The sequence below is a fragment of the Macaca mulatta genome, chromosome 16 (assembly GCF_049350105.2).
Source record: "Macaca mulatta isolate MMU2019108-1 chromosome 16, T2T-MMU8v2.0, whole genome shotgun sequence".
NCBI lineage: Eukaryota > Metazoa > Chordata > Mammalia > Primates > Cercopithecidae > Macaca > Macaca mulatta.
Window position 1 is genome coordinate 21989779 of NC_133421.1, and position 133951 is coordinate 22123729.

General features: G+C 47.2%; 2 protein-coding genes and 1 long non-coding RNA gene across 18 annotated transcripts; 2 read left to right on the forward strand and 1 right to left on the reverse strand.

The window, feature by feature from the left end:
* Positions 1-30718: 30718 nt before the first annotated feature.
* On the forward strand, positions 30719-94415 carry DHRS7B (dehydrogenase/reductase 7B). 15 transcript variants are annotated; one of them, XR_013405704.1, is made up of 9 exons: positions 30930-30988; positions 71829-71966; positions 75077-75255; positions 80384-80493; positions 84317-84533; positions 85094-85186; positions 89010-89162; positions 91227-91959; positions 93034-94415. XR_013405704.1 is itself a non-coding variant. In XM_028835541.2 (8 exons), exons 1-8 carry the CDS (start codon positions 30969-30971, stop codon positions 91430-91432), a joined length of 1116 nt encoding a protein of 371 aa, XP_028691374.2. In that variant the 5' UTR covers positions 30930-30968; the 3' UTR covers positions 91433-94415.
* Positions 34809-38704, forward strand: LOC144335368 (uncharacterized). The gene is made up of 2 exons (XR_013406184.1): positions 34809-35783; positions 36115-38704. It is a non-coding gene; the product is annotated as an uncharacterized LOC144335368 (long non-coding RNA).
* Positions 94416-98263: 3848 nt separating the features above from the next.
* TMEM11 (transmembrane protein 11) lies at positions 98264-115771 on the reverse strand. Of its 2 annotated transcripts, XM_015118690.3 has the most exons (3): positions 115685-115755; positions 112569-112860; positions 98264-99168 (listed from the first exon to the last, which is right to left on the reverse strand). In XM_015118690.3, coding segments are annotated over exons 2-3 (519 nt in total). In that variant the 5' UTR covers positions 112571-112860; positions 115685-115755; the 3' UTR covers positions 98264-98651.
* Positions 115772-133951: the final 18180 nt, after the last annotated feature.

Below are 133951 nucleotides of genomic sequence, written 5' to 3' on the forward strand. Positions count from 1 at the left end.
TCCCGAGTAGCTGGGATCACAGGCACAAGCCACCAGTCCCGGCTAATTTTTGCATTTTTAGTAGAGACGGGGTTTCACCATGTTGGTCAGGCTGGTCTCGAACTCGTGATCCCCCCTCCTCGGCCTCCTAAAGTGTTAGGATTACAGGCGTAAGCCACTGCGCCCGGTCTAATTTTTTGTATTTTCAGTAGAGACAGGGTTTCACCATGTTGGCCAGGGTGGTCTCAAACTCCTCAGGTGAGCCGCCCCCCTTGGCCTCCCGAAGTGCTGGGATTACAAGCCTGAGCCACTGCGCCAGGCCCAGCGTCACTTTATAGATAAAAAACCCTATAACTTCAAAGATCAGTACCTAAATTACAAGGGGAAATTAAGTCTTCATAAACAGATTAAAATGTGCTTTAAAGTTCCATGTAACCATAACCTTTCTTCAGCAAAAGGTTATTAATGCTTAATCTATGCCACAAAGTCACATTGAATATACATAGAATTTCTGTTCTTTGTAGCAAGATTCAGGGTGGTTTAGAAAATTAAGACAAATATGTGAGTAATTGTGCCTCAAGGCTCCGTGTGTTTGGAACTATAAGAATATTCCACATTCTGAGAATGTGGAAATTACTTTCAGTCTGGGAAAGGGGGCAGGGTTAGGGAAGGCTTCATGCAGGAGGTGGTGTGACAACATCGTCACATCCTCAGCATTTCTGTATTGCATTCAATAAATCAATAAATGCCTGTATGAAAAGTATGTAGCACCATGGCAACAAACTAGATATAGCTCTTGCCCTCTAGAAAAAGAGCTAACATACTCTGCCAAAGATAAGGTACGGTGTGCGCCAAACAATGTGCCTATACTTCCTGCTGAATTACAGTTACCAATTTTTTTTTTCTTTTTGAGATGATGTTTTGCTCTCGTTGCCCAGGCTGGAGTGCAGTGGCACGATCTCGGCTCACTGCAACCTGTGCGGCACGCTCTCGGCTCACTGCAACCTGTGCCTCCCGGGTTCAAGCGATTCTCCTGCCTCAGCCTCCCAAGTAGCTGGGATTACAGGCTTGTGCCACCACGCCAGGCTAATTTTGTATTTTTAGTAGAGATGGGGTTTCTCCATGTTGGTTAGACTGGTCTCGAACTGCCAGCCTCAGGTGATCTATCCACCTCGTCCTCCCAGAGTACTGGGATTACAGGTATGAGCCACCGCGCCTGGCCTACGGTTATCTTGTTTTTTTGTTTTTTGGGTTTTTTTGAGACGGAGAATCGCTCTGTTGCCCAGGCTGGAGTGCAATGGTGTGATCTCCGCTCACCACAACCTCTGCCTCCCAGGTTCAAGCGATTCTCCTGCCTCAGCTTCCCGAGTAGCTGGGATTACAGGCATGTGCGACCATGGCCGGCTAATTTTTGTATTTTTAGTAGAGACAGAGTTTCACCATGCTGGCCAAGCTGGTCTCGAACTCCCGACCACAAGTGATCCTCTCGCCTCAGCCTCCCAAAGTGTTGGGATTACAGGCGTGAGCCACCGCGCCCAGCGGTTTTTTTTTTTTTTTTTTTTTTGAGACAGAGTCTCGCTGTGTTGCCCAAGGTGGAGTGCAGTGGCGTGATCTCAGCTCACTGCAGCCTCCACCTCCCGGGTTCAAGCAGTTCTCCTGCCTCAGCCTCCCAAGTAGCTGGGACTACAGGCGCATGCTACCACGCCTGGCTAATTTTTTGTATTTTTTAGTAGAGGCGGGTTTCACCGTGTTGCCCAGGCTGTTCTCAGGCAATCTGCCCGCCTCGGCCCCCAAAGTGCTAGGATTACAGGTGTGAGCCACCATGCCCAGCTCAGTTATTTATTGATTGTTGATTTTTTTGAGACGGAGTCTTGCTCTGTCGCCCAGGCGGGAGTGCAGTGTCACAATCTCGGCTCACTGCAAGCTCTGCCTTCCAGGTTCACGCTATTCTTCTGCCTCAGCCTCCTGAGTAGCTGGGACTACAGGCACCCGCCACTGCCCAGCTAATTTTTTGTATTTTTAGTAGAGACATGGTTTCACCATGTTAACCAGGATGGTCTCTATCTCCTGACCTTGTGATCCACCTGCCTCGGCCTTCCAAAGTGCTGGGTCAGTTATAATTTTTAACCTGTGTATATGACCCCACTCACTAGAGCCTTGACAAAATGGTTGCTTGGGGAAAGCTATTTTTGGAAAACTTCTCCAACGATAACTCATAAGGTGTAAAATTGTCACATTTGTCCAGAACATAATCTAGGGAAACTGTCATACAGTTCCCAAGGATATTTTTCTTTACCTGAGGCCCCTTTCGAGGTATGGCTATTGGATTACTCCAGTTGCCACCCTTGTCGTAAAGGAAAAACTCAGCTGAATTAAATTTAGCAGAGTTTCACTGTACAAGAACTACTGGCAGATCAGGTGGTCTCCTCAGCCAGAGCAGGCTCAGAGACTCCAGTACAGCCACGTGGTGGAAGATTTACCGACAGAAAGAGGAAAGTGAGGTACAGAAACAGTGGATTGGTTACAGCTCAGCATTTATCTTATTTGAACAGAGTTTGAACAGTAGGCCACCTTTGCATTGGCCAAAATACAGTGACTGACACAAGAGTAGTCTACAGTCTGCTTACAGCTTCATTTAGGTTAGAGTTCACAATGTACAGATAAATATTTAGGCCAAACTTAAAATATGTAAGGAGGCAGCTTTAGTCTAAACTTGATTTAGCACTTTGCAAATATACAAATATGTTCTCGTAATGATTTGCATGTTTTCTCACAGAGTAAAGGCATTTCCATGCAGAAAAGCAACAGCCTTAGGAGGACGTAAAATTCCCTTAACCAATCCCTTACCCACATTTTACAATGTGGCCCATTCTCCAACATTTACAATGTGTTCATCATCTATAGTTACCTGGGTTAATAAAACACATAAATGCAGCCCATTGTGGTGGCTCACACCTGTAATCCCAGCACTTTGGGAGGCCAAGGCAGGCAGATCACTTGAGGTCAGGAGTTTGAGACCACCCTGGCCAACATGGTGAAACCCCATCTCTACTAAAAATACAAAAATTAGCTGGCAGTGGTGGTGCATGCCTGTAGTCCCAACTACTTGGTAGGCTGAGGTGGGAGGATAGCTTGAACCCAGGAAGCAGAGGTTGCAGTGAGCTGAGATCATGCCACTTTGCTCCTGTTTGGGCGACAGAGTGAGACCCTGTCTCAAGATAAAACAAAACAAAACAAAATAAAAACGCATAAATGGAATGATCAAAACTCAAGGATGGGCAAGGTGGCAGGCACACGCCTGTAATCCCAGCACTTTGGGAGGCCAAGGCAAAATATCACTTGGGCCCAGGAGTGTGAGACCAGACCAGGCAATGTAATGAGACTCCCATCTCTACAAATAATAGAAAAAATTAGCCAGGCAAGGTGGCATACACCTGTGGTCCCAGCTACTTGGGAGGCTGAGGTGGGAGGATTGCTTGAGCCCAGGAGGTCAGCACTGTAGTGAGCCATGATCATGCCACTGCGCTCTAGCCTAGGCAACAAAGTAAGACCCTGTGTCTTTAAAAAAAAAAAAAAAAAAAAAAATGGCCGGGTGGGATGGCTCATGCCTGTAATCCCAGCACTTTGGGAGGCCGAGGTGGGCGGATCACGAAGTCAGGAGATCGAGACCATCCTGGCTAACACGGTGAAACCCCATCTCTACTAAAAATACAAAAAAAAAAATTAGCTGGGTGTGAGAGCGGGTGCCTTTAGTCCCAGCTACTCGGGAGGCTGAGGCAGCAGAATTGTGTGAACCCAGGAGGCGGAGCTTTCAGTGAGCCGAGATCGCGCCACTGCACTCCAGCTTTGGCAAAGAGTGAGACTCCATCTCAAAAAAAAAAAAAAAAAAAAAAACACCCACACGAAAACTCAACTGGGAAAATTAACTGAGGCTTTTAAAATACCTTAGCCAAAAGCTGTTCCTTCCACTGGTTCTGCTTCGTCTGACGTTGACCCCTTTTGGTAAGCACCAGCTGGGAATTTTGAATCTCCATTCAAAATCACAATGGCAGACCTATGAAATTGTCTCCAAAAACCTACATTTGTAACAGTAAAGGGAGATAGATTCAGATACTACAATGGTCTTATGAAACAATTATAAATTACATATTAGTGAAAGAAGCTTTTCACAGTGAGCTCCTAGGAAACTAAAACTGCAAGGATCACAAACTTCAGCCAGCAGGTTTCGTCTATCGGAAATAACATTAAAAACAAAACTCAGTGGGGCGCGGTGGCTCACGCCTGTAATCCCAGTACTTTGGTACGCCAAGGTGGGTGGATCACAAGGTCAGGAGTTCAAGACCAGCCTGACCAACATGGTGAAACCCCGTCTCTACTAAAAATACAAAATTAGCTGGGCGTGGTGGCGCATGCCTGTAATCCCAGCTATTCAAGAGGCTGAGGCAGGAGAATCGCTTGAACCTGGGAGATGGAGGTTGCAGTGAGCCTAGATCGCACCACTGTACTCCAGCCTGGGTGACAGAGTGGGATTCCGTCTTAAAAATAAATAAATTAAAAACAAACACAAACAAGAAAACTCTCTTCAACCAAAACGGTATGGACCTTATCAGGTATTCCTTAGTAGCCCTTTGTGATAGTGACAGGAGGCAGTCAAATGCCTAGGCAGATAAGGGTGGGTCACTGGTGAAACCCAACCTTTGAACTGAAGACAATGCTGGGTAAATCCTTGGATAGGATTGAGAACCTGTCTTCCTGTTTGGTGTGCTTTCCTCTGATCCCCACTCTTCACCTATTTTACATATACTTACCCTTTCCTAATTTTTTTTTTTTTTTTTTTTGAGACGGAGTCTTGCTCTGTCACCCAGGCTGGAGTGCAGTGGCGTGATCTCGGCTCACTGCAAGCTCCACCTCCCGGGTTCACGCCATTCTCCTGCCTCAGCCTCCTGAGTAGCTGGGACTACAGGTGCCTGCCACCACGCCTGGCTAATTTTTTGTATTTTTAGTAGAGACAGAGTTTCATCATGTTAGCCATGATGGTCTCAATCTCCTGACATTGTGATCCACCCGCCTTGGCCTCCCAAAGTGCTGGGATTACAGGCATGAGCCACTGCACCCGGCCCTTAATTGATTTTTTTACACTGCCATGCTCATCCTTTAGTGGTGCCTTTGCTTTAGCCTTTCTTTGCATACTCACAAACCAATCAGTACTCCCCTATTCTGAACCCATAAAAGCCCTAGACTCAGCCAGTCTGAGAGGGGAACCACCCCCTGCATCTCCTCTCCGCTGACAGCTGTTCCATCACTCAATAAAATTCTCTACCCATTCTCACCCTTCAATTGTCAGCATATCCTCATTCTTCTTGGGTGCAGGACAAGAGCTTGGGAACTGCCAAACATGGGTACAAGCTATAGCACAGGCAGGCCGGGTGGATGGGGCACCTCCAGTGGCTGGCCCAGGGCCAAGTGAGGCCCAGGCTGGGGGGTGTTGCTGCCCATGGAGGTCTCCAGTTGGCAAAGTGACTGAGAAAAATCCTGCGTCATTTGTGAACGCAAAATATCTGAGACAGTTCTCAGTCAATTTAGAAAGTTTATTTTGCCAAGGTTAAGGATGAGCCTGTGACACAGCCTCAGAAAGTCCTGAGACATGTGCCCAAGATGGTCAGGGGTATAGTTTGCTTTTACACATTATAGGGAGACAGGGGACATCAATAACATGTAAGATGTACATGGATTCCATCCAGTAGGGGAGGACAACTCGAAGTGGGGGCTTCCAGGATAGAAGTAGCTAAGAGACAAAAGATTGCATTCATTTGAGTCCTTGATCAGCCTTCCACTGAATACACAATTTAGAATGGCTCAGTGAATACACATTTTCACATAAGCAGTGGGGCAGAGGAAGCAATCAGATATGCATTTGTCTCAGGTGAGCCTCAGAGGGATGGCTTTGAGTAGAATGGGAGGTAGGTTTGCCCTAAGCAGTTGCCAGCTTGACTTTTCCCTTTAGCTTAGTGATTTTGGTGTCCCAAGACTTATTTTCCTTTCATACTTTATACCACAAAATTAGAAGACAGAGACCCTTGGATTCATGTCTCAGAAGACTGAGTGAACTAAATGCAGACTGTTTCACCAGGTGATACCCCTAGGATGGTTCTTTGGGTTATACCTGGGCACAAGGTCAAATAGTTCATACCCTTTCAAACTGTCAACAAAAAGAGTCAAACTCTGTAAAATATTTTAAGAGATTTATTCTAAGCCATATATGAGGGACCAATGTTCCATGACAGAGCCCCAGGAGATCCTGAGAACATATGCCCAAGGTGATCAGGTTTTACACATTTTAGGGAGACAGAAGAACACTGGTCAATATATGAAAGATGTACATTGGTTCGAAGTCAGGACAACCTGAAGCGGAGGTGGGGCTGGGATGCTTCCAGGTCATAGGCAGATTCAAAGATTTCTGGATTGGCAATTGGTTGAGAGAGTTAAGTTATTATCTGAAGACCTAGGCTCAATAGGAAATGTCTGCGTTTAAGATAAGCAGTTGTGGAGGCCTAGAATCCCATTATGTAGAGGAAATCTCCAGGTAGCAGGCTTCAGAGAGAATAGATGATAAACGTTTCTTATCAAAGTTAATTCTTTCTTGGATCAGGAAGAATGCCTAGAAAAGGAAAGGAATTCTTTTCAGAATGTAGATTTTACCACAAGAGGCAGCTTTGCAGGAGTATTTCTTTTTTTTTTTTTTTTTTTTTTTTTTTTTTGAGACGGAGTCTCGCTCTGTCGCCCAGGCTGGACTGCAGTGGCCGGATCTCAGCTCACTGCAAGCTCCGCCTCCCGGGTTCCCGCCATTCTCCTGCCTCAGCCTCCCGAGTGGCTGGGACTACAGGCGCCCGCCACCTCGCCCGGCTAGTTTTTTGTATTTTTAGTAGAGACGGGGTTTCACCGTGTTAACCAGGATGGTCTCGATCTCCTGACCTCGTGATCCGCCCGTCTCGGCCTCCCAAAGTGCTGGGATTACAGGCTTGCGCCACCGCGCCCGGCCAGGAGTATTTCAAGATATGGTAAAGAAGCATAATTTGGGGTAAAACACTTTTTTTGTTTGTTTGTTTTTGAGACAGAGTCTTGGCTCTGTCACCCAGGCTGGAGTGCAGTGGTGCAATCTCGGCTCACTGCAACATCCCCCTCCTGGGTTCAAGTGATTCTCCTGCCTCAGCTTCCTCAGTAACTGGGATTATAGGGGCATGCCACCACACCCAGCTAATTTTTGTATTTTTAGTAGGGAACAGGGTTTCACCATGTTGAACTCCTGACCTCACGTGATCTGTCCGCCACAGCCTCCCAAAGTGCTGGGATTACCCATGTGAGCCAGTATGCCCGGCAAAATACATTGATTTCTTTCAGGGCCTGCTATCTGTCATGTGATGCCATACTAGAGTCAGGCTGGAATTTGGCATGTGATCGCTAGAAAGAGTCCGCTTTGCCAGCCTTAAGATCTGTTTTAATGTTAATGCTGGTCAGCTGGGCCTGAATTCCAAAAGGGAGGAAGGTATAATGAGGCATGTCTGACCCTCCTTTCCTGTCATGGCCTGAACTAGTTTTTCAGGTTAATCTTAGAACGCCTTTGGCCAAGAGGAGGGGTCCATTCAGATTGTTGAGGGGCTTAGAATTTTATTTTTGGTTTAAAAAACCCACAGATCTCCCTCATTTACAATCTGGTTGGATTCCTTCTTATTCCATTGGCACTGAGAACTAAGCTCTGATTTTTTCTTATCTTGCCCAAATTCCTATCTTAAGGGGTCTGGGGAGTCATGCCCTACAAACCATAAATTCTCATCAGATGGGTTTTATTTAACCCTGTATATTGTGACTTACTTTCCAACCTGACTCTGCCATGACATTATGAGACAAGAAAGAAAATCAAAATATTTTACCCCAAAACATGTTTCTTTGCCATGTCTTGAAATGGCCCTGCAAAGCTGTCCTTTGCGAAAATTTGCATTTGTAAAGAATCTATTAACATAGCTAGATCTTTTTCTTCCAGGCCCTCCCAATCCTAAAGAGATTAAGAGTCTAGCACCTTTTAAAGATCTGAATAGGAAACATTTGTCATCTGTTGTCTCTCAGGGCAGCCACTATAAGACTTTAAAAGAACCTTGGTCTCCACAATCTTTTATCTTTTTTTTTTTTTTTTTTTTGAGACTGAGTCTGGCTCTGTCGCCCAGGCTGGAGTGCAGTGGCCGGATCTCAGCTCACTGCAAGCTCTGCCTCCCGGGTTTACGCCATTCTCCTGCCTCAGCCTCCGGAGTAGCTGGGACCACAGGCGCCCGCCACCTCGCCCGGCTAGTTTTTTGTATTTTTTAGTAGAGACGGGGTTTCACCGTGTTAGCCAGGATGGTCTCGATCTCCTGACCTTGTGATCCGCCCGTCTCAGCCTCCCAAAGTGCTGGGATTATAGGCTTGAGCCACCGTGCCCGGCTCCACAATCTTTTATCTTAACCTGAACATTTCCTTTATGATCCCAGGTCTTTAGACAAACTCAACCAATTGTCAACCAGAAAAATGTTTAAATTTACCTATAGCCTGGAAACTCTAGCCTTGAATTGTCCTACCTTTCTGGGCCAAACCAATGTATTTCTTAAATGTATTTGATTGATGTCTCATGTCTCCCTAAAATGTATAAAACCAAGCTGCACCCTGACCACCTTGGGCACATGGTCTCAGGATCTCCTGAGTTACAGGCCATGGTCACTCATATTTGGCTCAGAATAAATATCTTCAAATATTTTTACAGAGCTTGACTCTTTTTGTTGACCATATGATCTTTTAGCTTCTATCTTTGTACCGCAACTGGGTACTAATGATGTTATTTGACATGTAGAAGCCCTAAGCAAGTATACACAGAAAGTCCTAAATAATATCTTCATGGTTATCTCATTATTGAGTAATAAAGTTACTCTCATGAGAAAAGCTGTATTGCAAAACCATAAGGCTTTAGCCATACTCACCACGGTCCAAGAAGAAATGGTTGCAAACCAGAAACAAACTCCTAAGCACCCCTAACTGAATGAATGGCCAAGGGAACCCTAGAGAAACCTGAAAAACTGAATTCCTGCCCATGATGGGAAGAGAGGTCAGACAGGCCTCATTATACCTCCTCCCTTTTTGGAGTTTAGGCACCACTGACCAACATTAACATTAAAATAGGCCGGGCGCGGTGGCTCAAACCTGTAATCCCAGCACTTTGGGAGGCCAAGACGGGCGGATCATGAGGTCAGCAGATCGAGACCATCCTGGCTAACATGATGAAACACCGTCTCTACTAAAAAAAAATTTAAAAAACTACCCGGGCGACGTGGCGGGCGCCTGTAGTCCCAGCTACTCAGGAGGCTGAGGCAGGAGAATGGGGTAAACCCGGGAGGCGGAGCTTGCAGTGAGCTGAGATCCGGCCACTGCACTCCAGCCCTGGCAGCAGAGCGAGACTCCATCTCAAAAAAAACAAAAACAAAAACATTAAAATAGAGATCATAAGTCTGACAAAACAGACTGTGGCAAAAGGACACCAAATTCCAACCTTATTCTGATGCAGCATCACATGACAGATAGCAGACCCTTAAGGAAATCAAAATATTTTACCGCAAAATATGTTTCTTTAACATGTTTTAAAATGGCCCTGCAAAGCCATCTTTTGTGGAAGAAATTTCTGTCTGTAGAGAATCTCCATTAATGCAGCCAGGGCTTCCCTTTCCAGGCATTTCCCAGACATAGGAGAAATTCACTAAGTGTCTGTCATCTTTTAAGACCTGAAAAGAGACATTTATCATCTATTCTCTCTTTTTTTTTTTTTTTTTTGGAGACGGAGTCTCACTCTATCGCCCAGGCTGGAGTGCAGTGGCGCGATCTCCTCTCACTGCAAGCTCCGCCTCCCGGGTTCACACCATTCTCCTGCCTCAGCCTCCCGAGTAGCTGGGATTTCAGGCATGCACCACCACGCCTGGCTAATTTTTTGTATTTTTAGTAGAGATGGGGTTTCACCGTGTTAGCCAGGATGATCTTGATCTCCTGACCTCATGATCCGCCCATCTCGGCCTCCCAAAGTGCTGGGATTACAGGCGTGAGCCACCGTGCCCAGCTATCATCTGTTCTCTCTAAAGGCTGCTACCTGTGAGGCTTCATCTACCTAACAAAGACCTTGGCCTCCACAATCCCCCTTATCTTGACTAAAGCATTTCTTTCTACTGACTTCAAGTCTTTAGACAAAGCTTAACTCTTTCAACCAGTTGCCAATCAGAAAATCTCTGAATCTACTTACAACCTGGAAGCCCATGCCCCTTTAAGAAGTCCTGCCATTTTGATCTGACCCAAAGTATACCTTCCATGTATTGATTTATGTCTTTGCTTTTAACTCCTGTCTCCCTAAAATGTATAAAACCAAACTGTAATTCAACTACCTTGGGCATACTTTCTCAAGACCCCTTGAGACTCTTCCCTGGGCCAAGGTCATTCATATTGGCTCAGAATAAACCTCTTTAAATTGTTTACAGAGTTTTGTTTTTCCATTAATGCTGTGTTATTGTGAAACTAAATGCTGTGTCTATATCCCAGATAAATCAAATAATATCACTAAGTTAATGGCTAATATGAAAACCCAAATAACCAGTCTTTCATATCCAAAACGTTCTCTAAGCAACTGGCTAAATAGCTAGTTTGGCTCTTGGGAAACTTGGTAAAAATCATGACTTATTCTAGAAATTATAAACATTTGTTGTGTTTTGTCTCGTTTTAGTCTATGTTGCCGTTATAACATTTGTTTACAATTGAGTCAGTGTGGCTTGGCACAGAGGCTCACACCTGTAATCCCAGCACTTTGGGAAGCTGAGGTGGGTGGATCACTTGAGGACAGGAGTTCAAGACCAACCTGGCCAACATGACAAAATCCCGTCTCTACTAAAAATACAAAAATTAGCCTGGCGTGGCACACACCTGTAATTCCAGCTACTTGGGAGGCTGAGGCAGGAGAATCACTTAAACCCAGGAGGCAGAGGTTGCAGTGAGCCAAGATCATGTCACTGCACTCCAGCCTGGGCAACAGAGCAAGACTCTGTCTAAAAAAAAAAAAAAAAACAGGAAAAAAACAAACAAACAGCTGGGTGTGGTAGCTCACACCTATAATCCCAGCACTTTGGGAGGCTGAGGCAGGCAGATCACCTGAGGTAAGGAGTTTGAGACCAGCCTGGCCAAGGTAGGGAAACCCCGTCTCTACTAAAAATACAAAAATAAGCTGGGCGTGGTGACGTGTGCCTGTAATCCTAGCTACTCAGGAGGCTGAGGCAGGAGAATCACTCAAACCTGGGAGGCGGAGGTTGCAGTGAGCCGAGATTGCACTCCAGCCTGGGTGACAGAGCGAGACTCTGTCTCAACAAAAGATAAATAAATAATTGAGTCAGTGTGATTCAAAAGACTAAAATAATGATCACTTGAAAAAATCACATTAATTAAAAATGTAACCAAGTAACCTGGCTCAGGTCACAAAGTCACTTCCTTCATGTTTTTTAAATTTGGCCTATACTTCATGAGCCTTATAGTTCGTCCAATCCCACTTTCACCATAAGACGTGATATCTTAGGAATGAGTCTTCTTAGTGACATGGGACTAAACTCCTGGACATAAAAAGAGTCAGAGCCAGACACAGTGGTGCGTGCCTGAAATCCCAGCTACTTGAGAGGCTGAAGCAGGAGGATCACTTGAACCTAGGAGCTTAAGGCTGCAGTGAGCTGTGACTGAGCCACTGCACTCCAGCCTGGGTGACAGAGTAAGACCCTGTCTCTAAAATAAATAAATAAATATTTTTAAAAAATTAAAAAGGAGTTAAAACTATTGAGTTCATCTACAATGCTTTCTTCAAAAAATCTTGATGGAAAGGGGAAAATGTGAAAATGTAAAAGCTGTTGGAACACCCAAAAAACACGTGAAGACTCGAGAGAGATGTGACCGTGATTTGAGTCACATGTGGTTACAATGTCTGTTCTCAGATTATAGATTAACTCGCTTTCTTGGTTTTCTTGTCCTGTACAATGACTAGAGAGAACTAAAGGACATTAGGGACAAAACCCTCCTGCCCACTTCTTTTTTTTTTTTGAGACAGAGTTTTGCTCTTGTTGCCCAGCTGGAGTGCAATGGTGCGATCTTGGCTCACTGCAACCTCTGCCTCCTGGGTTCAAGCGATTCTCCTGCCTCAGCCTCCCAAATCACTGGGATTACAGGCATGTGCCACCACACCTGCTGATTTTTGTATTTTTAGTAGAGACGGGGTTTCTCCATGTTGGTCAGGCTGGTCTCAAACTCCCGACCTCAGGTGATCTGCCTGCCTTGGCCTCCCAAAGTGCTGGCATAAGCCACAGCATCTGGCCCTGTCTTCTTAATTAATGACCCTTGTTAAAGATTAACTTCCTGGCCAGGTGCAGTGGCTCACACCTGTAATCCCAGCACTTGGGGAGGCTGAGGCAGTTAGATCACTCGAGCCCAGGTGTTCAAGACCAGCATGGGCAACATGGTGAAACCCTGTCTCTACAAAAAATACAAAAATTTGCTGGGCATGGTGGCATGTGCCTGTAGCCCCAGCTACTCAGAAGGCTAAGACAGGAGGATCACTTGAGCACAAGAGGCAGAGGCTGCAGTGAGCCAAGATCGTGCCGCTGCACTCCAGCCTAGGTGACAGAGCAAAACCCTGTCTCAAAAAAAAAAAAGAAAAATGGAAAATCTTCTCTTTGTCCTGCTGTGCTTAGACTAGATGACAGAAACATCATGATTATTATACGCTCTGCAAAAAAAAAAAAAAAAAGTTTAATGTATCCTTCCCAAAAGAAGTACTACCTATAATTAATTCGCTGTAACCATGTGCTATCCTTGTATGAATAATGTTGTAATCTTGCAAAACTCCTCTCTCTCTGCCTATACAAATGAAATCGCTAAACTTCCCTATTTTCAAATGCTGACCCCATTCCTTTGGAGTTCGTGTTGGTCATCTAGCCTCACACTTTGTGATTGAATAAACTCTCTTTAAATTAGATTGTGACCCTTTTGATTATTTTACATTGATAGAGTTTACAAAGTATAATGCACATTGTTAATTTTTTCTCAGTTACTTAAATTTTATTCACATGGTTCAAAAGCATTACTACATTAAAATAACAATAAATAAAAAGTATAAAATTCGTTTAGTGACCTGTTCCCTCATCCTTATCCCCCCATCCCAGTTTCCATGCCCCATCCTTTGTGTGGTTTCTGAGCCTAGCTCCTTATGGATCTGTGTTTTGATTGGGCTACAAATATTCACTCCCATCACCTCTCCCCATTGTGGTAGAGTTCACGTCTCTTTTTGGCTGACTTTGAGCTTTGTCCACTTCCTTTGGACACAAGTGAAAGTGTGTCATATCCAATCAGAGGCTTTAGGAGGACTGACAAGTTCCCACTAGACCTCTTGCCACTCCTGCCATCTGCCATGACAAGGACTTGCCCTGGGTAGCCTCTGTACCTTCAGACTGGGTCCCAAAATGAGAGGCATATGGAGCACATGTGAACCTAAGCAGCAGCCCAAAGCGCCTGACCTACAGATCTCTGAGCAAGAAAATGTTGGTCGCAAACTAGTTTAACAATAGTGGGGGCAGTATTTGTTAATATGATTGCAGCAAAATCAAGTCTCACTTTGCTTTTTTAAACTTTATATGTGTCGCTAAGATATGTAGTGACTTCTCCTGTTGGTGCATAGAGTTACTTCTTTGAGTTTCATGGCATTACAGTGTGTGGCTATACTCTGATGGATTTAACCAGGCTTCCATTAATGGATATTTGAGTTGGTTCAATCTTTTGCTATCAAAAATAAGGATGCATTGCATAGTCTTTTTTTTTTTTTTTTTTTTGAGACGGAGTCTCGCTCTGTCGCCCAGGCTGGGGTGCAGTGGCCAGATCTCAGCTCACTACAAGCTCCGCCTCCCGGGTTCACGCCATTCTCCTGCCTCAGCCTCCCGAGTAGCTGGGACTACAGGCGCCCGCCACCTCGCCCGGCTAGTTTTTTGTACTTTTTAGTAGAGACGGGGTTTCACCGTGTTAGCCAGGATGGTCTTGATCTCCTGACCTCGTGATCCGCCCGTCTCGGCCTCCCAAAGTGCTGGGATTACAGGCTTGAGCCACCGCGCCCGGCCCATTGCATAGTCTTGTACGGACATCATTTTGCATATGTATTCGTCAGGGTTCTCTAGAGAGACAGGACTAATAGAATAGATGTAATAGAAAGGGAGTTTATTAAGGAGTATTGACTCACATGATCACAAGGTGAAGTCCCACAATAGGCCATCTGCAAGCTGAGGAGCAAGGAAGCCAGTCTGAGTCCCAAAACGTCAAAAATAGGGAAGCAGACAGTACAACCTTCAGTCTGTGGCCAAAGGCCCAAAAGCCCCTGGCAAACCACTGGTGTAGGTCCAAGAGTCCAAAAGCTGAAGAACTTGGAGTCTGATGTTCGAGGGCAGGAAACATCCAGCACAGGAGAAAGATGAAGGCTGGAAGACTCAGCCAGTCTAGTCCTTCCATGTTCCTCTGCCTGCTTTTATCCTAGCTGTGCTGGCAGCTAATTAGATGGTGCTCACCCAGATTGAGTGTGGATCAGCCTCTCCTACTCCACTGACTCAAATGTTAATCTCCTTTGACAATACCCTGACGGACACACCCAGCAACAATACTTGGCATCCTTCAATCCAATCAAGTTGACAATGTTAACCATTAACAGCACATACGTAAATATATCTATAGAATCATGGAAGTGCTCAGATGGGGGGGATACATGACATTTGACATATTGAAAGATGTTCCTCAATGGCCCCACTTAGGGACTGTATTTAGAACAATGACACCGATCATCAATTAATGCTGGATTAAATGAAGAAAACGCTTTAGTATGTCTGTCACTTGCATTCCTGTTCTCATCCTCTCCTCTGAGGGGGTCATCTTCTACATCTTCTTTTCCTTTTTCTTTGCCCCAAGTAACCACCAAGGATCTGTCCTTGACCTTGTATCAGCCAGTATAGGTTAGGTTATGCTGGGTGAAAAATGACTGCCCCCCACCCCCCATCTCAGTGGCTTACAGTGACGACAGTTTGTTTCTTGCTCATGTTACATGTCCATCATGGGCCTGCTACCGTCCTACACAACACTTTTTTCACTCTAGGACCCAGGCTGTTGGAAAAGTCTCTGTTTGGGACATCGATGGTCTTAGGGCAGAAAGAAGAGAAAGAGGCCGGGCGCGGTGGCTCAAGCCTGTAATCCCAGCACTTTGGGAGGCCGAGACGGGCGGATCACGAGGTCAGGAGATCGAAACCATCCTGGCTAACACGGTGAAACCCCGTCTCTATTAAGAAATACAAAAAACTAGCCGGGCGAGGTGGCGGGCGCCTGTAGTCCCAGCTACTCGGGAGGCTGAGGCCGGAGAATGGCGTGAACCCGGGAGGCGGGGCTTGCAGTGAGCTGAGATCCGGCCACTGCACTCCAGCCTGGGCGACAGAGCGAGACTCCGTCTCAAAAAAAAAAAAAAAAAAAAAAAAGAAGAGAAAGAGACATGGTAAATCACACACTGATTCCTGCAGTTTCTGCTCAGAGGTGACCCATGTCGCTTCTGCTTACATGTGGCTGATCATACAGGTCTCATGGCTGCTCCTGAGTTCTCAGCAGGAATGTGTTCAATCCAGATGTGGGGGTGCCACATCTGGGTGAACAAAAATTCAACCTGCCGCAGCCCTATTCACTTCTTACCCCACAGTGTAGATGTGGGGCCCACACCCATACCCTAGGGAAATCTCATGTACCCCTGTGGTCTCTGCTCCATCTTCAGGCCTGACAAACTCAAGAGCCAAGCTTGCTGGGCTGCCCTGTTAAGCTCTCTTGCCAGAATGTCAAACCCAACATATCCAAAAAGGAGTTCATCCCATTTCCCCCTAAACCTGCTGCTTCTGTGAGACCTTCATTACCCTGCATCCTCCCCAAGTCCTTGCTCCTCTTCCCCCTTCCCTTAGCTTCCAGTCCATTGCCAAGTCATGTTGATCCTATGCCTACCGTGTGTCTCGATTTCAGCCTCTCTCCTCTCCGTTTGCGCACTCAGGACCTTAATTTTGGAATTCATTTCCTTTATTCATCCCAAACTACCCAGCACACAGCAGGTATGCAAGAAATACAAATATTTAAAAATCTGTGGGGCCGGGCGTGGTGGCTCATGCCTGTAATCCCAGCACCTTGGGAGGCCGAGGCGGGAGGATCACAAGGTCAGGAGATCGAGACCATCCTGGCTAACATGGTGAAACCGTATCTCTACTAAAAATACAAAAATTTAGCCAGGCGTAGTGGTGGGCGCCTGTAGTCCCTGCTACTCAGGAGGTTGAGGCAGGAGAATGGCGTGAATCTGGGAGGCGGAGCTTGCAGTAGGCCGAGATTGCACCACTGCACTCCAGCCTGGGCAACAGAGCGAGAGAGCGAGACTCCGTCTCAAAAAGTAAACAAACAAAACAAAACAAAACAAACCCTGTAATCTCCAACAAGTATTTTGGGAGAACTTGCAACAAGCAAGGTGCTAGGGATACATCTGCAAACCCAAGCTTCTGCCAACAGTATTACCGCAGCCTCCTACCTGGACTGTCTGCCTTGACCCTCTCCCTTCTTCCGTCCACCTTTCAGAGGAGCAGCTGAGGGAGTTTTTCTCATGCAACAGGATGATCTGGTGGATTTCCTGCTACAAAGCCCATCATGGCTCTCCTCTGCTGCCTGAATAGAGTCCAACCCCTCCCCAATCTGACCCTATCTTCTTTCCCAATTCTCATCTTCATCCTACCTGCACAGCAGCCAAATAGAAGGACTAACCATTCTCTGAGTGTTCCTTTACATCCTTGCTAATGTCACAAAGGGTGAATTGGACACGTCCAAATTCTCCCCTCCTTCAAGATCCCACAGAAATATCTACTCTTTGATGAAACCTTCCTGGATGCTCACCTTACTCCATCCCCGCTTAAATTTCCACAGCTGTGTATTTGAAACTCCACATGCCACGTTTTCCTGTGACAGCTAAGTGTGTACATATGTTCTCTTCCCCCAGCTCATGAGCTTCTTGTGAGCTGGAGCTGTGCCTGCTTAATCCTTGTCTTCCCATAGCACCCTGAATGGTGTAAATGCTCTAGAAGCATTTGTTGAATGAACAAATTTGTTATAGTCAAGGAGAAGTAAGAAAACGAAGTGCATTGGGCCAGGCGCAGTGGCTGATGCCTGTAATCCCAGCACTTTGGGAGGCCGAGGCGGGCGGATCACCTGAGGTCAGGAGTTCAAGACCAGCCTGATCAACATGGAAAAACCCCCATCTCTACTAAAAATACAAAAAAATTAGCCAGGCATAGCAGCGCATGCCTGTAATTCCAGCTACACGGGAGGCTGAGGTGAGGCAGGAGAATCGCTTGAACCCAGGAGGTGGAGTTTGCAGTGAGCTGAGAACATGTCATTGCATTGCACTCTAGTCTGGGCAACAAGAGCAAAACTCCATCTTAAAGGAAGGGGAGGGGAGGGGAGGGGAGGGGAGGGTGTGTTTCCCCATAAGACACCTGAACCACAGATCTAAAAGAATGCCTTGCCAGTACTCTTCTGAGCACTTGGAGTATACTAAGCCCAGGCCTGAAGTCCTTGACTGCAAATAGCTGAACCCTGAGACTCCCTGGATCTCATTTTATGACCCTCCACTCACTCTGCAGTCACTAAGGGTGGGAGCCTTTGCTTCCCATTTTCGTCTTACAGATCAGACAGTTTATTATTTTTTTGAGACAGAGTCTCACTCTGTCGCCCAGGCCAGAGTGCAGTGGTGCCATCTCAGCAATTCTGCCTCCCGGGTTCAAGCAATTCCTCTGCCTTGGCCTCCCAAGTAGCTGGAATTACAGGTGTATGTCACCACGCCCAGCTAATTTTTGTATTTTTAATAGAGACAGGGTTTTGCCATGTTGGCCAGGCTGGTCTCGAACTCCTGGCCTCAAGTGATTCACCTGCCTTGGCCTCACAACGTTCTGAGATTACAGGCATCTCAGAGCCACTGTGCCCGGCCCAGGTCAGACAGTTTAAATTAACACAGAAATGCCAAGGGAGAAATGCCAACACAGAATGCAGATGCTGTTTAGCATCTTTTTAGCACCTTTTGAGCCTGGACAATTTAATTATTTGCTGCAAGAAATCTTAAATTTGGAGGCTGGGTGCAGTAGCTTACACCTGTAATCCCAGCAGTTTGGGAAGCCGAAGTGGATGGACTGCTTGAGCCCAAGAGTTCAAGACCAGCCTGGGCCACATGGTGAGACCCCGTCTCTACAAAAAAAAAAAAAAGTACAAAAATTAACCAGGTGTCGTGGTGTGCTCTGTAGTCCCAGCAACTCAGAAGTCGGAGGAAGGAGAATTGCTTGGGTCCAGAAGGTGAAGGCTGCAGTGAGCCTGTGACTGGGCCACTGTACTCCAGCATGGGTGACAGAGAGAGACCCTGGCCCCAAAAAACAAAAACAACAACAAACACACACACAACCTTATTTGGCTCAGAGGCAGATTTTCCTGGCCTGGAGGAGGGCTGCGGTCACCTCTGGCATACAAAGATGCTTAGAAACCCATAACCTCCTGTGTGGGTAAATCTATGCTAAAGGAATAAACACTGAACTGAACAACTCCTGAAATGTCCTGTGTTAACATCACTGTGTTAACGGTGAGGGGTTAAGGAGCTGCTTCCCTAAGGGACTGGAAAAGATGGAAGAAACCCACCTCATGGCCAGTAGGCCGTGCACTATTTTAGAAGGAGGAACTTAAACGGTAGGGTACATGGTAGCTTATGCATCCCAGTATTCTTCCTGGCAGGAAGGCTGGAAAGGGACAGTGAAGGTCGATCACTTGCCTCGGGAACATCAATACAGACGCCTGCTGGGAAATGGAGAGAATGGGGCTGGAAGGGCCAGGACAAGATGACTCGTGGGAGAGGCGCCGAGGCCCCATTGCCTGCTGGAGGAGGGAGGTTGGTAGGAGTGGGCCAGGCAGTGGTCCCGCCTTTGTATTCGAAAAGGCCCTAGAGTTTAGGCTTTGGACCTTACTGCTGTATGAGGCTGCAGCATCACAGAGAAGACAGTGATGAGCAAAATGTCATTTGCACTCTCTCCAGCATCACTGCACAGCTTCTGAGGCACTACCAATGAGTAGATTTTCCCATGAATTCTGAAACTGTCTTATAAAAATCACAAATGCATTACACTGTATATTTGGATGTTAAAATCGTTTTTATTAAATTGAATACTTTAAAAATATTTTATCGGCCGGGCGCGGTGGCTCAAGCCTGTAATCCCAGCACTTTGGGAGGCCGAGACGGGCGGATCACGAGGTCAGGAGATCGAGACCATCCTGGGTAACACAGTGAAACCCTGTCTCTACTAAAAATACAAAAACTTAGCCGGGCGAGGTGGCAGGCGCCTGTAGTCCCAGCTACTCGGGAGGCTGAGGCAGGAGAATGGCGTGAACCCGGGAGGCGGAGCTTGCAGTGAGCTGAGATCCGGCCACTGCACTCCAGCCTGGGTGACAGAGCGAGACTCTGTCTCAAAAAAAAAAAAAAAAAAAAAAAAATTTATCATTATCATAATCTCATTTTGGCTCTTTTTTCCCCCCTTCCATTTATTAAATGTGTTTCCCAAAAAGTGGAAGCTCTGAGGTTAAATATATATATGAGAAAAGCAAATAAGACTCTCTCTCATCAAGCCAAGGGTAAGATGTGGCAACTGTTAAACTTACAGGCTGGCCGGGCGCGGTGGCTCAAGCCTGTAATCCCAGCACTTTGGGAGGCCAAGACGGGCGGATCACGAGGTCAGGAGATCGAGACCATCCTGGCTAACACAGTGAAACCCTGTCTCTACTAAAAATACAAAAACTTAGCTGGGCGAGGTGGCAGGCGCCTGTAGTCCCAGCTACTCGGGAGGCTGAGGCAGGAGAATGGCATAAACCCGGGGGGCGGAGCTTGCAGTGAGCTGAGATCCGGCCACTGCACTCCAGCCCGGGCGACAGAGCCAGACTCCGTCTCAAAAAAAAAAAAAAAAAAAAAAAAAACTTACAGGCTGATTCAAACAAAACCCAGACAGCTCCTGGTGAGCATAAAATAGAATTGGTTTCTTATTTGGGATGCCAAGGTGGGCAGATCACCTGAGGTCAGGAGTTCAAGACCAGCCCAGCTAAGACGGTGAAACCCCATCTGTAGTAAACATAACAAAATTAGCAGGGCATGGTGTCGTGTGCCTGTAATCCCAGCTACTCATGAGGCTGAGGCAGGAGAATCACTTGAATCTTGAACTCAGGAGGCAGAATTTGCAGTGAGCTGAGATCACGCCACTGCACTCCAGCCTGGGCGACAGAGTGAGACCTGGTTCCTTAGGAGGTCTCGTACACATTCTGCACAATCTCTGAGGGAAGATTGTGTGTGTGTGTGTGTGTGTGTGTGTGTATGTGAGAGAGAGAGAGAGAGAGAGAGAGAGAGAAAGAGTGGGGAGGCGGGTTGCTTCTGTGTTCATGGGACTCTACTATCAGAGAATTTCCTCCCTGGACTAGAACCAAACCAGCCGTGTCATCATGCTGCAGAGCTGCACCCACTAACCCCACTCCTGTCTGGGAAATCCAGACAGTGTAACTGTTTGCAAGTGTGCTCTGGAGCCAGACTCTCCAGGTTCAATGTCAGTGTCCGAGGTTTTTTCCCATTTGACATCAGCTTATAGTCTGACACGGAGATGTCTTCAACAGGAGTAAAACTATTTGGTAGAAAAGTGCAGAAAGGCTGGTTTTTAAAGTAAATATGGCTTCTCTGTGACCCATATACATGGTGGAAATGCTCTACATCTGTAACGAACATTGAACATTTGCTGTATTGGTTACTGTGTTGAACACCTGAAATGTGGCTAGTGGGACTGTAGAACTGAATTTTAAATTTTACTGAATTAAACATAAACAGTCACATACAGCTAGTAGCCACCACAGGGGACAGCACTGGTCTAACTCCCAAGTGCCAACAGCTTCTTGTGGACAAATTAATTTTATTAAAATATGTGTTCTACCCTGCACTCAGCCTTTCTGGATGTCCCTCTTCAATATAATATCTGATTAAGGATTTGAAGAAAATACATTATAGATATTGTTTGTTAGAATAGACGTAAGACCCTAAAATACATTTTCTTTTTCTTTTTTTTTTTTTTTTTTTTTGAGACAGAGTCTGGCTCTGCCGCCCAGGCTGGAGTGCAGTGGCCGGATCTCGGCTCACTGCAAGCTCCGCCTCCCGGGTTCACGCCATTCTCCTGCCTCAGCCTCCCGAGTAGTTGGGACTACAGGCGCCCGCCATCGCGCCCGGCTAGTTTTTTGTATTTTTTAGCAGAGACGGGGTTTCACCGTGTTAGCCAGGATGGTCTCGATCTCCTGACCTCGTGATCCGCCCGTCTCGGCCTCCCAAAGTGCTGGGATTACAGGCTTGAGCCACCGCGCCCGGCCCTAAAATACATTTTCATACAAAATTTGATAAACCCTGGCTGGGTGCAGTGGCTCCTGCTTGTAATCCTAGCACTTTGGGAGGCCAAGGCAGGTGGATCACTTGAGGTCAGGAATTAGAAACCAGCCTTGCCAACATGGTGAAACCCCGTCTCTACTAAAAATACAAAACAGTTAGCCAGGCCTGGTGGTGGACCCCTGTAATCTCAGCTAATTGGGAGGCTGAGGCAGAAAAACCACTTGAACACAGGAGGCGGAGCTTGCAGTGAGCCAAGATTGCACCACTGCACTCCAGCTTGGATGAGAGAGCAAGATTCTGTCTCAAAATAAATTAAATAAATAAATAAATATAAAAATAAAAAAATAAAAAAATTATAAATCCTTTCTCTAAGGAAAGAAATACGGCCTTCTTATTTCTTTTTCTTTTCTTTCTTTTTTTTCTTTCTCTTCTTTTTCTGAGACAGGGCCTCACTCTGTCACCCAGGCTGGAGTGCAGTGGCACGATCTCGACTCACTGCAACCTCTGCCTCCCTGCTTCGAACGATTCTCCTACCTTAGTTTCCCGAGTTGCTGGGATTGCAGGCGCGCACCACCACGCCTGGCTAATTTTTGTATTTTTAGTAGAGACGGGGTTTCACCATGTTGCTCAGGCTGGTCTCGAACTCCTGGGCTCAAGCGATCCACCTGCTGCCTGCCTCGGCCTCCCAAAGTGCTGGGATTACAGGCTGAGCCACCGCGCCCGGTCTGAGCTTTCTTATCTCTGAGAGTCACAATTCCTATGAGGCAGCAACCAACATTAGCTTTTAAGTTTCAGGGAAACCCTATTTCCTGCAGGAAGCTGACATTTTCCAGAAACCACAAATAACAGAACATTTTGTCTCTGTGTCAGCTTCATGCACCCTAGTCTTTTTTTTTTTTTTTTTTTTTTGAGACGGAGTCTCGCTCTGTCACCCAGGCTGGAGTGCGGTGGCCGGATCTCAGCTCACTGCAAGCTCCGCCTCCCGGGTTCACGCCATTCTCCTGCCTCAGCCTCCCGAGTAGCTGGGACTATAGGCGCCCGCCACCTCGCCCGGCTAGTTTTTTTTTTTTTGTATTTTTTAGTAGAGACGGGGTTTCACCGTGTTAGCCAGGATGGTCTCGATCTCCTGACCTCGTGATCCGCCCGTCTCGGCCTCCCAAAGTGCTGGGATTACAGGCGTGAGCCACCGCGCCCGGCCCGCACCCTAGTCTTAAACCAACAATGTTCTTAAAAATGTACTGTTTTTCTTCTCTTATCGCTTCTCAGTTGTTCTAATAATTTGATAGCTTCAGTACACCATTTATGTTCACCTCACACCTCCCGGAGGAGGAGATGGCGTGATACAGGGGACTACAAACTATTGATTCCATTCCGCGTGCTTCAGGAAGGTGGCGCTGTTTCCTTGCAGCTCATCGGGTATCTCAGAAAACAAATTTGGTGGAGATGTTTCCGCAGTCTCCAAGCAGCATCGTTTAAAGGACAGGTCAGCAGGAAACAGTTTTTATTTTAAAATTCGCAGCAGCACGGGCGGGGGGAGGGGAGGGGACGGGGGAGGGACTTGTTAGAGTTCCTGTCACTAAAGGAAATTCTTCCTAGAGCTATACTAAACTTAGTTATTACAGAAATAGTTTTTTCTGGTTTCATCAGAGGAAAAATATAGTTATGCATCCCAGTAGTTTTGCAACAATTCCACCACCGACAGCAATAAAAACAGCTACAATTTATTGAGTACTAACTTCTGTGGCATTTCACAAGTGTTATCATCTTTGGCCTCACAGTTTCTTTACTATCTTCATTTTAAGGATGAGAGGCTAAGGTTTTGGGGTGTTAAGAAATTCAACATCTGTCTAGCTGTTCTAAGAGATGTGTAGTGATATCTCAACATGGTCTTGATTTGCATTTCCCTAATGGCTAGTAATGTTGATCATCTTTCTATGTGCTTATTTGCCGGTTGTATATTCTCTTCAGTGAAATGTTTCTTCATGTCTTTGTCCATTTTTTAAATTGAATTGCTCAATTTTTTCATGTTGCGTTTTGAGAGTTTTTTTTTTTGTTTTTTTTTTTTTTTTTTTTTGAGACGGAGTCTCGCTCTGTCGCCCAGGCTGGAGTGCAGTGGCACAATCTCGGCTCACTGCAAGCTCCGCCTCCCGGGTTCACGCCATTCTCCGGCCTCAGCCTCCCGAGTAGCTGGGACTACAGGCGCCCGCCACTGCGCCCGGCTAATTTTTTTCTATTTTTAGTAGCGACGGGGTTTCACCATGGTCTCGATCTCCTGACCTTGTGATCCGCCCGCCTCGGCCTTCCAAAGTGCTGGGATTACAGGCGTGAGCCACCGCGCCCGGCCGAGAGTTTTTTTAATTAAAAAAAATAGAAACAGGGTCTTACTATGTTGCCCAGGCTGGTCTCAAACTCCTGGGCTCAAGCAATTCTCCCACCTTAGCCTCCCAAAGTCTTAGAATTACAGGTGTGAGCCACCGTGCCTGGCTGATAATTTTTTGTATATTCTAGATATGAGTCCTTTTTCAGGTATATAGTTTGCATATCCTTCCAGTGTGCACTTTGCCTTTTGATTCCATTAACAGAGTCTTTGGCAGAGCAAAACATTTTTAATTTTGATCAAGTCCACTTTATGCATTTTTTCTTTTATGAATCATACTTTCAGTGTCATTTTGAAGAAATCTCTACCAACCCCTAGTTCCTCCACATTTTCTTCTGTACTACCTTCTAAAATGTTTATGCTTTATGTTTAAATCTATTATTCATTTTGAGTTAATTTTCATAAATGGTGTGACGTTTAGGTCAAGGTTCTTTATTATTATTTTTAAATTTTTGTCCATTAACATTCAATTGCTCCAGCACCATTTGTTGAAAAAGCCTATCATCTCATTGAATTGTTTTTTAATCTTTCTTAAAAATCAGATGGACATGCTTGTGTGGTGCTATTTCTGGGTCCTCTATTCTTTCTCATTGACCTATATATTTGTCCTTCAATAATACCAAACAGCCGGGCGCGGTGGCTCAAGCCTGTAATCCCAGCACTTTGGGAGGCCAAGACGGGCGGATCACGAGGTCAGGAGATCGAGACCATCCTGGTTAATACGGTGAAACCCCGTCTCTACTAAAAAAAGTACAAAAAACTAGCCGGGCAAGGTGGCGGGCGCCTGTAGTCCCAGCTACTTGGGAGGCTGAGGCAGGAGAATGGCGTGAACCCGGGAGGTGGAGCTTGCAGTGAGCTGAGATCTGGCCACTGCACTCCAGCCTGGGCGACAGAGCGAGACTCCGTCTCAAAAAAAAAAAAAAAAAAAAAAAAAAAAAATAATAATAATAATAATACCAAACAATCTTGAGCTATATAATAAGATTTGAAGCTGGGTGTGGTTGCTCTCGTCTGTAATCCCAGAACTTTGGGAGCCCATGGTGGGAGGATTGCTTGAGCCCAGGAGTTCGAGACCAGCCTGGTCAACATAGCAAGACCCTGTCTCTACAAAACATACAGAAAATATTAGCTGGGTGTGGTGGCATGCACCTGTAGTCCCAGCTACCTGGGAGGCTGAAGTGGGAGAATCACCTGAGCCTGGGAGGTTGACGCTGCAATGTGCTTTGTTTGCACCACTGCACTCCAGCCTGCACAACAAAGTAAGACCCTGTCTCAAAAAAATAATAATAAAAATTGAAATCAGGTAGAGTGATTCTTTCCATTTTATTATTGTTTTCCAAAATTGTTTTAGCTATTCTAGTTCCTTTGCCTTTCTACATACATTAAAAAAATTTTTTTTCTGGCCGGGCGCGGTGGCTCACGCCTGTAATCCCAGCACTTTGGGAGGCCGAGGCGGGTGGATCACAAGGTCAGGAGATCGAGACCATGGTGAAACCCCGTCTCTATTAAAAATAGAAAAAAAATTAGCCGGGCGCAGGGGCGGGCGCTTGTAGTCCCAGCTACTCGGGAGGCTGAGGCAGGAGAATGGCGTGAACCCGGGAGGCGGAGCTTGCAGTGAGCCGAGATCGTGCCACTGCACTCCAGCCTGGGCGACAGAGTGAGACTCCGTCTCAAAAAAAAAAAAAAAAAAATTTTTTTTCTATATCTTCAAAAAATTTTGCTGGCATTTTGATAGGAATTTTGTTAAACCTGTATATCAATTAAAGGAGAATTGACATCATTACTATGTTGAGTCTTCAGTCCATGAGCCTGGAATGTCTCTTTCTTTCTTTCTTTCTTTTTTTTTTTTTTTTGAGAAGGAGTCTCACTCTGTCTCCCAGGCTGGAGTGCAGTGGCGCGATCTCGGCTCACTGCAACCTCCTCCTCCCGGGTTCACGCCATTCTCCTGCCACAGCCTCCTGAGTAGCTGGGACTACAGGGTGCCGGCCACCACGCCTGGCTAATTTTTTGTATTTTTGGTAGTGACAGGGTTTCACCGTGTTAGCCAGGATGGTCTTGATCTCCTGACCTCATGATCCGCCCTCCTTGGCCTTCCAAAGTGCTGGGATTACAGGCGTGAGCCACCGCGCCCGGCCGGAATGTCTCTTTCTTTAGATCTTAATTCCTTTTTTTTTTTTTTTTTTTTAAACAGGGTCTCACTCTGTCGCCCAGGCTAGAGTGCAGTGGTGTGATTTTGGCTCACTACAACCTCTGCCTTCTGGACTCAAGCGATCCTCCCACCTCAGTCTCCCAAGTAGCTGGGACTACAGGTTACCATGCCCAGTTAATTTTTTGTATTTTTTTGTAGAGACGGGGTCTTGCCCAGGCCGTCTTGAACTCCTGGACTCAAACTATCTGCCTGCCTCAGCCTCCCAAAGTACTAGGATTATAGGCATGAGCCACTGTGCCCAGCTGATCCTTGATTTCTTTTTTTTTTTTTTTTTTTTTTTTTGGAGAGGGAGTCTCGCTCTGTCGCCCAGGCTGGAGTGCAGTGGCCGGATCTCAGCTCACTGCAAGCTCCGCCTCCCGGGTCTACGCCATTCTCCTGCCTCAGCCTCCCGAGTAGCTGGGACTACAGGCGCCCGCCACCTTGCCCGGCTAGTTTTTTTTTTGTATTTTTTAGTAGAGACGGGGTTTCACTGTGTTAGCCAGGATGGTCTCGATCTCCTGACCTCGTGATCCGCCCGTCTCGGCCTCCCAAAGTGCTGGGATTACAGGCTTGAGCCACCGCGCCCGGCCGATCTTTGATTTCTTACAACAGTCTATTGTAGTTTTCAGCTTATAAGTCCTGTACATGTTTTGTTAAAGTTCCACCTAAGTATTTTGATTTTTTGAGTGATTATAAATGCTACTGCATTTAAATTTTTGGTTTTCATGTTTGTTGCTAGTATATGGAAATACAATTGATTTTTCTTAAAAAAAGTTTTTTTTTTGAGACAGGGTCTCACTTTGTCACCCAGGCTGGAGTGCAGTTGTGCAATCATAGCTCACTGCAGCCTCAAACTCCTGGGCTCAAGTGATCCTCCTGCCTCAGCCTCTCAGGTAGCTGGGACCACAGGAACATGTCACCAAGCCCTGCTACTTAAAAAAAAAAAGTTATTTGTAGAGGTGGGGTCTCACTATGTTGCCCAGGCTGGTCTTGAACTCCTGGGTTTAAGGGATCCTTCCATCTTGGCCTCCCAAAGTGCTGGAGTTCCAGGTGTGTGCCACTGTGCTCAGCTGTGTTGGCATCTGTTGATTGTGTTTTCTCATTTAAGTTTAGATTTTCCCATTTCTTGGTATAATGAGTGCTTTTTGGTGGAAACTTGGACTTTGGGGTGTCGTAAGACTCTGGACCTTATTTAAATCTTGTGTTTTAGCAGGCTTCCTGACCCACTTTGGCAGGGGAAGGGGATGCCTCTTCATTATTGCCAAGTGGGGGTGGAAGTCCAGGCCTTCCACTTGGCCTTTGTTGACATGTGGAGGGAGGTTATTTGGCACGAATGGGAGTTCAGGCTCTCCAGTTGGCCTCCAGGGATACCACCCTTGCTGGGATGGGGAGGGGACCTCCACTGATATGTGGGGTGGGAGGTGGCTTTGTTGCCACCGAGTGATGTTGAAAGTTCTGACTCTCCACTTGGCTCCCTATAGGGACAAGAGTGACTTTATTTTAAATGCGAATCCGCTAACTCCAATTCCAGGAATGCCTCCAAAATGTCTAGTTGATGTATTACTCTTTATATAGGATCACCTATTCACTGTAACTTTTGCCTTTTTACAGAAACAACCCTTGATGCTGTTGCAGAAATCATAGGTTGTGACACCCACAGCATTCTCTCAACCATCTACACATTCCTTCCAGGGTAAGTATATTTTTTTTTCCCCAAGATATAAGCCCTGGTTCTGGGATGCTACTGTGTGGAGATCCACCTGCCTTGCGGACACCGAAGACCATGCTTCTGACTGTAAGTTCCCTCTAATTAATGATCCTATACTGACAAACTGGATTTGTCTGCTTCCTATGTTTTCCCAGCTCCTTGGGCATTTGAGGGTGGCTTTGCCTACATGCCCTTTCATGGAACACTGTCTCTGACACCACCCCAGAGAAGGGGATGAGTGCTTTCTTCCGATCAAGTCGGGTGGAAGTCCAGGTTCTCCATGTGGTTTCCACTGATACCATGCTGGGGGAGAGCCTCCTTGCTGCTCAGTGGGAATGAAAATCCAGCCCTCCACTTGGCCTTCTCTGACACCATGCCAGGGGGAGGGGACGGTGGTGCCTCTTTACAGCCTAGCATGGGTGGCAGTCTGGGCTTTCCAAGAGGCAAGCATGGGGATGGGGTTCTTTCTGTGGTTTGGGCTGGATTAGAGTCATTATTATCTAAACATTTTCTGTCTTCTGAGGCTGTGCTTTTCCTGGTCCTGTGGCTAGAGAGAGAAGGCTTTTCTTAGGGCATTGTCTTTGCCTGTCGGCATTTCCAGGTTTCTTACTTCCTAGCACCCAGTCTGGGATATATAAGGCAACACCCACCATATTGTTCGTTGGGTCTCAGGGTGGCTAGCTGGTTTCCTTCTCTCCACCTTTCGGAGTCTTAGATTGTTTTATATATAATGCCCACAATTTTTAGTTGTACTTAGTAAAAGGAATAGGGAAAATTGTGTCTAGTTCATCTTCTTGGAAACAAAATTCTTCCATCTTGTTTTCATAGAAAGCCATGGAACTGTGCTAACCACTGGAATCTATTTGTTTTGTTTGTTTGTTTTTGAGATGGAGTCTCACTGTGTTGCCCAGGCTGGAGCGCAGTGGCGTGATCTCTGCTCACTGCCACCTCCACCTCTTGGGTTCAAGTGATTCTCCTGCCTCAGCCTCCTGAGTAGCTGGGACTACAGGTACACGACACCATGCCTGGCTGATTTTTTAAAATTTTTAGTAGATGGGGTTTCCCCATGTTGGTCAGGCTGATCTCAAACTCCCGACCTCAGGTGATCCGCCTGCCTCAGCCTCCCAAAGTGCTGGATTACAGGTGTGAGCCACTGCACCCGGCCTACTGGAATCTATTTGTATAATATCCTGGCTGTGAAGTTAGAGTTCTTACACTTGCATTTGGGAGATGCAGTTCAAATTGGTTACCAAAACATTGAAATGTGTTGAGTTGCTTCTAAAACAAATTCCATGCAGGACTGAAGAGTGGGTTGGCTAAGAGGGTAGCAGGCCTAGGAAATGAACCCCAGGAAACTGACTTAGTCAGGCGTTACCCAGTGGAGGGTGTCCAGGTTCTTGGCGTTTTGAACAAAGAATTGGACAAAACTCACAAACAAAGCAAGGAAAGAATGATGCAACAAAAGCACACTCCAGAGCGTGGGAGCCTGCCTAGCATGTGGCTCAAGAGCCCAGTTACAGAATTTTCTGCCATTTAAATATCCTCTAGAGGTTTCCCGTTGCTTACTTGGTGTACACCCTATGTAAAAGAGGGGTAGTGGCCTGTGATCAGCCTGATTGGTTGCAAGAGGGGACCAATCAGAGGTACCTTCAGTTTTTCATCTGCCAGGCAGAAAAGTAGGGCAGGTTGCAAAGGGAGTAGCTTCTGGTCCTTTTGTTACTTGGGCATGGAAAGTTCCGGTTTTCCTTTTGATTTAGTTCTAGGAAGTCAGTGTGAATTGGCCTTAGGTTCCCTGCCTCCAGACCCTACTTTCCTGCCTCACAGGTTCATATTGGGTTTGTTAAAGGATATTCAAACTTTGTGAATAGGCAAGCAGGAATCTAGAGTTTCTAGAACATTGGAGAGGGACCAGGAGGGTATAAAAACTTGTGTGAAAACACCAAAAATAAATATTTAGTTAAAAATAAAATTTCCCACTTTCAGAGTTTGTGGATATCTGTAAGAATTTCCATGATATATTAATTCGTTAAAGTGAATAAAAGCAAGAACAGAAGGGTGTTTCAGAATGCCATTGCTTGTGTAACAAGGGGGTGTTGAATATATATATAATTGCTTGGTTATCAATAAACTGGCTCTGAAAGGACACACATAGCTAATAGCATTGTTACCTAGGGGGAGGTGAAGTGGGTTCCTGGAGAACAGAGAGGGAGATTTTCCACCTTACACATATTTGCCATCTTATGAATTTTGAATGATGAGAGTCCCCCCACCCCTTCCTTCCTCTGCCCTGCCCCTTCCTTCCTCTGCCCTTTACTCTCAATATCCTCTTTTCATGCTTTTTTTTTTTTTTAAATCACTTCAGGTCCTTCAAAAAATTTATTTGCAAGAAGTACGTATATATTCTGAATAAAATTCATTTTCAGATATATGTATTTCAAATATCTTGTCTGTTCTATTGTCTTTCCCTTTTCTCAATGGGGTCTTTTCGGTATCTTATAGTTACTGACGCCCAATTTATCAGCCTTTTCCTTTAGGACTGGCACTTTTTGTGTTCTGCTAAAACGTTATTTTCCTCTCTCATGGTTATGATATTCTGCGATTTTATTGTCTAGAGCTGTGCTGTTCACATTCAGGTCTACCATCCATCTAGAATTATTTTACTTGAGATAGGAGTCAAGGTTCATTTTCCCCCAATCGACATTCAATTGACGTAGCACTATATATTGAACAAAACTTTCCTTATTGCATTACCGTGGCTACTTGTAGGAGGAAAAAGTGACGACATAGCTGCGGGTCTGTTTCTGGCCTCTCTCTTTTTCATTCATTGTTTTTACCTTTGTACCAGTTATCACACTGTTCTGATTACTGTGGCATTATAATCATCTTGATAACTGTATCGTGAATTCTCCAACTATGTTCTTCGCCGAAAGTCCACGGAACACCAGCCACGACCTTCGGAATTTCCCTCCGGAAGATGAAGGCACTGTAGTTATGCAGGTGGACCCTGTTCAGATCTCTGGTTTAGCGGGTCCTACGTACACCTTGAGGGACGCCCGCCCAACGCGCATGCGCAGCCTCAACGCTGTGATTGGACGGAGCCTCGCCGGCTGCGTACACGTCACTTCCGAGGCGGGAGGATGGATTGACTATGGTCTCTCCGGCAACCAGGTAGGGGCTGGGGAAGAAGGAACCTCCGAGATCAGGGAATAGGGTCTGGCCTTGAGCTGAGGCGACTCCCCGGCCTGGGTGAGGGGAAGCGGTGTAGTGGTAGAGCGAAGGCCGCGGGCCCTGGGGGAGCGCGCGGAATCCCGGGCGGCTTTCGGATCCCCGCAACGCGGAACTCTGAAGGAAGACAGCCCAGTCGCTGGGACCAGGGCTTTGGTTCCGGCGAGTGCTTTGCTGGGAACCCCGCCTGTCGCCGAGGTCTCTTGAGTCCGGTTTCCGCGGCTGGAAATGGGTGTCGCGCTGGGCGCTGTGTGTGAAAGGCCTCTGCTCCCAGAGGGCTCTTGGCTCGAGCCTGTTTATTCCCGCATTTCTGCGCGACGTAGGGGAGCCCCCGCAGCGTGTGCCTGCGGCAAGACCGAGGGTTGAGCGATGGGGGACGGTGGCACCTTAGCCAGTGACGGCGAGTTAGGATTAGCCAAAGGAATTCCTGTTTTTCAGAAGGCAGAAGGAGGGTGCTGACTCGAGCGTCCACGGGAATGGCTGTTTGAGATGTCTTGCTCTTCCAATACTTACTCTGGGGCTTCCTGGCTGTGCGGCTTTGGGCAAATGTTTTAAACTCGGAGTGTCTGTTTCTTCAGCTGTAACTTTGGGAATAACAAACCCACTCATAAGGTTGTTGTGAAGCGTAAATGAGACTGCACTTGCAAGGTGCTCAGCTGGTGTCTGGCACATAGTAGGTATTCAACAAATGGTAGCCACCTAATGCTCTTTTTTCAGTTTCTAAACGTTTGTGTAATGATTTGAGAATCGTGAAGTTACTTTTGAAATAACGTTTGGGTTTCATACACTCATACATTTAGTAAGGAGAATACTTGCTTACACTGTTGCCGATTGCAACGGTGTGTTTGCGTAATGGAAGCTATGTTTGTGCCTTTATCAAGGGTGTGGAATATGCCTTCCCTACCATGTACATGTCCCCTTTTCTCCATTCCTTAATAATAGTTGATATTTTTTGAGTGTTTGCTATGTTCCAGGCATTGTACTAATCCCTTTACTGAATTACTCAATCCCGTAATAACCCTAATAATAGGAACTATAATCTTCATTTATGGAGGGAGAGATGGGCTTAGAGATGTTGAGAAATTTATCCAAAGGCATAGAGCTATTAGCCAGGCATGGTGGCACACGCCTGTAGTCCCAGCTACTTGTTGGGACCGAGGCAAGTGGATTGCTTGAACCTGGGAGACTGAGGCTGCAGTGAGCCGAGATCACGCCATTGTATTCAAGTCTGGGTGACAAAGTGAGACCCTGTCTTAGCTGGGTACGGTGACTCACACCTTTAGGGGCTGAGGCGGGCGGATCACCTGAGGTCAGGAGTTCGAGACCAGCCTGGCCAACATGGTGAAACCAGTCTCTACTAAAAAATACAACAATTGGCTGGGCGCTGTAATTCCAGCACTTTGAGAGGCCGAGGTGGGCGGATCACAAGGTCAGGAGATCGAGACCATCCTGGCTAACACGGTGAAACCCCGTCTGTACTAAAAAAATTACAAAAAAATTAGCCGGGCGTGGTGGAGGGCTCCTGTAGTCCCAGCTACTCGGGGGGCTGAGGCAGGAGACTGGTGTGAACCCGGGATGCGAAGCTTGCAGTGAGCCGAGATCCCGCCACTGCTCTCCATCCTGGGCGACAGAGCAAGACTCCGTCTCAAAACAAACAAACAAAAATTAGCGGGGTGTGGTGGTGGGTGCCTGTAATCCCAGCTACTCGGGAGGCTTTGGCAGGAGAATCGCTTGAACCTGGGAGGCAGAGGTTGCAGTGAGCTGAGATCCCGCCACTGCACTCTAGTCTGGGCTACAAGAGCGAGACTCCGTCTTGGGGCCGGGTGGGGGGGAAGTGAGACCCTGTCTCAAACAACAACAATAACAAAGGCATAGAGCCAGTAAAGGCAGATCCAATACCACGTCACTTCAGAACCTAGCACTTAGCTACAAATCTTATTAATTCCTTCAGATACTTATTGAACGCTTACAGTGTACCAGCATTGTGCTGGGTGTTGTGGATACAGTGATGACCAAAACAAATAAAACCCCTGTCTTTAAATTGCTTGTAAATCTAGCAAGGGAGATAGACAGTAAATATATACATAAAACTAAATGTTAATTACGATTGTGATGCATGCTGTGGAGAACAGTAGAGGGTGCTGTGAGAATATATAGTGGAGTCACCGGCACGCTGGGGGCGGCGGACGTGTTGGGGGGGAAAATGAAGAGACAGGGAAGGCTTTCCCAAGAAAATAATATTTAGCTGAGACTTCAAGGACTGAGTTGGAGTTAAATGGACAAAGAGCTAACAGAAGGAGGGAAGGGCATGTGTGAAATCTTGAGACTAGGAGGAGCTTGTATCTTGTTACGTAAAGACCTGTCTGAGGCTGAATGTGGTGGCTCACACCTGTAATCCCAGTGCTTTGGGAGGCTGAGGTAGGAGGATCACGTGAGGCCGGGAGTTTGAGACTAGCCTGGGCAACAAAGGGAGACCCCATCTCTACAAAAAATAAAAAATTATCTAGGTGTGGTGGTGTGCACCTGTCGTCCCAGTTACTCAGAAGGCTGAGTCAGGAGGATCACTTGAGCCCAGGAGTTTGAGGCTGCAGTAAACTGCATTCCAGCCTGGGCAACAAGTAAGACCCTGACTCAAAAAAAAAAAAAAAAAAAAGAAAAAGAATAATAAGCATTAAACCAGACTGGGATGTATTATGGATAATATACTAATGCAGTTTCTTTCAGAAAAAGAAATACCACATACAAATAAATACCACCATTTATTTGTATGTAGCTGAGCAGATACAACCCATTATGTAGTCTCAAGATTAATGGTAATTTGTCCTCTTGTAAGAAGACTTGACATTTGCTGTACATGCTTTCATAGTTCATTCTAAATTCATCTGGTAATAGAGTTGGTCATCTGTGCTACCTAGTTACTTTTTTCCAAAGGAAAACATAAAACAGCTCTATGATAAAACGAGTAGTTGAGTTGCCTAGGTTAAACTCCCACAGTGATAGGGCTGGGTCATTTTCTTCCTGGATATTTCCATTTAAAATAGGGGGTTCAGGGGGTTTGGCTAAGCATGGTGGCTCACGCCTGTAATTCCAGTACTTTGGGAGGCTGAGGAGAGCAGATCACTTGAGGTCAGGAGTTTGAGACCAGCCTAGCCAACATGTCGAACCCCGTCTCTATTAAAAATACAAAAATTAGCTGGGTGTGGTGGCACGCGCCTGTAATTCCAGCTACTTGGGAGGCTGAGGCAGAAGAATCACTTGAACCGGGAGGCGGAGATTGCAATGAGTTGAGATTGTGCCTCTGCACTCCAGCCTGGGCTACAGAGTGAGACTTCATCTCAAAAAAAAAATAAAAAATAAAAAATAAATAAATAAATATAAAGGAGGGGGTTCCAGGCCCTTCAGAAAAACAGTCCTGGGTTTTACTGTATTTATTGGGTTTAAAAAAGCTAAGGTAGGGCTAGTTTATTTAGCCTTTAAAAAGATTTGCATGCATATCAAAGGGAAAGAGGAATAATTTATAAATACTGGGTTTTTCTTTTTTTTTTTTTTTTTTTTTTTTGAGACGGAGTCTCGCTGTGTCTCCCAGGCTGGAGTGCAGTGGCGTGATCTCGGCTCACTGCAAGCTCCGCCTCCCGGGTTCACGCCATTCTCCCGCCTCAGCCTCCCAAGTAGCTGAGACTACAGGCGCCCGCCACCACGCCCGGCTAGTTTTTTGTATTTTTAGTAGAGACGGGGTTTCACCATGTTAGCCAGGATAGTCTCGATCTCCTGACCTCGTGATCCACCCGCCTCGGCCTCCCAAAGTGCTGGGATTACAGGCTTGAGCCACCGCGCCCGGCCAATACTGGGTTTTTCAAAGAAATACTGTAAGGAAAAGGAAGGAGAGAAAAGATCTCCTTCCCTTTAGGCAACAGGGAAAATTCAGTTTTAAAATTTTTACTCTATGTTTGCATGACAACTAAAAAAAATTTACTTACAGTACAGAAAAATGTTGGACTAGAGCAACATCCATAATGTTGGCTGGTGTAGGAATTATTCATTCCCACCCCATTATACACATATGAAACCTTTCTTTGGTGGCCAATGTTATTTTAATGCAGAAATTAACTCTCTGTTCTGGAAAGCCATAAGCATGAGGGTGAAAATTGGGATTGAACGGCATGTAAGTTCAGTTTGAAAGCTTCTTGCCACCCACCCAGGTAGGAAATACAACAAATTCCTTAGGATTTTACCTGAACTCTCCCTCCCATCTTCTAAAGTTCCCAGTAACATGAGACTTGGCCACTTAAACTGCTTAGTGGAGGGAGAGGTCTGTGATGGCCACTGAGTTTGCTACCGGAAAAGAGTCTTGATCCAGACCTCAAGAGAGGGTTCTTGGATCTTGTGTAAGAAATAATTTGAGGCCAATCCATAGAGAAAAGTGAAAGCAAGTTTATTAGAGAAATAAAGAAACAAGATAATGGCTACTCCATAGGCACAGCAGCCCTGAGGGCTGTTGGCTGGCCACTTTTATGGTCATTTCCTGATTATATGCTAAACAAGGGGTGGATTATTCATGAATTTTCCAGGAAAGGGGTGGTAATTCCCATAACTGAGGGTTCCTTCCCTTCATAGACCATATAGGGTAATTTCTTGACTGTGCCATGGCATTTGTAAACTGGTATAGTGCTGGTGGAAGTGTTGTTTAGTGCGCTAATGCATTATAATTAGAATGTATGAGCAGTGAGGATGACCAGAGGTCACTTTCTTTTTTTTTTTTTTTTTTTTTTTTTTTTTTGAGACAGAGTCTCGCTTAGTCGCCCAGGCTGGAGTGCAATGGCGCGATCTCGGCTCACTGCAAGCTCCGCCTCCCGGGCTCACGCCATTCTCCTGCCTCAGCCTCCCGAGTAGCTGGGACTACAGGCGCCCGCCGCCTCGCCCGGCTAATTTGTTTTGCATTTTTTTTAGTAGAGACGGGGTTTCACCGTGTTAGCCAGGATGGTCTCGATCTCCTGACCTCGTGATCCGCCCGCCTCGGCCTCCCAAAGTGCTGGGATTACAGGCGTGAGCCACCGCGCCCGGCCCCAGAGGTCACTTTCATTGCCATTTTCCATTTGGTGGGTTTTGACTGGCTTCTTTACCTCAGCCTGCTTTATCAGCAAGGTCTTTGTGACTTGTATCTTATGCGACCTCTGTCTCATCTTGTGACTTAGAATGCCTAACCTGGGAATGCAGCCCAGTAGGTCTCAGCCTTATTTTACCCAGCCTGTATTCAAAATAGAGTTGCTCTGGTTCAGATGACTGATAAATTGATTGAACATTGCTTACCAGTGGTTTGAGCTTTCTTGCTGTACTTAGCTAGTGTTTTATTAAGTAAGCTATGTTTGCACTAGGAACACTAAGTTCTGAAGGGGATATACATTTTTCCAGTTTATATGAGCAGCACTTAGTGGTCATTAAATTACTACTTTAGGAAACTACCATTGCAGAATTCTGTATGAGTATGGCATTATAATCCAGATTAGTTTAAAATATTAGCTAAACTAAATCAAGGAAACTGTACTGAGTTCCTGTTAAGCAGCTATTGGTTTAAAGTGTTAGCTAAACTGAATCAAGGAAACTACTGAGTTCCTGTTAAGCAGCTAGCTTGTTTATGTTCAATTGTTGCTTAGAACCCTTTGTATTCTGTTTGAGTTGTTAAAAGAAAAACTTTAGACAAATTAAATTCAACAGAGTTTAACTGAACAAAGAATGATTTGCAAATCAGCAGCTTCTGGAATTAGAATAGGTTCAGAGTGACTCCAGGGCAGCTACATGGTTGGATAGTATTTATGGACAGAAACAGGAAAGTGACATACAGAAAACGGAAGTGAGGTAGAGGCCAGGCCCAATTGCTTATACCTATAATCCCAGCACTTTAGGAGGCCAAGGTAGGAGGATTGCTTGGAGCCCAGGAGTTCGAGACCACCCTGGGCAACATAGGGAGACCCCCATCTCTACAAGAAAAAAGAAATATATATATATGTGTGTGTGTGTATGGTATATGTATCTGTATATGTATGTACGTGTGCGTGTGTGTGTGTGTATATATATATATATGAAAGCAGGTGTACCACTCATTCCTGTGGTCCTAGCTACTTGGGAGACTGAGGTGGGAGGATCGCTTGAACCTGGGAGGTCGAGGCTGCAGTGAGTCATGATCACACCACTGTACCCCAGCCTGGGCGGCAGAGGGAGATCCCCTGTCTCAAAAAAAAAAAAAAAAGTGAGGTACATAAACAGCTAGATTGGTTGCAGCCTAGTGTTTGCCTTATTTGAGCAATTGGCTGCCTACGACTGGCTGAAACTGGGCTGCCGTGATTGGTTGAGACTGGGCTACTTGTTACAAGAGTACGTTAAAGGTTGTTTGCACATCCAGTTAGGTTACAAGTCACTAGGTATGGAGGGACATTTAGGCTAAACTTAAAATATGTAAGGAGGCAGCTTTAGGCTAAACTTCTTGTAACAAGGTGATTAGAGCTAAGCTTAGGGATCTGTTCATCTCTTAGTATTAGAATCCTTCCTGTTTAAAGTTCCAACTAAAGGATTATTATTTTTTTTACATGACCCCCTATTTGATGCACTTAAGAGTTAAGAATGTGGGCTTCAGAGTCTGAATACATTGGTTGAAATCTCTTTTCCACCATTTACTAGCCATGTGACTTCAGGTACTTTTCTTATGTAGCAAATGAAAATAACTCATACCTACCTCAGGATTGCTGTGAGGATGAAATGAAATCATGGGTATGGAGAATGTGTAGTTCAGCATCTGGCACATTGCAAATATTTTACAAAGTTAGTAATTGTTATTAATATTTTTCCTTTTCAATAGCCATATATGGTAATGTGAACCCAGAAAATCTGAGACAGGTCTCAGTTAATTCAGAGAGTTTATTTTGCCAAGGTTGAGGACGTGCCCATGACACAGCCTCAGGAAGTCCTGATGACGTGTGACCAAGGTGGTCGGGGCACAGCTTGGTTTTATACATTTTAGGGAGACATGAGACATCAATCAATATATGTGAGAAGTACCTTAGTTCCATCCAGAAAGGTGGGACAACTCAAAGTAAGGCCCTCCTCAGGGACTTCCAGGTCACCAATAGGTGAGAGACAAATGGTTGCATTCTTTTGAGTTTCTGATGACCCTTTCCAAAGGAGGCAATCAGAATATGCATCTGTCTCTGTGAGCAGAGGGATGACTTTGAATAAAATGGGAGGCGGGTTTGCCCTGAACAGTTCCCAGCTAGAAGGAGCCCAAGATACTTTCCTTTCACATTTCCCCACTTTTCTTTTTTAAAATCGTTTGGAGAAAGCATTTTAGAAGAAAACGAGTCTCTGGTCTCAGGTTTCATCTGATCTCTCATGGCTAGGACAGTTTATTCCTAGTTAGGTCCTGAAAGCTCATTCTTATCTGGTTGTGAAGTCTCATGTCCTATGAAGAGAAAATGGGGGGAGGAAGGGAGAAAAACAATAACAAACCAAAGAACAATCCTGGAAAAATTGATATAGGCCACATTACTCTGAAGCAGGTATGAAAGTGGCTTATATATGTAAATAGGTTGCTGTTATTTTCTTCTAAGTTGTCTGGCTTCAGTTTGCAGGGCTTTAAAAAAGCACAGCTTAGTTTTCAGAGACTCCAAATTAGGAAAAATGGAAGGAAAGAAAAAAGGAAAAAAATTGAAAACATTATTTTGAAGACTTGTAGCAAGAAAAATTAGAGTTCAGTTCAGGGACAGGCGCAGTGGCTCACGCCTGTAATCCCAGCACTTTGGGAGGCTGACACGGGCGGATCACGAGGTCAGGAGATCCAGACAATCCTGGCTAACACAGTAAAACCCCATCTCTACTAAAAATACAAAAAAACTGCCAGGTGTGGTGGCAGGTGCCTGTAGCCCCAGCTACTCAGGAGGGTAAGGTAGGAGAATGGCGTGAACCCACGAGGTGGAGCTTGCAGTGAGTCGAGATCGCACCACTGCACTCCAACCTGGACGACAGAATGAGACTCTGTCCCAAAAAAAAAAAAAAAAAAAAAAAAAATTCAGTTCGAATTGTAGAAAATAATAAAAATTGAAAAAACATTGGGCAAAACTAGAATCTAACAACAGGTGTACCATAGTTTTGAGACATACACTTTCTCTCTCTAGTTTCCCAATTTTGCCAAAGACAAATCATGCCAGGACTGGTTTGCTTTATTATACTTGATCTAATTATTTGTATACAGTGCAGCAAGAATAATAACTTTTTTTTTTTTTTTTTGAGACGGAGTCTCGCTCTGTCGCCCGGGCTGGAGTGCAGTGGCCGGATCTCAGCTCACTGCAAGCTCCGCCTCCCGGGTTTACGCCATTCTCCTGCCTCAGCCTCCCAAGTAGCTGGGACTACAGGCGCCTGCCACCTCGCCCGGCTAGTTTTTTGTATTTTTTAGTAGAGACGGGGTTTCACCGTGTTAGCCAGGATGGTCTCGATCTCCTGACCTCGTGATCTGCCCGTCTCGGCCTCCCAAAGTGCTGGGATTACAGGCTTGAGCCACCGCGCCCGGCCAATAACTTTTTTTTTACATAGGGTTTTAAATTGCTTTCATGGAACTTGTTCCACAGGAGGAATCTCAGATAAGACTTTCTAAAGCTGAGCCATGATTTATGTAATCAAATACTTATGAGCTGGGTGAATTTCCTCTCCTCTTGAGATTCCAGGATAAACCTGGGACTTCTGGGACTGTCAGAAAGTGACATTCTTTACTTGCCACAGGTCAGAAACCTAATTTTGTATTTTTAGTAGAGATGGGGTTTCACCATATTAGCCAGGCTGGTCTGGAACTCCTGACCTCAGGTAATCCGCCCGCTTCAGCCTCCCAAAGTGCTGGGATTACAGGTGTGAGCCACCGCACCCGGTCAAAAAAAAGTTTTTAATCTCAGTTTTTTTATGTCTAAGCAAACCAAAACTTAATATGACAACTTGGTCATATTAAAGTTTTTTGGTTTTAAAATTTATTTTTATTTTTATTTCTTTTTTGTATGTGTGTGAGACAGAGTCTCACTCTCTTACCCAGGCTGGAGTACACTGGCATGATCTGAGCTCACTGCAACCTCTGCCCCCAGAGTTCATGCAATTCTCCTGTCTCAGTCTCCTGTATAGCTGGGATTACAGGCACCCACCACCATGCCTAGGTAATTTGTGTATTTTTAGTAGAGATGGGGTTTCACTATGCTGGCCAGGCTGGTCTTGAACTCCTGACCTCAGGTGATCCACCTGCCTTGGCCTCCTAAACTGCTGGAATTATAGGCCTGAGCCACCAGGCCTGCCCATTTTTCTTTTTGTTTTTTTTTTTTGAGACAGTGTCTCACTCTGTCACCCAGCCTGGAGTGCAGTGGTGCAATCTTGGCTAACTACAAGCTCCGCCTCCTGGGTTTACACCATCCTCCTGCCTCAGCCTCCATGCCTCAGCCTCCAGAGTAGTGGGGACCGGTGCCTGCCACCACGCCTGGCTAATTTTTTTTATTTTTGAGATGGAGTTTTGCTCTTGTTGCCCAGGCTGGAGTGCAATGACACAATTTTGGCTCATCACAACCTCCACCCTCCGGGTTCAAGCGTTTCTCCTGCCTCAGCCTCCCGAGTTGCTGGGATTATAGGCATGTGCCACCATGCCCAGCTAGTTTTATACTTTAGTAGAGATGGGGTTTCTCCATGTTGGTCAGGATGGTCTCAAACTCCCAACCTCAGGTGATCCACCTCCCTTGGCCTCCCAAAGTGCTGGGATTACAGACATGAGACACTGCGCCCAGCTTCTGGCTAATTTTTTGTATTTTTAGTAGAGATGTTGTTTCACTGTGTTTTCCAGGATGGTCTCGATCTCCTAACCTCGTGATCCGCCCACCTCGGCCTCCCAAAGTGCTGAGATTACAGGCGTGAGCCACTGCGCCCACCCTCATTTTGAAAAAAAAAAAAAAAGAAAAAAAGAAAAAAAAAATCCTCTTATTGCAACTTACACTGATCATTCATGACATGCTTGGGCTTTCTGGGCTTTCTGATTTCTCTTGAACATCCCTCCCTATTTTTTTTTTTTTTTTTTTTTTGAGACAGAGTCTCGCTCTGTCACCCAGGCTGGAGTGCAGTGGCATGATCTTGGCTCACTGCAATCTCTGCCTCCTGGGTTCATACCATTCTCCTGCCTCAGCCTCGCAAGTAGCTGGGACTGCAGGCTTCTGCCACCACGTCCGGCTAATTTTTTGTATTTTCAGTAGAGATGGGGTTTCACTGTGTTAGCCAGGATGGTCTCAATCTCCTGACGTCGTGATCCACCTGCCTCTGCCTCCCAAAGTGCTGGGATTACAGGTGTGAGCCACCATGCCTGAAACATCCCTCCTTCTTAAACAACCAGTCATTTTATTTTAGGACTAAATTTACCATACAAGATTCTTTCTCATATAAAATTATTTTTCTTTAAGCTTTCTTACCACACATACAAAAATTTACCTCTTTATTTTTATAACTTTCTTTATGTCTCTTTTTATTTTCTGGTTCCTTTTACCTTGTTTTATATGTAACCTTTAAGCTTTGAATTAGACAGAACTTGTTCACCTTTTAGCAAGAGTGTTTTGTTTTTTAGCAAGAGGGTTTTCCTACAATATATATTTATTGGAAAATACCCAAATAATTAAATACCTATTATTTAATTTAACTTTATGTGCTAAATTATGACCAGTTTATCTACAAGTATTTATCCTATTACATTTACCAAATTATTTTATTTTAATTGTTTACATACATTATTGAAACTATGATAGTCATAATTTAAAGTTATGAAACCACCACTGCAAAATCTTAACAGTGAAAAATGATTTGACCTAACTAACTTCATCTTGCTCTTAACCTCCAAGCTGTCCTTGTTCATTCCTGGGCATAAGCTGAACTAACTTTGGAAGGAACTTAGTTTATAGTTTAGCTTTGAAACAAAGATGGTAACAGTCCTTTCCCAAAAGGAACCTCCTTGTTGCCTGTGGACTAGACTGCCTAAAGCCGTGAGATTAGAAGTTACAGTAATCTTACTATATTTAAGATGCAGCTATTTTCATTAAACCAATATTAATGTCTTATTTATTAAAAATTACACAAGCAAAGATCATTCGTTTTGGGCTGGGTTTGAAGTTTTGAAACCCCTGTGCCATATGTTGACACCTTAATATATCTGGCAGAGAATTATGAAATTGCTTGATTAATAAATGCAGGCAAAAATGTATGCTGGCGGCCGGGCGCGGTGGCTCAAGCCTGTAATCCCAGCACTTTGGGAGGCTGAGATGGGCGGATCACGAGGTCAGGAGATCAAGACCATCCTGGCTAACACGGTGAAACCCCGTCTCTACTAAAAAATACAAAAAACTAGCCAGGCGAGGTGGCGGGCGCCTGTAGTCCCAGCTACTCGGGAGGCTGAGGCAGGAGAATGGCGTAAACCCGGGAGGTGGAGCTTGCAGTGAGCTGAGATCCGGCCATTGCACTCCAGGCTAGGCGACAAAGCGAGACTCCGTCTCAAAAAAAAAAAAAAAAAAAAAAAAAAAGTATGCTGGCAATTGTTAACACATTTCTAATATTACTTTACCAATAATTTTAAAACTAGCTTATTTATTAAATATTTTACTTAAGTTACATGAACTTGAAAAAGCATTTGACTCGTCTTTTTTAGTATCTGATTTAGGTGCTTTTTTAAAGCCAATTACTCAGAGCTCTTTTATATATATTTTTAATAGTGAAACATTCTGTACACAATATGTAAATATGTAGACATATTAGGCATGCCAATAGAAGTACATTTTGTAGATTCATTTTGTAGTACCATTAGAAGTATCATTAGAAGTACATTTTGTAGATTCATAAAATGAATTTTGTAGATTCATATCAGACTTTCAGATTCTTGATAACCTGTTTTACAACCCTGGGCAGCTGTCAGCTAAATAGCCTTAAATTTTCATGTTAAAGGAACCAATTCAGGTGAAAGTCAAATAGCACAGTTTACATTATAAGATGAGGAGAGAAAAAGTTTGGGTTATAGAAATTATAAAGGTCTTTTAAATACACACACACCCCAACACCCTATAGCTTTTACTTCAGAACTTTTAGCCATGAGATTAATAGAAATTTAGTGGTTTGCAAAAATAGCTTGTTGGATCTAAACAGTGGTTTTTATCTTAATAGAAAACTAACAGCAGATGGAGAGCAGGCAGAAAAGAAAAAATAGAGAAAAAGAATACTTAGGAACTCTGTAGTTTGCAGGTCAACCTTAGTCCTCTTTTTCTTTAATGTGAATGTGCACAAAGACCATATTATTTCCATTTTACATAAACTTTGGCAAGTAGAGGTGCCATAAAACCTATGGAGTGCTCAAAAGGGGGTCATTCTCCTTCTTTTCTCATCATTCTTTGATTATTTGTTTCCTGCCCTTTTTCTTTTTTTTCTTAAAAGCGGGAACTGAGCTGTAGTCTAGGGTTTTTATGTGGTGAACCGATATGTGCTCCTTGTGGGCAGGACTACACAGTATGTCATCATTGAGTCGTTCCCACCCTTTTACGTGTCTCATTTTCTCTCCAGAAGTCTATGACCTCAGAGAGGGCTCAGAACGCTGGGTGATCAGTGCTTATATGTATTTCCTGGAAGAGCTATTTTAAAAATTAATTTCTGTTGGGGATTTCCCTGCAAGGCTGCTGCATGTCATTGTGGAGGGGTGGAACTTAACCCCAGACACCCCCAGGAGGCCACCGGTCACCCAGGGGCACCTTTCGGCTGGGAGGAGCAAAACGCCTTTTTTCTTCTCAACTGAGAAAAACAGTTCAGTTCCTCACACAAGTGCATACAGACAAACTGAATTAAGATTAAATTTGAGAGAAAAAGCAATAGTGAAGTCCCTTTAGAATGCATCTCTGAACTAGAATTAGGATCCTTAAACAAAAACTTCAGACAGGAACAAAATAGCAAACACACACACACACACACACACACACACACACACACAGAGCAATAGGATCACTGAGCACTCTAATGGTAAGGAGGAATTATGACCAGTTAGTTGTTAATCTTAACTTTAACCAAGACAAAACCCAGTTCAGTTACTTACCTAGAGATTGGTCTCAGGCTGAAGAGTGGTTTCTACAAGCAGGAAAGAAAAAAAAAAACAAAACCCTAATCTCAAACTCCACACAGGAGTTACTGCCTTCCATCATCATGGAAGCAGGAAAATCACTTGTCTTCCTTGTGCTGGAAGCAGGTAAAACTCCAAAAAATGAGAGGAGTTATACAGCAAAATAAACTTTAGATCTTGATCAAATTTTGGGAGATCAGGGATTCTCTGGAGGGAGTGCTTTCAGACCCCAGCAAATTGTCATAAAGGTAGTTCATGCTGGTACCAAGCACCGGTAGGAAATTTGTCAAAGGTCAAGGGCATCCCCACTCAGAATACCCCCATGGTTACCAAAATGTGAACCGAGAAAATCTGAGACAGGTCTCAGTTAATTTAGAAAGTTTATTTTGCCAGGGTTGAGGATGTGCCCATGACACAGCCTCGGAAAGTCCTGAAGACATGTGCGCCCAAGGTGGTTGGGGAACAACTTAGTTTTATACATTTTAGGAAGACATGAGACATCAGTCAATATATGCAAGAAGTACATTAGTTCCATCCAGAAATGCAGGGACAACTCAAAGCAAGCAAGCCCTCCCACCCCCTCACCCCCCTTCCCCACCCCACCATTACTCCCAGGGCTTCCAGGTCACAGGTAGGTGAGAGACAATTGGTTACATTCTTTTGAGTTTCTGAAGAGTCTTTCCAAAGGAGGCAATCAAAATATGCATCTATCTCTGTGAGCAAAGGGATGACTATGAATAGAATAGGAGGTAGATTTGCCTTGAGCAGTTCCCAGCTTGAAGGAGCCCAAGATATTTTCCTTTCATAGTAATAGGCTAAAAATTACTTGGGGTTTTGTTTGGTTTTGAGGTGGAGTCTTGTATGTTGCCCAGCCTGGAGTGCAGTGGTGCAATCTTGACTCATTGCAACCTCCACCTCCCAGGTTCAAGTGATTCTCCTGCCTCAGCCTCCCGAGTAGCTGGGATAACAGGCACCTGTCACCATGCTTGGCTAATTTTTGTATTTTTAGTAGAGACAGGGTTTCACCATGTTGGCCAGGCTAGTCTCAAACTCCTGACCTCAGGTGATCCGCCCACCTCGGCTTCCCAAACTGCTGGGATTACAGGTGTGAGCCACTGCGCCCGGCCTAATTTTTGTATTTTTAGTAAAGATGGAGTTTCACCATGTTGGCCAAGCTGGTCTTGAACTCCTGACCTCAAGTGATCTGCCAGCCTTGGCCTCCCAAAATGCTGGGATTACAGGCATGAGCCACTGTGCCCATCCAAAATTACTTGTTTTTAAAATATGATTTGGACATCTGTGTAATATTATTGTTTCACTCAAAGCTGCCATGTTAGAAATAGCCACAGGATGGGCAAAATATTAATTATATTAGAAATAAAAATGTACTTCAGATTTGTGAAGTTGGCATATATAGTGTTTTCTACAACATTTTCAAAGGAATGAAGGATTGTGACGTTACAGCATTTTGTAATACATAAAAAACACCTGAAAGGAGCATAGTTCCTCTCTCCCTATCCATTGTCAGATATTTACAGAGGGTCAGTTTTTTTCCTCTCATTTTAACCCATGAGATTTACAAATTATGACAGTCAAATAGTGGTTCTCATACACTTGTGTGATCCCCTTCGGAGGATCCAATCTGGCAGCTTGCACAAAAGAGTTGTAGTTATTGCTGACTACTGGCTCTTTGGGGCAGCAATTGGGGTCCTGAAATCCCAGTTACTGAAAACTAGAAGATTACAGCGAGGGAGCCTAACATGTTAAAAGTGTTTGCTCTTTTTCACATCTACTTTTCATTTGTTTATCATTAAGTCAGCAGATGTTTATTCAGCATCAAGCTTGTGCATGGCACAGGAAACATAGAGATGAATCAAGTGGCCTTTCTTAGGCCACCAGAGAGAGACCACCTGTGGACAGGTCAAGTGCAACCAAGGGTTCTAGGAACTCTGGCAGGAGGTTCTAGACAATTCTGGGCTTTCTTGTGATCTAATTTCTTACTCTCAGGTTGAGAAACACTCACCCGATGTAGACATGCAGCAGTAGAGGATGCTTGTAGCAGCTGAGGACAGGTCTGAAGACTGATCATTCCAGCAGACTCCATTCAACATGTAGTGCTTTACGGTGAATAAGGAACTGTTACCTCTTTAGGTCTTATCTTATAACTGCCTTGAGATGCAGGTAGAATGAGAATCTACTCATTCTGGAGGTGAGAAAACTGGGGTCCAAATGGGATAAGTTCCCAAATCAAACAGAGGAAGTAAATGGCGGCAACATTTTTATTCCAAATCAGTTGCTCCGACATGCAGGAACTATAAATCTAACAAGCATTTCATTTGTCATGCTGGACTGCCTCAGTTTAAGGAATCTAGATTTATAAAAACCCAGGTTTACTAATTCACCCAAGTTTAAATGGTGAATATTTGCATTGCAGAAGGATTTTCCAGGCTGGGCATGGTGACTCACGCCTGTAATCCCAGCACTCTGGGAGGCCAAGGTGGGTGGATCACCTGAGGTCAGGAGTTCGAGACCAGCCTGGCCAACATGGTGAAATGCTGTCTCTACTAAAATTACAAAAATTAGCTGGGCATAGTGGTGCATGCCTGTAATCCTAGCTAGTTGGGAGGCTGAGGCAGAGGAACCACTTGAACCCAGGAGGCGGATATTGCAATGAGCCCAGATCACGCCACTGCACTCCAACCTGGGTGACAGAGTGAGACTCTGTCTCCAAAAAAAAAAAAAAAGAAAAGATTTTCCAGTAAAAGTAGGTATTGTAACTTGGAGTGTACAGATGGGCTTCAAGGGCTTTGTAGGTCTCCTGAAATCACTTCCACAATTTTTTATATAGTTGCCTTTTAGCAGACATAGTAAAAATCAGATTTCCAAAGGAATCTATTCAGAGAAATGGTAGAGACCCCCACCATTCTAGTGGATTAAAAAAAAAATCAACCTGTAGGCCGGGCACGGTGGCTTATGCCTGTTATCCCAGTACTTTGGGAGGCTGAGGCGGGTGGATCACGAGGTCAGGAGATCAAGACCATCCTGGCTAACATGGTAAAACCCTGTCTCTACTAAAAGTAAATATGAAAAATTAGCCAGGCATGGTGCTGGTGCTTGTAGTCCCAGCTACTCAGGAGGCTGAGGCAGGAGAATGGCATGAACCCAGGAGGCGGAGCTTGCAGTAAGCCGAGATCGCTCCACTGTACTCTAGCCTGGGCGACAAAGCGAGACTCCATCTCAAAAAAAAAAAAAAAAAAAGAAATCAACCTGTCAATTTTTCAATTGTGGTACTTAATGGAATGTTTCTCAGCAATTCTTCAGAAAATGTGTTTAAAAACTTTTAAATGCAGGTTTACGGGAAAACGTTACATTTCTTAGAATGTTGCATGTGGTAGAATATTGTACTTGTAGACGCATCTCAGTTAATGAAAAGGGGAATTTTAAAAGGTCGCTTCATTTTCCATTGCTGGATAAGGAGAGATAAGGAAATTTAAACCACAGATGGTTCCCAGCTTAGATGGTTTTACTCAACCATTTTTCAACTTTATGATGGTGCAACAGTCATATGCATGTAGAAACTATACTCAAGTACCTATACACCCATTCTGTTTTTCATTTTCAGTACAGCATTAATAAATTACATGAAATAGTCAACACTTTATTATAAAATAGGTTTATCTGAGATGATTTTGCCTAACTGTAGGCTAATGTAAGCATCCTGAGCATGTTTAAGGTAGGTTAGGCTAAGCTATGATGTTTGGTAGGTTAGGTGTATTAAATGCATTTTTATTTATGGTATTTTCAACTTATGATGGGTTTATTGAGATATAACCCTATGTAAATTGAAGAGCATCTGTAGTTAATTTTGTTGCCCATTAGTGTTGGGCACAAGGAAGAATAATAATTTATCCATTTTCTTCGTTCCTTCTCTTCATTGTTTCTTATATTACCTAACACCCACTCCAGATAGATAATCCAGTAGTTGTCGTAATAATATCATTTAGCTAAACCAAATAAAAGGCCTCCTAATCTACATATAAGCCTGGGGGCTGTAGCATAGCACATGTTTGTAATCCCAGCACTTTGGGAGACTGAGGCAGGCAGATTGCCTGACCTCAGGAGCTCAAGACCAACCTGGGCAACGTGGCAAAACTGGATCTCTACAAAAAATTATCTGGGCATGATGGCGTGCACCTGTAGTCCCAGCTACTTGGGAGGCTGTGGTGGGAGGATCGTTTGAATCCCAGAGGTCAAGGCTGCAGTGAGCTGAGATCACACTACTGCACTCCAGCCTAGGTGACAGAGTGAGACCTTGTCTCAGAAAACAAAAACAAAAACAAAACAGAAAACAAAAAACATGCATATATGTATTTAATCCTTTCTGCAATCTTATAAGGCAGATATTAGATACATTTTGCAGATGAGGAAACTGGCTAAAACATTAAGTAACTTGTTCAGAGGTACTCAGTCAGTATGATGTTGGTATTTGATCCAAGATCTGCCTGGTTCCAACAATAGTTTGCTGTATCAACCATGTGAAGTGGTCATTCATACCTCAAATTTATTTATATCTCAATAGAAAAATGGCAGCTAGCAATTTGATCTTAAGCAAAAAGCAAGTCAGACTTGAATTTAAAGAGAATTTATTTTGTGGAAAAAACAATGAATTGCAAGAAACAAAATGTGGTTTCTTACTGAATCAGAAGGAAGATGTGGTTGGAGAACTATAGCAATTGACCCCAGGCCAAGGGTACTGGTTAAAGTGAGGAAACGTTAATTCTTACAACAAGAGGTAAGTTTTGCAATGATCTACTGTCTTTTTTTCTCATAAACTTGGAATTAAGGATATTGCCTTTTTCCCCAAACATTTTTTATTTAACTTGGCATATATAATGTCTTAAAAGGCATCTCTTCTTGAAAGTTTCTAATTGACATGCATTACTATGAAGGCATTTGGATAGGATTATTTCAGAGACATAATTTCTATGTGATTAGGGTTTTTTGTCTGTGTTATCAAGATTTTAATTTCTAGCAGTGGGATAGTTATATTAATAAGTCCTTGGGAAATTTGTGGCGCTTAGAGTCTGTTGAGTTGCTGAACAGAGCTGGGGGTCTTGCTGTAGCCAGTGATCTCAGGACATTTTAAATGCTGTCACTGTTGTAGACCAAAACCAGCGTGCCTTATATCAGTGAAGACTCTGAAGCCTTGGGCTATGGCAGAACTTGGGGCCCTGAAGTACACATGGAAGTCAGCCCACTGAACATGGGGTTAACAAAAAGAGTGCAGAAACGAGAATATATATTTGGACTACTTCTGGTTCCAAAGTAGCAACACAGAAACAAACTGACTTCACTCACTTCCACAGAAAACCAAAAACAAATGTATAGTGCTGAGATTATCACCAGAAATGTCCCAGAACTCATACATGAAGATGAGACAATTCTCGAGGCCATGGAGAAATGAAAAAGCTCCCAGCAGTTGGTAAGAGAATTGGACTTCCACATCCATTCTACCTGGCACCAAGTGTGAGGAAAATTTCCCTGCAAGTCACCATTTTTGCACTGGAAAAAGTTAGACTGAGATGAACAACCAACATCCTCATCATCTTGGATTCCCTAGCAGGAGATTTGTCCCTGCCTTAACCCACAGGAAGCATCTCAAGTGCCTGAAGGGGGAAATCCTGAGGACAGGCAGAGACAAAGGTGGGAGGCAGGACTGCCATCCCCAGCCCTGGAAACTCTGCTCTGTAATTCAAAGGAGATGGCAAATCATAATGGCTACTCAGCAACACAACACTGCAGGAGGTTTTTACCTACAGGTCATCTGGGCACAGTGTGGGAGGATCAAGAATTCAAAATAGGCCAGCACAGTGACTCAGGCGTGTAATCCCAAGCATCAAGGAGGCTAAGACAGGAGGACTACATGAGCCCAGGAGTTTGAGACCAGCCTGGGCAACATGGTGAGATAGTGTCTCTATTTAAAAAATAAAATAATTTTTGAAATTTACTTTATATTTTTTGTAGAGACAAGTTCTCACCATGTTGCTCAGACTGCTGTCAAACTCCTGGGCTCAAGCAATCCTCCCACCTAAGCCTCCCAAAACACTGGGATTACAGGGAGAAGCCACCATGCCCAGCCCTAAAAAATAATTTTTTAAAAAAGAATTCAAAATAGTAGTTTCAAGGAAACTCAATGATCTCCAAGGTCACACACACACACACACACACACACACACACACACACACAAAATTCAGAAATTTATCAGAGAAACTTAACAAAGATATTGAAATAAAAAACAGAAATCTCAGAACTGAGAAATACATTTGCTAAACTGAAAAATTCATTAATGGCTTTCAGCAGCAGAATGGATCAAGCAGAGGAAAGAATCAGTGAGCTGAAAGACGATTTGAAAATACACGGCTGGGCACGGTGACTCATGCCTGTAATCCCAGAACTTTGGGAGGCCAAGGGTAGATCACTTGAGGTACAGGAGTTGGAGACCAGCCTGGCCAATGTGGTGAAATCCTGTCTCTACCAAAAAGTATAAAAAATTAGCTGAGTGTGATGGCGTGCACCTCAAATCCCAGCTACTTAGGAGGCTGAGGCAGGAGAATCGCTTGAACCCAGGAAGTGGAAGTTGCAGTGAGCCAGGATCATGCCACTGCACTCCAGCCTAGGCGACAGAGCAACACTATAAAAAACAAACCAAACCAGAAAATACACAAAATACACAAAAGTGAAAAAAAAAATAACAAAAAGCCATGAAGATTGCCCATAAGATATAGAAAACTACCTGAAAAGGCCCAGACTAAGAATTATTGGTGTTCAGGAGAGAGTTGAGCAAGAGCAAAGGGTAGAAACCTTAGTCTGAGAAATAACAACAGAAAACTTTACACAACTTAAGAAAGATACAAATATTCGGGAGCAGGAAAATCAGAGAACATCAAATTTGACCCAAATAAGACCCCAAGGCATATAATAATCAGACTCTTAAAGGTCAACAAAGAGAGAATCCTAAGAGCAGCAGGAAAAAAGAAGCAAATAACATAAAGGAGCTCCAATTTGTCTGGCAACAGACTTCTCGATGAAGAAGCCTCATGGGAACCACGATGCAAAAAAGCATACAGGAAGCCATACAGGCCAGGGAGGTGTGGAACAACATTTTCAAAGTGCTGAAAGAAAAAAATAACTGCCATTCAAAAATACTGTATCCAGCAAAATTGTCCTTCAAATATGAAAGAGAGATACAGTATTTCCCAGACAACCAAAGTTGAGAGAATTTACCACCACTAAACCCACCTTACAAGAAATGCTAAAGGGAGTTCTTCAAACAGAAAGAAAACACTCGATGTGCAAATAGGAAACCATTGAAGGTATAAAACCCACTGATCAAGGTAAATACATGGACAAACCCAGAATACTCTGATACTGTAATTGTGGTGTGCAATTCACTCATAACTCTAGTGTGGAGCTAGAAAAGACAAATCTATCAAAACAATAATAGGTATAGCAACCTGTTAAGAGGTAGATAATATAAAATTATGTAAATTGAGACAACTAAAAGTCAATGGGGGGGATGAGGATAAAGTGTAGAAGCGTTTTTTTTAAACATATTTTTCTTTATTTCTATTTGTTTCTTTGTTATTTAAGATAAGTTGTCATCTGTTTAAAATGACTTGTTACATCTGTGAGATTTTTTTTGTAAGGTTCATGGGAACCACAATACAAAACACTTACAATAGGTTTACTAAAAATACAAAGCAACAAAACATTCTACCAGAGAAAATCACTTAACCACAAAGGAAGAACAGAAGAAAGGAAGAGAGGAGTTACAAAACAACCAGAAAATAAGGAACAAAATGGCAGTATTAAGTTCTTATCAATAATAACACTGAATGTTAATGGATTCAGTTCTCCAGTTAAATACCATAGAATTTTCTTTAGCCAAGCATGGTGGCTCATACTTGTAATTCCAACACTTCGGGAGGCTAAGGTAGGAGGATCACTGGATCACGTGAGTCCAGGAGTTCAAGACCAGCCTGGGCAACATAACAAGACTCCATCTCTATTTAAAAAAAAAAAAAAAAAATTAAGGCATAGAGTGTCTGAATGGATAAAAGGTCCTTGGCAAGAGGGCAAGGTATCTGGTATGGCAGACAAGGAGGCTGGGAAATCTCCTAGAAAACCAACCTATTAAAAAAGTATGGGCCGGGCCCGGTGGCTCAAGCCTGTAATCCCAGCACTTTGGGAGGCCGAGACAGGCGGATCACGAGGTCAGGAGATCGAGACCATCCTGGCTAACACGGTCAAACCCCGTCTCTACTAAAAAATACAAAAAACTAGCTGGGCGAGGTGGCGGGCGCCTGTAGTCCCAGCTACTCAGGAGGCTGAGGCAGGAGAATGGCGTAAACCTGGCAGGCAGAGCTTGCAGTGAGCTGAGTCATGCCACTGCACTCCAGCCCGGCCGACAGAGCGAGACTCCGTCTTAAAAAAAAAAAAAAAAGTATGAAACAGGACGAAATTGTCAAAAACAGCCATTTCATGGGTGTGGAAATTGACCTAAGACATGCAATAAATCAAGAGGCATTTCTTTGGCCAGGCATGGTGGCTTATGCCTGTAATCCCAGCACTTTGGGAGGCTGAGGTGGGTGGATCATCTGAGGTCAGGAGTTCGAGACCAGCCTGGCCAACATGGTGAAACCCCGTTTCTACTACAAATACAAAAATTATCCGGGCTTGGTGGTGCATGCCTGTAATCCCAGCTACTTAAGAGGATGGGGCAGGAGAATCTCTTGAACCCAAGAGGCAGAGGTTGCAGTGAGCCAAGATCTCACCATTGCACTCCAGCCTGGGCAAAAGAGCAAAACTCCGTTTTTTAAAAAAGAAGCATTTATTCATGAAAAAACATGGAACTTTGAGTAAGAGCAGCAGGAGTCTGTGACATACTTGCCGAGAGCTATAATAAAATTACCACAAATTTAGTGGCTTAATAAACCACATATTTATTATCTTACAGTTCTAAAAGTTGGAAGTCCTAAAATTAAGCCATCAGCAGTGCTTGATTTCTTCTGGAGGGTCTAGAATAATCTCCCTATCTCAAGATTCTTAATTTAATCACAGCTGCAAAGTTTCTTTTTACCATATAAGTGAAGTAACATGCCCACTGATTCTAGAGATTAGGATTAGAATGTGGACATCTTTGAAAGGTATTATTTAGGCTACCACAAACATTAATATACATATCCAAGAAACTTTGTGAGCTCCAAGTAGGACAGTCACAAAGAGATCCACCACATCTAGATACATCCTAGTCAAACTGTTGAAAGCCAAAGGCATAAGCTCAAAAACAGCAAAAGAAAAATTACTCATCACATGCAAGGGAACAACAGTTATATGATTAGTGTCTGGCTTCTCATTATAAGCAGCAGGGCTTTTAGCTTTCAGTCCAGCAGGTAGGTAGCTTAGAAGTTGCCACTTATAGGCTGGGTATGGTGGCTCACGCCTGTAATCCTAGCACTTTGGGAGGCCTAGGCAGGTGGATCATGAGGTCGGGAGTTCAAGACCAGCCTGGCCAAGATGGTGAAACCCTGTCTCTACTAAAAATAAAAAATAAAAAAATAATTAGCTGGGCGTGTTGGCAGGCACCTGTAATCCCAGCTATTCGGAAGGCTGAGGCAGAGAATTGCTTGAACCTGGGAGGCGGAGTTTGCAGTGAGCCGAGATCAGGCCACTGCACTCCAGCCTGGGTGACAGAGTGAGACTCTGTCTCAAAAAAAAAAAAAGTTGCCACTTGTTCCTAACAAGTAAAAAGCTTAGCAAACCAAAAATCGACTCTTCATAGATACATCAGAGACATGAAATCATACCGCACACTGTTGCCCCCAAAATAAGAGACAGACAGGTGGATACATGGAATCACATTTACTGGAGCAGAAACCTATGTGGGAACCAGTCCTGTGGTAGGAAAATATGAAGTGTAATTGACAAATTGCTGGAGACTCCTGTAAACAAGTCTGAGAGTGATTTAGTTGAATGTTGTTCCCACTAAAATCCCATGTTCACTTGTAATCCCCAGTGTTGGAGATGGGGTCTGGTGGAAGGTGATTGGATCATGAGGAATCTTATGAAATGGTTTAATGCCATCCTCCTGGTGCTGTCCTTGCAACAGTGAGTGAGTTTTCACAAGATATGTTTGTGTAAAAGTTTGTGGTATCTTCCCCCTTGTTCTATCTCACCCCCACTCTCAACTGCTCCCTGTTCACCATCCACCATGATTGTAAACTTCTTGAGGCCTCCCCAGAAGCTGAGCAGATGCTGGCACCATGCTTGCTGCAAAACCTGCAGAACCATGAGCCAATTAAACCTCTTTATAAATTACCTAGCCTCAGGTGGTGTTTTGTTATTTTTATTTTTTGAGAAGGGGGTCTCACTGTGTCACCCAGGTGAGAGTACACTGCCCCAGTCTCAGCTCACTGTAGCCTCAGCCTCCTGGGCTCAAGTGATCCTTCTGCCTCAGCCTCCGTGAGTACCTGAGACCACAGGCACATGCCATGACACCTGCCTTATTTTTCTATTTTTTTGAAGAGACAGGATTTCACCATGTTGCCCAGGCTAGTGTTGAACTCCTGGACTCAAGCAATATGCCTGCCTCAGCTTCCAAAGTGTTGGGACTACAGGTGTGAACCACCACACCCAGCCCAGGTGTTTCTTTATAGCAATGCAAGAACAGTGTAACACAGAGAGTTAAAAACTTCAGTGGGACCCAGTCTTGAGGGGTGCTCATGCTTTCGTAAGTTTTACCTCCAAGAGTTCTACCAGCCCCTCACAATGAATATTGGAGAGAAATCCCCTTGTGCTTCCAGCAGAGGGAAGGAAAAAAAAAAATCATCACTTTGAAATATGCCAGAGCATTCTGCTCGTCTTAACAAGGCCTGCCCTCAGGAGAAACTATTTTACCGGAGCCTAACTTACTTTGGGGAAAGGTAATACTCAACTTCAGCTCACTCTATTCTTTCGTGTGGGGGAAATTAATGCCCAACTCCAGCCCTCTCTAGCCATCCTGTCCCACCTGAAGGGGGAAAACTGAGAGGCACTGGTGAAATTTATAGTTCACAGGCTCACCAAAAAACTGAGACCTAATCATAGGACTGTAGAACACTTCCCCTCCCTCCAGCACCTTACCACTACATTACTAAAGGCCTGCTTACCACAGTTCTTTTTACCCAGTGCATCCTGTCCAGCTTTTGATAAAAATTACAAGGCATACTAAAAGGGAAAATACACAGAAGAGACTGAAGAAGCATCAGAACCAGAGTTTGATATGGCAGGAATGTTGGATTTATCAGGCCAAGAATTTTTAAAAATCATGGTAATATGCTAAGGGCTTTAATGGAAAAGTAGACAACATGCAAGAACTAATGGGTAATGTAAACAGAAAGATGAAAAAGCTAAGAAGAAAAACAAAATGCTAGAAATCAAAAGTGATATAACAGAAATTAAGAATGTCTTTGATGGGCTCAGTAGACTGGACATGGCAGAGGAGAGAATCTGGAAGCTTTGAAGATATGACAATAGAAACTTCCAAAACTTAAAAGCAAAGAGAAAAAAGACTGAAAAAAACAGGAACAGAATATCCAAGAAAGTGAGATAACTACAAAAGATGTAACATATACATAACGGGAATGCTGGAAAGAGGAAAGAGAGAAAGAAATAGAAACAATATATTTTTTTTTGAGACGGAGTCTCGCTCTGTCGCCCAGGCTGGAATGCAGTGGCCAGATCTCAGCTCACTGCAAGCTCCGCCTCCCGGGTTTACGCCATTCTCCTGCCTCAGCCTCCTGAACAGCTGGGACTACAGGCTTCCGCCACCTCGCCCAGCTAGTTTTTTGTATTTTTTTTAGTAGAGATGGGGTTTCACCGTGTTAGCCAGGATGGTCTCAATCTCCTGACCTCGTGATTTGCCTGTCTTGGCTTCCCAAAGTGCTGGGATTACAGGCTTGAGCCACCGCGCCCAGCCTAGAAGCAATATTTTAAGGAATAGTGATTGAGAATTTCCCCCTCAGAGAACACCAAGCAGGATGTCTTAGTCCTGTAAACTGGGTAATTTATAAAAAGACAGAAATGTGTTTCTTACAGTTCCAGAGGCTAGGAAGTAGAAGATCAATGCACTGGCAGGTTCACTGTCTGGTGAGGGCCTGTTCGTTATAGAAGGTGCCATCTAAGTGTCCTCACTTGGCAGAAGGGATAGAATGGGTGGAAAAAAGGGACAACGGCATGTAATCCCGTTCATGAGGGCAGAGCACTCATGACTCAATCACCTACAAAAGGTCACAACTCTTAATACTATTGCATTGGGGATAGAGTTTCAACATGAATTTTGAAAGGGACAAAAACATTCAAACCATAGCACAGGATAAAGGGAAAAAAAGCCTATACGGACATATCATAGTCAAACTACAGAATATCAACGATAAAGAAAAAAAATCTAGAAAAAAGCCAGAGAGGAAAATTACTACCTACAGAGGAGCAAAGATAAGAATTACATCTGGGCTGGGCACGGTGGCTCATGCCTGTAAATCCCAGCACTTTGGGAGGCTAAGGTGGGTGGATTACCTGAGATCACGAGTTTGAGACCAGCCTGGCCAATATGGTGAAACCCTGTCTCTACTAATAATACAAAAATTAGCTGGGTGTGGTGGCACGTGCCTGTAATCCCAGCTGCTCTGGAGGCTGAGGCAGGAGAATCACTTGAATCCAGGAGGTGGAGGTTGCAGTGAGCCGAGATAGTTGTAAGTGAAATGAATGATAGTAACAGTACAAGGGAAGAGAGGGAAGAATCAGGATTATTTTGTTATTATAAGGCACTTGCAATACCTGTGGAGTGGTATAGTGTTATTTGAAAGTGGACTTGGATTCATTGGAAATATATACTGTAAACTCTAGGGCAACCACTAAAAAAAGTTTTTTGTTTTGTTTTTTTTAAAAAAGCATAATTGATAAGCTATGAAAGGAGAGGAAATGGAATCATATAAAATGCTCAGTTAACCACAATGAGCAGAAGAACTGTGGAAGACAAAAAGAGGAGCAAAGAACAAGGGTAACAAAAAAAATTAACCAATATGGTAGCTGTTAATCCAGCTATGTCAATAATCACTTTAAATGTCAGTGGTTTTGTCAGTTACATCAATTAAAAGGCAGAGATTGTGAGAGTTTATCAAAGAATAAGACCCAAATATATGTTGTCTACAAGAAACCAACTTTAAGTATAAAGACACATATAGATTAAAAGTAAAGAGATGAAGAAAGATCCACCATACTAACACTAAATAAAGTGGGAGTAGCTATATTTCTATACAGAGCAGACTACAGAGCAAGGAAAGTTATCAGGGATAAAGAGCATTACAATATGACCACAGATCAATACTCCAATAAGACAATAATCTTTAATGTATATGCATGTAATAGAGCATCAAAATATGTGAGGCAAAAACTGATAGAGCTGCACAGAGAAAGAGATGAATCCACTATTATATTTGGAGACTTCAGTGCTCCTTTATCAGAAAGACAGATTTGGCATGCAGAAAATTAGAACATAGTTCAACTCAACAGCAGCAGTCAGCTGGATATAGTTAAAATGTAGAAACTACTTTGCCCAACAACAGCAGATTATACATTCTTCCGAAGTGAATGAAACATTCACTTAGACCACATTCTAGGCCACAAAGCACACCTTAATAAATATAAAGGAACAGAAATACATTGTCTGCTTCCAGACCACCATGGAGTTGAACTAGAAATCAGTAACAGAAAGATAACTGGAAATCCCTCAAATAGTGATTAAACAACATAGTTGTAAATAACGCATGGGTTAAAGAAGAAATCTCAGGAGAAAACTGAAAATATTTTGAAGTAAAAAAATGAAAACACCTTACCAAATTTGTAGAATGCAGCAAAAGCAGTGCTTAGAGGGAAATTTATAGCATTGAATGTATGTGTTAGAAAAGAAGAAAGATCTAAAATCAACAATCTAAGCTTATACTTTAGGCAACTAGAAAAAGAAGAGAAAATTAAAGCCAAAGTAAGCAGAAGAAAAATAATAAAAATTAGAGCAGAAATCAATGAAATTTGAGAATAGGAAATCAGTAGAGAAAACCAAACAAAACTAAAAGCTGGTTCTTTGAAAAGATAATAAAATCAATAAGCGTCTAGTCCGGCTAAGGAAGTTAACCAAAAAACTAAGGCACAAATGACTAATATCAGAAATGAAAGCAAGGACATCACTACAGAGCCCATGAAAAGAATAATAAATGTAGCTGGGCGTGGTGGTTTACGCCTGTAATCCTTGCACTTTGGGTGGCCGAGGCAGGCGCATTACCTAAGATCAGGAGATCGAGACCAGCCTGGCCACCATGGTGAAACCACATCTCTACAAAAATACAAAAGTTAGCCAGGCATGGTGTTGTGCACCTGTAGTCCCTGCTACTCGGGAGGCTGAGGCAGGAAAATCATTTGAACCTGGGAGGTGGAGGTTGCACTGAGCCAATATCACACCACTGCACTCTATCCTGGGTAACAGAGTGAGACTCCATCTCAAAATAAATAAATAAATAAGCTGGGCGTGGTAGCTCCAGCCTGTAATCCCAGCACTTTGGGAAGCTGAGGCAGGTGGATCACCTGAGGTCAGGAGTTCGAGACCAGCATGGCCAACATGGTGAAACCATCTCTACTGAAAATACAAAAATTAGCTGGGCGTGGTGGCATGCACCTATTGTCCCAGCTACTTGGGGAGCCAAGGCAGGAGAATCGCTTGAACCTGGGAGGTGGAGGCTGCAGTGAGCTGCGATCGTACCATTGCACCCCAGCCAGGGCGACAAGAGCAAAATTCCATCTCAAAAAAAAAAAAAAAAAGAATGCTATGAATAACTCTGTGCCCATTACTTGATAACCTAGATGAAATAGACCAATTCCATCAAAAGACAATCTGCCAAAACTCACGCAATAAGAAATAAACACTCTGAATGGGCCTATATTTATTAGAGAAATGGAATCAATAATAATGACTTTCCAAACAGAAAGTACCAAGCCCAGATGGATTCATTGATGAATTCTATCCAACAATTAAGAAAGAATTATACCAATTCTCTACAATCTCTCCCAGAAGATAGAAGCAGAGATAATACTTTCTAACTCAACCTATGAGACCTCCATTACCCTAATACCAAAACCAAGGATATTACAAGAAAATAAAAATATGTACCAGTATCTCTCATGAACATAGATGCAAATATCCTCAACAAAATATTAACAAATTGAATGCAATAACGTATGAAAATGACCAAGACCATGACCAAGTGGGATTTATCCAAGATATGCAAGTCTGGCTCAGTATTCAAATCAGGCTAGGCACGGTGTTCATGCTTGTAATCCCAGCACTTTGGGAGGGCGAGGTGGGAGAATTGATTGAGTCCAGGAATTCAAGACCAGCTTGGGCAACAGAGCAAGACCTCATCTCTACAAATAATAAAATCAGCCAGGTGAGGTAGTATACATCTGTGGTCTCAGCTACTTAGAAGGCTGAGGTGGGAGAATTGCTTGAGCTTGGGCAGTTGAGGGTGCAGTGAGTAGTGATCACACTACTGCACTCCAGTCTGGGCAAGAAAGTGAGACCCTGTCTCAAAACAAAACCAAAAACTAATGTAATCTGGCTGGGCGCAGTGGCTTATTCCTGTAATCCCAGTACTTTGGGAGGCCGAGGCCAGTGGATCACTTAAGCCTGGGAGTTCAAGACCAGCCTGGGCAAAATGGTGAAACCCTGTCTCTACAAAAATGACCCAGGTGTGGTGGCACACTCCTGTAGTGCCAGCTACTCGGGAGGCTGAGGTGGAAAAAATTAAGCCTGGGAGGTAAGGGCTGCAATGAGCTGAGATTGCGCCACTGCGCTCCAGCTTGGTTGACGGAGTGAGACCCTGTCTGAAAAAAAAAAAAAAAAATCCATCACATCAACAAACTAAAGAGGAAAAAAAAAGTCACATGATCATATCAGTAGATGCAGAGAAAGTATTTAACAGTATCTATCTCTGATTCATGATTAAAACTCTTAGCAAATAGGAGTAGAGGGGAACTCCCTGAACTTGATAAATACTTACAAGAAAACTCAGCCAACATCATACTCAATGGTGAAGAACTCAGAGCTTGCCCACTAAGATCAGGAACAAGGCAAGGATGTTCCCTCTCATCAGTGCTTTAAAAAAAATTTTTCCCCACCCAAATCTCATATTGAATCATTGCTGTTTTTTAACATTATACTGGAAGTCCTATATAGTGCAGTAAGACAAGAAAATGAAATAAAAATGGTAGAGACTGGGAAGGAAGAAATAAAAATTTATTTGTTCACAGATGGCAATCATTTATGTAAAAAATCTGAAAGAACAAGAAACTCCTGGAACTAATAAGTGATTAAGCAAAATTGCAGGATACAAGGTGAATATATAAACATGAATCACTTTTCTGTATACCAGCGGTGAACAAGTAGAATTTGAAATTAAGACATTACAGTATGAACAAGTTTTTTAATGAGGCAGACTATAAAACTGATGAAATGTAACAAATAACTAAATAGATATTCCATGTTCACAGAACAACTCAATAATGTCAAGATCTAATTTCTTCCTAATTTATCTGTAGAGTCAATGCAATCCCAATCCAAATCCCAGCAAGTTATTTTATGGATATTGACAAACTGATTCTAAAGTTTATACGGAAAGGCAAAAGACCAAGAATAACCAACTCAATATTGTAGGAGAAACAAGTTAGAGGACTGACACTACCTGACTCCAAGACTTAGTATAAAGCTACATTAATCAGGACAGCGATATTGGTGAAACAACAAGTAAATCAATGGAACAGAATAGAGAGCCCAGAAATAGACTCACATGAATAGAGCCAACTGATCTTTGACTATGGAGAAACGATAGTCTTTTCAGCAGATAGTATCGAAACACTACCTGCATGCAAAAAAAAAAAAAAAAAAAAAGAAAAGAAAAAAAATCTAAACACAGACTTTACAACTTTCACAAAAGTTAACTCAAAATGGATCGTACACCTAAATGTAAAATGCAAAACTATGAAACTCCTAGAAGGTAACATAAGAGAAAATTTGATGACCTTGGGTATGGTGGTGATTTCTGGGCATGATCCATGAAAGAAATAGTTGATAAACTGGACTTCATTAAAATTACAAACGTCTAGTCTGAGAAAGACTATGTCAAGAGAATGAGAAGACAAACCACAGACTAGTAGAAAATATTTTCTTTTTTTTTTTTTTTTAAAAGATGGAGTCTCGCTCTGTCGCCTAGGCTAGAGTGCAGTGGTGTGATCTTGGCTCATTGCAACCTCTGCCTCCCAGGTTCAAGTGATTCTCCTGCCTCAGCCTCCTAAGTAGCTGGGATTATAGGCGTGTGCCACCATGCTTGGCTAATTTTTTTTTTTTTTTTGTATTTTTAGTAGAGACGAGGTTTCACTATGTTGGTCAGGCTGGTCTCAAACTCCTGACCTCATGATCCTCCTGCCTTGGCCTCCCAAAGTGTGAGCCACCGCACCTGGCCAATATTTTCAAAAGACACATTTTAAAGGACTGCTATCAGCTGGAATGGTGGCTCATGTCTATAATCCCAGCACTTTGGGAGGCCAAGATCAGAGGATCATTGAGCTCAGGAGTTTGAGAACAGCCTGGGCAAGATGGCAAGACCCTGTCTCTGCAGTTGGTTTTTTTTTTTTTTTTTTAAGTTAGCTGGGCACAGTGTGGTGTGGCTATAGTCCTAGGTACTTGGGAAGCTGAGGCAGGAGAATCCCTTGAAACCAGGAAGTTGAGGTGGCAGTGAGCCACTGCACTCCAGCCTGGGCCACAGAGCGAGACCCTGTCTCACAAAAAAAAAAAAAAGGGACTGTTATCTAAATTATACAAAGAACTGTTAAAACTCATCAATGAAAAATAGGGCCAGGTGTGGTGGTTCATGCCTGTAATCCCAGCACTTTGGGAGGCTGACGTGGTGGATCACGTGAGGTCAGGAGTTCAAGACCAGCCTGGCCAACATGTTGAAACCCTGTCTCTACTAAAAATACAAAAATTAGGCCAGGCGTGATGGTTCATGCCTGTAATCCCAGCACTTTGGGAGGCCACGGTGGGTGGATCACAAGGTCATGAGTTCGAGACCAGCTGGGCCAACATGGTGAAACCCCGTCTGTACTAAAAAAATACAAAAATTAGCCAGGCATGGTGGTGTGGGCCTGTAATCCCAGCTACTCGGAAGGCTGAGGCAGGAGAATTGCTTGAACCCAGGAGGCAGAGGTTGCAGTGAGCCGAGGTCGTGCCACTGCACTCCAGCCTGGGCAGCAGAGCAAGACTTCGCATCAAAAAAAAAAAAAAAAAAAAAAAAAAAAGCTGGACGGTAGTGGCAATGTGCCTGTAATCCTAGCCACTCGGGAGGCTGAGGCAGGAGAATCACTTGAGCCTGGGAGGCAGAGGTTGTAGTAAGCCAAGACCACGCCAGTGCACGCCAGCCTGGGTGACAAAGTGAGACTCTGTCTCAAAAATAAAAAAAATTTAAAAATTAAAAATGAACAACACAATAAACAAAATAGACGAAAGATCTGAAGAGACCTCAGTGAAGAAAATATACAAGTGGCAAATAAGGATATGAAAAGATGCTCTGCATCATATTTCATAAGGAAAATGCAAATTAAAATGACAGTGAGATACCACCGCACACCAAATAGAGTGGCGAAAATCCAGAACATTGACATCACCAAATGCTAGCAAGGAAGTGGAGCAATAGAAACTCTTACTCATTACTGGTAGGAATGCAAAATGCTACAGCCACTTTGGAAGACAGTTGGTAGTTTCTTACAAAATGAAATGGACTCTTACCATACAACGCAGTAATCACACTCCTTGATATTTACCCAGATAAACTGAAAACTTACATCTATTCAAAAACCTGCACACAGATGTTTATAGCAGCTTTATTCATAATTGCCGAAACTTCAAAGCCACCAAGATGTCTTTGAATGGATAAACTGTGGTACATCCAGACAACTGAGTATTATTCAGTACTAAAAAAAAAAAATGAGCTATGAAGCTATGCAAAGACATGGAGGAAACTGAAATGTATATTACTAAGTGAAAGTAGTCAATCTGGAAAGGCCACATACTATGTGGTTCCAACAATATGACATTCTGGAAAAGGCAAAACTGTGGAGATAGTTAAAGGTTCATGGGTTGGGGAGGAGGGAGAGATGAATAGGTGGAGCACAGAGGATTTTTAGGGCAGTGAAACTATTCTGTATGGTATTACAGTGATAGATTTATGTCAGTATACATTTGTCCAAACCAAGAGAATGCATAGCACCGAGCGGGCACTAATATAAACTTTGCCCTCTGGGTGACAATGATGTGACAGCATAGGCACATGGGTTATAACAGTGTAACACCGGTGGGGGATGTGGATAATGGAGGAGGCTGTACTTATGTGGACACAGGGGTATATGGGAACTCTGTACTTTCTGCTCAGTTTTGCTGTGAACGTAAAATTCGTCTTAGAAATTTCATTAATTTAAAAAATGGCAGCTATGAGGCAGTAGAACTGTATATTCAAAGAATATACATGGGCCGGGCACAGTGGCTCACACCTGTAATCCCAGCACTTTGGGAGGCCAAGGCGGGTGGATCATGAGGTCAGGAGTTCAAGATCAGCCTGACCAACATGATGAAACCCCATCTCTACTAAAAATACAAAAATTAGCTGGGCGTGGTGGCGCGCACCTGTAATCCCAGCTACTTGGGAGATTGGGGAAGGAGAATCGCTTGAACCCAGGAGGCAGAGGTTGCAGTGAGCTGAGATCGTGCCATTGTACTCCAGCCTGGGCGACAGAGCGAGACTTTGTCTCGGGGGGAAAAAAAAAAGAATATACATGAAATTCTGTATCTAAAACTGTCCTTCAAAACTGAAGGTAAAATAAAGACATTCCCATATAAACAAAGACAGATAATTGGTAGATTGCAGATTTGTCCTTCAAGAAATGCTATATTAAAGGAAGTCCTTTAGGCTAAAAGGAAATTACTCCAGACATTATCTTGAATCCCCAGGAAGAAGGCCCTGTGAGAGAAATAAGGAGAGAAAAAAAATCTATCTATGAAGAAAAGTGGGAAGTGTAACAGTGGGCGAAATAGATTGATTACTTACTATATGACTCTCCTAAAGAGACACAGCCGTGTCCTCAGGAAATATTTGCTAGGACGCTTGGTAAAAGAAAGTGATAGGGCACCTGCTTAGGCTATTTTTAAGTGAAATCATAGATGTTGGGAGTGGCACAGCCTTCTCAGCTCATGACACTTGCCTTCTCAGTCAGTCCTTCCAGCATGCGCCCTTCCTCCTGTGTGTTTGTTGGCATTAAAAGTCAGTGTACTAAACGTTTTCAGGAGAGTTGTTATAGAAACTTTCAAAACTTCAGAATAAAGGTCATTTTCTGGTTAAATTTCACAAAAATGTTTTTCACCCAGCTCTAAAAATAACTTGGAATTCAGGGTGAGCCATCATCCTAGATAAATTACAGTAAGGGCACATATGTCTGAGAGAAAGAGAGCGAAGAGAGACATAATGATTTATCTAACTCTGTGAGGAAACCAAGACAACAATTTGTTAGAATTCAAAATATTCTGATTTCAACCATGAGACTACATGAAATTAAGCAACATTTAATGTTTAATCCCTAGTGAATGACATACTTACTTTTGCCCCGGGATGTGATTTGGTTGCTGTACTTTGTTTTAGTGATATTTTGCTGAGATAAAGCTGCAGGAATGTTTGCTTTTCTTATGGCAACTGGCGAGTAGTTGAAATGGACTATGAGAACTTTCGTTATTCAGGATTCTACTTAATACTGAGTGTAGGCAAATAAAACAACACATCAGGGCTCTGTTTTTTCTGTAATCTGAGGGTATTGGATTAGATTATTTCCATAATGTAATCTTATTCAACAAACATTTATGAAGTTCTCACCACATAGATGGTGTGGGAGTCAGAATGAAAGGCCAGACCCTCAGAGAACTGCCGTCTAGGGAGGCACGTGGCAGTGAAGGGTAATCATTGTGATGCTTTGTGAGATGCCATGGAGGCTACACTGAAAAGGAAGTGATTAACGCTGTCCAGGTATGGAGGGCAGGGCTGCTGGGTGGCTTGAAAGGTTTCAGGGAGGAGATGGTGCCCAAGCAGGACTTGAAGATTGGATAGAGTTATCAAGGAGGATAGCAGGCAAGAACGAACTTCTAGAGACCCAATTTTTCTTATACTTTCTACTTATCGAAAAGTATTTAGCATTGAGAGTGTTTTCTATAATGAAGGCTCTTAAAATTATTATTTAATATTTCTTGAGCATCCTTGGTACCATTTAAAATACAGGTTTAGGCCAGGCACGGTGGCCCACACCTGTAATCTCAGCACTTTGGGAGGCCGAGGTGGGTGGATCACCTGAGGTCAGGACTTCGAGACCAGCCTGGCCAGCATGGAGAAACCCCATCTCTGGTAAAGACACAAAAATTAGCCGGGTGTGGTGGCGGGCGCTTGTAATCCCAGCTACTCAGAACGCTGAGGCAGGAGAATCGCTTGAACCCGGGAGGCAGAGGTTGCAGTGAACCGAGATCGCGCCACTGCTCTACTGCCTGGGTGACAGAGCAAGATTGTCTCAAAAAAAAAACAACTAGGTATAATCTAAATAATCAAGTTAAATTACAAAGAAATGGCTTTGGTACATTGTCAGGACACTAGGAGGACGTTTACTTCTGGAGTTTTTGTCAGTTCTGTGTATTTTACTTTTTGAGTCTTCATGCTGACGACTCTATTTCAGTGAATTGAGTTCACTTTAAAAAGCATATCAGAAAGTAAAACTGCTTTTGTTGTGTTTCTTTTCCTGCTACAAATCTCCCAGTGTCTGCTTGCAGTGAAGTGTTAATAATGCAGTCTCTTCTGTCCCCACTTCATTGCCCCCATGAAGAAAATCCCATGAAATGTTGCAAGGCATTTTAGTGGATGGAAAAGCAATGCAAATGACCAGATTACCTAGGTGCTTAAAATTACATCAGGTGGCCTCCTTGTAGCCCTTGCCACATGGTAATTAAATGTTTGTTACTGATTGTTCTCCTCACTGCCTTAGTCCACGCACATGGTGGCATCAGGGGCTGGGTCTTGTTGATTCACTGATATCCAAGCTTCACATCCTTAGGGCATGATCACAGCTCACTGCAGCCTCTACTTCTGGGGCTCAGGTGATCCTCCCACCTCATCCTGCCAAGTAGCTAGGACCACAGATGTGCACCACCACGCCCTGCTAATTTTTGTATTTTTGGTAGAGACAGGGTTTTACCATGTTGCCCAGGCTGGTCTGAAGCTCCTGAGCTCAAATGATCCTCCCGTCTTGGCCTCCTAAAGGGTTGAAATTACAGGCATGAGCCACCGCACCTGCCTGTGCTCAATCGTGAGTGTAGATATTATCATTTGTTGTGCTTCATTTTGTTTTTTGTTTTTTTGTTTTTTAGACAGGGTCTCATTCTGTCTCCTAGGCTGGAGTGCAGTGGCATCATCATAGCTTACGATAACCTCAAACTCCTGGGCTCAGGCAATCCTCCCACCTCAGCCTCCTGAGTAGCTGGGACTACAGGTGCTTGCCACCACACCTGGCTACTTTTTTCACTTTTTTTATACAGACGGGGTCTCACTGTGTTGCTCAGGCTGGTCTCAAACTCCTGGGCTCAAGCAGTCCTCCCGCCTCAGCCTCCTGAGTAGCTGGGATTACAGGCATGAGCCACTGGGCCAGCCTTGCTTAATTAAGTCTGAAACTGATGCCTGTATATAGTTCCTCTTAGATACTCTAGTTGACGCTCTAGCATCTCCTTTTAAACTAGATTTCTGACCTCATATTTATGTTGGCATCTTATCTGTCTTGTTGCTGTTGTTATATGTAATTTTTAAAGACAATAATCTGATTTAGGAGTCACAAACCAGCAGTGGCCTCGGCCAGGTGCGGTGTTTGGCCAGCATAGCAGTTTGAATTGTTTTCACTTTGAATGAAGTCTTCAGGCAAGGCTTGTACTTCGGACAGCCCACTACTCTGCGTTGTTTTACATTGATTGTTTCTTTCATTATCACAATTATTTAATTTTTGTGTTTCTTTGTGTATTGTCAGTCTCCCATAGGGGCTGCCTCCATGAGGTCAGACAGCTTTTCTCCTTCTTTCATTGCCCTCCACCCCAGCCCTAGACCGGTGCCTGGTACCAGAGGGCACTCGAGAAGTGTAGTTGAGCGGATGAGTGCACGACATCCAGGATCTGAGGTGATCCCCGGTGTGGGTGTGGAGGAATAAGGTTGGTCTTCCTACCAAACATACTCAAACATGACAAGCCCTTAAAGCTGCCAGCTTGGCTGCTATTGCTTGGAACGTTTCTGAAATTCTCTCTGGGGAATTGCCTTTTTTCAGTCAGTTTATGATTCAACAGCACAGTTGTTCAAGATTTTCACATTTACAAAGTGCTTTCCCATGCATTTTCCCATTGGAGCGACCATCCCCATTCTGATGTGAGTGTGCTTAGTTTCAAGTAGTGAATGAATCTGCCTGTGTTGCACAGCAACTATGCAGCACGGTGGTCTTGTCCCCCTCCCTCGTGCTGACGTGGTGCTTTCTCGTCTTTACCACCACAGTCAGTGCCTTGTCCAGTTTCTGTCAGGGGCGGGTGCGGGGGGCCTGGGCCTCTGGTGTGTTTTCTAGGAAAGAGAGTGACATTATTCCAATGTCTTCCAGCAACACTATATTCACTTTTTTTTTTTTTTTTTGAGACAGGGTCTCACTCTGTCACCCAGGCTGGAGTGCAATGGCACGATCTCCACCTCCTGCGTTCAAGCCGTCCTCCCACTTCAGCCTCCCAAGTAGCTGGGACTACAGGTGCGTGCCACCACTCCTGGCTAATTTTTAAATTTTTGGTAAAGACGGGGTTTCTCTATGTTGCCCAGGCTGGTCCCAAACTTGTGAGCTCAAGCAATCCACCCACCCTGGCCTCCCAAAGTGGTGAGATTACAGGTGTGAGTGACTGCGCCTGATCTAAATTCACTTTAAAAAGCACATTAAGGCCAGACGTGGTGGCTCACGCCTGTAATCCCAGCACTTTGGGAGGCTGAGGTAGGCAGATCACGAGGTTAGGAGTTCGAGACCAGCCTGGCCAACATGGTGAAACCCCGTCTCTACTAAAAATACAAAAATTAGCCAGGTGTGGTGGCATGCACCTGTAGTCCCAGCTGCTTGGGAGGCTGAGGCAGAAGAATCACTTGAACCCAGGAGGTGGAGGTTGCAGTGAGCCAATATCACACCACTGCTTTCCAGCCTGGGCAACAGAGTGAGACTCCGTCTCAAAAAAAAAAACAAAAACAAAAACAGAAAAACACATTAAAAAACAAAATTGTGTGTGTCCAAGTTCCTAGGTAGCCGTAGTAAGTGCTATAATTGATAAGCAGGGCTTTAGGCCAAAATGAACAGGCAGACTTGGCGCGGGCTCTGCCTCCTGCTCGTTGTCACTGCACTCCTGTGCCATCACATTACAGGGCCCGGGGCTGGGCTTTGGCACCTTTCCCCGCCCCCCCCACCCGACATGGGATTGCTGGGAAGCATGTGCTCGGCGTCTTACTGGAGAGCAGAGCTCACTTCAATGTGGCTGCTCTTCCCAGGATTGAACACTCAGGAGCCTGGTCTGAAATCTTCCTTCTGGTTTTATTTTTACTAAAGCCAGCCTGTACTCTTTTAAACCAAGGGGCTGAAGGCTGGCTTCTGAAAATACACCCCACGGGCCACTCTGCCGTGGCTTGTTCAGGCATTCCAGGGAGGGCTTGCTGACCTGAAGGTGTCCTCTGGCCCAGGTCAAAAGACCAGAGAAGACACTGGCGCTAGGACCCGCCACTGGCAAAGTAGCTGCCATCTGAGGTAGGATATTGTTCTTTTTTTTTTTCTCCAGTCGAAGGCACCCTTAACGTGGCTTCTCAGACATTTGAGACCAAAAAAAAAAAAAGTAGTTTGACCCTGCCTTTACTTTCTGAAAATGACAGAAGCTTTCAGATATATTTCAAGATATGGGTCATAAGCACGACCCATAGTTTATGTCACCTTAAATAGAGCAGCTGATTAGAACTGGCCATTGGTTATAAAATAAAAGAGCAGGTATAGGTTTGTGGGAGCAGGATCCTAACTGCTTTAGCGGTACTAAGCCAATCCTTGCCGTGTGATTTCAGTGTTTTGCCTTCCAATTGGAACTCCTCTCTGCCCTTTAGCCCAATTTTCTTGTGTGTAACATGGCAAATTATTTCATGGCTAATCCTTCTTACAGACCTGAAATTGTTCTTTTTGAAAAATCTTTGGTGGGTTTTGAGATCCCCTCCTTTGATTCTCAGATGTGGCTGTTAGTAGTTTAATTTCTACGTGTGGTTTCTGAGTAGATTCCAACAACCTATTTTTATTCACAGTTCTTTAAAAAAAAAAAATGCTTGAGAGAAAGGAATCTGAGGAACGGATTCCGTCTGTGAAATGCAATGGAGAATTTTGGCCAAAGTAGAAGGAATGGAATGGATGACATAAAGGGTGACATTTGTGCTCAGAGTTGATTTCCTGGTGATAGTCTCATGTCTAATTTGAGGTTCCAGAAGCCCTTAAAGGGTGGATGAGCTGCATTCACGGATATGAGGGAGTTAGAACAGTGGTGGGTTCAGCAGAAAGTAAAGGAGCAGCAGAATCACAGGGAGAAACACCGAACTCTGGCTACCCCGGGCCCAAGGAACACTCACCCTTAGAGGGACTTTGCTACCTTTGCACTCTTTTTTTTTTTTTTTTTTTTGAGACAGAGTCTCACTCTGTTCCCCAGCCTGGAGTGTAGTGGTGCGATCACGGCTCACTGCAAGCTCTTCCTCCCGGGTTCACGCCATTCTCCTGCCTCAGCCTCCCGAGTAGCTGGGACTACAGGCGCCCGCCACCACGCCCGGCTAATTTTTTGTATTTTTAATAGAGACGAGGTTTCACCGTGGTTGCCAGGATGGTCTCGATCTCCTGACCTCGTGATCCGCCTGCCTCAGCCTGACCTCGTGATCCGCCTGCCTCAGCCTCCCAAAGTGCTGGGATTACAGGCGCGAGCCACCGCGCCCGGCCCTTTTGCACTCTTTTAACCTGGGTCTAGAGCTCATGGATCTGGCAAGGGATGAAAATACAAGCAGACAGCATTAATATGTGAGCCCCTGAGCTCTCTCCCTTCCTCACGCCAGTTTGTGAGTCTCATCATCAGTGCGAGACCATGCTTCAGGTCTCTTACCCAAGGACTAAGAGTGTGACTGTGAGTGTGCACATTCCATGTGTAGGTGGTGCCCTCTGATTCCAGATGCCGTGTGCACTATGGTTTCTATTTGAGGGGCTCTCACCTTCTTTTTCTGGCCTCACTCTCTCTCCCCATGTCTCTGTCCTGCTTTCCGCCATGGCTCACAGTGGTGCGGGACAGACTCTGCCCCTTCTTTCTACAAGCTGATCTCCAAATGCTGAAAATCGTGAGCCAGATGTTGTTTCCCAGTCCCTTTTTATACCATCAGTCTTGCCTTCTGAGTCCATGATCCGACTATCTATCTGAAACTAGCAGTTAATAAGGATTTTGGTATAAAATGCATGATTGATAAATATATTAAAGTTTGTACATATATATAAATCCTTCTTGTATGCCATTTTCAAAGAAAACAGGCCTCCCTTTGACCTTGTTTTATGTAGATATACTTCCTAATCTGGAAATGTGGCCAGCTAGAACACTGTTCCTTTCTTCCACCGTGAAGCTGTCCTTTTAGCTGGTAGAAAGGCCTAGACACCACGGCAAGGTGGTGGGGCTTTCCGTGGCTAGCTCTCCTGGCCATCCCACTTCCAAAGACAAGCTAGGAGAGTGTTGGCGCAGCTGTCTCTAAGAGCCCAAGCAGGCCCAGCCGTGTGGCCACATGCCCCGCAGAGTGGAAGAACAGTTAGGAGGGCTTTCAGAATTTGAAGAACTCTGGAAGGAGTCAGGATTATCAATATGAACAACTTCATCCGGTCAGGAAAGTTATGCTGGAATTGAAGCTGATTCTCAGATAAACGGCTCGCTCTGGGGTATCTTTTCCCACCATGGTCATTCTTTGTTAGCAGGGGAGAGTTGGCACTGGATTTTGTTTTTTGTTTGTTTTTGAGACAGGGACTCACTGTGTCACCCAGACTGGAGTGCAGTGGTGCAATCTTGGATCACTGCAGCCTCAACCTCCTAGGCTCAAGGAATCCTCCCACCTCAGCCTCCCAAGAAGCTGGGACTACAGACGTGTACTGCCATACCTGGTTAGTTCTTGTATGTTTTGCAGAGATGGGATTTCACCATGTTGCCCAGGATGGTCTTGAATTCCCGGGCTCAAGCGATCCCCCTACCTCAGCCTCCCAAAGTGCTGGAATTACAGGCGTGAGGCACTGCGTTTGGCCTTGGCACTGGCTTTTAATTTACTTTGCATTCTGATTCAATAGCAACCTACCAGACTGAATGCAGACATGCACTCTCCCCACAGAAAGCGGCCCGGGCCAAGGATGGATCCCATTCACCCGGCGCCATGTTTGCCTCAGGCAAAGTGGTCCCCAGGGCCAGGAGACCAAGGCTGGCCTATGATGTGTCAGGTGCTCAAGGAATCCCAGAAGTGTACAAGACGGTGTGTAGTTTTCTCTTTTTTCATGTCATAGATTGCCGGCTTGAGTTTTAATTAGGTTGCATGAAAGTACAATTTGTTGGGAGCTTTAATCATCTTCCACTGGGGAGCCTTGCTGGGCTGGCTTATTTTCATCCTACTCCTCCCTGGGTGTGAAAACGGGGTTGAGGGACATTTTGGTACCTGTCTGCTCTCTCCTGCTTTGCTGGCCTTGATAACCACATTTTCTAACACAAAACTTGGGCCACGAGAGCCTGACTTCTGACTTCTGCCAATGTTGTGGATGGTGCTTTTTCCTATTGGTTAATTTGATTAAACTGAAGGGTTGATGAAGATATAGAAGTTAAACAACATTGGACACTTAATACATTTAATGAGCTTCCTTTAATGAGCCAGGGGTCCCTTCAGACAGCCTTGGGAGCCTGATTGCTGGGAGGGGAGGTCCTGGTCCAGGAACTTTGAGGTCGTCGTGATCATGATGATGCTGGTGGCAGCTGTGTTTCCTCTGTGCACACAGATGAATTCATCCAACATCGTAATAAACCCAGGAGGGAGGTCCTCTCATAACTTCAGCTCAGAGGCGAGGACACTGAGGCCCAGGGCAGTGAGGCCTCTTTGCCAGGCTGCCAAGTGACTGGGCCAGGGTGTCACCCAAGCCAGGCTGGCTTGAGGGTTCATCCTCATGACCCCTGCGCTGCCACTGTTGTGCTGCAGTTAGTGTTTTTCAGGTGGCCTCTGGGTTTTGGGAAGCGACAGACTGCATACTTGGCTCTTGACCCCCATGACCTCAGTGGCGTTCTGCCTCAGCCCCAGGTCGTCGCTTTGAAATGGGGCGGAAGTCACAGGCTTTGGCCTCCAGGGGCCATGGCGGAGTGTTCAGAGGGATTTCCACCCAACACGCCTAGTGGGGCTCCGGGTCCCAGCCCCAGAGGCTGAGGCCTACTATCCTTCCCTGAGCTGAGGCCCCTACCCCTTTTGTACCTCAAGCTCATCCTGGGCAGTGGCTGGGCCCTGGGCCATTCTGGACAAGGCAGGGTGGTCCTACCCTGAGACCTACCTGGTACAAAGACCTGTGATGGCAGTGGGAAAAAAGCTTTTACCAAATAGCCATCCAGCCGAGTTAACTCTTCCTAAGCCCCCACCCCTCAACCAGCTTATTATATGCAAGTTTTAAGCTATCCTTACCTCGAGCCTTCTCTTGCCTTTTGTCAATTGCTATAATTTTCTGGTAAAGCTATATCAACAAACTGGCAACCATTCCTGCCTCCCACTGTCTATCCCTCCTTCCCCTGGGAAACCCTCCCACATTCCGTTTTCAGGATCTTGGTCCTGTGCAGGACTTCAGACAGCACCCACAGAACCCTGCAGTGGCACAGGCCTCGGTGCCTACCCTACACCTTTCCTGAGCACTTCTCAGATTCCAGACAAAGGGTCCTTGGGACCCAGCATAGCCTGCAGGCAAGAACACCTGGCCAGAGCTTCCTCTTGGGGCAGGGATGCTACCAGTAGTGCCTGGGTGAAGAGCTTGGTGTTTTAGATACCACTTTAATCCCCAGTTCATCCAGCGGAGGCTTGGCATAGTGGAGGGCAAGAGGGAGCTTCGTCCACACAGCAGATAGTAGCTGAGGTGTTTTCAGAAGTGGATTGAGTGGCGGTTGGTGGGAAACTGTCATTTTTACAGTCCGAGAATGTGGCTGTTTTTTACGGTGGTTAAGAATTCAGGCGTATCTGGAAAAGCAGGTGAAAAAGTAAATGCTAAACTAGTTGACTTGACAGTTCCAGTTGCAGTAGAATCCTCTTGTAGGGGGCGATTTACTGTAGATCAGGGCAGCCACCCTGAACATGAACTTCAGGATCAAAGCGACTTGGTGCATAGATGGATGCGTGTTGGGAGTCCACAGTGTTCCTAGCCTCACTCTGGCATCCAGAGTTGATGTCCTCTTAGGAAGGGAAGCAGAATTTTTTTTTTTTTTTAATGTGTGGGCTTGAGACGGGATATTAAGTAGGTGAGGGAGGGTTTTACATCATTGCTCCAAGCTGATGAATAATTTAGAGCTGCAGGCTGGTTTGCCAGAACTCTCTTCTTGGATTCCAGCCTCTTGCTTCCTCAGAAGGATGCTGTGCTTGTAAACCACAGCCCTGGAGGTGGACTGTCGGGGGCCTTTTGTCTCACAGACGCTGGCTCGCTCAGCCAGTGGCCTTCCAGGGCATGGCTTCCCAGCGACAGCACATGGTGCTCACCACGGTCCTCACCAGCTCCTCCTCGGCCTTCCTTTAACCCTGTGTCCCCCTCTTATCTCCTGCTTTGGGCACAGGGGGACAGGTGAATGTGGAAGAATGGGGGAGGTTCAGGGGAAATAAGGGCAGGTGGGGAAAAACACACATTTCCCAAGAATCAACTGCACACTGTTGCACAGACACTCGCACAGCCTGCGGATTTCATGGCTCACTGGGGAATGCTGGGCAGGAACATGCCACAGGCACAGCAGGGCAACACGCTCACCAGCCGGAGCCCACGCTGGTGCCTGGGGCAGGGCCCTGCACTGAATCCCCTTTGGGTGTCTGCGAGGCCTGTGGTCAGAAGTCCATCTGTGGCCCTCACTGTAACAATCTAGGGGCTGCTCCACCCAGAAACGTCCATCCTCTGAGTGTCTGCTCTGAAGAGGATAAGAATTGGTACGACTTCCTTTTTCCTTTCCTCAAAAAAACCCCTATCTAGTTTCACAAGTATTCAGGGAGTGAAAATGAAAACAGGCGTTACCTGAGGTAAGGCCAACACAGGTTTCCGAAGGAGAGGCAGGTGAGTACCGACACGCCACCTCTTCCTGTAACACTGTGGGTGACTACATCCTAGGCTGAATGGCATTCTCCGCTTGTTCCCTGAGGGGCAGCATGAGGCCTGTAGCTTTTCTGTCCGCTCATGTCAGTACTGAGTAAGAGGGAGAATGTTCTACAATGCTCAACAGTCAGCCGAGGGTGCAGGGCCTGGGTCAGTACTTTCTGGGGTCCACAGAGGGAGATCTAGGATTCATATCAGATGAGAGGAAGAGCCTAGGAAAGTCCCCTGAGCTCTGCTACTTTGTCACTGGTGTGTTTGGTTTTGGTTCTCCCAGGAAGAATCTGCCAAAGGCGAGGGCCATGGACTTCATCACCTCCACAGCCATCCTGCCCCTGCTGTTCGGCTGCCTGGGCGTCTTCGGCCTCTTCCGGCTGCTGCAGTGGGTGCGCGGGAAGGCCTACCTGCGGCATGCTGTGGTGGTGATCACAGGCGCCACCTCAGGGCTGGGCAAAGGTGGGTGCTGGAGGCAGTGCTGCCAGGGGGTGGGGGGAAGTCAGCCAGCGATGGGGAGCGGCCTAGCTGCACAGGGACCACCAGCGCAAATGCCCAAAGCGGCAGCAGAAGTCCAGATGAGGGAAGTGGGCTGGATGGCACTGTCCTTGGTCCAAGTGGGAAAAGCAGGAGCCAAGGCACAGTGAGAAATGACTCAGCGTCAGCGTGGGAGGCAAGCGCGAGAGAAGCAGCCTGGCCCCGGGGGTGGGGTGGGGTGGGGTGGGGTGGGATGGGATGGGATGGGATGCCTGCCCCTCACAGGGCAGCCCTGCTCAGCCCCAGCTGCTTGCTGAGGTAGGAATTTTATGTGAAATCTCCTAATTTCCAAATACGGACAGCTAACTTAAAATGTGTTTTTACCTCTATGAGGACCAAATGAAACATGTCCTTTCCTAGATTCAGCCGGGACCTCCGGTTCACAGCTTTGGTGCACGCTTTCTCTGGGCCTTGCCTTCCCAGGCCAGGCCCCCAGCTGTCCCCTCAGCATGGTCTCGGCAAGGTCAAAGACAGGATAAATGGTGCCTCAGCTGTTCCAGGGTCTCCAGTCTAGGTCCATTCCAACCCAGTGAGCACCATGAGCTTCTAAGTCTCAGGAATGGTATACCAGGACCCTGGCCTGGAGTGCCAAAACCTGGGTTCCCCCTTCTCCCATTTCTGGAAGCCTCTGAGTTGCAGGGCTCCGTTGTTTTCTTGCCACACATGTATATTGACTTAGCATGTTGCACATGCACACACCATACCATCTACCATCCACGCTCACGCTGAGTTCCATGGAAGAAGGCTGAGGAGTTCCCTGAATTGTGGTGACCCACCCGCTGCTACGTCTTCTGGTTGGTGATAGCTCAGCTGGAGCTGATGGAGCGCCTGCTAAGTGGGAGGCTCTGGGTCAGGTTCTAGAACAAACAGATGAAAGACAGGGTCCCTTCCTTGAAGGAGGTCACAGTTGACTGCTGTAAGGAGAAAGGCAAGGACTTATCTGACTGTATTGCCATTGCAGTAACATATGCTCCCAAACCAGCCCAGTGGCGACAAGGCACGTGTATATGTGCTGGCTTGTGCTAAGCATTTTTACATGCATTATCTTACTGACTTCTCACAGCTAAGATTCAGAGAAAGAATGACTAGGACTTCCAGCCAGAAAGTACAAAACCAAGAGTCAAACCCACATCTCTGTCTCTAGAACTCAAGTCTCAAAGCTGCAGCAGGGGAGATGGCCGGGTAAAAGGAATAGGTGGGCTGGTAGACAGAACATTCCAGACAGGCCCAGAGGTGGGAGAAGCACGGTCCCGCAGGGACTTATAAACAGTTGGGTGTTGCATGAACACAGAGAAGCAGATGGGTCTTTGTGGTGGAAGTGGCTTGCAGTTGGCCAGGGGTGGCCTGGGAAGGCTTTAGGGAGTATGGATTCATTTATGCACCACCGTGGATGTTAGGTGAGGTCTCCAGGGGTAAATACCGTGTCTGTCATTGGATAGCCAGACCTTTGCAGGGACAGCTGTCTGCAGGCCCTTTGCCATCGTCAGTCCTCTGACCTTACTCAGTTGCTATATATAGGGTGGTCAGCAGCCACTTCTCTTGAGCTCAAAGAGAAGCATTTTGTGAAAGTCCTTGAAGAGCATTTGAGGGCTGGCAGAGGTGGAGCTCTGGGTCGCAGGTGCTCCCATCCGTGGATGTTTGAGAAACAAGCTGTCCTCTTCCTTCTGCATCTCCTCTCCTGACACCAAGACTATGAAGGGAACAGAAAATGTCACGGAGGTCACCAGACCTGTCTGTGTATCATAAGATGTCAGGCCCTTCCTGGATTCGTCACTGCTTGTATTCTGCCCCATTTTACTTTTTGGGAACAGGAGTTCCTCCATCCAGATAAAGTAGAGCAGATTCTTAACCGGCCATGTCAAGTACAGCCACTGTTGATGCCACCAAGGACGTGCTGCTATTGCCTTGCTTCTGTGAGGAGGCAGAGCTATGTTGTCCTCAGTGGCTCTGCCTGCCGTGTCAGCCACTCGGAAGGTTTGGAGTTATGCAATGAGTCTTCGGTTTTTCGTATTTCTCCTATCTTGTCTCTTGTTTTGTGTATTTAAGCCTCTTGAGCTTGTCCTTGTAGAATAGTGTGGGACCACTGACTAAAGGAACAGAACATTCTGGATATCTGCTTCCTCCAGCTTTAGCCACAGGGCCGTGCACAGCTCTCTTGATTTCCAGCTAGGCGTGCCAGCGGCACTGGATAGTCAGTCATCTGCAGCCCTTCACGTATGTACCTTGGAGCTGTTTTCCTTGGACCCTCCAACCTTCCAGTATTAGCTTTTCAATAAATGAAAATGGAATCCTTCCAATCTGTTGTTTTCATTTCTGTCACTCCCTACACAAACTTTCATTTCCTCTCTTTTTAGCTTTGCTCGGAAGCAAAACTCAAACAGAATTGAGGCAGTCAATTCCCCAAAGCAGTTTAGACTCCAGCGGGACTCCCATCTTTGCAGGGTTCTGTGTCTGCACCCTTTGGTGGCACCTCACAAATGTCCTATGTATTGGTCAGGACAAGACCAAATGGGGTGAGGCAGCCAGCAGGACCCAAGGTTCCTAGCCTTTGGGAATGATTTCTAAACCGGATGAACAGTTCTAGCCTCAGGAATGCTGGCATCTGGCTTGGAGTGCAGCCACCACCCGCCTCATTCCTGTAGGGGCTTTGCTGCTCTGCTGAGAAGAGGACCAGGGCAGGCAGGGTTGGGGCGCTGGGACCAGGCCTCACTACCCACGGTGGGTGCTTTCTCTGGGCTTCCACCCTTTGTCGGGATGAGCCAAGGAACACACCAACCTCATCTCCTTCAAAGAAGATGGTGTGTCTAGATTGAGTCTACTTAACACCTCTTTCCCAAAGACTGTCGGATGTGTGGAGAGGCGCCCGTGGGGTGAGCAAATGCTGTGTAGGGAGCTGAACAAGAAGCTGTGGAGCACAGGGAGGCTTCACACCATGAGACAGACATCAGGGAGCCTTCCCTCAGGCCTCTCAGGACCCCTGGTCCTGAAGGATGCTGGAGTGTCTTCTCCTCCCCTGTTTGGAACCCATCTAGCTTTAAGGAAATTGGACACTTCTCTAAGGGCAGGCCTGTTCAGACCAGTACACACCGCCTGCCCCTCTGACCTTTCCTTTCCAGATGAGGAGGTGGCAGCCCTGATCCTCCAAGCCTGCAGCATTGGCCCCTCACCACATGGCTCCTAGAGATGGAACTAGCCTGCAAAGGCCATTCCCTTCCATGAACCAGGAGCTAGGGCGCCACCTAATCACCTGGGCCTCTTAAGATTCCATCTAGAACCAAGTCAGTGGCTCACTGGTGTCAGGTCAGGGTCAGCCAGGGGCCAAGGTGTCCTGTGCAGATCTGCTGGTGAGCACTTGAGGGAGACACCTCAGGTGAGGACAGGAGTTCGAGGCTGCGGTAAACTATCATTGTGCCACTGCACTCCAGCCGGAGCAACAGAGTAAGACCCTGTCTCTAAAAAAAAATTTTTTTTTTTAATAAATAGAAATACAAAAATGACAATTGACACTGCAGGTGCTGTTTATCTAACACTGTGGTAAGAGATTCCTGCCTTAACTCATTTCAGTCTCACAGTCACACCCCCAGGGGCTGAATGAGTTAAGGCAGGTAATCTCTTACTACTGTGCTTGATAGATAAAAAGCGTCCTAAATAAGAGGAAAGTCAGAAACAAACAAGTTCTAACCGGAGTTGGAAGTCTAGCTCAAGTCCATTCTCTTGGCTGCTGGGCTGTCCTGCTTTTCATAAGCTGTATGGACGTTTTCGGGGCACTGAACATTTATATAGGATATGTTGCAGGGGAGGGTAAGCAAGAAGCAACACCACCACCCTCTCTGCCTCCCCTCCTGCCATCACTCCGTTTCCTTTCTGACTCCCCACAGACTAGTCCCCCATCCCCAGTTCTGGTGGTTTACCCTCCTGTGTCCAGGGGATTTTTTTGTCAGGCTCTCCTGCTTAGCCACAGGAGAATTACCTGTGATTACCCCCACTCAGGGCTGATCATGGCCTTCCCTGGGATTTGATCGGAGCTGGAAAGAGACAAGACAAAACCGTGCATGTGAGCTCTGGGGCTGCCCACGTGTGAGAGCACCCGGGCAGCCAGCACTTGGGTCCTTCCTAGGTTTTGGCCATCCGGCTCTCCTCTCCATTCTTGAACTTCCCCACAATCCCTCTGGCAAATTCTCTTTTTGCTTTGCCCCAGTGTGAGTTTAGTTTCTGTTTCTTGCCACCAAAAGGATATAGACCACGTGTCTGGCTAGCTTTGGACTGTCCCTGCTGTGGTCTTAGTTGAAGTCCTCACAGGTTGTCCCCTGAAATAGTGCAGCGGGCTTGGTGGAGTCTGCTTTCCTCCAGTGTCCCCACTCCCTCCCGCCCAGCAGGACTGAGCCTTTTCAAAGGCAGGCATCCTTAATAGTCCTGCGTGTGGCAGGTACTTTCGTGCACTGCCTTGACCCCTCCCCAGCCAGTGAGGCTATTAGACCCTCCACCTTCTGTCCCAGCTCCATCTGCCTGTGGCCCCTCAGGCATTCTGCTCCCTCTGCCTCAAGCACTGCCTCGGAAACAGCCCATCAGACCTGGGAAGGGCCTCGGTCCTCTGCCCCAGCTTTTCTACAGGACTGTGTGAGTAGTTCCAGGAGAGCTGTGCCTGGGTAGTGCCACCACACAGCCTTGGCAGGACATAATAGCTGGCCCTGACTGTCCTTGTCAATCAGGACAAGCCTCTGCCTGAGTGACTTTGCTGAGCTCCCTCAGCTGTGAAGATAGGTGATGCTCACAGCTGATCCAGGTGAACAGGAGTATCATGGGGCGTTCTGAGCATGATACTTAACACATCTGTCCACCTCGGCCTGCCTTTCTTTTTGCCCTGTGGATGTCTGTAGCACTGGGTGTGAGCCCTGCACTGGACCCTAGCTCCCAGCTTCATGCTGGACCACCACAAGCAGGGGCCAACACAGACATGTCAAGGGTGTGAAGCAGCAAACAGCAACACTGGGTGAATTTACACTGAACGGCGCTGGGGAAGAATGGCTGTCAGGGCTCTTTTCTCTTCCCTTAGAATGTGCAAAAGTCTTCTATGCTGCTGGTGCTAAGCTGGTGCTCTGTGGCCGGAATGGTGGGGCCCTCGAAGAGCTCATCAGAGAACTCACCGCTTCTCATGCCACCAAGGTGAGCCACGGGCATGCTTTCCATGGGGAAGGAGTGCAGGCCCTCTTCTGTAGGCACTGAGGAGATAGAGGTCCACTCCTGGACTGCTGAGTTACAGGACATCCACGTGTCACACTGTCCCAGGGAAGGCAGCAGGTCTCCATAGCGAATCGGGCCCGCTGCATGGGGAGGGAGAACTGTCCGGTGGTTTACATCTCGATGCCCCTACTGGCTAGCACTATGAGTTTAGAAAGTTCTCTTTTCTCCCTTCCCTTTTACCTGGCTAAGCTCTACTCATTGGGTGGGAGTAGGAGATGGTGATAACTTTAAAAGGTTTTTTTGGAGACAGAGTCTCGCTCTGTCACCCAGGCTGGAGTACAATGTCCCAATCTCAGCTCACTGCAATTTCTGCCCCTGGGTTCAAGTGATTCTCCTGCCTCAGCCTCCCAAATAGCTGGGACTACAGGCATGCACCATCACACCCAGCTCATTTTTGTGTTTTTAGTAGAGATGGGGTTTCACCATGTTGGCCAGGATGGTCTCAATCTCTTGACCTCATAATCCGCCTGCCTCACCCTCCCACAGTGCTGAGATTGCAGGCATGAGCCACCGTGCCCAGCCAACTTTTATAGTTTTAAATCTTACATTTAGGTGACTGATCCATTTGAGTTAATTTTTATAAATGGTATTAGGTAAGAGTCCAGTTTCATTCTTTTGCATGTGGTTATCTCCTTTTTCCAGCACCATTTGTTGAAGACCGTCTTTCCTCATTGAATGGGCATCCTTACAAAAATCAATTGATTACATATTTGAAGTGTATATTTCTCGGTTCCTTGTTCTATTCAGTCAGTCTATATGTCTGTCTTATGTCATATCATACGGGTTTGTCTCCCCCTTAGGGGGAGGGATGGAGCATGAGGGTAGGAAGGGGGAGGCAAGGGGGAGGAGGAGGGGAAGGACCCATACTGTTTTAATTGCTGTAGCTTTGTACAACTTTTGGAGTGAGGAAGTGTGAGTCCTCCAGCTGTCCTTTTTCAGGAGTGTTTTGGCTATTCAGGGCCCATTGTCATCCCATATGAATTTTAGGATTTTTTTTTCTATTTCTGCAAAAACTGCCAGTGGGATTTTGACAGGAATAACATCGAGTCTATTGATCACTTTGGGTAGTACTCTCACATTAACAACACGGTCTTCCAATCCATGAATGTAGGATGTCTTTCTGTGAACTTATGTCTTCTTTAATTTCTGTCAGCAGTGTTTTACAGTCTTCAGTGTACAGTCTTTCACCTCCTTAGATTATTGCCAAGTGTTTATCTTAGTCTGTTTTATGTTGCTGTAACAATAGCAGAGGCTGGGTGATTTTTATTTTTATTTTATTATTATTTTTAGAGACATAGTCTTGCTCTGTCCTCTAGGCTAGAGTTCACTAGTGCAATCATGGCTCACTGCAGCCTGAAAATCCCAGACTCAAGCAATCCTCTGCCTCAGCCTCCTGAGTAGCTGGGACTACAGGCACACGCCACTGTACAGGGTTAATTTTTTCATTTTTTGTAGGGACAGGGTCCTGCTATGTTACCCAGGCTGGTCTCGAACTCCAGGCCTCAACTGATCTGCCCACTTTGCCCTCCCAAAGTGCCAGGATTATAGGCGTGAGCCACTGCGCCTAGCCAGACTGAGTAATTTTTAAAGAAATCTAGTTTTCAAAGTCTGGAGACAGAGAAATCCAAGTTTGAGGAGCCGGCATCTGGCAAGGGTCTGGTGTCTGGCAGGGGCCTTCTTGCCACGTCATAACATGTAGGAAGGCACCATGTGGGCGAGAAAGAGGGAAAAGGGCTGAATTTATCCTTTGAGAAGGAAGCTCCCACAATAACAGCATTAATCCATTCATGAAGTTCCCAGCTCTCAACACTGTTGCATTGGGGATTAAGTTTCTAACACACGGGTTTTGGGAGACACATTCAAACCATAGCATATTTAATTTTTTAAACTGCTATTGTAAATAGAATTGCTTTCCTGATTCCCTTTTCAGATTATTCATTGTTTGTATATAGAAACACAGCTGATTTTTGGATGTTACTCTTGTACCTTGCCACTTTGCTCGATTTGTTAATTAACTCTTACTAGGTTTTTGTGGATGTATTGGAATTTCCTGTATATAGAATCATGCCATCTGCAAACAGAGATAGTTTTACTTTTTCCTTTCCAAATTGGGTCATTTTTTCTTGTCTAATTGTTCTGGTTAGCACTTCCAGTACGGTGTTGAGTAGCCGTTGCGAAAGCAGGCATCCTATCTTGTTCCTGATCTTAGAGGAAGGCTTTCCATTTTTTTCCACTGAGTATGTTATCCGTGGGTTTTTCACAAACACCCTGTGCTGTGTTGAGGAATTTCTGGTCTATTCCTAGTTTATTGAGTATGTTTACCATGAAAGGGTGTTAAATTTTGTCAGATCTCTTCTCTGCATCAATTGAGATGATCAAGTGGGTTTTTTTTTTTTTTTTCTTTCTTTTTTTGAGAAGGAGTTTTGGCTCTTATTACCCAGGCTGGAGTGCAGTGGCACCATCTCAGCTCACCACAACCTCCGCCTCCCAGGTTCAAGTGATTCTCCTGCCTCAGCCTCCCAAGTAGCTGGGAGTGCAGGCATATGCCTCCATGCCCAGCTAATTTTGTATTTTTAGTAGAGACGGGGTTTCTCCATGTTGGTCAGGCTGGTCTCGAACTCCTGACCTTAGGTGATCCACCCGCCTCAGCCTCCCAAAGTGCTAGGATTATAGGCATGAGCCACCGCCCCCCGCCAGTTTTCTTTTTTTTAATTTAAAGAGACAGGGTCTTGCCATGTTGCCCAGGCTGGCCTCGAACTCCTGGGCTCAAGTGAGCCTCCCTCCTCAGCCACCCAAAGTGCTGGGGATTACAGGCATGAGCCACTGTACCTGGCCATGATTGATTTTCCTATGTTGAACCAATCTTGCTTGTATTCCTAGGATAAATCCCACTTGGTCGTGGTGAATAATCCTTTTAATATGCTGTTAAATTCAATTTGCTGGTATTTTGTTGAAGATTTTTGCATCTATATTCATAAGAGATATTGCTCTATAATTTTCTTGTGATATCTTTAATCTGGCTTTAGTATCAAAGTAATGTTGGCCTCAGACTGAATTAGGAAGTGTTTTCTCCTGTTCAGTTTTCTAGAAGAGTACGAGAAGAACTGGTGTTAATTCTCCTTTAAATGTTTGGCAGAATTCACCAGTGAAGCCATCCGGTCCAGGACTTTTCTTTGTTGGGAGGTTTTGATTGCTGATCCAATCTCTTTATCTGTTATAAGTCTCCTGAAATTTTTTTATTTCTTTTTGAGTCAGTTTAGGTTATTTGTGTTTTTTAAGGAATTTATCCATTTATTCTAGTTTTTCTAACTTGTTGGCAAATAATTGTTCATAATATTCTTTTATATCATTTTTCATAATCTTTATAATCTTTTTTATCATGTGTTATCATTTCTGTAAAGTTGGTGGTCCCACTTTCATTTCTGATTTTAGTTATTTGTGTCTTCTGATTTTTCCTTGTCAGTCTAGTTAATGCTTTCTCAACTTCGTTGATCTTTTCAAAGAACCAACTTTTGGTTTCATTGATTTTTATTGTTTTTCTGTATTCTGTTTGTTTGTCTCTGTTCTGATCTTTACTATAACATTTCCTTCCTCTGCTGGTTTTGGGTTTAGTTTGCTATTCTTTTTCTACTTCCTTAAAGTATAAAGTTATGTTATTGTTTTGAGCCTAAGTGATCTGTGGGACACATAGCTCGGATGGCCTGCCACTCAGAAAGTGAATTTGGTGTCTGTTTTATTTGACCAGGTGCAGACACACAAGCCTTACTTGGTGACCTTCGACCTCACAGACCCTGGGGCCGTAGTTGCAGCAGCAGCTGAGATCCTGCAGTGCTTTGGCTATGTGGACATACTTGTCAACAATGCTGGGATCAGCTACCGTGGTACCATCATGGACACCACAGTGGATGTGGACAAGAGGGTCATGGAGACAAACTACTTTGGCCCAGTTGCTCTAACAAAAGGTAACAGTCTTGAGAAAAGAGCAGTGATAAGTGATATGTTGGCATTCTTTTTACTTCACTCGGATCCTTTCCAGCTAAACGTTCCCTATCTCCATCCTCTCTATTGCCCTGGAGTGGGTGTTAGGTGTTATTGTCACAGTTTGAGTATTTGCTTTATAGCTTCCAATCAAGATGTTCTCTTTAGTGATGGCCACATTTGTGCAGCATTACCTACATGTCTTTTTCATGGTGTCTGCAAACCCCTACAGGGTGGGGATATTTTTATGTCCCACCACGGATTTCAGTCCAGGGGAGAGGCTCCAGCAGGAAAAGGGAACTGAGCTAACCATTTGCAGTGACCTCCGTCCCTGTTTCGTTGCCTCTCTCCTCTCTCCTGCCAGCCTGCTGGCACTCTGCTGAGCATAGGAGACTAGGAGTTCCAACACAGTCCTCCACCCTAAGGGGTGTTCACCGTTCTCCCTTACTCTGACTAAATATCAAAAGCACGGTCGCCTTCCATCAGCATCACATGCAATGACTGGAAGTAGGGTGCTTGTCTAAGCCTCTGCCTCTGTCCTCAGCACTCCTGCCCTCCATGATCAAGAGGAGGCAAGGCCACATTGTCGCCATCAGCAGCATCCAGGGCAAGATCAGCATTCCTTTTCGATCAGCATGTGAGTACTGCTCTCTCCCACAAAATGCTCTGCTTTATGGTTTTTTCCTGATTATAAAAGTAACACATTTACTATCTAGAATTTAGACACTGTAGAAATAAACTATCCAGAATGCAAAGGCACTTTAGAATGTGTTCTCCAGAGCCACATGTCTGGGATCAAATCCCAACTCTACTTTTTGTCCCCTGTGTGACCTTGGGCAAGTATCCCCACTTCTCTGTGCCCTGCCCTCAAGTGTAAATGGAGACAGCCTCAGTCTTAGCCCAGAGGACTGCTGTGAGCACAGTGCTTGGAGCTGCGCCAGGCACTAAGCACTAGGCATGTGCTAGCCATCCCTACTGTTACAATTATTAGCTTGTCCCACAGATATAACCATGCCATCACTTTGGGGCATATGCCTCCACAATTTTTCTTACATGTAATTCAAACATGCAAAAATGGGATGGCATTATTATTCATATTGCTTTGTAGCTTGTTAATCCCACTTAACAACGTATCTTTCTACATCAGCATGTATGGATTTACCTCATCCTTTCAATATAGTAGTCCACTGAATGCATGTGACATAATTGATTTAGCCATTTTCCTGGACACTTGAGGATTTTTTTTTCCCCCGGTCTTTGACCATTAGCAGCAGTGTGCTATGTAGAACATTCTCAAATATTTATATCTTGGGGCACTCAATGGGAGGGTTTCAATAAAAAGGGTTGTAAGGTAATTTCACAAACTGTCCTTTCTTTGCATCACCTCCTGAAAGGAAATACTGCCTTATCTCCTCTCAGCCACCCAAAGGCTAGACCCAGCCACAGCCTGGTCAGCAAAGGCAGGGAAATCTGAGCTGCTGCAGCACTTTGCAAGGGCAGCCACAAACATCCAGGTCCATGACACTATATGGCCACCTGTGAACTGGGAGTGTAACATAATTTATTCTTTCTTCCAAGATCTGGATCCCAGCTGTACCTTTTGGCTCTGGTATACAACCAGAAAATCTGGTTGTATTTTCTTGGACACATTACTTAACTATTCTGATCCTGTTTCCTTACATATTAGTGAGATTTACAATCATCATACATGCTTGTACATACAGCTTTCCCTGTTTATTAATACTCTCTTTCAACTTTGGATAGGACACCATCTAAGGCTTCTCAAATGGTGCAGGAAAAAAAATAGTATATATAGAATCATAACTAATAAAGCAAATGAGTTAAAATGTTAAGAATGGGTAAATCAGGGTAAAGGGTTTGTTTGTTTTGTTTTGTTTTGTTTTGTTTTTGAGACAGAGTTTCACTCTTGTTGCCCAGGCTGGAATGAAGTGGTGCAATCTCGGCTCACTGCAACCTCCGCCTCCCGGGTTCAAGTGATTCTCCTGCCTCAGCCTCCTGAGTAGCTGGGATTACAGGCACGTGCCACCACACCTGGCTAGCTTTTGTATTATTGGTAGAGACAGGGTTTCACGTGTTGGCCAGGCTAATCTCAAACTCCTGACCTCAAGTGATCCGCCCACCTCAGCCTCCCAAAGTGCTGGGATTACAGGCGTGAGCCACTGCGCCCAGCTGGAGTCCTTTATACTAAATTATTTTCAAGTTTTACTTTGATTTATAATAATACCACTGATTTTTGTTGTCTGTTTGGCCTGCTGACTGCAGTAAGGCGTACAATGATTGGTCTCCATATTCAGCTTTATAATGACCAGGCTGAATATGGAGTGCCTCTTGGGCAAGTTGGTTAACCCAGATAAGTAACAGCCTTCTCACCTATAAAATGGGGAGAACGGCATTCTCTCTCTCACGCGGCTACAGTGAAGACCAAGTCGCGTGATCCACGCAGTGTGCTTAGTACTGGGCCGCACACTGGCAGGGCGAGTGATGTGGACGGTGACGAGGTCAGCACAGCCTGGCTGAGAACTCACAGCCTGAGAGCTCTGGGGAGAACCAGCTGTCAAGAGTGTAGCCTTCTATTTTGGGCACTTACAGGATAACCCACTCTTCCCTGTCCCCAAGCCTGGGCTGTACTCTTGGAATCATGGCTGATAGGGGCATCCACCCACAGCCAATCCATCCAGCCCCCAGCAGCTGTGCCCCAAACCAACGGAGCAGGCCCAGCAAGGCACTGCAGCAAGCTCAGACGCTGCTGAACTGCCTCATGTGACTTGCCGCGACACTTCCTTGCTTTCTCCCTTCCTGTTTCCTTAGCTGACGGATGCCCCTTCTTTCCTAAGGCTAAAACATTTACAATTCTGAATTGGAGGAAACTGATTTACTGTGGAGACGCTGGTATGTTTCCCAGGAATGTCATTATAGGGTCACTGTGTTCCCATTCAGAGCACCTTTTACTGGGTTGTGAAGCCCTTGCTCGAGGGCAGACACAGCTGTTTCTTGCAGGTGGAGTAAGCTCTGTAGCTCTTCTAGATGAAAAGCCACTGCCTGGATATTTGTCAAAATGAGATACATAAGAAGGCAGGCCTGAATTTTTTACACCCATGAAGGCCCACTGATGGGGCCAGTTCTGTCACCTGGTAACTCACTGGGGAGGACTAGGCAGCCAGAGCTACATGGCAGGTCTGCGGGGCCAGCATGGGAGCTGTCCGGCCTGCCACCAGGTGAAGAAAGCTACTTGCAGGAACAGTAGAATAGGTAAGAGTTCATTTCTGTATTAAAAGATGTATATATATATTTTATGGAAAATGTGTACAATCACATGGCTATACGTAGGATATATTAAAGAAATAAATCACTGGGCATGGCTGCTTACTCCTAGAATCCCATCGCTCTGGGAGGGTGAGGTGGGAGGATTGCTTGAGGCCAGGAGGTCGAGGCTGCAAAGAGCTATAATCCTATGATCACAGCTCTTCTCCAGCCTGGGTGACAGAGAAGACGTCTTCTCTAAAAACGCAAAACAGAATTATACAAAAATCCTGGGAAACTGTTAGCACTGATTATCTCTAGGATTGGAATTTGGAAGACAGGAGGACTTTCTTTTCTTTTCCTTCCTTTCCTTCCTTTCCTTCCTTTCCTTCCTTTCCTTCCTTTCCTTCCTTTCCTTCCTTTCCTTCCTTTCCTTCCTTTCCTTCCTTTCCTTCCTTTCCTTCCTTTCCTTCCTTTCCTTCCTTTCCTTCCTTTCCTTCCTTTCCTTCCTTTCCTTCCTTTCCTTCCTTTTCTTTCTTTCTTTCTTTCTTTCTTTCTTTCTTTCTTTCTTTCTTTCTTTCTTTCTTTCTTCCCTTTTATATACTATTTGAATGTTTTACCCAGTAGGCATTCAGTTTTTTTGTTTTTGTTTTTTTTTAACTTTTAACTTGGAATAACTTCAGACTTAAAGTTGCAGGAACAGCACAAATCACTCCCATGCACGCTTCATGCAGATTCCCTAATAACCTTTTTACCTTATTTCCTTTATCATACTCCCTCTCTGTGTATATGCATATATACCATTTATAATACATATAAAACTATATGTATATATAGCTTATAATTTTTTTCCTGAACCATTCGAAAGGAAACTGGAGACATGATGCTCGTTTACTCCTATTTCAGTGTGTTTCCTAAGAACAAGGGCACAGTACACTTCTCAAAGTCAGGAAATGAACATTGTTATAATACTGTAATCTTAAATTATAAAACCAGGTTTTAAAGCTGCAGTCCCAGCTGAGGCGGGAGGATCACATGAGCTCAGGAGTTGGAGTCCAGCCTAGGCAACATAGCAAGACCTGATCACAAGTAAAACCAGGTTTTGAGAACAGAGAGTGTGAATGGTGGTGAATAGTTGGGTACCAGGCCATGCCCACCCCGGCGCACTCACTCCCCTGCCTCTCCGTCCACACGTGTAGACGCAGCCTCCAAACATGCAACCCAGGCTTTCTTTGACTGTCTGCGCGCCGAAATGGAACAGTATGAAATTGAGGTGACCGTCATCAGCCCCGGCTACATCCACACCAACCTCTCTGTCAATGCCATCACCGCGGATGGATCTAGGTATGGAGGTGAGGCCCGGTTTCTCTTTTCTCCTATGAAAATCTGTCGGTCAGCCACAGTGAGACATGCGGTTCTTACATCAGGGATTCTTTGGTCATTTTCATTTGGAATAGAACTTCTAAAGTGAAAAAATTGAGGTGTTGGTTCTAGATATGGACTATTGAATAATCTTCGTTTACCCCACCATGGCCTACCCTTAGTGTGAACGTCACCACTGCAGCGTTCAGAACAGGACCTCTGTGGGCAGGACTCAAGGGCTAAAAGGAAGTTGCCAAGCTGGGATGCCACCAGACTCCCAACTAACCCGTTCGCAGATCCCGAGTCCACGGAGTATTATCAGCATCGGGATTGAGTGAACTGACCTCATGGCAAGTGTAGGGTGTTTGATGGTCTGTCTCTGTCCCGTAGGCTTGAGAAATGACTGATTCCGGGCCAGTCTTCAGGGTGAGGCCGAGTGCAGCAGTCTCAGCACCTTCATCTTGTCTCATTTGGAGACAGTGCAGAGCTGACCTGCAGTCACCACTCGTGGGCAGAGCAGCCGGCCCCAGCATGCAGGCTCAGGCCAAGCAGAGACCAGTGTGCCCGTGATCACTGGAGCCCTTGGAGCTGGGGCTGCCTCCCCTTGCTTGGAACAGGGCCTGCTCACCCCTCCAGTGCTGTCCTGCCATGTCCTCCTCCCTGAAGTGATCTCTTGGGGTTTGTGCTGTGATGTCTGCCAGGGGCCTCATGGTCCTGCACCCAGCCCAGCCAGGCCTGAACCAAGACTGCCCATGTCCTGGCAGAGCTGCGCTCACACAGCGAGTCCTCTTTTCCCACAGTAGACACTATACAGAGGCATGGGGCTTCATACAGCTTTACACCTGTTTAAACCTAGAAGACGCCACTTAAAAAATTCTCTCTGTGGCATTTCAAAATAAGCTGTAATCCAAAACTTCCTCCTTTTCTGCATTAACAAAAACACCATGAGAACAGACATTGGTGAGGGAGCTCAGGCAAGCTGGACAACTTAGTAGTGGTTTCCTGTGGCTAGAAACTGTGGCCCACACCTGTAATCTCAACACTTTGGGAGGTCAAGTCAGGAGGATCACTTCAGCCTAGGAGTTTGAGACCAGTCTGGGCAATAGTGCGAGACCTTGCCTCCACAAAAAAATATGAAAATTAGCCAACCATGGTGGCACCGCCTGTAGTCCAGCTACTCAGGAGGCTGAGTCAGGCAGGAGGATTGCTTGAGCCCAGGAGGTCGAGGCTGCAGTAAGCCATGATTGTGCCACTGCACTCCAGCCTGGGCAACAGAGCGAAACCCTGTCTCAAAAAAAAAAAAAAAAAAGTGGTTTCACATGGTCTGTGCTAGTGGCCGCTCCTGTGTGCCTGCCAGCTGGTCCTACTTTGCTGGCAAAATTGTCAAATTACTCGGGTAGAAGGAACATCAGTTGCTGTTAACCTAACACCTCCTTCTAATCTCTTCCAGCTGTCCCTTCTAACACCTAAAACAAACTAAGGATTTCTTCCTGTTTCTCATCCAGTTAGTACTTGACATCGAGAACAGGGACATGTGTCTGCTCCTGACTCAGTGAGCTTGTGCCTGTGGGCGTCAGTAGTCCCCAGCCACCTCTGTCTGGCCACCCTGAAGCCAGGCTACCCAAGACAAATGAGGTGGCACAACATCCCTTAGTCTTCAGTTGTTCTAACAGGCACACGTTTCCCAGGTCAGGAAGCTGCTTTTCAGATGCAGTGGGAGGGGCTCACTCTGTGCCTTTGCTGTGGACCACCAGGCAGACAGACTCACTTTGGTTCCAAGCCCTGGCTGGGATCCTCAGTCTACCTTGTTTCCACATCCCACCCCGCTCTCGCTTCCCCCACTGACCCACATCCAGCTGCAAAATGGTTCCTCCTTTCCTGGGAGCATGGAATCCTCAGGGGTGGTGGCACACCACCGGCTTCCTGGCCCTGGGAAGAGCTTCGTGGTGGCAAAGGCAGCAGGCTGACCTGACGGCTCACATCAGCTCCACTCCTCAAGAGGGACCTCTGCTTCCAAGTTAGTTCATATGTTTCTTCTGTTTTATTTATTTTAGTTATGGACACCACCACAGCCCAGGGCCGAAGCCCCGTGGAGGTGGCCCACGATGTTCTTGCTGCTGTGGGGAAGAAGAAGAAAGACGTGATCCTGGCTGACCTACTGCCTTCCTTGGCCATTTATCTTCGAACTCTGGCTCCCGGGCTCTTCTTCAGCCTCATGGCCTCCAGGGCCAGAAAAGAGCGGAAATCCAAGAACTGCTAGTACTCCGACCAGCCAGAGCCGGGGCAGAGAAGCAGTGCTCTTAGGCTTGGTTCCTCTACAAGGGACAGTTGTATTTGTTGAGACTTTAATGGCGATTTGTCTCACAAATGGGAAAGATTGAAGAAACACGTCTCACGCAGATCTGCTGGCAGAGGAAGAGAACCAAAAACGGCAGCAAGCTTCCTCCCAGGGTGAGGGGAGACACTTCCGGAGTAAACGTGGAGCTGGGGTTTAACCCTAAAACCAAGAAATAAACATCTCAAACAGTAAGAGTGGTCGTCTTCAAGGACTAGAACCTTGTGTCCTTTGAATTCTGGCCCTGCCAGCTCCTAGAAATTGTTTCAACCTTGGAATCAGAAGATGTGATGTCACCTGACCCAGCTGCTTTTGTATTTGACTTAAACCTCATTGTTTGGGCAGAAAGGCCACCTCCAGTACTCAAGGGAGAAAGCTGTAGTTTCAAGAAGTCAGTAGTCACACCCATTTCCGGGCCCTGTGATATCTCATCCAACATAAAAAGCGGGCCAGTATGTAATGGTTTATTTGGCGTATCCCAAGGGATGGCTTTAGCACCTCATAAGAATTCCCATTTCTCTCTTAACTCTCACTGCATCCCTGTAGGATGCCAGGCACCACTCCAAGCAGAAGGTGACGTTAGTAAAGAGAGAGCAGCCAAAAGGGAGAGGAGGATGCTACATGGCCCCGTGCATCCCTCTAGAAGTAAAACCATCAAATTGGCCAGCTGGGCAGATTCTACAGCAGCCCCTGGTCTAGTGGAAGTGAGCCTTGGTTAGCTGTGATGAGTTGGATCATAGCCAGAAAGAATGCCTGTTTCTGCCTTTCTGATTTAGTAAAAATACATGGTTGAGGCTCACTGAGTAGGTCAAGTTCATTTCTAGTGTTTAGGAAGACACTTTTCCTGTTATTGAAACTGAAAATTGAAATGTAGGTCCACTGCAGACTTCCCCAAATTGGATTACAAATCTCCTATCATATCATACTGACATCTTGCACCATGTCCCAACTCTGGCCTTGTTGAGCCTGTATTTTATGACCATTATATAACATTGGCAGCAACATGGTTTTTTTTTGTTTTGTTTTGAGACGGAGTCTCCCTCAGTCGCCCAGGCTGGAGTGTAGTGGCGCAGTCTTGGCTCACTGCAACCTCCGCTTCCCGGGTTCAAGCAATTCTCCTGCCTCAGCCTCCCAAGTAGCTGGGACTACAGGCACATGCCACCACACCCAGCTAATTTTTGTATTTTTAGTAGAGGCGGGGTTTCACCACGTTGGCCAGGCTGGTCTCGATCTCTTGACCTCATGATCTGCCTGCCTCGGCCTCCCAAAGCGCTGGGATGACAGGCGTGAGCCACCGCGCCTGGCCTGAGCTTGTATTTTAAACAGCTGCCCTAGACAGATGATAAAAATGGCCACAGCCAGCCTTTGGTTAGGGTGTCAGAGGGTTTCAGGTTTCCTGGGAGGAGGAGGACAAATGGGTGATTAGATCTGGTGACTTGTCCCAGCTCCTAACGCTTCCTGGACGTTCCAGGAGCCTCTGGGTAAAATGTGGACACAGACATGATGGGTCTTTCTTCATTTTCCAGGTAAATTGTCAACCTCCCTCCTGACATGGAAGAGAAGGGTCTCCTTAGTGTTCACACTGGAGACAGTAGACTCAGGCAAGAGCTGGAACTGAGACAGCAGCGGCACCTGTCTAAAGCTCAGCCCGAGTCTAAGGTTGAATGAAAGTGCCGAGCACACAGCAGGTTTCCAGGAAATGGCAGCAATGAAGGGCGCTGTCCCTCTAGATGGAAACGAGAGGACGTTTCTCCTTGGACGCTATTGGCTGCCACGCTCAGAGGCACCTGGTGTCCAGGTGCTGTCCTTTCCTCTCCATTATATAACATGGTCAGCAACTGGAGGTTGATGTGATAGGTTGCCCTCAAAGGAATGCAAGTTTAGCAACCATGTACTCCATCATCAGGAGACAGGAACGTCACATATGTTGTTGAGGTTGTTGGTTTTGGGGCCATTGTGACCTGACTCACAGCTGGGGTGCATGGAGCTTGGGCTGGCATTAAATATTTCTTAACCTACATACCACCTATTAGTTGTAAGTGGTTGGATTGCAGCCAGAACGAACACCTGCTTTCATGTTGTTTCTTTTTTTTTTTTTTTGAGATGGCCTCGGCCTCCCAAAGTGTTGGGATTATAGGCGTGAGCCACCGTGCCTGGCCTCTTTTTCTTTTTTCTTTTTTTTGAGACAGAGTCTCGCTCTGTTGCCCAGGCTGGAGTGCAGTGGCATGATCTCTGCTCACTGCAAGCTCCACCTCCCGGGTTCACACCATTCTCCCGCCTCAGCCTCCTGAGTAGCTGGGACTACAGGCGCCTGCCACCATGCCCGGCTAATTTTTTTGTATTTTTAGTAGAGACAGGGTCTCACCATATTAGCCAGGATGGTCTCGATCTCCTGACCTCGTGATCCACCCGCCTCGGCCTCCCAAAGTGCTGGGATTACAGGCGTGAGCCACCGTGCCCGGCCTCTTTTCTGAAATGGAATTTCGCTCTTGTCGCCCAGGCTGAAGTACAATGGCATGATCTCAGCTCACTGCAACCGCCACCTCCTGTGACTCACCTTCAAGTGATTCTCCTGCCTCAGCCTCCCGAGTAGCTGGGATTATAGGTGTGCGCCCCCATGCCCAGCTACCACCTTTCTAATTTATTAAAAATACGTGGTTGAGGCTTACTGAGTAGGTCCAGTTCATTTCTAAAGTTTATTTCCTCCCAATTAAAGTGGTTAGCAACTGGAGATTGACGTGCTAGACCAGCCAGATCTCAATATTATTGTTTACTTATCCAGCATTCTAAAAACCTCAAATCACTTTCTAAAACTTAACTTTATAAACTTTATATTTTGCCATATAAACTATAACACAAACTGAAGAATTGTTAAAATCTATCTAAATAAAGCTGTTTGCCAAAGGCAGAGTCTGAGGCCCACTGTTCTTGAGGAGGAGGTTGGCGAGTCCCAGAGGGGACCTGTTAAAGTCGCACCAACACCAGACAGACGCTCTTCTTGGCTTCAGAGGCTGAGGACTAAAAGGGCCTGCAGCTGTGCTCTTTCATGTCCATGTTGTCTTGGGTCGCTGGAGTTCAGTGTCCCTTCCTGGAGACAGCCGTGGTTTGGATAATGTGGGACTTACTGAGCCTTTAGAATTCTCCCAACTTAGCAGCTGAAGCACCTTCCTGTGGGTGGGCCCCACGTGCACTGCTCCAAAGCAAGAAGCCCAGCCACAGCCCCGGTTCAGCTGATGGCCTTTGAGCAACCTTCACTGCTCTTGGATTTTCACATCAGTGTTTGAACAGGGACGTTGCCAGCAGGGTTAGCGATGCTGCCGTTCCACTTTCTCTTTTCTGTCTTTAGAGGGTTTTTGCCTCCTCCTCTTTCATCCTGAAATTCTGCTGGGGAGGTCTGAAAAGCATGATTTTTCATTGGTTCTGCCTTCAGATATCTGAGGAAGTTCAAAGACACTTTCCACTTTGCTCTTTAAGCCCCTTGGTGTTTCACATCATGCCAAAACCAGAGACGGAAAAATAAAACCAATTAGCTTTTCCGAACAGCAGCGCCTCCATGCAGGGCAGAGGGGCCATAGCTGATGAGTGAATCGCAGAAACGGTGTACAGCCCTGGGCGCCCTGCCCACCTCCCAGCAAGTCTCCCTTCCTTCCCTCAGGGCCCAGCAGCGGCTGCAGCAGATGTGAAAACTCTGGAGGGAACTAAGAGACCAGAACAAGGAGATCCAGTTTGATCAGTTGTCCTTTTACATAACGGCTCTTCACTCTTCTCTGAAATTGGGTGGGGATGGGTAGCTAAAACTAATTTACTAGATTAATGACACCATCTATTCCCTAAAGTGGTCCATGTAGGACTCATTTAAGTGGATTTTGCACAGGAGGGCCCCGGTAACTTGGCCTTTGCTTTCTCTCAGCAGTTACTGAATGCTGTTTTTAAAAAAAAGAAAACAATTGGCCAGGCGCGGCAGCTCGTGTCTGTAATCCCAGCACTTTGGGAGGCCGAGGCAGATGGCTCACCTGAGGCCAGGAGTTCAAAACCAGCCTGGCCAGCATGGTGAAACCATGTCTCTACTAAAAAGACAAAAAATTAGCCAGTCGTGGCAACCTGTAATCTCAGCTCACTCGGGAGGCTGAGGCAGGAGAATTGCTTAGACCCAGGAGACAGAGGCTACAGTGAGCCGAGATCACGCCATTGCACTCTAGCCTGGGCGACAGAGAGACTCCATGTCAAGAAAAAAAAATTATTTTTTGGAGACAGGGTCACACTCTGTCGCCCAGGCTGGAGTGCAGTGGCAAGATCACAGCTCACTGCATCCTCAACCTCTGAGGCTTGAGCAATCCTCCCTCCTCCGACTCCTGAGTAGCTGGGACCACATTTGCATACCACCACATCTGGCTAATTTTCATCTTTTTTTTTTGTAGAGACAGGTCTTGCTATGTTGCCCAGACTGGTCTTGAACTCCTGGACTCAAGTATTTAATGGTCCTCCTCCCTCGGCCTCCCAATGTGCCGGGATTACAGGCATGAGCTACTGCACTCAGCCTTTGAATGCTATTTCTTCAGAAGTACTGTCGCGTATCACAGATAACCCTAAGCGACTTGTCAGCAGCTCTGCCGTGACTGATCCTCTAGGCAGGACAATGGCAGGAACAGAGAAGCCAGCACTGACAGCGGGGAGGGAGACGTACTTCTGCTTCTCACTGCCAGCCTCAGGCATATGAAACCACTGCCTGCTGTCCACACCAGCACCTCATCCCCATCTCCCTGGTTAGGGGTCATGTAACTAAGATGGCATTTCAGAACCTGGGTTAATACATCCAACAAGAATCACTTGGCTCAGTGCAGCTTGGGAAACGGTGGAAGAGCTACCCGTTTGCGCCTAGTTTCTACTTCGGGTGAGGGCTTCTGCTCAGCTGACTTGAGGTTGCCTCAACTTGTCTGGCTTATCCAGCTTGTGCCTTCCAGTCAACTCCCCCATGAAATCTAACTTGTCGGCAGAGCACTTCCAGGCCAGGCATGGGGCTCCCTTTCCAAATCTGGGCATTATTAAAAAAAAAACAAAAAAAAAACAAAAAAAAACCTGCCCAGCAGGCTCAGATGCCAGCACTCAGACACCTGAGGGGTCACGGGCAGCTGCATTTCAACTCACACTGCCGTCGAGATGAGGCACGTTTTTCCGGGATCAGTTGTGTGGCTAAGGCAGTTCCCTCTTTACCATTATTCCAGGTGCCTAGAGACTGCCACGTAAACAACGGTGCACACTCAACACCGTCATGCCCCCTGCACTCAACTGAGTGATAAGTATTTCTAAATCTCTTGGAATTAAATCAAAGTTTCTTAAACTTTCTGCGGGCCATGGATCCCTTTTAAAAATCTTTAAAAGCTCTGAATCTCCCCTACAAAAAATGGCCCAATCACCCCTTGTGAAGCCTTCCCATGCACCCCTCCATGACTCTGTGACATGAGGTCTTCCTGATGGAGCGTTTAAAACTAGGTGAGAAACCACTTTGGCTATCTCTTAAAGATTGGCCTTGCCGGGCACGGCAGCTCACGCCTGTAATCCCGACACTTTGGGAGGCCGAGGCAGGCAGATCACTTGAGGCCAGGAGTTAGAGACCAGCCTGGCCAGCACGGCAAAATCCCGTCTATACTAAAAATAACAAAAATCATCCGGGCATGGTAGCACACACCTGTAGTCTCAGCTACTCGGGCCTAAGGCAGGAGAATCACTTGAACTCAGGAGGTAGAGGTTGCAGTGAGCCGAGGTCACGCCACTGCACTCCATCGTGGGTGACAGAGCAAGACTCTGTCTCAAAAAAAAAAAAAAAGAAAAAAGAAAAAAATGATTGGCCTTCAGAAGGAGGTGCCATGTGGCTCTTCAGGGATGAATGGGCTTTAGGAAGGCAGAAGTGAAGACAGGGGCCCTAGCCTTTTTGTGGAAGCGATAATTTCCCATTTACCCAAGGCCTTAGAGCAAGCTTGTCCAATCACCAACCAGCAGCCCACGGGCCTCATGCAGCCCAGGGCGGCTTTGAATGTGGCCCAACACAAATTTGTAAACTTTCTTAAAACATTATTATTATTATTATTATTATTTTAGCTCATCAGCTATCATTAGTGTTAGTGTATTTTATGTGTGGTCCAAGACAATTCTCTTTCCAATGTGGCGCAGGGAAGTCAAGATTGGCCACCCCTGCCTTAGAGGAAACGTGGCAGGTGATGCAGTCTACCCTTCGGTGTGAGGGCGGAGCACTGGCTTGGCTCCTGTGGAACAGGGAGCACTGCGGCCAGGGGGTGCTTCCAAGATCGCTCTGAGGGCTTTTCTGTCAGCCAAGGGCAATGGGTTGATAAACTCAGGGTCCACAGCAGGAAGAGTTTCGGTGCTTCAAAGAAAACAGTGTTCAGATCTCCGAAGAGGGATCCTAGCGCCCAGAGCTCCCCACGTGAACCCAAGTGAAGACCCAAAGGCCTCCAAGCCTCATCGCCTTATCCTACCATGTTCCTGAACAGCATGGTGGCAGTGCTGGCCTTCGGAATGATGAGGCCAACGCGAGCCAGGAGACTGCTCCTGCGCGGGATTTGGGCCCAGGACTACCTCGGATCTAGGCTTGTCGTCGCTGTGACTGGTAACACTGGGCCGCGGCTAGGAACAGGGCAGGGTGGCTACCACAGCACCCGCTGCTTCCACGTACAAGCCGCCACCTAGAGCGGATGTGCAGCAGCAGCTACAGGCAGACATGGACAGAGAGAACAGCGGGAGTTGAAATTCTCATAATTTTAATGGTCAATAGCTTCTGGTGGGCTCTGGATGGTACAGTTAAACAATAGACTTAAAGACCTCCCCCAAAGCACGTCCGCACCCCCTGAGCAGCGTGTGCCTCCATCAGCGTTCCACTGCCCGATCGGACTTCCACAGCCTCAGACCCCCCCCTCTTGGGTTATGGAAATCCACATCTTAGTGTGATGAGCTGAAAAACCCTGGGTACACCCGTGATCTGTTATTTTTTTTAAAAATAACGAATATTAAGCCAAACACCTTCCCAGGCTCTGCTGCCTCACAGAGTGAGAAACGTGGCCGTGGCGATCTGAAGACTCTGTTGTCTCTTGTGGGCCAGGTGGTTTTTGCTTCGCTCCCTGTTCTACGGAGATCATACGGCATAGAGTTCGTAAATCTTCTTTACACAGTACGCCAGGGCGGCCAGTGCTATCGTGTTGTGCAGTCTCTTTCTGTGCAGGTCGTCCTTCCGGACCAGCACCACTGGGGTGGAGGAGGTGAGTGTGTGCAGAGGCAGGCGCGACAGTTTATAGGCGTCGTACTCCACTTGGTACTTGCAGCAAGGGTCAAACTGCCAGGAGATCCCATAGAGGGTGCAGCAGGCCAGGCTCAGCACACCAGCGGGCAGGGAGATGTAGTGGGAATAATCTAAGGGCAGCGCCAACGGGGTGAAGAGGCAGGCGGTGCCCGCCAGCACGGCCGTCTTGTGCAGGCAGTTGCCCACGGTGATCCAGCGGGCCGTCTCGTCGCCGATGCGCGTGGGCTCAATCACAATGTACTTGTACTGGGCTTCCAGGGCCTGCTCCAGCTCGTACTCAAACTGGTCTTGGGCATTCTCCCCATTGTAGATCTCGTGCACAATGTAGCAGTCTGTGGCCGACAAGCTCACCCTTTTGACGGAGGGGGCGGGAGAGGGAGAGAGAGAGAGAGGATGATTAGGCTGAGCAGCACTTAACTGTGTTTCGATGCTGGGGGAGGTCTGAGCCTGCACTGCGGAGAGCACATCTCCCTGAGGTCCTTATCTCCTTCAGATCCCAACACAAGACAATCAGTAAAAAGTACTTTTCCTGAAATAGTGAAATAAGCCTGGGCGCAGTGGCTCACACCTGTAATCCTAGCACTTTGGGAGGCCGGGGTGGGTGAATCATGAGGTCAGGAGTTCAAGACCAGCCTGGCCAATATGGTGAAACCCTATGTCTACTAAAGATACAAAAAATTAGCCAGGTGTGGTGGCGCATGCCTATAATCCCCGTTATCTACTCGGGAGGCTGAGGCAGGAGAATCATTTGAACCTGGGAGGCAGAGGTTGCAGTGAGCCGAGATCGTGCCATTGCACTGCAGCCTGGGTGACAGGACGAGACTCTGTCTCAAAAAAAAAAAAAAAATTTAGATATAAAAAGGCAGGAAAAGGAGTACCTCGATGTTTAAAAGAACAAACGCAGGCCTGGTGGTTAGCCTAAGGCTGTGGACCAACTGATCTGAGTCAGCAAAGGAGCCTAAAGGGGAAAGAAGGATTCGCACAGTCACATGGGCGCACACGGCAGCACGAGGCCAACAGCCTGAGAGCCGCTCTTAATCAGGGCAACTGCAGGAGGATTCTCACTGCAAACCACAGGCCTCAGGACAGATCATGCTAAGCCCTTACCCTCCACACGGTTCCTAAGTAGTCATCCTGGGCCCACAGAACAGAGGCACAATGGAAGAGCTCTGCCTTGGGCAAAATCCAAACTCCTTTGGCTCTCCTGGGAGGCCGGGCTGCACGAGCCCTGGGTGCCCTTCCCGGATGGCAGCAGCCTCCTGCTCCTCCCCACCGCGGAGGGGAGAACAGGAGACCCAGGACACTAGCCCACTGCATAGGAAAAGCGACCCTTTCCCTGACTTAGGAAAAGACGACACTTCAAGGACAGTAGCGGCCCCCAAACGTAGCGGGCAGGAGGGTCAACTGAGGGGCTTCAAAACATCCAGCCAGCAATGCCACCGATTCCGGCCCTGCAGGCCCAGGCCCCTGCCCCACCGGCAAATGCCACTCATTTGCATCAGAAACACATCCACAGAGAACACACAAGGGGCTTTCCCCCTGGGACTGGGGTGCATGCCATGACCCCAAGCAGCAGCAGATCCACCACATGGAAGGCGCAGCTCTGCAGCAAGGCCAGACAGCAGCCCGGTGGCAGCCCCAGCAGTGACCGTGGGCCAAGCTGCATTTTAGGCATTCTGGCTTTTCTTGGTTTCAGGCCTTGCAGTCCAAATTTCCCACCCAAAGCAGAATCTTCTTCACCTGTGGCGGGCAGGCCTGAATACAGGGCTACCCACGCCTTGTCATTTTTCCTTGGCTGGTTTCAGCTGAGACAGATCTTTTTTTTTTTTTTTGAGACGGAGTCTCGCTCTGTCGCCCAGGCTGGAGTGTGGTGGCCGGATCTCGGCTCACTGCAAGCTCCGCCTCCCGGGTTCACGCCATTCTCCTGCCTCAGCCTCCTGGGTAGCTGGGACTACAGGCACCTGCCACCTCGCCCGGCTAGTTTTTTTGTATTTTTTTAGTAGAGATGGGGTTTCACCGTGTTAGCCAGGATGGGCTCGATCTCCTGACCTCGTGATCCGCCCGCCTCGGCCTCCCAAAGTGCTGGGATTACAGGCTTGAGCCACCGCGCCCGGCCAGCTGAGACAGATCTTTCTGCATCTCCGCAACGCCACTCTGCATCCTGCTTTTCCATTATCTGCTCATCCGCGAGAAGTCTTGATCTGAGCCCTGACAGGGACACTGCTAGACACAGCTCTTGAGGCTGGATCAAGTTTTCCAACTCATGGCTCCTCCGGCTGGGCAGAGCCATGCTCCTCAGTGCAAAGCTGCCCCTTCCCTCAGCACACCCCGGTCCCCAGGACGGTCAAACTCATCTGACTAAAGGACACGAGGCTCTAGGGACCTGCTGGTCACTGCTCCCCTGCCGGAGTCCATGCCCCTCCCACTGGGAGGCTCTGGCACAGTGTACTAGGCCACACAAGGGTCAGTGTGGCCCATCTACCTGAGGCTCTGACAGGAACTAGCTTCCTTTAGGGGCCAACGAGAAGCACAGCCCTCAGTGTGCACAGACGCGAAGGTCCCGTCCGCCCGGCCTGTCCTGGCACGCACACCTGGCTGCGCACCTGTGCAGAGGAAAGTCATGGGGAGCTGAGCCACCTGGCCATCGGCCACAACATGGGAGCGACGAGTGAAGACTCATAACAAGCCACCCTCAGCCCAGCATGAAGGTAACTCCCTCCAGGCTCCTTCAAAGATGGGAGCAGTTCCAAGTGAAGGATGGTGGAAATCCGACTGTCAGGGTAAACTTCAAGGAAAAAGAACAGGCAATCACGGTCCTCCCTACAACTGAGACTCCTCCCAGCTCAAAGCTTTCAGCAAACAAAGAAGCAAACCTAACAGGCTGGGTTTCATGCTGGCTGGATGAACAACTGGTGAACGATCTTATGTGGCCACATTCAAGATGAAAGTCATTAGTAATGGGCTGACTGTGCCCCCAAACATGGGGGCCCTACCCCCTGGGTGGGAACCACTTTCATAAAAGGCACTGGCTTGGACCTGGGCAAAGGGAACTCTTTATCCTGCAAAAGTCACTGTAACGAAGCTGGGCTAAGGCAAAGCCTCCTAATTCAATCATAGGCCCTCATTAAACTGCATGCACTGGGGAGAAATCAGTTCGCTGCGGGTGGGACAAGAGCCTCCTAAACTTGGGTTGCTGCCAAGCCGCCTGTGACTGTGTGCCAGTGTCGTGGCTGCCTTGCCAGGGGTGAACTGATGAGCTGTTACTGTAAGACTGCACGAGCAGCTTCTGTGGGGAAAGGAGGGGTTGCCTTCTAAAGCCCTCGGTGGAGTTTTTCCATGTGGTCTGAGAGGAGAGGTGAGGGAGAGGCCAGCTGTTACTCCCAGGCAGGATTCAACAGCTTTTATTTTTGAGACAGGTTCCTGCGCTGTCACCCAGGTAGGAGTGCAGTGGTGTGATCTCTGCTCATTGCAGCCTCGACCTCTCGGGTTCAAGCGATCTTCCCACCTCTGCCTCCCGAGTAGCTGGGACTACAGGTGTGTGCCACCGCGCCTGGCTGCATGGCTAATTTAAAAAAATTGTTTTGTACAGATGGGGTTTCGCCACGTTGCTCCGGCTGGTCTCGAGCTTCTGGGCTCAAGTGTTCCGCGTGCCTTGGCCTCCCAAAGTCCTGGGATTAACAGGCATGAGCTACCGCGTCCAGCCAGATTCAGCATTTTAAAAGCACCTACAGCAAACAAGCACACCTGAGGCAGGGTCTTCACTGGCGCTGGGGGCTGAAGGCCAAGCAGTGCCCCCACATGCTCAATTGAGAAATGAGTGGCGGCGGCGCAATGGGCTGGCTGTGGCCCTGGGTGTAGGGGGAGGGGCAGGGCCTCCACTCTCAGGTGGGAGCACTCCTGGCCAAGAGAACTCCCTTCTGGTCTCAAGTCCATCAGCCAAGAGGAGCAGAGAGGCCAGATAACCAGGTCGGGGCGGAGGGCCAAACTGTGTCCCCATCTTGAGACCGAAATGGAGTTGCTTCCAAGTCAGCTTGTGCATCCTACTGACTGTCAAAGCCAGGCCAGGGACACCTCGGGGCGGGCCCCAGAGGCAGGCTTCCTCCCTCAGGAACACTCAAAGCAAAAGGGAGGTGTTCAGTTGGGCTTACACAATGCTCTGGCCAACACCCAAATCCACCCGAGTCCGGTGCCCTTCTCTGCCCAGCAGGTCAGCGCCATCCTGAATGTACTGAAAACCACCGTTGGTCCCACAGAGGAAATTCCAGAAACCCCAGCCCCAGAACAGACTGCCCCATCTGGAAACACAGCAGCGGGCAGATGCCACCCCCTCATCCCCTCCGGCCCCCCTGCAAGCCCAGCTGGCACCCACATCTACCCAGACCCCTCTGCAGGCTCCATCGCTTGCTGGGACGGATGGGTGGGTGCATCCACGTATCCCAACCAGCCTAGAAGCAGCGAGAAGCCAAGGCCCTCCAGGCTGTCTCCCACCTCACTGCCGAGGCCAGGTGTGGCCCGCCCCCCAGCACAGGGAGTGAGGACACTGGGCATCCTCTGCCCTCGGCTGTGGGCAGTCCTGTGAATGACACAGCCGTGAGCAAGCGCGTGGACATGGGGGCACTCGCCAGCACACATCCTGAGATGGAGGCATGGGTCTGCCCTCCCCCGCCTGTCAAACCACGGCCCCGGCCTCCTGCAGCCTCGGCATCTTCATGCGGGCCAGGCACTGTTGCTGCCCACTGTCTAAGACACCTATCCACAGCAGAAACACAAAGAGCATAAGCCATACTGCCTCCAAAGAAAGGCAGGGCCCTGCACAGCTGTGCCGCCGCCAGAGGCTCACCAACTCTGCTTTTAAAGTCAGTTAGGCAAAGGGAATCTCGGTTTCCACTGGGAAAGGACAACACGTGAAGTCTAGGGAAATGGATTTCTAGGATTCCATAAGGCAACAGACCCTATACAGAGATGGCAAGGTTCAAACCAAAACACACACAGACGCACACAAAGCTGCAGGATCCCTCTGTTGGAGATCACGCAACCACGACCAGGCCATCAGCACCCCAACTTCCCGGGACACTGGTGGGAGCGGGGTGCTGTCAGTGCAGACACAGGTTTTTAAGCTGTCGCTGCTGGGGCCCTGGGTTCAGGTCTGCACTGCTGACACGGACTGCTGGACTCCTCTTACTTCAGAAACTCGTGGCCATGACCAGGTGTGGTGGCTCACGCCTATAATCCCAGCACTTTGGGAGGCCAAGGTGTGCAGATCACTTGATGTCAGGAGTTTGAGACCAGCCTGGCCAACACGGTGCAACCGTCTTTACCAAAAATTAGCCCGGCGTGGTGGTGCACGCCCGAAATTCCAGCTACTCAGGAGGCTGAGGCACAAGAATCACTTGAACCCGGGAGGCAGAGGTTGCAGTGAGCCGAGAGTGTGCCACTGCACTCCAGCCTGGGTGACGGAAAGAAAAAGAAAAAAAAAAAGAAACTGCCGAGTACTCCCAGGACACAGCCACGTCCAGCCAGCACCTGAGCACCCAGCAGCCACCCATACATGGCTTGCTTCTGCTTGCGGGTCAAACAAAACCGAATGAAGGAAAGAACCCAGTCGGAAGGGTGTCTCAAACCACTGCAGAGCATCACCAGCTGCCTTCCAACTTGTAAGGCCATGGGCCTAAGGATCTGGGCGTCCTGAACCCTGGTGCATGGGAGATTTTTTTTTTTTCCTTTTTTTAAAATTATTATACGGAGATTTTTTCTTTTTTTTTAAGTAAGAGCTAGTTGGAATCTTTTGAGCCCTGGGCTTCCTAAGGGACTGTATTTTTGCTTTTCATTGCAGGTGTGAAATGACTAGTAAGAAAGCAATTAATAGTCTATGTTTAAAAAAAAAAAAAAAGAAAGAAAGAAAAAGAAAAAGCAGCCAGGCGCAGTGGCTCATGCCTATAATCCCAGCACTTTAGGAGGCCAAGGCAGGTGGATCACCTGAGGTCAGGAGTTTGACACCAGCCTGGCTAACATGGTGAAACCCCATCTCTACTAAAAACACAAGAATTAGCTGGGTTTTTGGTGGCACGTGCCTGTAGTCCCAGCTACTCGGGAGCCTGAGGCAGAAGAATTGCTTGAACCCAGGAGGCGGAGGTTGCAGTGAGCTGAGATCACGCCACTGCACTCCAGCCTGGGCAACGAGTAAAACTCTGTCAAAAAAAAAAAAGAAGAAGAAAGAAAGAAAGAAAGGGAAGGAAGGACGGACGGATGGACGGACGAACGGAAGGAAGGAAGGAAGGAAGGAAGGAGGTAGCAGCAGTAACAGCAAAGTCTCCAAGCGAAAGCAAGTTCAGGGGGAAAGGCAGAGTTCAGAAGAGTGTGTACAGTATGCTATCTGTAGTGATTTTTAAAAGTCTATTTGCGGCCGGGCGCGGTGGCTCAAGCCTATAATCCCAGCACTTTGGGAGGCCGAGACGGGCGGATCACGAGGTCAGGAGATCGAGACCATCCTGGCTAACACGGTGAAACCCCGTCTCTACTAAAAATTACAAAAAACTAGCCGGGCGAGGTGGCGGGCGCCTGTAGTCCCAGCTACTCGGGAGGCTGAGGCAGGAGAATGACGTAAACCCGGGAGGCGGAGCTTGCAGTGAGCTGAGATCCGGCCACTGCACCCCAGCCTGGGCGGCAGAGTGAGACTCCGTCTCAAAAAAAAAAAAAAAAAAAAAAAGTCTGTTTGCTTTTATATACACAGAACATTTCTGAAAGGATATACCAAGACATGATTTTTATGACTGGTCACTAGGGAGGGAACTAAGGGGTTCAGGAAAGAAAAGGGAGGGAGGGCTCTTTCTAGTAAATGACTTTTGATCCTTTTGAATCTGGCATGATCTCTGGTACTTAAAGATCACTGTCGGAAGTGGGTCTTAACATATGGAAGAAGAAAAGTAAAAGGATCAGTGTCGCTATCCTAAACACACCATGCCAGCACTGAGGTAGCTTTGGATTCTCTGAGCCTTTAGCGCTGGAAGCAGGGGTCGCAGTTCCAGCACCTCAGGGGGACTGCTGCAGACCCTGAAGGGGACCGCCCTCTGCTGCCTCAGGATAGCTTGTAGGCACTTGTAAAGTAGGCGTCTTGAACTTCCCTCCCTCAGCCTTCAACCAGAGTCAGGCTTCAGGCCCTCCGCTCTCCACTTTAGAGCCCAACTCAATCAGCTCTCGCAGTCAGCAAAGGAATCCCCTGGGAACACTAGCATTCCAGTTAAAAGGCGGCCACAGTGAAAACTCAGCAGGGCAACTCCACGACCCCTCTGGATGGATGTCACAGCCTGTGCCAGCAGCCATAATCTGGAAGCATCTCCCCAAAAGGCAAGAGCTGGGCAAGAAAGAGCAGGACTGTTCGGTGAGAGCAAAAGATGACCGACAGGAGCGCGGAGAGCACAATCGCGACTCCTCCATGAGTGACATGAACGAGTTGCAGTGGCCTGAACCAGGGACACAACTCTCACACACTCTAAGGCGGCAGAGGTCAGGGACGTGCCACTGAGAGCCAGCTATAAAGACAGCGAGGGTCTCTGCTGCAGGGGGAGGCGGGCCAGGGTAACACCAGTTCTCTATCACGCTGGGCGGGGAGCACACACGTCTATCACTTTTGTCTTTTTTAAAGTGTGGTAAAATACACATAAAATATTCCACCGTAAGCACTTTTAAGCGTACAGTTCAGTGGCACTAAGCACATGCACACTGATGTACAACCATCACCACCATCCACCTCCAGGATTCCTTTATCTTCCCAAACTGAAACTCTGCCCATGAAACGACCCCCTCATTCCCCAGCAACGCCAAGCCCCTGCAAACTACCATTCTACTCTCTACCCCAATGAATCTGACTATACAAGTACTTCATACAAGTGGGAGCATATATAGTATTTGCCCTTTTGTGTCTGGCTTATTCCACTGAGCATAATTAGTCTTCAAGGTTCATGCATGTTGTAGCATGTATCCGAATTTTCTTCCTTTTTAAGGCTGAATAATGTTCCACTGTATGCATAAACCACATTTCATTAATCCATTCATCTGTGATGGATACTCTGGTTTCCACCATGGGCGATTGTGAATAAAGCTGCTACGAACACGGGTGCACACACATCTCTTTGATTCCTTGCTTTTTTCGGGGGTATATATACCCGGAAGTGGAACTGCTGTGCATCACATAGTAATTCAACTTTGTAGTTTTTTTTGAGGAAACTCCATACTGTTTGCAGAGCAGCTGGACCATTGTACATTCCCACCAGCAGTGCACAGGAGTTCCCATTTCTCCATATCCTCACCAACACTTGTTATTTTCCATCTTCTTTCTTTTGAGACACAGTCTCGCTCTATCGCCCAGGCTGGAGTGTAATGGCACCATCTCGACTCACTGCAACCTCTGCATCCCGGGCTTAAGCGAGTCACTTGCCTCAGCCTCCCAAATAGCTGGGACTACAGGCATGCGCCACCACGCCCAGCTAATTTTTGTATTTTTAGTAGAGACGGGGTTTCACCATGTTGGCCAGGCTGGTCTCGAACTCCTAAGTGATCTGCCTCCCTCGGCCCTCGGCCTCCCAAAGCATTGGCATTACAGGCAAGAGCCACTGTACCTGACCTCATTTTATTTTTATTTATTCGTTTATTTATTTATTTTGTGGAGACGGAGTTTCACTCTTGTCGCCCAGACTGGAGTGCAGTGGCACGATCTTGGCGCACTGCAACCTCCGCCTCCTGGGTTCAAGCAATTCTCTTGCCTCAGCCTCTCGAGTGGCTGAGATTACAGGCATGTGCCACAACGCCTGGCTAATTTTGTATTTTTAGTAGAGACGGAGTTTCTCCATGTTGGCCAGGCTAGTCTCGAACTCCTAAACTCAGGTGACCCGCCCGCCTGGCCTCCCAAAGTGCTGGGATTACAGGCATGAGCCACCGCGCCTGGCCTGATTTGTATTTTTTAATGGCAGCTTTACTGGGATAGAATTCCCAGGGCATCCCCCCCATGTGAGGTGAACGATGAGGTGGCTCAGCACTTTCCCACAGTTGTGTGACCAGTAGCACAACTGATCCTGGTGCATTTTCATCATCTCAGAAAGAAACCCTGTACCAATCAGCGGTCCCTTCACATCTCCTCAGCCCTTCCCAGCCCTCCACGACCACCAGTCTGCTTCCCCACTCTCTGCATATGCCAATTCTGGGCATTTCATTTAAATGGAATCCTGTAACATGTGGTCTCCAGCAACTGGCCTCTTTCATTTTGCGTTATGTTTTTAAGGGCCATCGTGCTGGGGCATGTTTATTACTTTTCACATTATTGTAAACATAACTTTTGATGTGTTTAACATATAAACTTTAAAAAATCTAAGATACGCCGGGCGCGGTGGCTCACGCCTGTAATCCCAGCACTTGGGGAGGCTGAGGCAGGCAGATCATGAGGTCAGGACTTCAAGACCAGCCCAGCAAACATGGTAAAACCATGTCCTTACTAAAAATACAAAAATTAGCTGGGTGTATTGGCGCATGTCTGTGGTCCCAGCTACTTGGGAGACTGAGGCAGGAGAATCACTAGAACCCAGGAGGCAGAGGCGACAGTAAGCCAAGACTGTGCCACTGCACTCCAGACTGGGTAACAAAGCGAGACTCTGCCTCAATAATAATAATTTTAAAAACCACTAAGACAAGATATATAAGACAAAGTATCAAAGGTGCTATACATGAAAATGGATCAGGCCCGGCGCGGTGGCTCACGCCTGTAATCTCAGCACTTTGGGAGGCCGAGGTGGGCAGATTACCTAAGGTCAGGAGTTTGAGACCAGCCTGGCCAACATGGTGAAACCCTGTCTCTACTAAAAATACAAAAATTAGCCGGGCATGGTAGCAGGCGCCTGTAATCCCAGCTACTTGGGAAGCTGAGGCGGGAGAATCGCTTAAACCCAGGAGGTTGCAGTGAGCCAAGATTGCGCCATTACACTCCAGCCTGGGGGACAAGAGTGAGCCATCGTCTCAAAAATCAAACAAACAAACAAACAAAAAAAACCAGAAAAGAAAAAAAAAAAAAAAAAAAAGGAAAATAGATCAACAGTGGTTTTCTTTGGATGGTGGCCTAATAGGTGACTTTTCAATTTCTTCATGCTTTTCTGTATTTAAAAAAAAAAGTGTTTCTTTTTGTTTTTTTTTTTTTTGAGACAGTCTCACTCTGTCGCCCAGGCTGGAGTGTAGTGGCGCAATCTCGGCTCACCGCAAGCTCCGCCTCCCGGGTTCATGCCATTCTCCTGCCTTAGCCTTCCGAGTAGCTGGGACTACAGGTGCCCACCACCACACACAGCTAATTTTTTCTATTTTTAGTAGAGATGGGGTTTCATTGTGTTAGCCAGGATGGTCTCGATCTCCTGACCTCCTGATCCGCCCGCCTCAGCCTCCCAAAGTGTTGGGATTACAGGCGTGAGCCACCGCGCCCGGCCAAAGTGTTTCTTTTATAATGGGAAAAATAATTATAAACTTATTCTTAAAAAAGAAAAATTCGGCCGGGCGCGGTGGCTCAAGCCTGTAATCCCAGCACTTTGGAAGGCCGAGGCGGGCGGATCATGAGGTCAGGAGATCGAGACCATCCTGGCTAACACGGTGAAACCCCATCTCTACTAAAAAAATACAAAAAAAAAAACTAGCCGGGCGAGGTGGCGGGCGCCTGTAGTCCCAGCTACTCGGGAGGCTGAGGCAGGAGAATGGCGTGAACCCGGGAGGCGGAGCTTGCAGTGAGCTGAGATCTGGCCACTGCACTCCAGCCTGGGCGACAGAGCGAGACTCCGTCTCAAAAAAAAAAAAAGAAAAAAAAGAAAAATTCTGGCCGGGCGCGGTGGCTCATGCCTGTAATCCCAGCACTTTGGGAGGCCGAGGCGGGCGGATCATGAGGTCAGGAGATCGAGACCACAGTGAAACGCCGTCTCTACTAAAAATACAAAAAATTAGCCCGGCACGGTGGCGGGCGCCTGTAGTCCCAGCTGCTCGGGAGGCTGAGGCAGGAGAATGGCGTGAACCCGGGAGGCAGAGCTTGCAGTGAGCCGAGATCACGCCACTGCACTCCAGCCTGGGCGACAGAGCAAGACTCCATCTCAAAAAAAAAAAAAAAAAGAAAAAAAAAGAAAAATTCTGTTCAACCCTATATCCGTTGAGGTTAAGGGACCAGACACCCGTGGGGGGTCCCTCCTTTCACTGCCAAGAAGAACAGGAGGTGGCTCACTTCCTGCTCCAGAACCTTCTCGGTGTCCATGAAAGGCAGAAGTCTGGACGGGCAGCTTCTCATGGCTGAGGCATCATGCTGGTGTCTACCCACAGTCCTGCCCAAAAAGAGAAGGACGGTTCCAGCTCCCTGTTTCCCTTGAGCAAACACTGGCCACGCTGCCAGGCCAGCCACCATCACCTCCCCGGTTCTCAGAGACCCAGCAGAGGCAAATCTGAGTGGAAGCACCCCCATTAGGCCCTTCCTGGAGTGGGCCGGGCTCACAGGCAGGCCTGAAGCTCCACCGGGACGGCGGCTGCGTTTCCATCAGAGTCTCCCCAGCACGGGGCCTGAATGTAACAGGTTCCCAAAAGACACAGGTTGGAGGGACATTTGTAATGATTACAGGGATGAGCCACAGGAGTGACAGGAGGGGAAAAACAATGATGGTTATTAAGAGAACTGGTACCGGAAAGAAGTCAACCCATCCGTCAGGTTGCTTTTCGTTTAGTGAACAGGGTCACCTGATCACCTATGACACGGGAGGGGCTGGGCTGGACCTCCACCCGCTTCTGCCTAATTAAGCCCTGCTTCTTCCCGACCCACAGAAAGCAGAGGAATGAAGCAGCGAAAGCCCGTGCCTCAGACTCAAAGGCACGGGCACGTGGCCCCATGGCCTGAGGACGGCTCCCACAGGCCAAGGAACTTTCACAGGGTGCCCAGCCCTTTCGTCTGCTTCAGAGGACGCTTTCCTATTCTGCGCACTGGTAACTAGGCAGCGCTTCTATCTGGGGGGGCAGGAACACGGTGCACCGAGTGGGGGAGCCGAGAGGGTGGATTCAATTCTCTCTCAGCTGCCTACCGGCTTTGTGTCCTAGGGTAAAACACCCGGCCCCTCTGAGCCAGTGTCCCGTGTTGTCAAATGGGGCCAGAGGCCCTGGCTCTCCCAGAGGACTGCAGTGAAGAGGGAACAGTCGCCAAGCACTGCCCCTCTGCCTAAGGCACATGTGGCTGTTGAAATTTCAATTAATGAAAATTAGAAATATTAAAAAATTCAGTTCCTGGCCGGGCACAGTGGCTCACACCTGTAATTCCAGCACTTTGGGGGGCCAGGGCAGGTGGATTCCTTGAGCCCACAAATTTAAGACCAGTCCGGACAACATGGTGAACGGCCGCCTCTACAAAAACTACAAAAGTGAGCTGGGCGTGGTGGTGCATGGCTGTGGCCCCAGCTACTCGGGAGGCTGGGGTGGGAGAATGCGTTGAGCCAGGGAGACGCAGGTTGCAGAGAGCCGAGATCACACCACTGCACTCCAGCCTGGGTGACAGAGCCAGACCTGTCTCATCAAACAAATAAATAAATCAAAAAAACCTCAGTTCCTCAGACACTACAAATCCTGACAGCCATACATGGCTCATGGCTGCCCTAATGGACTGCAGGGACACACCAGAAGGAGTCTGTCGTGCCAGAAACTCCTACTGGACGGCCCTGCTCTGAAGAACGGTTATGACTACTACATGGGTCGTCAGCTTTTCCTGAGAACTGTGCCCATCAAGTGGCTGCCGGCACCAGGGCGGAACACAGCGGCGGCTGGGAGGTTCCCGGGTGCGCTCGCTCGTGGAGGACTGCCCACCTCTACCCCCCGCACCTCGCTCATTGAAGAACAGGTACACACCCACAAGCCGGAGCACAGGAGCCACCGCCCCACCTCCGTGGACCCAGGCGCAGCCCTCCCCTCTTCAGAAAGGGGGGTCTTCCCTGGAACATGACCTAAAGGACTGAGCCACGGAGGCACACATTTCATGCACTTGGAATCCAGGCTGCTTGAGTGAACCAAGGAAAACAGAAATTCTTGAAAACTTGAAGGCACATCAATGCTGAAGAGGACGAACCCCATCCTTACCTACGAATCCAACTTCTGTGGCCCGAACATGTGGCTCTGCCTTTGTCAGGCAGCGGAGCAGAACCCCACAACCAGTGGCTAAACCCCCACACACTTGGGTGCAGATCCCGTATCTGCTCATCTCATCCCAGCCCGAAGGAAACCAAAACTCCCACCACACACAAAAGCGAGCATGGGAGTCTTTCAAGAGAGATTCAATACTCCCAAACCCTGGGAGTGTAAAAGGGAAGGATCAGATCTGAAAGGGAAGCTGTCACCCCAGGACCATGGCCCGACCTGCCCCGGGGGCTTGTGCTCCATGTGCTCGCTGGATGAACCTGCAAGGCCACCTGGGACCAGGCACACCTGAGTTCACAAAGAAGAGGACAGGTCCTGGGGAATAAAGCGTGGCATGGAAAGCTATGGAAGTCAGCCCAGGGAACTGGCTGCTTATAAAATGCTGGAGCAGATGGCCACGCAAGCCAGGGGAGGGGCAGGCCGCAAAAAATAACTTCACCCTAAACCTGAACCGTTAGCCCAGTGCGTCTGGCCCTCTGCACACCCCAGGTTGCCTCGTATCATGCTCAGAAGCAGATCAAGTACATCTTCACATGATTATAAAAACAGGAACTCAGAGCACACAGCTATACTCACATTCCAACAATCACGGAGGGCTCAGGGAGGTTCAGGGGCCCTGAGAGAGTGAAGTCAAGCAACCCAAGTAAGACAGGCGGGGCTGTCTGTGAGCTGGTCCGGGCTGGCACACGGTGGCAGAACACAGATACCTGCACTGTGCTTTCCTAGATGGGCAAGTGTGTCTCAAAGACGCCGACAGGACAAGTGGCAATCTGTTTGATGTGCTCGTTGCCAGTGTGCTGAATTTTGGACAAGAATTCAGGTTACAGCTCAGAGTCTGATGTTCTTCATTACAAACACTGTTGGTTCCCTAGATTTAATGGAGTGGAGAGAAAAATCAACATGCAAGCACTACCATTTTGCTATTTCCACCCCTCCTAATTTAGTCGAAACCAGCACTGTCCATATCGTAACTTTCTGCAGTGATGGAAATGTCCTCCACCTGTGCTGTCCAATATGGTAGCCACGAGCCAGAAGTGGCTATTGAGCCTTTGAAATGTGGCTAGTGAGACTGAGGAGCTGAATTCTTCATTTTATTTCATTTTAATGAATTTAAATGTAATCGCCACATGTGGCTGGTGACTACTGAACTGCTGTGTTAATTCAGCACTAATTCTAGAGCTGTGGTTCTAGACTCAACAAGGTAAAGCAAGAACCCACACGCTACCACGCGCTAAGCTGGACCATCCAACACACAGCGCTGGCAGTAATACTGTGGGCAATCTGGCACTGGGTGAGGCCTTTAAGTACAGTGCGTGCTTCAGAGTTGGTAGCCGCTGGCAAATCTGGCAAGTTTGCCCAAAGCGTCGCTCTGTTCTAGCCCCTTGTCCAAACCAGACACTGTTTCCCTCAGCTTCAGCAAAAGCGGATGCTAACCAGGTGTGAGCAGCAACGGGAGAGAGCACTCGTACAATATGGAGCTGAGATTTGAGTCAGCACAAATGTGACATGGAACAAAGTCATTTAAGAGAGCCATAAACAGCCTACTTCAGTCATAAGAGCCAATAATACACTCAGATCTCCTAATCTAGGGTGCTGGGCCATCAGCTAATCCGCCCTGCCCCACCTGAACAGTCATCACCAACTGAGCAGGAATGGAGGGATGCCCAGAAGTCAGCTCGCTAGCCACACAGCGGGTTATGTTTCCATCCCCTGCTCAGCATGGAAAGAGCTTAGGGAAGCTGGGCTCGGGCAAATGACTTTTCCTACAGAACCTGGCTAGGGGTTTACAGCAAAAGCAAACAGAGAGGTAGTCTCCACCCACACCACATTATCTAGGAGAGTTGATGGTGACATCCAAACCACAAAACCAAATGCCACATTCCTGCTGACACACAACATCTGCGTGTATGAGTGGAGCCTTCAGTTCCAGGCCAAAGGTGCAACCTGAGACCAAGCAGGTAAATGCATTGAGTCAAGCTGTCAGGTGATTGAGTCAAGCTGTCAGGTGAGGAACCAAGAACTGGAGAGCACTGTCCTAACCAAAAAGAGTCAGCCACTACCCAGCTTTTCAGGGAGCGTTTTATGTGAAATCTGTTGGCAACTAATTTAAATTCTCTTAAAAACTGTTGAGGTTCAACAGTCAAGCACTGGCTCCAGCTGATGCACTGCTGATTTGCCAACTCCATTTTGAATAAATACTTGTCTCAAGCCAAAGCAAAAACAATTCTCAGGATCTATTTTCTTAGATCAATAAAAGCTTAACCTGTGCTGGCAAGGCTCCTGTTCCCTGCCTGAGGCATCCCTATAAGGCTCTCTTCAGTTGCTTTTAGTCCAACAAGAGGGCGAACGTTTCTAAAACTTTGTTTTCTAAACAGGTTATTTCCTATTACTGTTTGCATTGAATATCTTGAAAATGTTTGCTAGTTTTTAAGGGCATCTGAAAACCACTGAGGTAACTTATTTAAATGGTCCAATCTAAGAAATACCAGGCGGGAGTTAAAAAAACAAAAGTGTGTTTACCACTGCTTTTCCAAGGAAGAGGAAATGCAGAATGGGCGACGTTGGCTAACTGGGCTCAAGAATAAAGTGCAAGCAAGCTAACGGACTCTATCACAACTGCCAAACAGGAAGAATCTTCCCAGCTGGGAAAGCCATCTGCAAGCAATAGCAATGAACACGGGATGGAATCAGTCATAGAAAAGGAATAATGCAGAGTAGTTGACAGGCAGAGAAATTTTCTGGTTAGACAATCTTCACCAAAGAGACGGGGAAAAAAACAACAACAGCAAAACCAAAACTTTCCTTTTTTGCTGACCGCTGCTGTTAACAATCAAGCTTTAGCGGATAGTTCATCCAGGTGGCTCCACCAATATACATCCTCTCCCAAAACTTCTAGCGGCTGAACAGCTTCTAGTGGCTTCCACTAGCTGAAACTGCTTCCCAGAAGCAAAAACTGCAACTTGAACATGTAACACGGAAACTACTCCAATCTCATCTTCTAGAAATCAGTTACTCAAATGGAGGTCTCTGTTGGAAGAAACACGCTCCTAGCTCCCTACCCACACACCATTCATTAGGAAAGGTCACTTTAATTGACTTCCACGGCAGGAGCGCTTGCACAGAACCATCCAAAAGTCTCCAGAATCGCCCCTCGAGGAAGTGGACGGCTCCGGGCCCGGAAGAGACACATGTGGTGGGAGCTAAAGCTCCCTGGTAAACGTGCAGATCAAACTACCCCTGCCGCAGCCGGCCTGCTCTGTGAAGGCTTCACCTTCTTTCTCTCTCCAGGGGCCCTGCCTTCCTCGCCACGTCGGGGGCCGCGGGCGAGATGGCCACGCGCGCGGCCAAGCGGGAAGGGTGCCGATCAGCCCGCGGCTAGGCGGGTCCCTGAGGCCTGCGCTGGGCGCCAGTTCCTCTCCGCACGGCCCGGCCTCGAGCCCCACCCCGCATGACCGCTGCCCACCTTACCCAGCCCGGCTAACGCCCCTTCCCCTAAGCTCTCCGCCGAAGCCTTCGACCTCGCTCCTACCCGGATCCCGGATCCTCCGGAACTGGAACCCCGTATGCCAGGCGGGGGTCGGGGGAGCCCGGGGATACCAGGGCAGGAAGGCTGCTGCAGCCCCCGGAGGCCGCGCTGGGCTCTCCGGCCCCTGAGCCGCCTGCACCGTGGGCAACAAGCCCTTGGATCTCACCTCTCTCGGGCGCTGCCGCCACTGCTGCCCGGGCCAAGACGCCTCCTTCCCCAAGCGGCCATCTTGGAGACACTCCGCTTGCCAACGTCTCGCGCCAAGGCGGCATCGGGAGAGCAGGCGGGCCGACGGGAAGTGTAGTCCGGCCCGCTGTCCCGGGACGCTCGGCAGGCGGAAGCCGGGCCTGGCGGAACTACCGCGCCCACAAGGCAGCGCGCCAGAAGCCCCGCCCCCGGGGTCGCCGGGGCCCGTAGTCCTTCTGCGAGGGCGCGAGGACCCCCAGGAGCAGTCCTGGGTTCAGACATTTTTGAAGAAACTGAGTTCCCGGCGTTCGCAGCCTGGGAGTCACAGGCGCCCACCCACCGGTAGGTCCTTGGGTTTCGAGAGCCAGCCAGCTGAAGGAGAGAGAAGAGGAAAGTGCCTACAACTCCCAGAGCACCGCGCGTAGGCGCCCGGCGCCGCCGTCCCGGCCCGCCAGGCCGCGTCTCCTGCCGGGGACCGCCGCGCTGTTTGCGGGCCTCTAGCGCCCGGCCCCTCCGCGTCGCCCCGCCTGCTCTTCACAGCCTTGGCCCATAAGGTCACCGAGGGGCGGGAGACGCCGCCCGGGTCCTCCTCGGAGTCAGGCGCTGCTCCCGCACCATCCCCCGCCCAATTCAGACTCCGGGGTACTTTGGGGAGGCCGAGACAGACACGCTGTCCCGGCTGCCACGGAGGTCCCTGCTTGCAGGTGCAGGCTGTTAGAGGAGAGGGTCTGAACGCAAGGAAGGGGAATAGCTGTATGATAACTGCTTGAAGGAGAGAGGGCCCTGCGACAGCGACAGCCCTGTTTCAGACAGGGCCTCCAGGCCTCAGACTCAGTCCCTGCCACGCACCCACTCTTGTCCTGTCCGCTGCGACGGCATAATCTCGGGATCTTTTTTTTTTTTTTTTTTTTTTTTTTGAGACGGAGTCTTGCTCTGTGCCCCAGGCTGGAGTGCAGTGGCCCGATCTCGGCTCACTGCAAGCTCCGCCCCCCCGGGTTCACGCCATTCTCCTGCCTCAGCCTCCCGAGTAGCTGGGACTACAGGCGCCCGCCACCTCGCCCGGCTAATTTTCTTGTATTTTTAGTAGAGACGGGGTTTCACCGTGTTAGCCAGGATGGTCTCGATCTCCTGACCTCGTGATCCGCCCGTCTCGGCCTCCCAAAGTGCTGGGATTACAGGCTTGAGCCACCGCGCCCGGCCAATCTCGGGATCTTTGAAAGCAGATGCGGGGCTAAACCATCCCACCTGACGGGAACCCTGCCCCAGGACCTGACATCTCCTTGTCTGGACACTGCTGTAACGAGTCAGTCAGGAAGGACTAACTGGAACCCAGAGATTCCCAGGTGCTGCTGCCTCAGACCTGTGGACTCTTTGGGGGATCTCTTACAGTTTGTAAACTTCTCAGTTCCTCTACTGCTCCCACACACAACGTTGCTAAACATATTAGTTGGCCCCATAAATACTTGAGCAAAACAAATGCAAAAATCTGCCCCAAATTCAGCCTAGAAGAAGTCCAGCCCGGCGTGTCACACTTCCGTGTAGTGGAACCCCCGTCCCCACCCACCGCAGGCCACAGCAGGACGGCCAGCAGAAGGAAAGGCGACCCTCTCATTGTTGAGGATTCCTTTTGATTTCCTTACAGCTCACATTCTACCACAGTTTTAGCTGCTTACAATCCTCTCACCGTTCCTCATCACTTATAGTGTGTGATTCAAACTCCTTAGCACAATCAAGAAACACCCCCCCCCCGCCCCTAGACCGGGCGCGGTGGCTCTCGCCTGTAATCCCAGCACTTTGGGAGGCCGAGGCGGGCGGATCACGAGGTCAGGAGATCGAGACCATCCTGGCTAACACGGTGAAACCCCGTGTCTACTAAAAATACAAAAAAATTAGCTGGGCGTGGTGGCGGGCGCCTGTTGGCCCAGCTGCTCGGGAGGCTGAGGCAGGAGAATGGCGTGAACCCGGGAGGCGGAGCTTGCAGTGAGCCGAGATCGCGCCACCGCACTCCAGCCTGGGCGACAAAGCCAGACTCCGTCTCAAAACCGCCCCCCCCCCCCCCGCCCCGTAGTTTGGAAGTTGCCTACCTCTCCAGATTCAACTGCCTACCTTTCACGTCTGGAACTTAACAAGCTAGTAAATTCAGAGGGGTTGCAGGTACGCAGATGTTCTATGCTTTGCCTAAATGCGTTTGCCACCCAGCTAACTTTGTTTGTTTTTTCGAGACAGAGTCTTGTTCTGTCTCCCAGGCTTGAATGCAGTGGCGCGATCTTGGCTCACTGCAACCTCACTGTAACCTCCGCCTCCCAGGTTCAAGCAATTCTCCTGCTTCAGCCTCCTGAGTAGCTGAGATTACAGGCGCGTGCCACCACACCTGGCTAATTTTTGTGTTTTTAGTAGAGACGGGGTTTCACCATGTTGGCCAGGCTGCTTTCTAACTCCTGAGCTCTTAATCCGTCGGCCTCGGCCTCCCAAAGTGCTGGGATTTACAGGCGTGAGCCACCGTGCCCAGCCCTCCCAGCCAACTTTTAGCCTTCAAGACCTTGTACCTGTCTGGTCTCTAAAAAGTACCTGGTCTTTCAGTTGGGTCATACGGCCCTGCCTCCAAGTGACAGCGTAGCCCATACTGGAGACCTCTGAACAATTCCGTGGTATGACACTGTCTGCGGATATGGGTGTCTTTTCTTTGGATCAGTGTGGTGGTTCAGAGGGTATACTAGGGATTCTAGAACACACTTCTGGCTCAGGGGCTGCTTGTGTAACTTCTCTTTCTCAGCTGCCTGGTTTGTATCATGGATGATAGTACCTCCCCTCAGAGGATTGCTGTGTTTCATGAGGTGATACATATATGGAACTTAGAAAAACAGCACAGGGTAACGGTAACAAGTGATTATTATGTAATGCCAAGTGCTGTTCTGTATTTTAAGTGATCTCCATCTTGATCTTCACAGCAACCCTCTAAAAGTGATACTGTTGGCCAGGCGCGGTAGTTCACGCCTGTAATCCCAGCACTTTGGGAGGCTGAGGCGGGTGGATCACCTGAGGTCAGGAGTTCAAGACCAGCCTGGCCAGCATGGTGAAATCTCGTCTCCACTAAAAATACAAAAATTAACCAGGCATGGTGGCGTGCGCCTGTAATCCAAGCTACTCGGGAGGCTGAGGCAGGAGAATCACTTGAACCCAGTCCAGTGATCCAAGATCGCACCACTGAACTCCAGACTGGACCACAGAGCAAGACTCTGTCTTAAAAAAAAAAGTGATATTATCAACAATCTCATTTTGCAAATGAGGAAATCAGCTTACAGAGGACCTGAGTGACTTGCTCACACTGCCAGGCAGGAAAGTGCTAGGCTTTGAGCCCAAACTGTCCAGGGATTACACGCTGCCATCATGCCTCTTCAGAAGCACTGGAGGTAGGTCTAGTACACAGAGTAAATGTAAATGCTCAAAACAACTGTGGCCCTAACGACCTTCCCGTTTCTCCGGCTTTTACTCTCCCCTTAACTTCTGAATGGCCGTCTGCTTCCAATCTGCCAACTTGGGCTAAGATCCTCACAACGTTGCCTCTTGATTACTGTTAATGCACAGAAGTTGTCTGTAGTCCTAGCTACTGGAGAGGCTGAGGTGAGAGGATCTCTTGAGCCCAGGAGTTTGAGACTGCAGGGAGCTATGACTGTATTACTACACTCCAGCCTGAGGGACGGAGTGAGACCCTGTCTCTTAAAAAAAAAAAAAAGACAAAAAACGACCGCATCAAAAGGTAACATTTGAGTGGGACTTGGAAGAGCGTGCATGTGAAGGACTGAAGACAGAATGTTGTGGCCGGGCGTGGTGGCTCACGCCTGTAATCCCAGCACTTTGGGAGGCCAAGGTGGGTGGATCAGGAGGTCAAGAGATTGAGACCACCCTGGTTAACACAGTGAAACCCCGTCTCCACTAAAAATACAAAAAATTAGCCAGGTGTGGTGGCGGACACCTGTAGTCCCAGCTACTCGGGAGGCTGAGGCAGGAGAATGGCGTAAACCTGGGAGGCAGAGGTTGCAGTGAGCCGAGATCGTGGCACTGCTCTCTGGCCTGGGCGACAGAGCAAGAATCTGTCTCAAAAAAAAAAAAAAAAGACAATGTTCTGTGCAGAGTAAATTAATGCAATGGCTTTGCAGTGCAGATGGGTTTGGGGTGTTCCAATAAGGTTAGGACCAAGGTGGCTGGAGCATGATGAGACAAGGGTGATACTTAGCTTGCCTTTGGTTAAGTCACTTTCTCTATTTGAATTTCAGTTTCTCACCTGTAAAATATGAGTAATTTTATCTATATTAGCCAGTGTGTAATTAGAGGAAAAACCATTTAATACAGAGTATTGTTTACAAAGGTGTTGGAAGGGCATGAGAACCAAGGGGAGGACAAGGGCACCCAAAGCCTAGTAACTGGAGGTAGCTACTATGACCCCCGCAAGGCTGGAGGAGCAAAAGGAAAATTCGTTTCCAGAAACTGATTCCTCAGCTGCTGAGCAGGAGCCTGGAGCTGCACTTGCCTCCTGGTGCTACTGACACACAACTGGAACCACCAGTGTGGCCTGGAGTGCAACCAGAAGCCAGAGATTGGAATTGCTTTCCCCATCTCACATCTTCCAAATTCCCACCAGTGCCTCCCACTGGCTGAGTCAGATGACAAGGGAGTCTGGGAAATGTAGTTCTCTGGCTTCCAGCCCTGACCATGGAGCGTATAGAAAGGCAGGTTAGGAGAGAAAATAGATGCCGTTCACACAGCACTTGTCTTACAGGGCTGTTTTGAGGAGTAAAAACTCACCCTATTTTTATTCCTTATAGCATGTAGTAGCATTCAGGGAAAGGCAAATCTTCCAAAACAATGGCTTAGGTATAATAGTTCTTTTTTTTTTTTTTTTTTTTTTTTTTGAGACGGAGTCTTGCTCTGTAGCCCGGGCTGGAGTGCAGTGGCCGGATCTCAGCTCACTGCAAGCTCCGCCTCCCGGGTTTAGGCCATTCTCCTGCCTCAGCCTCCGGAGTAGCTGGGACTACAGGCGCCCGCCATCTCGCCCGGCTAGTTTTTTTTTTTTGTATTTTTAGTAGAGACGGGGTTTCACGGTGTTAGCCAGGATGGTCTCGATCTCCTGACCTCGTGATCCGCCCGTCTCGGCCTCCCAAAGTGCTGGGATTACAGGCTTGAGCCACCGCGCCCGGCCAGGTATAATAGTTCTACGTAAAGGTTTGAATTTACCATTAAAAGCATCAAAATGAGCTTTTTTTTTTTTTTTTTGAGACGGAGTCTCGCTCTGTTGCCCAGGCTGGAGTGCAGTGGTGCAATCTCGGCTCACTGCAAGCTCCGCCTCCCAAGTTCACGCCATTCTCCTGCCTCGGCCTCCCGAGTAGCTGGGACTACAGGCGCCCATTACCACGCCCAGGTAGTTTTTTGTAGTTTTTAGTAGAGACAGCGTTTCACCGTGTTAGCCAGGATGGTCTCGATCTCCTGACCTCGTGATCCGCCCGTCCCGGCCTCCCAAAGTGCTGGGAATACAGGCTTGAGCCACCGCGCCCGGCCAAAATGAGCATTTTAAAAGTAGAATTTTAAGTCTGAATGGGCAGTATATTCACATGGTATAAAATTCAAATTACAAAACAATATACAGTAAAAAATAAGGGATTTTTTTGCCCATCTTGTGACCTGGCTCTTTCCATCTCTGTCCAAAACCCTCTGCAGGCTATCTCTGGTATCTTTGTTATGGATCCTCTGCAGATATAAAGTAGACATATATTAACAAATGTTTTCTTTGGCCCAGAGGATGCATATTATACACATTGCTCCACTTCTTGTTTGTTTGTTTTGTTTTGTTTTTTTTTGCACTTAATTGTATCTTGAAGATGACTCTGCATCAGGGCATATCTGATTTGTTTTAGCAGTACATGATAATGCATTGTTTGGATATGCCATAATTGTATCAGCCAGTCTCTGGACGGTCTTTCACTCTTTCAAAGAGTGCTGCAATAAACATGTTTGCGCCATTTCCTGGTACCCATTGCAAATAAAACTGGGATAATTTCCTGACGAGAACTTGCTGGGTCAAAGAGTGTAGGCACTTGTTATTTTGATAAATGTTGCCAGACTGCTCTCCACTCCCTCCAGTAGTACATGACACCGCCTATTTTCCCACGGCTGTGCCAGCATGGTCTGTTAGCAAGTGTTTTCTTTTTGTAAATCTGATAAATTTAAAAGTGGTATCTCGCTAAGTGCCATATGCTAGCAGAAGACATTTGTGGAAAAACAGGTGAAATCTGGGCCGGGTGCGGTGGCTCACGCCTATAATCCCAGCATTTTGGGAGGCCGAGGCGGGTGGATCACAAGGTCAGGAGTTCGAGGCCAACCTGGCCAATATGGTGAAACCCCATCTCTACTAAAAATACCAAAAAAAGTTAGCTGGGCGTGGAGGTGCACACCTGTAATCTCAGCTGCTCGCCAAGCTGAGGCAGGAGAATCGCCTGGACATGGGAGGTGGAGGTTGCAGTGAGCCAAGATCGTGCCACTGCACTCCAGCCTGAGTGATGGAGTGAAACTCTGTCTCAAAAAGGAAAAAAAAGAAAAAAGAAAAGAAAAGAAACCACACACACAAAAGGAAAAAGAAAAAAACAACAGGTGAAATCTGAATGGGGTCTTGAGTTCAGTTAATAGTAACTGCCAATGTTGGTTCTTAGTTTTGACACGTACCATGACTATGTGAGATGTTAATGTCAAGGGAACCAGGGTGAAAGCTATACAGAACTGTACTATTTTTGTGAGTTTCCTGTACATCTAAAATTATCCTTGGCAGGTTTCTTTAAAAAATGACATCCTGGGCCGGACGCGGTGGCTCAAGCCTGTAATCCCAGCACTTTGGGAGGCTGAGACGGGCGGATCACGAGGTCAGGAGATCGAGACCATCCTGGCTAACACGGTGAAACCCCGTCTCTACTAAAAAATACAAAAAATCAGCCGGGCGAGGTGGCGGGCGCCTGTAGTCCCAGCTACTCGGGAGGCTGAGGCAGGAGAATGGCGGGAACCCGGGAGGCGGAGCTTGCAGTGAGCTGAGATCCGGGCACAGCACTCCAGCCTGGGCGACAGAGCGAGACTCCGTCTCAAAAAAAAAAAATGACATCTTGTTTTATGCAAAATTTGAATTTCTCATGAGTGAAATGGAACATTTTGATTATGATGCTCTTTTTAAAAGGTGGCCTTAATAACATGTATTTACTAAGGAAAAAAGTCACAGTTTATTTACTTATAAAAAATTCATTAACAGTGCATTTAAAATTTCTGTTACTGGAGACTGTTGTTCTCATCCCATCCATTAATCCATCCATTAATATGCAACTTAAATGTTTCCCCCCAGATAAGCAGTTTCACTCTACAGGATCTTGTTCTTCAGTGACATGTCATAAGAGTTAATAATTCCACAAGCCGCCCTGCACTGCTGTGATCCTTACAATATTGAAAGGTTGATGTATATCCTTTCCTACCTTTCCTCATTCTAAAATGTTTCCTCATTCTAAATGCCAAGCTGGTTTTGAACAACTGACCGCAGGTGATCCACCTGCCTTGGTCCCCCACGGTGCTGGGATTATAGGCATGAGCTAACATGCCCAGCCCTAATCTGTTCTTCTTACATGGATACTTGTCAAATCGGGTTAGGACCCACTCTCATGGCCTCATTTTAACTTAATTTTCTCTTTAATCAAAGTCCAAATGTAGTCTCATTCTGAGGTACTGGGAGGTTAAGATAGTGACATTTGAATTGGGGTGAGGGTAAGGGGCAGGGACGCACAACTCAGCCCATAACATGTAGGATTTAAAAAATTCTTCGGGCCCGGGGAGGTGGCTCACACCTATAATCCCAGCACTTTGGGAAGCCACGGTGAGAGGATCACTTGAGCCCAGGAACTGGAGGATGCAGTGAGCTATGACTGTACCACTGCACTCCAGCCTGGGTGACAGAGTGAGACCCTGTCTCAAAAAATAAAGTGAAACCTCAGCCTCAGCATACAGTGAGGCAGTGTGTGTGCAGTGAATCGAAGTTCCAGTCGTCATTCCTTCATATCAGGGCTCCACACTGCTATCTGGGCATCCCCAGGCCTCCGTAGGCTGGCCCTGCCCCACCCTCATGGAGGTAGTCTTTATCTGGCAGGCACCTTGGAGGCTGGTCCTATATATTGAGATATATAGGTCCATCATTGAGATAAAAAGAAATCCAAGGCTGGAAGCAGTGACAAATGGTGTGGACTTGGTGGAAGTTGCCCAGGGAGATGGATGAGGATGGTGACATCACAGATAGCACGGCTTTTTCTCTAAAATCCCAGGACTTACCACGGTGGCCACCCTCTGTTTCTCACCTGTTCACTTTCTTCTGCTCTCTCTCTCAGCCTCCCGTGTCCCACCTTTTTCATACACGAAGACTCTTTTCTCCCGCAGCACTCCTGTGGTGGTTTAAAAGCATGGCAGCAAACTCTTCAGCATTCCTTCCTTCAGGATGGTGCCTAAGTCCCCTCCCAGGGAATTTGAGTGGGCCTATGACTGCTTCAGTCAGCAGGGTATAGAGGAAGTGATGCTGAATGACTTTTAAGATTGGCTCCTAAAAGGCCATAGAGGCTCTGTCACTGGAGCTCCCTGTGCTCCGATGGAGGTCTGAAGTTTTATGCTGAAGAAGGCCAAGCCACCTGGAGAGGCCAGGTGTCGAGGCTCTAGTGAGCGTCACAGCTGAGCAGAGACGGGGCCCTCTGCTTCTTGTGGTGCCCTCTCTAGATTCCCCACGCAGACTCCACAAGCAGAATGAAGTGGCTGTGGTTTGATGCCCCTGGTTTCCAGGTGACTTGTTATGCAACAGTAGATCGCTGAAACAACCCCCTTCTAAAGGACTCTCTGCAGACATTCTCCACTTGGCGAGACCAAAGCTAGCCTAACAGGGCTCAGCAGCAGAGAAGCCCAGCTGTTGGCCAAAAATGCCACTGGCTACTGTGCAGCCAGGATGTCCTTGGGGAGCCTTGATCTATCCCACCACATCAACATCTCCACCTCAGACATGGGAAAGGCACCAAGGTGCAAGCATGGGCAGTACTCCTAGGGAACCCCAAGCACAGCCCACTGCCCCAAGATGCAAATGGAACTCCTCACTGGTCCCATAGTTTTACAATGTGAGTCTGGGAAAGCACAGATGGGCCCTCTTTTATGTTAGTGTCCGCCTTGGCGGAGAATGGAAACAGCAAGAGTGCTGAGCTTGTGGTGCAGACTTGGAGATGGATTTGTTTCTAGAACCGTAGAGGGTGCTTGTACAAACCTGGTGTTGGAGGGATGAATGGACGAGGCCTCTCCTTTCCGTAGCTCATATGGCCAGCCCCTCATCCAAGGCAGGGGCCAAAACAGAGCAGGAGTGTGTAAGGGTGACCAGCCATCCTGGCTTGCCCAGGCCTGAGGGGAATCCCAGGGCATGGGATTTTTAGTTTTATTTTTTATTTATTTTTATTTTTTTGAGACGGAGTCTCGCTCTGTCGCCCAAGCTGGAGTGCAGTGGCACGATCCTGGCTCACTGCAAGCTCCGCCTCCTGGGTTCACGCCATTCTCCTGCCTCAGCCTCCTGAGTAGCTGGAACTACAGGCGCCCGCCACCACGCCCGGCTCATTTTTTGTATTTTTAGTAGAGACGGGGTTTCACCATGGTCTCGATCTCCTGACCTTGTGATCCGCCCGCCTCGGCCTCCCAAAGTGCTGGGATTACAGGCGTGAGCCACCGCGCCCGGCTGATTTTTAGTTTTAATATTGGGAGAGTTTTGGGCAAACTGGGCCAAGTTGGTCACGTGAGGGTGTGGCAAGCAAGGCAAAGATGGTTTGATCATTGCAGCCCCTCACTTCCTATAGCTCACTGCAGAGCCTATGTCATCCTGACAACAATGATGCAGAAGGTGAGACATCTGGCAGCATTTTGACTTCATGAACTGGGAAATGGCATAGGTGGAGGCACCTCCCCATGCTGCCCAGTGTCCCATGGTGGCCACAAGAGGCTGTGGCTCCTATTGCTCAAACAGGGCCCTGTTCTTGTCCAGCATTTCCACAGCAAGGCCCCTGCTCACACCAGACACTTCCAGGGAACCCTTGGCCAGATGACAGCAGTTGATCTGGTAGTTAACAGATTCTATGTGTTATGTGAAACAGATTCTAGAAGGCGCCCATGCATCCCATGACACTTTTTCATCTCTCCTTCTGTCCATCCTTCTGCCCACTCCTAGTTACAGCATGTGTGCTCCAGGCTGGGAGCCAGGGCAGCCTCATGGGCCAACCCCATCCGCAAGGAACCCGTGTCTGGGGAGACAGGCAGTCACGAATGAGATATTTTCAGGCGAGTGCTAGGCAGGTGATACCACTGAACATACTTAGCAGTGAGTGGGGAAGGTGGTCTACCTAAGTAAGGAGGTGTGTGAGTCTGCCCTAGCCAAATACCACAGACTGGGTGATTGAAACAACACAATTCCTGCTCAGTTCTGTAGGCTGAAGTGCAAAATCAAGGTGCTGGCAGATCCCGTTCCTGCTGAAGGCAGATGTCTGCCTTCTTTTTTTTTTTTTTTTTTTTTTTTTGAGACGGAGTCTGGCTCTGTCGCCCGGGCTGGAGTGCAGTGGCCGGATCTCAGCTCACTGCAAGCTCCGCCCCCCGGGTTTACGCCATTCTCCTGCCTCAGCCTCCCGAGTAGCTGGGACTACAGGCGCCCGCCGCCTCGCCCGGCTAGTTTTTTGTATTTTTTAGTAGAGACGGGGTTTCACCGTGTTCGCCAGGATGGTCTCGATCTCCTGACCTAGTGACCCGCCCGTCTCGGCCTCCCAAAGTGCTGGGATTACAGGCTTGAGCCACCGCGCCCGGCCCGATGTCTGCCTTCTTGTGTCCTCACATGGCAGAGACAGACACAGAGAATTCTCTCATAAGCGCACCCTTTCTGTCAGATTAAGATGCCATCCCATGGCCTCATTGCACCTTCGTTGCCTCCTAAAAGCCCCATTTCCAAATACAGTCCCATTCTGAGGTCCTGGGAGTTAGGTCCTTAACATAGGAATTCTAAGGGGACACAATTCGGCCCGTAGCACCCCTGTTCCCAGTTGGATCAAGGCCTCAAAATGAAGACAGGCTTGTCTCACCTCACCTGTGCCTCTTCTGAGAAGCTGCGAGACTGAGAGGGAGCTGAAGATAATAGGTTGATTTGGGACAAGGACAGTGCAGGGTGAAGACATGGCTCTGTGTCCCCAGGTTGGGGAGCAGCAGGCTGGTGGAGGACCACGCTCACGGGTTCTGAAGGGGAGCAGCTTCCCTGGCAACCTGAGGCCCAAGACACAGAGGACAGGACACACAGATCCGAGCTGGGGCCAGATACATTGCTGACTCTGAGTGGAAGGCGATGGAAATGAAGGTCTGACGCTATGTTCAATCCTGTCCCGCCCTAGATGATGGCTGGAGGGAAAAGGGAACCCCAGTAGGATGATGGATTCCTAGAGGTTGCAAAAGGAATGGGCAGGGCCAGCTATCACTGAGAGCACCCAGGTGGTCTCGTAGGTTTTGCTCAGAGGTTGTGCACCCCACTCACCATTGCCAGGAGGGGCATCCACCCAGGCATCCATGAATACATGGATATACACAAGGAGGTGAAGCCACATGATGCAGTGTGAGCCACATGATGCAGTGGAGCTCTGGTCCATGGACCTTGCGGAGGCACCTTGAGAGCATTGTCCCAAGTGAAAGAAGCCAGACACAAAAGAAAATATTGTGTGAGTGTAACTATGTGGAAATGTCCAGAACAGGCATATCCACAGAGACAGAAACCAGATGTGTGACTGCCAGGGCCTGGGGGTGGGAGGGAAAATGGGGATGGGTTCTGGGAGGAATGAGGTTTCTTTTGGGGGATGAGAATGTTTTGGAAGTAGAGGCAATGGCTGTGCAACATTGTGGATGCACCAAATGCCACTGAATTGTAGTCTAAAATGGTTAATGGTGCATTGTGTGAATTTCACCTAAATTTAAAGAAAAAAGTGACCATGAGAGCAAAATCCATCGCAGCCATGGGAACCCCCGGGCTCACCTGGGTATCACTTAAGCCAAACTCTCTGACCCCTTGCTGGTCTCCCTCCCCAGCCCAGACTGACAAATAGCAGGTCCTGGAGATATCTGGGCAGTATCCACACATCATTCCATAGAGCATATGCCAGGGGCCCTGGCATGACTGGGACAGAGATGAGGGAGACCGCCGCAGAGAGCCACAGGATAGATATTGTGCCACTCGCAAAGGTCCTTTAAAATTTTCCAGTAGCGGCTGGGCATGGTGGCTTACACCTGTAATCCCAGCACATTGGGAGGCTGAGGTGGGTGGATCACTTTAGGTCAGGAGTTTGAGACCAACCTGGGCAACACGGTGAAACCCCGTCTCTACTAAAACACAAAAAATTAGCCGGGAGTGGCAGCGTGTGCCTGTAGTCCCAGCTACTCGGGAGGCTGAGGCAGGAAAATCACTTGAACCCAGGAGGCGGAGGTTGCAGTAAGCTGAGATCGTGCCACTGCACTCCAGCCTGGGCGACAGAGCAAGACTCTGTCTTCAAAACAAACAAACACAATTTTCCAGTAGCAACACTTTAAAAGGTGGTGAAATTATCATTTTTTCTTTTTGAGACAGTCTTGCTCTGTCGCCCAGGCTGAGTGCAGTGGCGCAATCTCAGCTCACTGCAACCTCCGCCTCCCGGGTTTAAGTGATTCTTGGGCCTCAGCCTTGCAGGTAGCTGGGATTACACGCATGCACCACCAAACCTGGCTAATTTTTGTATTTTTAGTAAAGATGGGGTTTTGCCATGTTTGCCAGGCTTGTCTCAAACTCCTGACCTCATGTGATCCACCTGCCTCGGCCTCCCAAAATTCTGGGATTACAGGCATAAGCCACCACGCCTGGCCTGAAGTTAATTTTAATAATATATTTTACTTAATCCCATATATATCCAAAAAGTGTCATTTCATGTAGTCAATTAGAATTTATGAGTGAGACATAGGTGGGAGTTGAACAATGAGAACACAGGGACACAGGACGGGGAACATGACACCCCAGGGCTGGTCGGCGGGGTGGGGGGCTGGGGGAGGGATAGCATTAGAAGAAATACCTAATGTAAATGACGAGTTGAAGGGTGCAGCAAACCAACATGGCACATGTATACCTATGTCACAAACCTGCATGTTGTGTACATGTATCCTAGAACTTAAAGTATAATAATAATGAAAAAAGGAATTTGAGTGAGATATTTTAACATTCTTTTTCTTTCTTTCGTTTTTTTTTTTTTTTTTTTTTTTTTGTGAAACGGAGTCTTGCTCTGTCGCCCAGGCTAGAATGCAGCAGTGCGATCTCAGCTCACTGCAACCTCCGCCTCCCGGGTTCAAGCGATTCTCCTGCCTCAGCCTCCCGAATACCTGGGACTACAGGCGCACGCCACCACGCCTGGCTAATTTTTGTGATTTTAGTAGAGGCAGGGTTTCACCATATTAGTCAGGCTGGTGTCAAACTCCTGACCTCAGGTAATCCACCTGCCTTGGCCTCCCAAAGTGCTGGGATTATAGGCATGAGCCACTGCACCCAGCCAACATCCCTCCCCTCCCCTCAGCTCCCCCTCCCCTCCCCTCTGCTGCCCCTTCCCTTCTCTCCCCTCCCCTCTGCTGCCCTTCTCCTCCCCTCCCCTTCCCCTCCCCTTCCTCTCCCCTCCCCTCCCTTCCCCTTCCCTTCTTTTTTGAGACAGACTCTTGCTCAGTCCCCCAGGCTGGAGTGCAGTGGTATGATCTCAGCTCATTGCAACCTCTGCCTCCCGGTTTCAAGCGATTCCCCTGCCTCAGCCTCCTGAGTAGCTGGGACTACAAGCACGCGCCACCATGCCTGGCTAATTTTTTGTGTTTTAGAAGAGACAGGGGTTCACCGTGTTGACCAGGATGGTCTCAATCTCCTGACCTCGTGATCTGCCCGCCTTGGCCTCCCGAAGTGCCAGGATTGCAGGCGTGAGCCACTGCGACCAGCCAACATTCTTTTTCTTCATACTAACTCTTTCAAATTATCTGTGGGGTTTTGCACTTGGAGCATATCTCACAGATCCTGAAACCCATGGACTCCTAGAAACTTCTTCCAGTTCTTTAGAGAGAACACTGCCGCTCAGAGTGGCCTCAGGGGGATCTGGTGCGACTCTTCCCATTTCCACAGAGGAAACCCAGCGAAGCCCAGGGAGGTCCTAAGATGACCCCGGAGCCCCACTGCAATCTTGCAGCAGAGCCAGGACCAAATGCCTGTCCCACCAGCCCTTGCCTCCCTGCCAGCGCCCAAGGCATCTCTGCTCTTCTGGATGGAGTAAGAATCTGCCTTTTGAGGCTGCATCTCATCTCGTGGTTTGGGGTTGGAGTTGGGAGAAAATGCCTGAGAAGAGGTCGGGTGTTGTGGCTCACGCCTGTAATCCCAGCACTTTGGGAGGCTGAGGCGGGCAGATCATGAGGTCAGGAGTTCGAGACCAGCGTGGCCAACATGGTGAAACTCCGTCTCTACTAAAAATACAAAAAATAGCCGGGCGTGGTGGCAGGCACCTGTAGTCCCAGCTACTTGGGAGGCTGAGGCAGAAGAATCGCTTGAACCCGGGAGGCCGAGGTTGCAGTGAGCCAAGATCATGCTGCTGCACTCCAGCCTGGGTGACAGAGCAAGACTCCATCTCGGGGGGGGAAAAAAAAAAAACAGAAAAGAAAATGCCTGAGAAGATAGGAATTGGTGGAGATGAGGGGATACAGGTCCCCAGGCCTCCTGGACTTATGTGGCCTGAGAAGGCAGAGTCAGAAGAAGTAGGATGGTAAGTGGGAAGAGAGAGGCAAGAAAGATGTCAGGGAAGGAGAACAGCTTGGGGCATGGGAATAATTGGGAATTTGCTTCCATGGATTGGGGGCCGACAGGTCTTAGCTTCCTGTGGCCACTGTTGCAAATGACCACAAATGGGGTGACTTCAGACAGCAAGCATGTGTTCAGAAGAATGAAATCAGGGTGCTGGGAGGGCCATGTTCCCCAAGAGGCTCTGGGGAGATGTTCCCTCCCTCTCCCACTTCTGGTTGCGGCCTGCCTGGATCTGTGGCCTCGTCACACCAAGCTCTGCCTCATGGTCGCACGTCAGCCTTCTTGGTCTCAACTCTCCCTCTGCCTCCCTCGTATAAAGGCACTTGTTGGATTTAGGGGCCACCCGGATAATCCAGGATGATCTCCTCATCTCAAGATCCTTAACCTGACCAGGTGTGCTGGCTCATGCCTGTAATCCCAGCACTTTGGGTTGCTGAGGTGGGAGGATCTCGAGCCCAGGAGGTCGAGGCTGCGGTGAGCTGAGATCACACCACTACACTCCAGCCTGGGTGACAGAGTGAGATCTCGTCTCAAAATAATCATCATCATAATGAAAGATTCTTAACCTAAGTATATTTACAAAGATATTTTTCCAAATATAGTGGCACTCATGAGTTCTAGGAATTAGGATTTGGGCATGTCACTTTGACGATCACCATTCAACCCACTGCAAAGTGACAGAATGAGAACATCAGCCCAAAAGTAAGGAGAAACCCCATGGCCATCAGAGGCAGTGTATCCTGTGGAGACATTCAGGCAGGTGACTTGGAGCAGGGAGTTTCAGCGTAGCGAGCCCTTGGGTCCAGGGCCTGCATGCCTGGCTTGGGAGTGGATGAGATTAGGAGGTTACAAAGGCCCTCCTAACAGGCCCCAAGAGTCTTCCAGACCTGATCACCCCCATCTTGAGGGAAGCAGTGGGGCCCTGTCACCCTCACACCTGTGTCTCTATTGTGTGAAAGTTCAGTAGAAGGGATTAGATTCGTCACCTCTGTCAGCTCCTGCCTGGAGCCGCTCTCTCCTCACCCAGACACAGGCTCCCAGCCAGATCACTCTGGAATTTTCCCTGGCAGCTCAGAGTGGCGGGAGTCAGAGCTGTGTTGACATTGCACATTTTTGAACCGGTCTACAGCAGCCTTGGTTGGGCACAACCTGGAGTTGCTGTCAGGCACCCCCTTGGGCCTGTGCATGTGAGGCCAGGGCGACTGCCTCTTCCTCTTCCTTCCTGCTGCTCTTCCTGCTGGCTCTTCCTGCTTCCTTCCTGCTGCTAGAGGCCTCCCAGGTCTAGCACACATGCATTCATTGCACCCAGGAGTCCTGCATTGAGGCTTAGAACACCTGGGTCTCTGTCCCACCTGCCCCTAACTAACCTATCACCCCACCCTGGGGCCTCGGTTTCTCTCCTTTAAAAAGGAGTTGAATTGCCAGGCGTGGTGGCTCACGCCTGTAACCCCAGCACTTTGGGAGGCCGAGGGCAGCGGATCACGAGGTCAGGAGATGGAGACTATCCTGGCTAACACGGTGAAACCCCGTCTCTACTAAAATAATAATAATAATAATAATAATAATAATAAATTAGCTGGGCATGGTGGCAGGAGCCTGTAGTCCCAGCTACTCGGGAGGCTGAGGCAGGAGAATGGCATGAACCCGGGAGGCGGAGCTTGCAGTGAGCCAAGATTGAGCCACTGCACTCTAGCCTGGGCAGCAGAGCAAGACTCTGTCTCAAAAAAAAAAAAAAAAAATGTTGAATTATGAAGGTTTCTTCCAGCTTGGTCCTCTGTACAGGGGATTGTGCCAGGCACTGGTGGTGGGTGAGAGTTAAGGAGGAAGGTGGCTGGGTGTAGTGACTCACGCCTGTAATCCCAACACTTTTTCTGAGGCTGAGGCAGGCAGATCACTTGAGGTCAGGAGTTCGAGATCAGCCGGCCAATATGGTGAAACTCTACTAGAAATACAAAAATTAGCCGGACGTGGTGACATGCACTTGTAATCCCAGCTACTCAGGAGGCTGAGACATGAGAATGGCTTGAACCCGGGAGGCAGAGATTTGCAGTGGGCTGAGATTGTACCACTGTACTGCAGCCTGACTTTTTCACACACTGTCTCAAAAAAAAAAAGAAAAGAAAAGAAAAAGGAAGGTGATGGCGGGTAGGGGTTTCCTGAGAGACTGTGAGGGGAGCCCAGGGCTCCCCAGAGAGAGCAGGGGAGGCCCAGAGACTGCTGTCTATAGAGTGGGCCAGTGCCTGTCAGGTCAGTGTATCCTCCCAGCAAACTCCCATCCTTATCTGTTCTGGAATGTTCTCGGTGGTGTCTGGGGGAATTGCTCTCCTAGGTATAAGCTCAGATTGGGTTTCTGCCCATCCTGGGGTCAGCTGAGACAGGGTAGTGTGTGTTGTAGGGAGAAGCACTGAGCTGTCCTCTGACATCCTTCGGCTACAGGGACCAAAATGAGTTTAGGAGGGGTGTGATGTGATACATTTATTATTTTTATTTTTTAATTTTCATTTTTCATTTTTCTTTTTTTTCCCCCTCTTGTTTTTAGAGATGGGGTCTCATTGTGTTGCTCAGGCTAGAGTTCAGTGGCTCTTCACAGGCACGATCCCACTACTAATCAGCACGGGAGTTTTGACCTCCGTTTCCAGCAGAGGCCGGTTCAACCCTCCTTAGTGAACCTGATGGTCCCCTGCTCCCAGGAGGCCACCGTGTTGATGCTGAACTTAGTGTGAACACCTGATTGGCATAGCACACTACAGCCCAGAACTCCTGGGCTCAAGCGATCCTCCTGCCTCAGCCTCCCGAGTGGCTGGACTACAAGTGTGCCCCACCACACCCAGCTAACCAGTTTTTAATGAAAAAAAAAAGTGTAGTTTTCTCCATTTTTTTCACTCAAAAGTCTTTCTTTCAGCTAATACTTATGACCACTGCTTTGTGCTAGGCTTATTTGTGCAGTAAATTCTTTTTTTTTTTTTTTTTTTTTTTTTTAATGGAGTCTTGTTCTGTCGCCCAGGCTGGAGTGAGGAAGCCCTAATATGTAATCCTCAGTGAACTGTCAATCTGGAAACCTTACCACATTGCTTTTGGGATTAGCAGAATGCCATCCTGGGGAATCCCAGCGGAAAGGAGCACTGTCAGTCTTACTGGTCACCCCTGGCCAAGGCCCAGTCATGACCCTTCCTTCCATCTCCATTTGATCCCATCATAAACCTCAAGAAAAATAAAAAGCATCATCATCTTAGGAAAAAGTGGCAGGGGACTCAATATGTTGATCATGCTATGGCAAGACTCCAGATTCTCTCTCTCTTTTTTTTTTTTTTTTTTTTTTGAGATGGAGTCTTGCTCTGTCGCCCA

Coding starts and splice junctions, on each gene's coding strand:
- DHRS7B (XM_028835541.2), top strand. CDS start 30,969: ATGGTCTCTCCGGCAACCAG. Junction 80,494..84,316: donor CCGCTTCTCATGCCACCAAG/GTGAGCCACGGG, acceptor TTATTTGACCAG/GTGCAGACACACAAGCCTTA. Junction 85,187..89,009: donor CATTCCTTTTCGATCAGCAT/GTGAGTACTGCT, acceptor CCACACGTGTAG/ACGCAGCCTCCAAACATGCA.